The sequence below is a fragment of the Squalius cephalus genome (genome assembly GCF_949319135.1).
Source record: "Squalius cephalus genome assembly, chromosome: 10".
In the NCBI taxonomy this organism is placed as follows: Eukaryota; Metazoa; Chordata; class Actinopteri; order Cypriniformes; family Leuciscidae; genus Squalius; species Squalius cephalus.
The window spans coordinates 26,171,920-26,316,098 of NC_137131.1; the positions used below are offsets into that span (position 1 = coordinate 26,171,920).

At 40.6% G+C, this 144,179-nt stretch overlaps 1 protein-coding gene across 4 annotated transcripts; it reads left to right on the forward strand.

Moving 5' to 3' along the window:
• Positions 1-205: 205 nt before the first annotated feature.
• On the forward strand, positions 206-77,485 carry card14 (caspase recruitment domain family, member 14). Of its 4 annotated transcripts, XM_079884282.1 has the most exons (22): positions 206-930; positions 1,788-1,925; positions 2,187-2,393; positions 2,663-2,781; positions 3,295-3,403; positions 4,822-4,974; positions 5,085-5,204; positions 5,468-5,593; positions 17,892-18,041; positions 18,211-18,321; positions 19,937-20,067; positions 20,968-21,017; positions 22,045-22,105; positions 22,201-22,417; positions 23,666-23,792; positions 37,204-37,441; positions 38,100-38,163; positions 40,254-40,368; positions 40,994-41,158; positions 47,291-47,409; positions 76,689-76,804; positions 76,955-77,485. In XM_079884282.1, the coding sequence occupies exons 4-22, from the start codon at positions 2,693-2,695 to the stop codon at positions 77,160-77,162; spliced, it is 2,469 nt and encodes an 822-aa protein (XP_079740408.1). In that variant the 5' UTR covers positions 206-930; positions 1,788-1,925; positions 2,187-2,393; positions 2,663-2,692; the 3' UTR covers positions 77,163-77,485. The 4 variants fall into 4 exon arrangements, 3 of the variants coding, with proteins under 3 accessions (XP_079740408.1, XP_079740406.1, XP_079740407.1); XM_079884280.1 differs by lacking the exon at positions 3,295-3,403 and having other exon boundaries at positions 212-930; XM_079884281.1 differs by lacking the exon at positions 3,295-3,403 and having other exon boundaries at positions 212-930; positions 20,971-21,017.
• The last annotated feature ends 66,694 nt before the right edge of the window (positions 77,486-144,179 follow it).

Consider the following 144,179-nt stretch of genomic DNA (forward strand, 5'->3'; position numbering starts at 1 on the left):
GACATTGGCAGATTTTGCACCACCACACCATCATACCTCCGCAAAGGCAGATTATCATCAGCAAAGTATGTACATACATCTTTACAGTCTATGACATACATGCTGTGTTTGCATGTGACATGTAATTTCCCATAAACTTTAGAATACCTCTTTCATTTCCTTTTTTCCTGTTGGACTTTGTACCTGTTCGCAGCCTGTTTCATTTGCTTTAGATAGGAAGAACTTGCTTGACACAGACAAATCACACAAGAACAGCGGATGAGTATATGTTTTTGTTTGTCAATTGCGGTTTGCTAAGTAAATAAAATCTCTGTATTGCTTTAGTCTCTGTATAACTATCATACTGTAATTCCCCAATCCCCTAATGAAAATAAACAATCTGTAATGTCAGGCATCTTTAAGTAATGTTTAAAATGCTGTGTGCTTTTTATTCAAGGGGAAATCCACATGACATGCTTTGCATATGTGTCAGTCTGTGTCTGTTGTCGGGAAAACCTCTCCTTGTTATTCAGGTTTCCTCACGCACCTGTGGGTGTGAGGGGGAGGAGATTTAACTTAACCTCCCTTACAATCTCACTACTTCTCATTTCACTTCTGTTGTGTTTATGCCAGCATTGGAGTTGTTTTTATTGGAGTAAATTGTTTTATTTTTTTAAGCTTTAATTTTAAAAACCCAGTTTTTATGTGTTTGGCAAAGTGTCTGATTTCAGGATTTCAGCATGGCTGAGAGTGTCCTGAACACTCCTGACTTGAAGGATCTAGAAGAAGAAGAACTGTGGGATCTTATTGACGATAACCGCCATGCCATCTCTCTCGGCATCCGCCCCTGTGTTCTCATCCCTTACCTGCGCCAGGCACGTGTCCTCACAAACGTGGATGAGGATGAGATTTTTACCAGTCCCCATTTCACCAACCGCTGCATGAGGACCAGTAAGACACTCTGACTTATCATGAAATACTGTATACCAGAGCATGACAAAAGTTAATGAAGTACAGATATCTCAAGGGGTTTTCTTCTTAACAATAAATTTGAAAAAAAAAAAAACCCATCCTTTCTAATATTTACCTAAAAGATTTAATGGAAAGGTGGAAATTAAGATATCCAGATTGAAGTTGATGTTTTGTTTTTGATTAGAGCAATGAATGTGAAAATTAAGAGTTATTGAAAGGTTCAAGGTTGGGGGATTTTATCTTTCTGAAATGTGAGCAAGCTTATGGAAATATGGGTTAGATACAGATAGATAAGTCAGCTGTATCAGAGGTTACACTGATAAACAAAAACATATTAAAAAAAAACCCTTTCATTTTTGAAAAAAACTGAAAAAAAAACCCTTCAGTTCAGTAGATGCCTTCAATTTTTAAGACTTAAATTTTTTTTAAGAAAAAATGTATATTACTTAAATTATTTTGATGAGTTCAAGTAATGTAATGTTAAAACATAAGTTGTTATGACTTACTAATCATAATTATTTTTACAGTGTAGGTCACCATGAATTAAATTTCATTATTTTCATTATTTATTCACTCTTATGTTGTTCCAAGCCTGCTGTATGCTATTATTTTTTCAGTGAAATATGAAAGTACCAACATACATTTTGGAACCCAGATATAATTAGCAGCGTATGGTTTTGGAATGACATTAGTATGAGTAAATCATTTCCATTTTTGGGTGAACTCTTCCTTTAAGGAATACTTGAAAGTTGATTGACAGTATTGAAAATAAAACCTTTTAATGTATCTTGCAGTATTTGTGATATGATGTCTGCAATGTTAATCTTTTTCTACAGGTCATATGCTTGACATGTTACGTGTACAGGGTCGTAATGGAGCAATGGCTCTGCTCGAAAGTCTGATGATTCATTACCCAACTCTCTACACACAGATCACTGGCCGCGAGCCCAGCATTGAGCCTTCAGGCTTCAGTGGTCAGTCAATGCACTTTTAATCTCAGTTTCTGATGATGCATTACAAGCACACACAATGTGTGTTGTAGTTAAAGCTGGTAGCTGTAACATTTGTGGATTTGAACCCCAGGCCTCGATCTAGACTTCCAAACAGTCTATTAAACAATGTAATACCAATGACAAATGTGCACAACTGAATATATTTTCATGTGTGTGTTTGAGGGATGTTTTTATCACCTTATTTAAGGCTAATAAGTAAAACCTTGCTTTTCTGCTTGCCAGGCCTGATAAATTACACTGAGCTGACAGAGTACCTAGTTAATGCGGTAAGCAGTATGCAGACAGAGCTACAAGTGGCACGGCAAGAGGCTGTGCGGCTGCGAGCTCGATGCTGTGAGCTGGAGGGGAAACTTAAACAGGTCCAACAAAATAATGAAGAGTTCAGCCAGATGCAACAAGAGCATGGACAACTGCGCAGTCACCTAGATGGTGTGGACTTAACACAGCTTTACATCAATGTGGTTAATGTTTAATTAACAATCATTAACAGACATATATTGTCATTTATGTACATTAAAATAAGTTGTATAGCATTAACTACAGTTAAATGTAAGATGTAATTATTGTTCATGAAATTAATGAAAGTTAATTTTAAGTGTTTTAAATTTTAATTACGTGCTTTGAGAAATTCAGAATGTTTTCGCACAATTAGACAGTTTCTTTGTGTCAAGATTATTGTCTGCTTGTCTTCTGTGTAGGTTTAAACAGGAAACTGCTGAAACTGAAGGATGAGAAATGTGATCTCTATGTCAGATATACTTCAGTTCTTGAGGAGAAGTCTGCAACCATCATACGCAACAGAGACCTGCAACTGGAGGTAAAGAACCAGATTTGATGTCTTTGTATGCTTTTACTTGGACTTTATTTTCATTTCAGAAAAACAGTTACAAAAAACAGATTGTCTCATTCATGTGCCTGATGAAGAGCAAAATTCCTTAAAGAGGTTAAAGAGAGGAAAATGTTAAGGCTTGCTAGATATTTTATTTTCTATATGAAAATGTTTCTCAGTGATGCGCTACTCAGTTTGATGTACATTGTGAGATGTTTCAACTGTAATTCCTCACCATCAGCATTAACAAGTGTATGTCCATCAAAAAGCCGATGTGTATATTTCTAATTTATTAGCAGAAGTATTTCATTAAACGGACAGTATGGAATTTTTCGCCACTAGGGGTCGTTAACCTCTTTACAATAACAAAGGCGTAGTTTGATGACGCAACATTTGCTAAGAACTATGGATCTTGTCGTCAACGTCAAGCCGACCGATCTAATAATGTTTATGGATGACTGAATACATCGATGCTTTTATCATGACTGTGATATGAAGCAGTTCGGGATTGCTAAGAGACAGCTACCAGCTCCACACGCGACGCGAGTCCCGCGGATATAAAAGGAATATGGACACTACCGAACTACACGTGCAGAATTACAACTCACAGGTCAGTTCATTAGACAAATTAAACTTGTGAAGTAACGCAGCGCTGTTTCACTTGGTCTAACATTACACTAGCATACTAAATTGCATTTCAATGTGTTGAAATGTATGTGTTAGTTTGTCTGTATGAGACTAGCAGTAAGCTAGATCAACATTAGAATAACATACATATCATATTCTAACATTTTATCATTGTTGAACTATATAACATTGATTAGTTTTATGTAAATGTGCTCACCTGTTTAATAAAGTAACTTACATGTAGAAGCGGTCGAAGTCTCGGACGTGGAGCTCTCGTTTATACTGTCTATGGGAGCTCTATAGGCATCTCGAAAACACTGCGCTGATATTTATTCTCGTTTTAGTTCTCATTTTTTATCCAAAGTCTGCTTGCCATGGTCCATAATGTTTGAACGAAACAACAACAGCGTGCAGATAGACATTGCGAACTACACAGTTGTCTGCGTCTGTCGCTTTGGTTACTATCAGAGGGCTGTGGTTCATAGCTCTGGTTGCTATGGCAGTACGAGCGGAAATCAGGGACAACGCGGATATGACGCCATTGACCGCGACAAAACGGAAATAAAGAAACGGGACGTGTCTTCGAATTAAATTACAAATTTCTCCTGGTTTGAAAGTTGTTGGAAACAGTCGGGATAATGTAAGTACACAACTAAAAAAAATATATAACATAGATATAGTGATTTTTGATATTTTTAAAGCAAAAATTTACATATTGTGCCTTTAAGACAGTAATAATGTGAGTAAGCCAGTTAGCTGGAAACTTACACAATATAAAACACAAAACTATGTATTTTGAACACCCGGAAGAAAAGTACATACATCATTAATTAATCATACTTTCTAGGTTGTGATTCTGAGGAGCAAGCTGGTCCAAATAAACTGAGTACTGACCCATCTTTCCAGAGCAAGTGCTTTGTGCTTGCGTTAAACGCCGAGATTTGAGAAGCTGTCGTCAGTAAAATGACGTGTTCGAGGGCGGGTCAAGTTGTTCGCTGGCGGACAATGTAGAACATAGGCGGGCATTATGCAAATGTATTATCTAGTGACGTGTGACAGTAACGAATTGGGATACAGACGACTCGTTTAGGAGGTTCAGAGTCGATTCTTCCTTTTGGGAGACAATAACTTTATTTATCGTGCACTTTCGACTTTACAACTTTGCTGAACTTTCACAAACAACTACATTACACACTGCATGAAAGGGAATATTCGTAAAACCATAATAGGGGCACTTTAACGAAACACCTTTACCCTACTTGGCAGAGAGCCATTAGAGTAAAGAAAGAAAAACTGCAGTATAATCAAAACACACACACACACACACAAAACAGTAATGCTGGATTGTTTTACAATAACATCAGGGCATAATGAAATCTCTTCTCCTCACCTCTTCTCCAGATTTACCAGCTGCAGTGCGAGTTAAGGAAGGCACAGAAAGAGACAGACTTCCAGAGGCAGCGTTCCTTAAAGAATCCCAGTGACACACAAAAGCTCAAAGATGAACTCAACGCTGCACGCACAAAGTTACTGGAGATTGAGATATTCTCCCCGGTGAATAGGAGACTCATTTATTATAGTAATATAACAAATCAACACATTCTGGAACTCAATCTTATCTGACTGATCTTCACAGTAAATCCATCTCTTTCTCTTTCAATCAGGTACAGCAGGATATCCTTGAGAATGATTTAAAGGAGACAGAGACCAGACGTTCAGAACTAGCTGAGGATGTCACTAGACTAAGTGAGGAGAATGAACGACTCCAGCAAGAGAAAGAGGAGGTAAAACTGGTCTCTCCTTAACCTTAATGTTGTTTGTTTGTTTTGTCTTTCAAAATTTTGTACTTTGTTTAAAATTTGAGTTGTAGCCTACTTTTTTCTTATTTAAGAGGAGGAATTCATATTTTTATTGTTTGTATCTAGTGTCTCTCTCTCTCTCTCTCTCTCTGTCTCTTTTTACCTCTTTACTTCTGTTTAAATTTTTTTCTTTTAAATGTCCATATTTTTTTGTCACCTTCACCATGCTCCCTTCTCACCTTTTTTAGCTCATAGAAGAGAAGGACTATTTAGCCCTGGAGGTGGAGAAGTTGACTGTGGACTGTGAGATGTACAAGCACAGGAGCACACTGTTCCAGAGTCAGCTAGAAGAGGTGCAGGCAGAAAGAGATAAGGTCAGTATCATCTGTGCTCATAATAAACAAGTATCATACAAAATCATTAAGTCTTAAATAAGTGTTTAGTTTCAACAATGAGATCAGTTTACATGGAAGCTATCTAACAGTACAGTAAATTGTCAGTTTAGTGTTAGTGTTTCAAACAAATGAACACAGAATACTGAACCAACATCGTTACAGTATGTAAGTGAAATAACAGTTTTAGATCTAGAAACCTACATGCATGATATGTAGTAAATTAATATTGTGTCCAAAAGTCTGGGACCAATTTGAAAATATGGGATTCACAATTTAAATATTGAAATAAACAAACTTTTTTTGTATTTTTAAAAATTTAAAACAGCAAAGAAAATAAATATTTCTGATTCTGCTCTATATCATGTTCATAAATCAAATAAGAGAATTTGTGACACTGACCTTGTGAACTCCTTTCTTCAAAAGGTCTGGGGCCGTATTCACAAAGCATTTTATCTTACCACTAGGAGTACTCCTAAATCGCACTAAAAGATTTTAGCTAGGAGTTTTCTCTTAAAAGTTATTCACAACGCCTTTCAGACCTACTCTTAGTAAAGAAAAATGACAACTCCTAAACTAAGAGTGAGTCTTCGTTGCTATGGATGACGTCATTACTCATGCACGAGCTTGACTGAAGTGACCACTTTGATTGGCTGATGATTGTAACGCGGGAATGATTCCAAACACCTCCCCTACGATGATGAGTGACAGGTGACAGGTCTGAGAATGCGTGCGCTACACAAGTAGTGCGAAGGACGGAAGATGATGAATAACTGAATAAATAGCCTAAATGAATAAAGAGTAAGGCAAAACAAATAGCCTAGTAGCCTAATGAAACATGGATTGATGCAATATCTTTGCAACATTATTGAATTAATCTGTCACTATATGCCTCTGCCTACGTTTGCAAAGAGAAGAACATTTTAATTTGATTCACAATGATACATTACAATTAGTTTACATGCAATGAGTAGCCTAGTTTTGGTTGTTGTTGGTGACGTTATTGCATCCCTAGTTATGCCTACAATGCAAAATTGTTCCCTCGCGATTGGAAGCTCCTGTAGCCGCCGCATACGCATTTCAAAACATCGCAACGTGAAATGCCACAAAAAGCGGTTTGTGAATAGGTCTTAGTGAGTTAGGAGTCCTCTCGACTTCTTTTAAGCTGTCCCAGACTTAGGTGCTACTTTTAGGGCTAAAATGCTTCGTGAATTACTCTTAGTGAAAAAAATTAGGAGTCCTAAAGTTAGGAGTGACACGCCCATTATTTTTAGGAGTTGCTCCTAAATTTGCCAGTTAGGAGCTACTTTTAGCCTTAAAATTCTTTGTGAATACGGCCCCTGATGTTTTTGCTTTTATTGAGGCACACAATATGCTTTTAGAGTCCTTCTGAAATCATGCTGGAAAACATAAATCATTAGCTTGCACAGACTAAACTCTAAACAAAAATGGTGCTAAATAGCACTAAAATTGGTTCATTGGCTTGTAATCATGGGGAACCACTTTAAGTGCCATATAGCACCTATCTTTAAAGGTGCTACACAGCTCCTTTGTCAAATGGTGCTACGTAGATCCGTAGAATAAGAGGTGCCATATAGCACCTTGATTGTTTACAATTGCTTCAACAAAAATGATGCTTAACAGTACCCAACAGTGGTTCTTTGGCTCGTAATAATAGGGGAACCCCTTTTGGTACTATATGGCACTTAAAGGGATAGTTCACTTTGAAATTAAATTTTGGTATGTTTTAGCTTACCTCAAGGGCATCCAAGATGTAGGTGTCTTTGTTTCCGCAGTAGTTTCAATTTTGATATTTTTAGGTCAAACCATTCTTGTCTGTCAGTCATATAATGCAGGTCTATGGTCACCACCTCAAAGAGCATGCACAGAGAAGTCCAAATTAAACAATTCCCCATCTTAAGTACACATTGATGGCCTATGACACGAAACGAGCGGTTTGTGTGAGAAAACGAGCAGTATTTATATCGTTTTTACCTCTTGTACACAACCACGTCCAAGTGATCTGAGGGCGCGCACGCTTCCTGGTGTGTGACGTGTGCGCGCGTTCTGGCTTAGTCTGCGCAAGCGCCGGAAAGCACCGGAAGTGATCTCTCGGTAAGAGGTAAAAACTATATAAATACTGTTCGCTTTCTCACACAAACCGCTCGTTTCGTGTCTAAGGCCATCAATGTGTACTTACGATGGGGAATTGTTTAATTTGGACTTCTCTGTGCATGCCCTGCATTATATGACTGACAGACAAGAACGGTTTGACCTAAAAATATCAAAATTGAAACTACTGCGGAAACAAAGACACCTACATCTTGGATGCCCTTGAGGTAAGCTAAAACATACCAAAATTTAATTTCAAAGTGAACTATCCCTTTAAGAAGCTTTATAGCACATTTGTCAAATGGTGCTATATATAAATATTTGTTTGTTTTGGGTGTAACAACTTAGCTCAAAGGGGAAATATTAATAATAACTAATAATTATCAGTTATGATTAATTATTAATATTTGGGTCAGTTAATTGGATTAACTTGAGGTAGCTAAATTAATATTACAATCAATTAATCAGTTCCAACGAACTCTTTTGATTATTCATTTATTCTAAGAAAAGCGTATCTTTCATGGCCACCGAAAAATAATTATTTCTTAGCATGTACAGCGCTTAGAGCATGTAACAAGATCAAGATCGTAAAATGGACTTTGTTGCAAGCAGAGAAACAGAACCAAATACATATTGTGCACAAGTTTTATTAACTAAATCACAAACATAACTAAACTAAACAAACAAACAAACAAACATACATACATACATACATGCATGCATAGGTAAAATGGTGAGTGATATGGAACTAGCAGGAAATGGAACTATGGAAAAGATATATTTAACTATGAAAAGAACCATCAGCTTATCATTTTCAGAGCACCTCATTAAATTGATACTTGCATGGTCTGTGCAGTGGACACAATTCTTGAAGTGGTTGAAAATTGAGTTTGTTGATGGGTCCGTGAGTGTCAAATGTCACTGTACAAGTTGCAATCGTTTTCTTCTCTGCTGGATGGAGAAGATATGATGAACTTGCATGGTTATTTCGACACTGTTATCATGGATATTGTTGTAAACTCAGAATCGAAGACCAGGAGACTTGGTTGTTTCTTCAGCAGGATTCTTTATTGAGATCACGAGCTGTCGGTAGCTGCAGTCACCAAAGTCTGTCTGAGTTCTATACAGTATAGTTTTTATACATTTACAAGGAGGAGGGACTTTTGGAGGTGGAGACAAGTCAAACAAAGCAGAGGGATGATTCTTGATTCAATCAAGAATCAGCATAACACTATCATTCAAATGATCCAATCAGCCTGATAGTATCACCAGGGCCCAGTTTTTCAAAAGTAATCCAGTGGGATTTCGGATCACGGATTGGATCAAATCTTGGAAATGGGTTTTTCAAAAGCAAAAGAGGGATTCTGAACTAAGATCAGATCATGTAATCCGATCTTAAATTTGATCTGGATCAAACCTGCCCTTCGGGTTTTTCAGAACTTTAAACTCGGTTTGGGATCTATTTGATCCAAAAAAACAGGATTATCCTGATCCCATCAGAAGGGTGGATTCAGTTGTGATTTTTCGAACCAAATAAAACCAGAGAGGTTTTTTTTTTTAAGTGAATGATCACGAAATCAATGTTTACTGATGATATATACATTTCTTCATATTTGAAGCATATATGAAGCATGTCACATCTAATGAGATATGGTAAAACAACAAAATCTGCAATTTAACATTATAACAAAATAAGGAAAGTAAAATGTTTCTGTTTATTACAGTGTTTCTGTTTCTTAAAATTAAAATAAACAATGGTTATTTGTGGCCACCGGTATTTTGCCAACTGTTGTTCTTTGCTAAGCCAGTAGGCTACACTGTTGGTTCCATTTAAGGCTCTAGTAAACAGGATTTGGTGATCCTGAAAAGTTCCTATCCGGATCAGATTGATCCAATCCGATGTTGCTTTGAAAAACTGGTTCAAAAGTAAGATGGATAACGTGATCACGGATCGCAAAAAAAAGGATTACTAAATCCGGATCAATTTTATCCAGATTAAATCTTTTGAAAAACCGGGCCCTGGGTTTTTCCTGCATAGAGAATTATGAGGCGGCCGCCTCCGTCAAATTTAGTGCCGCCTCCGGCTCTCGACAAAACTCGGACAGACAGTCATGGTCAGATACACTTTTTCCACCGTGACGGTTCTGTTGCGGTTACCGCTTGTGTCCATTCTCAAACCATATAGTGCTGCGCGCAGTGCGCGGATAAGTAATAAAAACATTCCATTCCAATTAATCGAGGGTGGATGACAGATAAATAATTTTTTGTTGAGTTTAATAAAGACACGGAACTCTCATCACGGTAAAACGCAATAAAAAATGCGTCACTCTACTTTCGTTTTCAACAACATAATTCTCTTCATGGAAAAACAATCAAGGAAAACATATCAGGAGGACTCGACAATAACGCTTGTCTGGGACCATATACTTTGTCCGGGACACGTGTGTTTTTTTCTTTTTCTTTTTTGAAGGGAAAAGTGAGAGAGAATTGTAGCCCATCCGGACAAAAGCCCTGATTAAAAAAAAAATAATAATATAAAAATATTCCGAATCACCGAAAACGTTAGGATGATTCTGTTTTATTTCATTTAATGTAAGTGGCGATTGATATAGTTGATAATAATATAGGCCTACCTAATGTACTGAGGTAACAAAGTTGCGCTGTTGAGGCTCGTGCTGTTATTTATAACATATTATATTTAAGAAACAATAATAGGCTAGGCTGCACACGATCAGAGTGATGTTTTCCTGAATGCCATCAAGATTGAAACCGAGACTGATTTCATAACAGTTCAATAAACAAATAGTTAAAATTAAGTCACTTACATTTGAGATGCAATGACTGTTTTTGTTCTGTTTCAGCAGCGAAAATAGTTCCAAACAAAGATCACAGCAGAACCTCCGCGCATCTCACAGCAACACTCAGCTGTGTTTCATTACTGAATGATTCAGCGTTTTGAACAAATCGATTGAGTCAAAGATTCAATTACCTATTCATAAACTGCCTCATTCGGAATGAATCAGCCTTTTGAACGAATCATTTGAATGAATGACTCAATGACTCGCTCATTAAGACGGTCGCCTGCCGCCTCCTACTGGCGGTTTAGTTTCAAAGTATCATTCTTTTCAACATTCCTTATTTGTATATTCAAAAATATTTAAAATAATCTAATTTAATACAGTTATAATTTTTCAATGTAAATTATTTAATTTGATTGGAAACAGCCTAATGTCTTATTATTTTAATTGAATATATTGATCAAATTTAAGAATTTGATAACATTTAATAAAATAAAACCTTATAAAGGTACAAAAAATTATTCTGTTTTCAAACAGTGATGTAATGAAACATTGACAATTTAAGTTTGAATGGAGTAAAGCCTCTGTTAAGGCTATTAAGGAAATGTAATTTTGCCAAAAGAAGAACTTTTATTTTAAATAAATGTTCATTTTTAATTAGCCAACTTCAGTGTGATATGTTACCATATTATCATGCTTAACACTGAAAATTTGAATAATTGTAATGTGATCAGATGCAGATATCTAAATCAAAGAGTATGGGTGGTTTGCGGATGGATTTTTTTATTTTTAACAGTGGATTTGGGTGACTCAAAGTGCACCAGATTAATGAATTTATCTTTAAAATGTACAAAAATTTCTTCCAGGGGGGCATGCCCCCGGAACCCCCTAGAGGTACCAACCTCCACCCACAAAAATAATGCCGAAAACACATTAGGCTATATGATGATCTATGAAAAATAACATTTAATTACCTTATTATTAAAATACATTATTAGGATTTTACCACCTCCGCCTCATTTTGAGCCAGGAAAAACCCTGATCACCCATACCTTCACATGATCATAGCTTAACTTGGAGTCATGACACTGTTCAGGAGGTGTATACAGATACAAAGGTTAATGTCCGATGACTGGGTTGCTTGACTTTATCTTCTTTGAACTGTCATCATCTATGCCTCACATGAACATAAATTAAACATATTCCCACATTTCCCCCTTTGAGAGTTCTAATAACTCACAAAATACAAATTTAGATACTTAAAAGTTAATTCTTGTAACTTGAAAAAGTTACAGGCACATAGCATATGTTCTGTGTTGATTTTCTGTAATTGCGTGTTGACACAGAAACAAACATGCAATTAGGGTCTGTGAAGTTCTTACGGGTAATATTCTTTTATGGTTGGACCAGTCATTTTCTCGTGCGAGGCGTGAGTCATTTGTTGAATGAAACACTTGATACTGTGGACGCATACGTAGAATGCCAGTAGAAGAAATAACAGCAGAATTGCTATTTCTCTAATCGACAGCCAGGGTTTACCAATCAAGTTTCCGAACCATGAAGAATTGTCTCCAGTCATCTGGTGTAATTTTGTTTAAAGATCAAGAATGTGTTGTTGGATTTTGTTCAAGTTCTCTGTTGGATCCATTAACCCGGTGCAGCACTCAGGGCCGATAATGGTGCAGGCTTGTAGTCTTGATCATGTCGATGGATGACTGAAGGTTTCGTATGTGTGTCTCTGCGTTGTGTATTTTTCTTCTGTGTTGGTTGGCTCGGCAGTGGGTCTAGTTGTTTTCTTGAGCTTGTGGCTTCATATGCAGGTGAGGAGGTCTTTGCATATGGATCTCGGGATGGCCATCAAATGGTATCTGCATAGAGGAAGAAAGAATACAAAAGACGACAGAGCAGTATTTGTCCAAACACTAGGGTTGTAGCATTATTTGTTTAAACACTAGGGTTGTAGCGTTTTCAGAGTTTGCTATTGTTCCGTCTTTCCCTATTTTCTTAATTCCAGTGACACCTAAAGAACAGTGAGGTAAGGATGGACTAAATGGGGAAAGGCCTATGAGGTAGTGTCTTCACCCTGGGTTCACCCCCGAAGCCTGTTGCGTTCAGTTCTTCCCAGGGCACCTCACTTTTCCGTGTGTCCTATCCTGTCCCTGTAGGTGCTGTGAATAAGTTAGCAGATGACAGAAACATATTGTACTAAGCAACAGCATATCCTGCCTGATTTTTGCCTTTCAATAACCTTATGCAGAATGCAATTATCCTTATGCAATAACATTTATATAAATTTACGAAAATTCCCAAAATAATGCAATTATGAATTGCCACATTTCCATTCTCCAGTGAAACATCAGTCCTAATAGAACATCATAACAGAGGTGTCTGACTGGAATATTCTGTGGTATAACATTTAAGGCTGTGAGTATACTGAATGTCCCCCAAACAAAGGCTGTGACAGTCAATAAGTCTTTCATCTTTGTTGTAAGTTACTGGGGAGATTAAGCAATCACAGCCCAAATGGTTAACACCTCAAAAAGCTTACCCACGAGTCCAATGACGAGGGGAGGGGTTGCTTCAAAGTAGCAAACAAATGTAGTAAAAGCTGCATAACATTGTTAACTTGTCTTAAGTTATTTTTGTTTTTTTTCTACACTCTTTTCCAAAATGTCCGTGCTTGCCACAGTAAGAACAACTGGCTTCTCTAGGACTTTTGCATTTCTTTTGCTTCTCTGAGTTGACCTTAACAGAAACTGCTGCAATTCTTACTCTATCTTTGATATCAGAGTCTCTTTCCCAAGTAACTAAACTGTCCAAGTTGTCTTGCAGGGTTCTCGTACACCATGTGATGTTTAAGTAAGGCAACGCCTTTCTGTGTTCTGGCAAAAGACAATGAAACCATGTGCGAACCAAAGGGCCATTATCACCTAACACCTTCTCTGGAGTGTCTGCAATTCCACTGTATGCTGCAGCTGACTGACAGAATCGTTCTGTGTACTCACAAACAGTTTCACCCTTCTTCTGTACACAATTGGTAATTTTCGACCAATCGATTTTGGGTCCTAAGATATTCTTTAGGATTTTCAAAACACCTTCTCTCAAATCGCCTTTACTGGCCTGTTGCAGTTCAGAATTGCTTACAGCACTTTCAAAATCATTGAATTCCGACTCAGTCAAGATCTGTGATGTTAGCTGGGTGATTTCAGCTAGAGACATATCATAGAGCCGCATCTTTTTGGACAACTCTCTCCTAAACTCAGAAACATTTCTTTGCACTGATGGCAAACTCTCAGCAATTCTCTCAATATCTTTAGGACCTAAAGATGTTTTGACTGCTTGTACCTGCAGTATGGGGGTTGCAAATGGAACTGTATCAACACCTTTTCCCTGAGGCTTTTGTCTAGCTCCGCACACTTCAACTGCATTTACATCTGCATTGACATTGTCCTCTATTCTATCAAAAGACTGTAAATCAGGATAGCTTTCATCTGACTGTTGGTCTTCTAAATCACATTTTGGTTGAGGCTTTGTTATGGCCCACCTTTGTCTTGAGACAGGACACGTGAGTCAGCAATTGTTTGTTCTGATCGTTTAACTTAGCAATACACTGAGCTTGTTCTTGTGCAATGGATAAGCTAAATTCTCTGTGACAACAGATAATGCCTTTCACATTTTTCTTCCTGATACATGCACCCAACACTTTCTTGCAATCTTCAATTGACCATACTTTGTCTGCATCAATGTCAAATTTCCTTGTTAAATTCAATCTGACTTTCTCAGTCACGATGGAGTCCATGTGTTCTGATAACAAACACTTGAATTCTTTATCTGACCATAAAGGTGTAGCTAATCCAGTTCTCTCATTTGTTGGAATCAGTCTAGCATTCCTTCTAACCATTTTGTGAATTTCTTTGTTACCACACAATCAAAAACATTAAAACTTCTCTCTACTGTCTACAATAGAGGGTACACTTGTTAACACAGCTTAACTATTGTTAACTTTCCAAATTACCAACACTTCACACTTAACTTCCCTGCCGCCAAGAACAGAGGATCAACAGAAATAACTAGCACGTAAAGCTAATTCTTCTCTGCCTAAAGCAAAGGATACCAAAAATTAGCACTTGATGCTAACTCTTCCCTAACTTTATAAAGGATAAAACCTTCTCTAGCAAGAGGATGAAACACTTCCCTGGCAAAGCAGAGTATAAACAATATTAACCTGTAATGTTAATCTTCCCTGCCTGAAAACAGAGGATAAACTTCATCTCTAAAAGACAACTTTAGAGGATAACTTAGTTAACAAAACCCTGCAGCTGTCTGTTAACTCTTCTCTGAACGGCGCAGAGGATAACAATTTTGTACTGGTCTGCATCGGTTCTTTGAATAGAGTGAAACTCACCGAATCGTTGGTTGTACAGAAAACATTCGTCTGGAATTCAGTCAGCTTTGTTGAGATCTTTGAGCTTGAAGTTTCAAGATTCAGTCTGGAACTCAGTCAGGCTTTGAGATCTTTTTGGAGCTTGAAGTTTTCAATCTGGAGGAAGCTGGAAAGATTCAGTCTGGCAATCTGTGTCAGATCTTTTGTTGAGCTTGAAGTTTCAAGATTCAGATCTTTGAGCTTGAAGTTCTTTGAGTTTCCTTTTTCTCCATCCGGGTCGTGGCACCAAATTGTTGTTGAGATCTTTGAGCTTGAAGTTTCAAGATTCAGATCTTTGAGCTTGAAGTTCTTTGAGTTTCCTTTTTCTCCATCCGGGTCACGGCACCAAATTGTTGTAAACTCAGAATCGAAGACCAGGAGACTTGGTTGTTTCTTCAGCAGGATTCTTTGAGATCACGAGCTGCAGTCACCAAAGTCTGTCTGAGTTCTATACAGTATAGTTTTTATACATTTACAAGGAGGAGGGACTTTTGGAGGTGGAGACAAGTCAAACAAAGCAGAGGGATGATTCTTGATTCAATCAAGAATCAGCATAACACTATCATTCAAATGATCCAATCAGCCTGATAGTATCACCCATACCTTCACATGATCATAGCTTAACTTGGAGTCATGACACTGTTCAGGAGGTGTATACAGATACAAAGGTTACTGTCCGATGACTGGGTTGCTTGACTTAATCTTCTTTGAACTGTCATCATCTATGCCTCACATGAACATAAATTAAACATATTCCCACACTATCAACTCCTGAGGTTGTCCTTGATACTGTTGTGGTTGAGAGAGTCATCTCTCTCCTGAGTGAGCACATGGCTGTGGTGAGTCGAAGCCTGCTGCCCTGGGGCCTGCTGAGGCCACGCTGGACAGCACGGCATCCTGAACGTACCGAGAAGCCAAGAGTTGATCGTTGCAAGAGTGATGGTAAGGTTACAGTTTTCTTCTTGGTTGGATTGAAGAAAAGACAGTCTGACTCCTTTGGGAGCGTGAAAGGATGGCAGGCGGTGCTCACGGCCTGCTGGGGGTCCCCACAGTATCAACTTGAAGAAGCAGCAGTTGAGGCCAGAAGAGAAGAAATAAAGTCACTGTGGATTTGTCTCTAATAAAGCCTGATAAAGGCCCCACCTCTCCGGGTTTGCTTGACCAGTGAGAAGGGTGGAATTTCCGAGCGGGAAGATTCCTCTGTGGTTGATTTATGAATCTTTGTTCTAAGCGTGCTCATTTGCATGTGCAGCTTGATTGGTTTCTGATGAAGAAACTAAGAAAGATTCTTGTAATACTAATATGTTGCGCAGCTATCGGCATATCATGTACACAATCATTTCGATCTTCAAAGTACCAATTTATAGAGACCAAACATTGGTATAGTTGAGGTTACATTGACCGTTGGTTCTATAATAAAATACATAGTATTAACGAGATAATAGTATCAAAAGATAATAGTATTAAAAGACACAACGCAAGACAGTAAATCATTCACAAAAAGTTCTGGGATGCATGTTAATTTCATGTTAATCAGTTCATCGATAAATGAATGCAGGAGAGTCTGTTCTAATATCTGTAGGTTTTGTGGCAGAGGCCCTGTTCACATTGCTAAGAGTCATAAAACCAACTTATCTGATCGTGGTCATGGTAACTAAGACCTTCTTGCCCTGTTTGGGGGGATGGGGCCACAGATTCCAGAGTGAGTTCTAAATATAATTTGTTGAACTATAACAAATACTTATTTCTGACTTGTCTCAGTCGTTACATGGTTTTTTTTTTTCATTTTTGAAGTAGTAGGGCCCATTATCATGCCAGATACTACAATTGATGAGAAACTTTTACTTAAAAGATGGATAATTAATCATTTTAATGTTGTTTCTAATCCTATCACCAACTAAACTAAGAGACTAAGAGAGAGAGAGAACCTTTAAAGAACTGTAGGGGCTTAACAGGTTCTTTGAATGGCAGTGATGCCATATAGCACATTAACCACCTCAAAGAACTGCTGAAGAACCACTGAAGAACCAAACTGGGCTTAACAGGTTCTTTAATACCCCTTTTCCACCAAAGCAGAGCTGGTGCTGGTTCGGAGCCAGAGCCTAGTTTCAAATCGGTTCTTTGTTTTTCCACCGCCAAAGCACCAGCTCCGAACCAGTAAAACTGGTTCTTAAGTAGCACCAAATCATTGCAGGGTCTAGAACGGAGCCAAGAAAGAACCGCTTGCGTCAGGGGCTGGGGGCGGGGTTACCGTGACCAACAAGATGAATAGAAACTTGTGACCGCCATTTTTTAAATAGCAGCTAGTCGAGCTAATAGCAGCTCGATTATAATATCCGTCTATGTAAGTTACGGCGAGCTGCACGAACGCGTTGGATTCCGATGTATTTTTGCAAACCCATGAGCATCCATAGTATTGCAACGTCCGTTATTGTTGATGGCTTGTTCGAGATGCATCGGAGCGGCGAGGACCGATCGGAGCTGCGAGAGTGTTTGGAGAGCATACGACTCCTTGTGCTTTTAGATCGCTATCGTAGTGCTTTGATGTCATGCGGCGATCGATCTGCGAGAAGCCGATGCATCTCGAACAAGCCTGGCGTGTTTGTGTTTGGCGCTACCGCACTAGCGGTTGCTGGGCAACATGAGACGTATACAGTGACGTAAGATCTGGCTCTGTTGTGGCTCTCTAGCCGGTGGAAAGGCAAACCGGTTCTTAGTAAGCTCGTCAGTCGAACCAACTCTGAACCAGCTTTGGCTCTGGCTCTGAACCAGCACCCGGTTCTTGTTGGTGGAAAAGGGGTATATATGGTAGTGGTGCTATATAGCACCATAACCACCACAAAGAACCCCTGAAGAACTGCTGAAGAACCATTTTTTTGTAGAGTGTACTGGAAAATGAAAACTTTCTTATGACAGATACTCCTCATGAATTTTTTTTTTTTTTCAGGCATATTTGTCCCGTGATGAGGCCCAGGTTCAGATCGCACGGAGTCTTGCAGAGAAGGACATGCTCAGAGGCCAACTAATGGAGCTACAGGAGAAGGTTTTCACCATGAAAGCCTGTAGCAGGGAAAGAGAAAGAAGAGAAAAATCCAGGGTAAAATTGTCAATTTTCTATTATAAATTCAATACCCAACATACAATAACTTACCACAATGACTTTGAAAATTCAGAGTAATTTTCAATATTGTGCAGTCAATTACATCTGTAACTTAATACAACCTCACAGGCCTTTATTTTTAATGTTATGTCTCTTGAATGAGTAGGACAGGAAGATCAGTTGCGAGAGCAGCGAGGACCCTCTTTCCAGTCCCGCACCCAGAAGACGGCTGTGTCGCTTGAAAGCAATCCTTCCTGAGTCTTTCAGCTCAAATGAGGTACATTTATACTGTTAATGTTTACTTATCTAAGCCTAGTGTGACTTAAGCTGCACCCCAATTTGCATACTTATGCACCATTCTATGCAGTTTTGTAGTATAAATAGTGTGAGTAGTGTGTTCATATTGAAAATTCCAAATTGAAAAGTTCACTTTAAATACTCTGATGATGCACTTAGTTAACTTAAAAAACGAAATGTGAAATTTTGAACACTTCATGCACTCAACTGTTGGCAGCTTTAATTACGTAGCTGAGGGGCTATAAGACTCCGATGTTGAATGACAAAATAATCTTATAAAATTCATACACTACAAAGATGAATACATAGTGTATAAGTGCATAGTGTAGTGCGTCATTTGGGACACAACATTAGGCTTAGCCTCAGATAGTCCACAGAGAATAATGTGAATACTACTGACTCTGCGAAATAATAATGTGGATTTTATGCATTCTAAATAGTATGTTAGATTAGAATAAGTGTGTCCCAAAGCACAGCATGTTGAAAAGAGTATGCCAAAAGAGTCTACACTTTCCAGTAGATTTTCGAAGTATGGATCCATGCACACTAAAGGCTGATATTGCCCACAGCTCACTGGAGGATTTGGTTCAGAACTACAAAAACTAATAAAAAGAACTACAAACATGGAGGATGTTGGTGAAATTGATGGTTAAGAAAGGGGTTTGAGTTACTAAAAATCAACATCTAACTTTAATTCAATGAAATGGGGAGTGTGTATATAAGAATTTTAACTGTGACAGGATGATTGACAGGCCAGTTTCCGGTGGCAGAATGCATGAAACTATGCGACAGTGCACAATATTACAATATTATGACGTTATATGGTCCCAAACTTTCCTGTTTTTTTTTTTGTTGTTTGTTTTTTTTGAGAATGAAATAATCATTGGATATCTCAAAGTTTGCAAGGTTAGTAACATAGTGATTATTTGCTTGAGTTTTAATTCTCCACCCTAATGTGGTATATATATGTACTGCATCTCAGATAACCCCACCCCTTAACAGCAGAAATGAACAAAACAACACTACTGACATATCTGTTTTTAGGCACTGTTTTTTCTTCAGGCATATTTGTCCCATTAAAAAGTTATTCTTGACATGCAGTTACAGCATTTTTTGTGATACATATAAGCATTACTGGAATGCAGTTTGACAGCGTTAGTGCAAACAAGAGTGCAAAGCACATGCTTTAAAGAACAATAACTATTATGAAAACCATAGATATAAAGCTTTAAAAATGGTCCTAATTATTATTTAATTGTGGAGTCCACACTTGATCAAGCCATTTTTTTCCATCCGACTTTAAAAAAGTTTTATTAACAGAACTTCATTGTCAATTGGTGTGGATGCTAATATGTTTATTACATTTATCGTTCTTGGTGTGAATTGGCCTTTACACTTATATTTCATTTGTGTCAACTGTACATGCAGTGTTAGTAACAATAACTTTGTTTGCATTTGTTAATGTGAGAATGGGCTCTAAAGGAGGAAAAAGCATTGCTCTGCCTGATGGCATTAGGTTGGAAATATAGAGCTTTTGTTTTTGTATAGATTTTGTATATACAGTATGTTTTGTATGTATGTGTGTGTGTTTACAGTTCAATGATGAAGTAATCAACAGTATCAATTCCAATCAAGTGGAGCCCCCCTGTTCTGAATCTCTCCGTAGACGAGAGTTACACTTTCCAGATGTGACACACTCCAGAAGTGACATGGAAGACATTTACAGGTGAGCTGCTCATCTGGTCCATAGCAGTGAACTGTAAAACTGTGAAAATAACAGTTTGGTATTGAGTTTTTCAGCTTGACTACATTAAGTATTGAGTTATTACTTTTAATTGACATTTTAAAATGGTTGCCCATTGAGAATTATTATATTATTGTAATAATATAACTTGATAATTGTATAATCTAATTTACATGAGGAGAAGGACCACGTTTTAACCCATTTCCATACTTTCATTATTTCAGTTTATTTATAAAGCACTTTTAAAACAACATAATGTTGACCAAAGTGCTGTACAATCATAAAATTACATAAATGAGTCTTCACAGACCAGAATCCAAACCCAAAACCATTGCTTTAAAGTGTTTAAATAATCTGGATTCAGTCAGATTTACTGAATTGAAAGTGCTCTTTGCATGTCACTGCATGTGGAATTTGCATTAAGCCCAGTAGACACTTTCAAACAGTGGCTGTTGTAGGGTGATTTACGTAGACAGTATGAGTGTTATAACCTGTTAATATGGTCACCAAAATGAATAGGTAATGCTTACATCCTGTTTTTGCATCCAGTGGAAAACAGGACTAAGGGCACTTTTCTTTATTTTTATTGTTTGTATGTATTCCGCAGTATTATTAAACCATCAATTAGTGTTTCCTGTTTCCTTGTCTCTATGATCTTAATGTTACATTGTATGTGCCCATGACTCAGACACACTATAATAAAACTAACTCAGTTAAGTCAACAATGTTTCCGTATGTACATTCACCTTGTGGTGGAGATAAAATTGTTGTTTGTATCTAAAAATAACTTATGACCTCAGGGAGAGGAAGTTTGCATGCAGATTCTCCAGAGAACTGGTATACAAAATAAAAATAAAAAACCCCTCTTTGTTTTATTTTCAGCAGTCAGGAGCTGACCGATGACTCTTTTGATTATGTTGTCATTCCTAAAGGTATGTTACTTCCCCCTACTGTGGTTACCCAAAGTCACAAATGTTTATGCTTTCACGCAGTAACATACAGTGCCCCAAAATACACTTAGAAACGTCTTTGCATGACATCACTAAATATCAAACCAAGTGCCATTTATTTTTGAAGAACAAGCACACTTTTCAGGCAAAACATGTGTTAGGAATAAGATAATAATCAAAATTAAGACAAAAGTATTGTACAATTTTTAGTTGCAGGTCACAATTCGTGATGAACAATGTGATGAACAATACCTCTGATAAGACTTAACCCCTTCATCGACAAACAAGAAATGTACTATTAAATCAAAATATACTAAAAATGGTTACTTTATGCTGCAGTATAACAACATATTTCTTTCCATTCATTTAATGTCTCAAAGAATTCGGCCATTTCTACTCTTCAGTTTTTAAACTTGATTTTCTCAATCAGTAATTAAATGGAATACTTGTACTCAGCTTCATGACATACTTCCATTACATACTTTGAAATATCTTTTTCTGAATTATAAGTGGCAATGGCACAACACAATCAGAATTGAGTCATTTTATTTGGCATATTGGTATGTAGTGGAAGTATGTCATGAACCTCAGTACAGGTATTCCATTTAATTACTGATTAAGAAAATCAAGTTTACATTTTCAAGTTTACAGTGTGTACATTTTCAGAGAAAAGAGAGGAAATATTCTGAGCATTACCGTGTACATCTTCAAAATACGGGATTAAAAGCTTTATTTTAAATCTTTTTACATCATACACCACTTCATACATCCACTAAAGATGATATTGGGACCAGTAAGTTGCAAAAATGGCTCAGCGAAGTGTAGTTATTTCTAAGAACAGCTCTAGCATCATTTGTTTGCAGATTCTATTTGCTTTGATATTTTGCTAGGTAATGCAATTACATTATATATGTGTAGCTTAAATTTCAAACAGTGTCCAAATAATTTTTAGGGACACTGCAATTAGAATGAATTACAGTACACCCCTTGTTGATCTCCATTTTGATAGGAAATAATTTGAATGAGTCAAAATCACCCACATCACTTCACAAGAGAATCCCTACTGACAGGTAAAATAAAAAACTAAAGACAAAACATAATTATCACATTTATTTATTTATTGTCACACTGCTAAAAAAAAGAATGTAATTTTGTATAAATCTAGCGTCTCAAGAGCATCAGCTCCTCCCTTCCTAATGCGCTCCAGACCTCAGGCCCTGCGTATCACTGATCGTGTACTCACCGTGGTTTTCCAAGGAGAAATGCTATTGAACCAACTACAGGTCATTGGGGGTAATAAGACTGGTGTGTTTGTGCATCATGTGACCGAAGGATCATCTGCTCATACCAGTGGCATCAGCTCTGGAACTCAGATACTTCAGGTGAGAACATCTGGATTCTGAACTCTACAATTTTTGTTTGAGGAAGATTTGGGTATTTATAATAACACTTATGGCCGGTTTCACGGACAAGGCTTAAGCCTAGTCCCAGGATAAAATGCATGTTTGAGCTGTCTGAACTAAAGGCGACTTGCACTAGAATCTCTTAAAATATGTCACTGCCGTTGTTTTGTCTCAAGATGCACACTAGTAATGTTTATAAAGTGTTTAAGCACGTTTATAAAAGCTATTTAAATGTCGTAATGGAGCTAAAGCCAATTCCTTAACAGACAAGGCTTAATCTAAGGGTAGGTGGGGAGTAGGAACCAGTCTAACTTGATAGTGAAGTAATTTACTCTGAAAAACAAAGTGGAAGGAGGCGCGAAGAGAATTCAGTTATGAAAGCAGTGGCAGGTCTCTCCTGATTCTTTCAAAGATAAGATGCCCTGACAAATAACAGAAAGCTGTAAGGAAAGATACCACACACACACACACACACACACACACACACACACACACACACACACACACATATATATATATATATATATATATATAGTCAAGTCATCTTCATTTATATAACGCTTTTAACAATATAGATTGTTTCAAAGCAGCTTTACAGTGATAATAGTAACAGAGATTGTTTTGACTTTATTGCAGCTCAATAAAGTTATTGTCCAGCTAAAGTTAGTTTTGATTGATTGATTCACTTCCGTTGCAAAGATCATTAGTTATTAACTTAGGGGCCGCTAACACGACACCGTTCTAACAGAAAACACTCAACACGCTCAACAGTGCCTGGTGGCTCGAGAAAGCAAACCCTGAAATAGATTCCAAGGTGCAAGCCTTGAAAAATCTTGAAAATAAGGTTATCTCTGCACAAACCTCAAAAACCCAAACCCGCGAAAACGAGAGAGACTAGTTGACACTTCAGGACTGCGTTGTCATCGTGTCCAGGTGCAGGTCCTTCATCAGATCTGGATACGGCCTGAATCCGGCAGACTACGGTAAACCTCGGGATAAACAGAGAGACTAATATTAGCGTAGATGCCATTATTCTTATGATGTAACGAGTACATCAGGATCTATGCAGCCTAACACTGAATTATAGAAGTCTATAATGTGTTATGTGTATGTTATGTGTATAATGTGTTATGTGTAACTATACATATCCCTGGAGCGATATTCAGGTTTTTTAGCTGCAGTTAAATTGAGTGGGAACTAATCAAAGCCAAAATTTGGTATTTATAGCTGAAGTGTGAGCAGGAGCAGAGAACTGTACAAATGGTTCTGGAAGACACGACTATGGAGGAGGCCCTGTGGGCCCTGGGACAGGTCCAGGGACCATGCCACATTACACTGAGACCCAGCCAAGATGGTAAGGGCAAATAATCACAATCGCACAATCATACATGCTGGTGAATATGATTTCACCAAATACATGTTCCTGGATCAACATCTTTGTTGATCCTGGAACAACATTCCAATCAACCAATCAGATTTGAGGGACAAGTTTATGTCAAGTTTAGGTTTACAACCAGGGTTAGGTTCTTCTACATCAGTGTTATTCTTCTATCATTTCCCTCTGATTTTAGGGAAAAGTAATGGATAGGGTTAGGTTCATGGGTAGAGAAAGGGGTAGGACAACATTTTCAGACTGGAATGTTGCTCCAGGATCAACAAAATATGTTGATACAGGAACATGTCTTACTTGGCAAAATCATGGTGACAGATACACGCTAGCCTATATTTTAAATTATTTATTTTAAAGCAATCACTTGTGTGCTATAGAGAAAATTAGAGTAGTGTATGGCACTGGCAATGGTAATTCATAGGTTTGATTCACAGGGAATGCATGAACTGATGAAATGTATACTTTGGATGCAAAGTCGCTTTGGATAAAATGTCTGCAAAATTCAAACCTGTATATATACATGAATGTACTTTATATTTAAATTTTTATCTTGGTAAACTTTTAATTCTCTTCATTCCAAAGCATACTTTTTACTCCACTACATTTCATAAAAACGTATTGTTCCTCATTATTTCGAACTGAATAAATGCATTGCACTGCGCAGGCAAAGCGCAGGTCAGGCCACAGCGTGTCTGCATATTAGGCCTATGTCCATTCTGCAGGCATACCAGGCTGACCTGATAAGAGACCTTGTTGAGGGTGAGGGTGTGAGCCCAGACGCAATGCCGGGCCACAGATCTATCTCTCCGAGCCACCAAGGAGACTGTCACACTTTCATTGTGTTTGGTTTTCATTTTCAGGGACTCTTAGTTTTCTTATGGTTTCCTGTTTCCTTTGTCCTCATTTTCCCACCACTAGTTTATCACCATGGTTATTGTTTTAACGATCACACCTGTTTGTATTCTGTTCATTATCACTGTGTATCTAAGTCCCTTATTTTGGTTAATTCAGTTGTCTGGTGTTGTTTGTGCACAGCACTCTGTTTCGTTGACTCTCGCTTTTGTTTGTACCTGTTTGGATTTAGTTTAATAAATTTAACTAACTTTGATTTTGATTCTGGATCATCTTCATCTTCATTGTAATCTAAAGGTTACAGAGACGGCCAAGTCAGTCGGCCGGTCTATGGCAGCCCAGGTGGCTACAGATGTGGCCTTTAAAAACGCGCGTTTTCTCCCGCGGCATTCGGCAATTCGTCTCGCAGAATTCTGCAAGTGCTTTTGGGGGGCGCTACTTACAAATTCCCTCAATGTGTTTCGCTTCACAGAATATCCACCAGGTGGCGCATAAAAAACAACTTTACATTAGATTTTTCATTTTACTTCACATTATGTCATGATTGTGAGAAAACATCCACAATAAAATATAAATTATAAATAATAATAGACACAAATATTTACAGTACTGTATTATACAGACATTTGAAAATATTTGTAAATTCAAAAGGTTCATCAAAGTGTTCTTAAGACGAGAAGGGGTATTGGACAACGTTTACGAATTTTTATATATGCTTTGTCATTGCTGTGGTTTCCAGGATATGAGTGCATGCAGAATATTTAACCCTTTAGCGTTCCTGCAAATTCTGCCAAAAACGCCTAAAAAAGGCCTACCCAAATTAAATTGCATGCTGTTCTTGAACCATTTGGAGTATATGCATGGTATTGGTCTCTTTTGAAAGGGGAGACTTTGAGGTTTGTTCCCAAACAGTCAGAATCACTGTAAGTCTCACTGGTATTGAGTAATAGAACTTTGAACACACTAAAAAAGATGGAAAATTTTTCCGCCTAACTTTTTTTTTGTAAAAAGATGCCTGCAGATAACTATAGCTGGGAGGTATTAGCTGGAAAACACAGTGGGGTCACAGCATGAAGCCTTACCAAGCCCAATTTAAATGTTGATAACAATACCTAAGCTAATGAGTGTTTTACACAGGTTTATCTAAGTTTATGTCTAGGCGCTCCCCAAAAAAGGCCACTTGGAGACTCCAAATGACACTTTGTAACCACAGACACATAACATGCTGCTATTCTTGAATGCTTTACTGTACAGTCATAATTTTGGGCTCTAATGAAAGGTTACACTTAGAGCTATTCTATTCCTTATTCAGATTCACTGTAAATAATTGTTGACACATAGTAACTGAAGCATAAACATATTATATTGTTTTTTTGCAATTCTTGAAACTGAAATTTGTGCAAATAACAATACAAAACAAGTGTTATGGTATTAAAATATTGTTTAATATTAGTATTTTATACACTACATATATATCAAACTATTTAAAAATTTATGATTAGGTTTTTCTTTGGTTATTGAACCTCTCTAGGAAGGTGAAGGAAAGGGTTCCTCTCTTGATGTCCATCATATGGCTTTCTGCTGACTCCCATTCTTCATCCAGTTCAATGTCAGATGATTTTCTGTGATATAAAAAAGCAAAAAACAAATAATTTACATCTTTTATGTATTGTGTACTATTTTAAACACACACACACACACACACACACACACACAAACCCGTGGATAAAGACACACAGGGACATAAACAACGATACACGCACACCTCATAACAATAACAAGAGCGCTAAAAGCACCAAACACACACAAACAAACACGGACAAACACGGACAAACACAAACCCGTGGATAAAGACACACAGGGACATAAACAAACTGATAAATGTACAACACAACAGTAACATGAGCGCTCAATGCACACATACGCTTGAGGACGAGCTTTAGCCATCAGCAGTTAGCATTGGGCATCTCAAAACAGTGAAACACAAACACAAGATACTCAGAAAAACACGTCAAATATGTTATATAGTATAATAAAACACTTACTTGTCGAAAGAGACGATTTCCCATCAAAAAAGCCTTTCTCCAAAGTCATATGTCATTTGCTACAGCGTTACGCAGTTTTGCGCACGGGCGAACTGATCCAAAACAAACATTTGCGCACCGTCATTGCTGGCCGTGTTTGGATTCCTCCCACAAAAACTGCATATCAATGTCTTCAGGAGATCATTGGCTATCAGAAACGTCAGTCATTTGCTAACATTGCTCCAATTGGAGTAGCCAAATGTCCGTCAAAGCGAAGGATGGACCGTGTCCCTAATGCGCGGTGACTGGCTCAAGCTGGAGGAAAACCCCCCCTTAAACTCCGTGATTCGCTGAAATCCGCTGTCATTCAAAAGTTCAGGGGTCAGCGGCCATTTTGAAGTCAAAATAGCTGTATTATTGACATGTAATTTGAAGATTTACCATAGTTTGTTTCATAGTTGTGAGAGGTCTGTCGGCTAACTTGGAATGCTACTATTCACAGTAAGTGGTTGTTTATTGATATATAAATGTGTTATGGACTAAATACTTCGCTGAATTGATTGTATGGAGCCTTTACAGTGTAACTAAACCATTGTTGTTGCAATGTAATGGATCAGTGGACGAACAGAAGGCTTTTTAGGCAAGTGTCTTCCACTTCCTGTTTGTTTATTTGGCTGTTGGTGGTCTGACAAATACACAGATTGTACCCGCTGTGTTTATTGTATCCTAAAATGGCTTATATCGTTATAATCACAAGAATCTCAGCTTTCCATAGATATGCGACTTGTAAAAAAAATTTTTTTTTTTTTTTTGTCTTTCATAAAGTTAACCCTCAAACCACCCAATGTCCCGCGGGCGACCCGTCGGACCACTATCTGCATTGCTTTTATTAAAACAGCAGTGTCGTTCTTGCCAGCGCATAACTTTTTTTTGTACAACTATTAAGATGATTGTGCGTGCAATGCGCATTTAAGTGCAACAGAGAATTTAGTGTGAGCATAATACACGTGACTCTGCCTGTAAAAACCCAGCAGTATTTTTTTTTTTTTTTATACACAAAATCATCCCTACATAATGAAAGGCTTAAATAATGCGACTTACCCAGATTCTTAATTCCTGCAGATATTTATTGTGTGATTGTTCTTGTGAGATAATGTTGCAGCACAACGCGTTGCATTTATTTTGGGCGCATCTGATTGCCATTACAATTACATTATTAATAAATATTTTAATTGAACTGTCTATTTTTCCACGTTAGTCGCAGAATGTCCGGGGTTGGCTTGAGGTCTTGCCGACAGTTTGTAAATCTTTTAAATATTCATATTCACAAAATCCATATAAAGGGTGATCAACAGTCATGACTTCTAAAATAAAATAAAAATGGCCAGATAAGAGGTATCTGATTGACAGTTTGACAGATGTTTTAAAAATTAATTACATCATTATGGGGAAGTGGTATTAAATATTTGGTCAAACATAATAGGTCTACAATTATTTTAATTACGCATTTTGTTCAGTTTTGTTTTTACAAAATGTTCCCTGTTTTTTATATAATTAATTTAACCTGAAATGTGCGTTATATCGCCTTTTGATAATTCTTTGTTGTCGAATTTTGACACAGTTTCATTGTTTGTTCATAATAATTTGATTCATAATTATGTCATTTTTTTTCTAAAAGTAGCAATATTTTAAAGAGATAAAAAGACAGAGAAATGACAGAGAAATTACGTTAGTCTGGTCACAATTATGGCCAGATCAATTAATCTATTGCAGAAATACAAGACAAAGTGCATGAGAAAATTAGAAGCATTGCAAAAGAGCACAGTTCAGATATTGTTAACTATTGAAGCGGGTTTTATACACGTTTCTGCTTTTTTTAAATTGACCATTTAAAATTGTATTCGCCAACACATCAACACGTTTTGTGATTGATTTACGGATTTATTACAGAAACTTGTCAGAAGCAAAGATATTGTACTAGCATAAGCGTCGATTTCGGTGGGGACGGTGCGGTGTACCCACCAGATTTCGTCAAAAAGTCCATAATAATAGTCCATAATAATTTGACTTTTGTTTCGATTTTTTTGACCGTTTTCAGTGGTTATGAGGAGCAATATGAGACAGAAATTTGGTAATCATTGTCTGACCCATTATAATATTCATTTTATTTTATTTTTCGTGTTCGCATTTATGAGGGAAAAAACGTGTCAGTTCTCGGGTTACGGACGAGCGCTCTGAAAAGACTGCTTTAAAACTATCACAGAGACCTCAAACAGAACAGCTGCCTTTCTTTAAATTGAATTTCGTTTTGTATTAATTATATCTTAATTTTAATCAATGTTTCATGAACCAATTGCCTTGATTTATAAGAAGTATATAGCAGACAATCACGACATTGGAGGCGCCGGCGAGTGAACTGGAGTTCGTCTCATAAATGAACCGAAACTCAGCGTATAATGCACATTCACATTCACAGCGTATTTAGACACATTTAGACGCATTCATTACTTTTACTGGTTCTTTGTGGCAAGCTTTATGCGTGCGGTCGTGCGCTTGAGTGCGGCTATATAGTAGCCTAAACGCTCATTACTTAATACAAAGCATAAGCCTTTTCCTGCATGCAATCTAATCTACTAGCCTACAATGTCAGTTGGTTATATCAACATATGTCAAATTAAGTTACACGATATCAACTTATTTTTATAAGTTATAAACATTAATTTAAAATAACTTAAAGCGTGTATAGTAGATTTGCTTAAATAGCATTTAAACAAGGAACTGCAAGGGATTAAAACCCCGCCCACACGCTGGTGAAAACTGGAAAAAACGGTTTTCTTTTGATTCCCTGAGAGGAGATCGATTAGCATTGGGGGTTGGCAAAGAATTAGCAGACCTGGGGGGTGGGTGGTTTGTAATTTCTTGACTCTGTGTCAATTGGTAGCAGCTAAAACAAGCAGCTAAAACAAAGACTGCAATTAATTACATTTTGGAACTAACTTCCTTCATGTCGTTTTATTTATACACTGTAAAAAAATTTTTTTTTTTTTTTTTTGTAAGTAAAGTTAGCATTAAATATGTTTTACAAATAAATGGTTTACAAACTCTTGGAGGTTTGTTACCATCATTCAGAAGAGTGGTGCTTGTGTTTTACGTGATTAAATCAGGAAGATTACATTGGTTTCTTTTCAGTGTAGGACAGTTTGTCAACAAAATGCAAAAATATAGTATATTTATAAACGTCGCTAAAACAAAGAGTGAGTAATAATTTAAAAAGTAATGATGTTTTTTATGTTTTATGCACTTTTAGTTTTGTTGCAATTTCACCAAAAGCTTATAATTAGGAAATACACACAACACGCTAAACTTATATTCTCTATATGTTAAAAATGTTGTAAAAAAAAAATGTATTCTTATATAATAAGAATAACAATATGATAGCCTAAATTTATATTGCGCTCAAACTGATTTAGACATGGAAAGAGGAATTCTTCTCAACTACCACCAATAAAGTTTTAAAATTCTTCTTTAGAAAATATTATATTTTGATGTTTCTGCGCAAGTTCAACAGACAGTGTGGTTCGGGTTTGTTCCGATCAGAGCTCGTGAGTGGAGAGCGCATTTCTGAATATTCCGCAGGGTCGCTCGCTCAACCCAGATGTCCTGTTGCCTGGTTCGAAAATATGTGGAGTAAGGGCTCGCTGCTTCCAACTAAAAGTTTTAGTTGTTCATTTAAGTCATTCGTGGACAAATCTCCCCTTTATATTCATTTAATTACTACTTTAGCCTACAGGATAATGAGCGTTTACGTAATATAGCCGCACTGCGCACGACCGCACGCATAAACTTGCCACAAAGAACCGGTAAAAGTAATTATGAATGCATCTAAATGTGTCTAAATACGCTGTGAATGTGAATGTGCATTATACGCTGAGTTTCGGTTCATTTATGAGACGAACTCCAGTTCACTTGCCGGCGCCTCCAATGTCGTGATTGTCTGCTATATACTTCTTATAAATCAAGGCAATTGGTTCATGAAACATTGATTAAAATTAAGATATAATTAATACAAAACGAAATTCAATTTAAAGAAAGGCAGCTGTTCTGTTTAAGGTCTCTGTGAAAGTTTTAAAGCAGTCTTTTAGTGGCGCTTTCAGGGCGCTCGTCCGTAACAGAGAACTGACACGTTGTTTTTTCCCTCATAAATGCGAACATGAAAAATAAAATAAAATGTTTGTTGGATCAGACGATGATTACAAAATTTCTCTCTCATATTGTTCCTCAACCACTGAAAACGGTTTAAAAAAATCGAACCAAAAGTCAAATTATTATGGACAGAAGTTAAAAGTGGTGGGTACACAATGACCCATGACGAGTCGTCCCCACCGAAATCGATAAAGGGAAACATGATAATATAAAAAGTACTAATGCAGAAAAGCGCATTACAACCATGTTAAAGCTATTTAAAACGTTCTGATGCAAAAAGGAACTAAATGTAAAATTAGATAAACTAGTTAATGATATTGCGCAAATGCTCTCGGTCTCTTCAAAGGTCTTCGCAAATTATTGTGTTAAGACTCAGTTATCATACATCATGTCTCTTCTACTGTAAGTACATAGAAAAAAAAAATGATGCGCGTTTGAGTCGGATTTTTATGAGTCGGATTTTTATGAAGAATATGTGACTTTTTATGTAACTGGCAAAAGAAAACTTTGCCAACCAAACCTTGCCAAAAAGCGTGCATGTGTATGACATCAAAGTACTGCCAAAGCACCGAGAATCCCTGTCATGTTACTTCAATATCATACAGTATGCTCAGCATGATGTCGAGCACACATACAGTATTGTCGTAAGTATGGCCACATGAAACACGACTGCCATCTACAGGTTTTAGTAATTCCTGCGTCCAACACCTAATCCCCCTTCTGCAGAATCCCGCAGAATTTCGGAAGTGGTCGTGGCATTCTTCTCTCAGAGACGCGCATTTTTAAAGGCCACATCTGTATGTAGAAACATCTATGGCTATGACTTGTCTGGTATAAAAGAGAAAGATAAGAGTTTTTTCATGGACACTCCAATTGCCCCTCCTGGCCTCTTGGGCGACAATGTCACCTCAGTCGTCAAGAGGTTTCAGGAGAAAAAAAAAGGCTGCGGCATTCCAGAGATATCTGGCTCTTGGCTGAGATCTTCTAGGGGTAAGACAGATAAAATGTATACTTTGTCTCTTAAAAAGACAATATATCTAAGATATATTATCTCTAAGAAGACTTTGGTAAAAAGGTTCTGATGCTAGTGGTGTCAGGCCTCTGAGGGAAGACATAATTACACCTCATTTTACTGTGCCCATCTCCTTTCTGAGCCCTCAGGAGGCCTTTCTACCAACCCCGCCACCTCAGTAGCTTTGGGGGCGCAGAGGTCTCCAGCAAGCCCATATCTCAGTGTCTGCCCGAGGATGTTTTGCGGCACTGGGATGATTGCTCCCTCTAAATAGGTTCCCACAGCAGTCAGTTTGGTCATTCCCTGCCAATTCGTATCTTCAGGGCGCCGAATTTGCTGCTCAAGTTACACCAGAGACTATTCTTGAGAGACTGGTTTCCTTAGTAGATCTCAACGGGCCCTGCACATCCTAGAAAAAGGTTACAAAATTCAGTTCGTGTCTCGCCCTCCCAGGTTCAATGGGGTCCTGTCCACAGTGGTATGACCCGAACAAGCCCTGGTTATGGAACAGGAGGTAAAAGCTCTGTTGGGGAAGGAGGCCATAGAACATGTTCAGAACATGCTCTCAACTCCTGACAGAGTTCGGGTTTTAAAAGAATGGGGGTTTGCATCTGATTTTAGATCTACGCCAACCAAATCCTTCTGTGAAAAAGCTCAAGTTCAAAATGCTGAATTTGAAGCAAATCATGTCACAAATCAGCTCAGAGGACTGGTTTGTCATAATAGATCTCAAGGATGCATTCTCATTTATCCATCGTTCAACAGCACAGGAAGCTTCTGAGGTTTGTTTTCGGGGGCGGAGAGTACCAAAATCAAGTTATTCCTTTTAGCCTAGCCTTGTCACTCCGCACTGTCACGAATCCGTGGATGCAGCACTGGCTCTTTTGCGACTCCAGGGCATTTGTATGCTGAACTACATAGACGACTGGTTGATCTTAGCTCAGTCGGAACAGCTTACAGCTGGGTGCCAAAACTAGGGAGCAGACATCCTGTTGAGGCAGGGGCTGAGGCCTGGGGAATGGAAACTCCACCCTGAGGTGGTTGAGTTCCTAAGTCAAGTCAAGTCACCTTTATTTATATAGCGCTTTTTATAATTCTGATTGTTTGAAAGCAGCTTTACAGAGATAACAGGAAAATAATGCAACAAAGTTTGTTTCTAGAAGAAAATAGCGTCACAGTCCAGCTAACTGTAAGTAAGTTCAGTGATGGTTCATTTTTGTTGTAAAAAAAGTTATTAATTTAGTTCATTTATATAATTCGTTATATTTATATAGCGCTTTTCTGGGTACTCAAAGCGCTTTACATGGAAGGGGGAATCTCAACCACCTCAACCATCTCCTCAACCACCACCAATGTGCAGCATCCACCTGGATGATGCGACGGCAGCCATACTGCGCCAGAACGCCCACAATACACCAGCTTTTTGGTGGAGAGGAGACAGGGTGATGAAGCCAATCAGTATATGGGGATGATTAGGAGGCCATGATGGATAGAGGCCAATGGGCAAATTTGGCCAGGATGCCGGGGTTACACCCCTACTCTTTTTCATCCTGGGATTTTTAATGACCACAGAGAGTCCCACACAGCCCACAGGGTGAGCACCCCCTACTGGCCTCACTAACTAACTAATGTACCTAATGTCCCCACTAATGTGGCAAGATCTATTGTTCTGCAGGCCCTTTGTCCTCCCCCCTTTTGAACTTCGGACCATGAGAAAATATGAATGCAGCTGTTTGTGTTGGGTAATGATGAAATTCTGCATAACACCGGCCCTGCCCATAGCCCAGACGGATGGAGAATACTAGAGATAGTTATCAAATGTAGGGAACAAGTACTTGCCAGAAAGAGCTGCAACTCTTTTAATGTGGCTGTAGGCCTCTTGAGAGCAACTTTTACATTGAAGGTGCAAAAGTTCTTACTTTTTTCGTTGTTCATTTTTTACATCAGAAAAAAACTGCTGTTTTAAAGGGGTCATCAACTGCAGTTTTTAATAATTTTATCATTTTTTTCCTGGGGTGCACTTATAATGTTAGTGTGATTTTTACATTAAAAAAAATGGTCATAGTTAAAAAATAAAAGGCATTTTTCCTACCCTGATTTTAGCCGTATGATTTGAATGCTCTGCCTGAAGGGGTGTGTCTGCTGTGTGATTTCAGTGTAAATACCCTCTGCTACGATTGGCTAACATCTTTGCAAACTTTTACCACATTTTTACTATTACAGCAGCCAAGGTTAACTAATCGTGAAAAGTGTTGATTATAGCACTATATTTAGATCTATAGCATTATATTTAGATTGTGCCATGTAAGGTTGCAATAATGAGCATTGTAGCCCATGTATCACAGTCTCAGACATGTTGAGCGCATGAATGTAGTGATCTTGTCATTGTAACTCGATTTCTCTTCTCTCGCGAATGCTTTAATCATAACTAACAGTGCACGGTGTAAATAAGAGATTTGTCATTGATTATAAGGGTAGTTTTGGTGAGAGTCCAGAACTCAGTTATTAATAAACTCGCGCTGTTTGTTTGACAACTCCAGCGACTGTATAGGGAGCGTTCTTTTATCGCTTTCTATATATAATTTAATCACAGTTTAAATAACAGATTATTTTCATCCTACTAAGAGAAACAATGTGAAGTTAACCGTTTAGTCACTGGTTTGATTTACTGACACATTGACAAAGAACATCTGACTGTAGCTACATTGTAACAACAATGGGTCTGTTATGGGAATTTATTAGCTCAAATGAGAGGTATTATTCATAAGATATGAATACCGGTATGCATATGTCGTTTACACAAATTGAATTATGCCAAATAGGGAACAGGTCAAAACCTCTACTTATATCAACAGTTACACGATTTCTCGTAGTAACTACTGATATAGGTAGGCAGAATTATATTTTAACTAGGGGGAATTTAGGTAGAAGTTAATGTTCATTTATTATGCAAACTGTCCGTCCAGCAAACAGAATGTATAATTTCTGAACAGAGACCTATCGTCTTTACCACCGACAAATAACCCTTTCCTGTGGCCACAAAGAATTGGTTATTTTCGTGTTTAGACAACTTAGATATTTTAATAGTAGAATGATGATAGAGCTGGTAGACCATAACACTTTCAGGGATTTCAGTAATGGCACAATATGAGACAGATTCGATTCATAAAGATTATAGTTTTTAATCAAACAACTAATATTACATATACTATTTCAATCACGCAGGAGTAAATATGCATAACAAACAAACAATATAGCGATCGCAAATAAGGAATAAAATAAAATAAAGTAAAATAAAATAAAAGGTTAAGAGAGAGGAAGAGAATGAGAGAATAAGAGTGAGAATAATAAGAGTGAGAATAAGAATGATTTTATGTGTGTGTAAGTTGGTTGCGTTTTAAGAAGATGTGTGTGTGTGTGTGTCTGGTAGCACGTGGTCGGGTGTTTACCTAGTAACGCGTGCGTGCGTGTGGCTGTGTGTGTGTGTGTGTGTCTGGGTGGGTGAGAGAGTGTGAGTGTGAGTGAGAGAATTTTGAGAAAGGCAGAAACAGTTTAGAACATTTCTTCACAACGAAACCCCAACAATTTCTAGTAATTCTTCGACAACCTAGACAGCATTTCTTTCAGATTGCGAATTTAAGGATTTACTTTACTCTGTCTGGAGATTGGCCCTTCGGTGTGTGTGCGGCTGCGAAGACAAAAGGAACCTGGAACACGTGGTCACAGCGTCCTTGGTTGCGATGGTAACTCAGAGCGTGCGCAAACTTAGCCAAAGATGATTTTAGCCTTAAGTTGGTTACGTCGGTTTGTAAGAAAATTATCAAACTGAGCTAGACGATCAAAAGAAAAACTTAAGACGAAATAAAGAAAGTAAACGAAGGTTTCTTGGAAGAAGGCAGAAAGAAGGCGGGTCTCTCTCTCTCGTGGCGGAACTGCAAGGATCGAGAGATATGGCGCCGTGTTTTGAAGGAGCTAAAGTCACGCCTTCTCGCGTGCGTGACCCAATCGCCTGGAAGGGCGATTGTGGCCACCTCTTTACCTTTTGCAACAGCCCACGCCTCTTCCGACTACATGCTGACGGGGTAAACTTGTTCATAAACAGTTATAAAACTGGTATTAATGAAAGAATGCATAGTTTTATACGTTGAGTTAAGAATTCAACACCGTTGGTTCTTCCTGAACACAATAATACCACGGACCGTGGTTCTGGCAGTTAATAACACCGTGTTACATGATTCTTCAATATAATAAGCATTTCACTTTTTGATTATACCATAAAACTTAGTTATAGCGGTCTTCCATATAAGGACCATGACATACAATACGGATACATTTCAAAACATATAGAAAAGAGTGATTTTGATCATAATGTCCAGGCATTAGAGTGTCTCTGTGTTTTGTATGTGTGTTTGGAGATCGCCGAGAGTTCACCACGCGTGCTGAACTTTTGCTCTGCGAGCCGCGGGGGCGATTGCTATGTGTGTGTGTTTTTCCCGACTTTATGAGATTATCAGCCAGCGCATGGTCAGACACTGTCTTGTTGTTCTGAAGGGTTAATCAGTGATAGAAAAAGTCCCGGGGGTCCAGTCCGACTGGCCTTTTGCTAGTCAGCAGATCTGATCCGAAACAGTTGAACAGAAGGTTGTGTGTTTTACTCAGGAAGAGATTAGGGTCTTTGGATCAGGGATCAATGATTTATGCAAATAACAGGCGCCAATCGGTCCGCACGTCCTGCGCGGCGGGATCTTAAGACAATGGAGGTGTTTGTAGATGATGATTCCAGTAAGTCAATTAGATCCCAGACTAGAGGGGGTTTGATCACGGGGTAATTTTAGTAATTTAATCATATAGAGAGAGCTGACAATCTGATCATCTTACTTTGCGTTACAACATGAATCATTACATATCAGAAATCAGTGGTCAGAGATCAGGCATTAGAATTAACACAGTTACTTGCGTGTTGTGGCGTTACTGTTGAGTCCATATCGTAAAAGTCTGTTTTTGGACTAAAAAGTAAGTTTTCAGTTCTGAAACTTACAGGATATTCATATAGTATGATCTTATATGTCAAATGTAAGGAAAATTTGATTTCTCAATTCATGACCTCTTTAACAGGTGTGTGTAGACTTCCACTGTGTGTGTTCATTAATTGAACCAAAATTATTTATAATGTTTAACCTTGATTTGGGATGGCTTATTTAATATACCTTGTAAATAGTCAAGATTGCTTGTTAAGGTCAGAGATGTACTAAATCAAAATAAAGATCTGCTGATTTTCTCCTAGCCTACGAGAACCTTCTACAGCAGCTAAAAAATGGAGAAGTGATGTCGGGTGATTCCTTCTATGTCCGTGTTAATATGACGTTGTCGGGCGATGTAGCTGGAACCCTGCCGGTCAAGTGTAACGACATTGTCCATGTTACAAACACACACCATTCCAATGACGGCTTCTGGTGGGCCAGTCATGTGCACCCTTCTCACCTGGAAGACCTTCAGAGTGGGGCTCTGCCCAACTACTACAGGTAGTAAAATAATTTGTATTATTAGCAGAACTTACATCTTTGGAATTTGTTTTTACATTGTAAAATGTACCCAGGCAATGTACAATTTTCCTGCGTATAGTTCCTGGGATTCAGAAGAAAAGCACAATTTTTTCAATTATCATTGTGTGTAAAAATGTGAACCAATTAGACCTGTAGTTTCATCATCTATACTACCTTTTAAAAGTTTGTGGGCAGTTAATTTTTTTTTTTTTTTTTTTGCTTTGCAAGAAATTAGTACTTTCATTCAGCAAGTACACAATTTATCAAAAGTGACAGTAAAGACATTTATAATGTTACAATGATTTCTATTTCAAATAAATGGTGTTTTTCATCAAATAATCTTGAAAAAAGTAAAAGTATTACAGTTTCTACAATAATATTAAGCAACTGTTTGCAACTGATAATAACAAGAAATGTTTTTGAGCACCAAAGCATATTCAAATGATTTCTGAAGGACCATGTGACACTGAGTAATGGCTGCTGAAAATTCAGCTTTGTCATCATAGGAATAAATTACATTTCAAAATATAATAAAATATATTAAAATATTTTGCAGTTATTTTAAATTGTAATAATATTTCACAATATTACTACTTTACACGCGGACACTCACACATAATCTTTGTACATTTTTCAGAGCACAGAGGCTGTTAATCAGGGCTATAGAGGATATGACCTACCCTCGCAAAACTCACAGAAAGGTGAGAATCCATCAGTAAATTCACACAGTCCATATAGTCATTGCAGAAATTATTTTTCTCTGTTTCTTTAACTTTATGTTATTGTGATTTGTGTATATTAAGATTATACTAATAAAGCTCACATGCAATTTTGCTCAGTGTTTAAACAATTACACATGAAGTTAATGGAATGCTGCACAATGCTTAACTGAACTATAAATTGATTGTCTTTGCTGCCCTTTTGACATGACGAATTAAAAGTTTAGTCATAATTCATGTCATATGTTAGTCATAGTCATGTTTCATGTTTCAGATGAATAGTTCTTGTTTTTAGAAATTCTTGTCTAGATTTGTATCGCCATACTGTGGAATTACGGAAATGCTTGCCAAAATATTGAACTCTGGGTGTGGTATGAAGATCTATGTTGAGTGAATAATAATGTGTAACTTATAACTCTGAAACTAGCCATAGACAGAAACCATTCAAACTAATTAAAGAAAAATGAGTCATGCATTCTTGCCATCAAGATTAAGTCAAGTCAAGTCATCTTCATTCATATAGCGCTTTTAAGAATGTAGATTGTTTCAAAGCAGCTTTACAGAGATAAACGTATAATTTAAGGTAACAGAGAATGTTTTGGCTTTATAGCGGTTCTTTAATAAAGTTATTTTACAGCTAAAGTTAGTTTTGATTGATTCGCTTCCGTCGCAACGATCATTTGTTATTAAATTAGGGGCTGCCAAGAAGACACCATTCTCTCTACACAAACTTTAAACGCGATCCTGTGAGAAACGCTGATGGCGTTCACATGCGCATTAAGAATTGGTTCTATAGTTATATGTGTTTGAATATATGTGTGCAGGTTTGTTATTCCCTACAAACCAAGCCTAAACAAATTACTGGTGTTTCCTTATAGTTTTGATTCAGAATTTTATTTTATTTTATCATTTCGGGGTAGATACGCAAATTGAGTTTTCCCGACGACGCTTTATCTGTAGAGTGGGAAAGGGATCCTCCATAGGTAGAGACTAGTTGGCACTTCAGCACTGCGTTGTCATCGGGTCCAGGCGAAGGGCCTTCGTCAGATCTGGATACGGCCTGGATCCGGCAGGCTGCGGGAAGACCTCGGGATAAACAAAGACACTAAAATTAGCGTAGATGCCATTCTTCTCATGATGTAACAAGTACATCAGGATTTATGGGAAGTGTTCCTGGTTCCAGCTGACCTAATCTATGCAGCCTAACACTGAATTATAGAAGTCTATAATGTATTATGTGAATGCTATGTCAAAGAGATGTGTCTTTAATCTAGCTTTGAACTGACAGAGTGTGTCTGCTTCCCAGACAATGGTAGGAAGACTGTTCCAAAGTTTTGGTGCTAAATAGGAAAAGGATCTACCGCCAGCAGTCGATTTTGATGTATTATCAACTGGCCGGAATTTTGAGATCGCAATAGACGTGAAGGACTATAATGCGTTAAGAGCTCGCTCAAGTACTGCGGAGCTAAACCATTTAGTGCTTTGTAAGTCATCAGCAATATTTTAAAATTGATGCGATGTTTAATAGGGAGCCAGTGCAGTTTTGACAGAACTGGGCTAATATGGTCATACTTCCTGGTTCTGGTAAGAACTTGAGCTTCTGCGTTTTGAACTAGCTGTAGTTTGTTTATTAAGCGTGCAGGGCAACCACCCAGTAGAGCATTACAATAATCTAGCCTTGATGTCATGAAAGCATGAACTAATTGTTCCGCATTTGTCAATGAGAGCATATGACGTAATTTAGATATATTTTTAAGATGGAAAAATGCGGTTTTACAGATACTAGACACGTGAAGATTGGTATCAAAGAGCACACCCAGGTTCCTAACCGACGACGAAGACTTAATAGAGCAGCCATCAAGTGTGAGAGACAGACATGCACAAAACATGCACAATGCACAAATTAGAGAGATGTGCACAGACATGCACAAATTAAAGAGACAGACATGCACAAAATTATTGTAGACTTGCATTATTAGATTCTGTCGAGATTTGTCATGAAAAAGCATTATTAGCGCAGATTGGTAGAATATCTGTTACATTAGTCCTCAGTACTTGTTTTCTGTCCACAGGAGAGAACTGCAGCTAATGAGAAGCAGAGAGAGGTGAGGATCGTCAGCACCTGTCAACAGAGCAGAAACCCTCTGTGGGTCAGTGTGGAAGATGACAACAGCACATCACTGGACAGTTAGTACAAGACAAACTCATTCAGCTGTTTTACTCATAACTAAGCATGGGAAACAAAAGACATTTCTGATTCTTAATAGTTCCATTAACAATTATTTTAGTACTTTTGAGGAGGAAATTTTTGGAACAGTGAGATTCAATATTTCTTTCTTTTTTTTAATTCAAACACTTCTTGCAAAAGGTTTTTACACTGTCGTCTTAATTACCTTTCACAGACATTTTGGAGGCTGCATAAATGCAACACTAAACAAAAAATTTGGTAACATACTTCATTTATTTTAGAAAAATCCTACTGACTGATGACAACTACACATTGCCATATGTACAACTACTCAGTAACTACACTGATTTAAGTCTCACAAAGATTAGGGTCATTCAGTTGCAGAAATATTTAATATGGAACCAGTTCTGAATAAAAACATATTAAACCTTATTCATAACATCCAGATTAAACTTCAATTACAATCTTTCAATCTCTCTCTCTCTCTCTCTCTCTCTCTCTCTCTCTCTCTCTCTCTCTCTCTCTCTCTGTGTGTGAATCAACTGTGAATCATTTAATTAATTAATAAGTGTCAGGCAATTTTTTTTTTAATCTTAAGTGTCAAGTAAATCTTTCTCTTCGTAGGTTATGGTTGTGTGCAGAGCAGATGTGTGACTCTGATGCCTTACACCCTGGTCACACCTCAGTTCCCTCCCATCTGTCGCCCAGTCCTCCTCCTTCCCACAATCTTTGGCCATGTCTTGCACAAACGGTTGGCAGAACAGGAAGGTTATCAGCTCTGTGAGCCAGGTAAAAAAAAAAATCACTTTATTTTTAAGCAAGAGGAAAAGAAAAGGGGAAAAAAATAGATAAAGATACCATAGACAAAACTTTCCCATAACGGGAAAGCCACTCTTCGCTTCCGGGTATATAAGGCAGCCTGCAAACTCACACATTAAGCTTTCGCTTCAGAGCCGAGCAGGCATTGTTTCAGTCTGCTCTTCAGTCATCGTTCAGAGAGTCTACGGAACAAGAGGAAAGCTGTTCCTGTGTTGGTGTAATGCCGCGTTTGAGCGGAGGTTACGGTTGCTGAGTGTTTTCACGGTTAAGTGCAGCGGCTATTCCTCTGGGTGCTTCAACATTTAAAGAGCAATTTCCCTAAAAGAGTAAACACGGGTGTGACATTGGGTCTTTTTCAAGATGTCATTCCACCCATGTGTTTCTGGATGCAGTTGTTTCCTGGCCCCATCTGACAGCCACAATCTCTCATGTGTCTGAGCTGTAAGCATTCTGAGGAAGCATTCGTTGAGTCATGCACCCACTGCCGGCAGATGACCATTGTGATGTTGAGATCAAGACTGAGATACAGTGAAAAAGTTGGAGTCCCCTCTGTTATTCCCCGATCTGGTCTATCTGCACAGCAGAGAGACACAGGGCTCACAAAATTTCTAAATCGCTGGTAGCCCTTCGGGCAGGCACTCTTCAGATTTTGGTAGCCCAAAATTAATTTTACTAGCCCAAATAAAAAGACAATTGTTAATGTAGAAAATTGGTTAATAGTCAATGCATCAATCAAAAACTTTTTGACAAAAACACAAATATCAACAATCGGATATAAAATAATCAAATTAGAATCATCAATACATGCATCTGGGTAGGGTTGCACCAGTCGTTCGTAAGTTCTTTCTTAAATTGGAACGTAAAGTCCACACTAGAGTTAGTAACTACTAGCTAGTTTGTAACTAACTCTGTACTTTATTCAATTGCACCATTTGTTCGTAAGGCAGAACGTAGCTAGTAGGTCGTAAGCTCTCCATAAAGGAATGTGTAATCGCATAATATGACGTTTAGCCTCGATGATCCAATAGCAGCCCTCAAATACGTGAGCATAAGTTGTGTTGAAATGCCGTGAATTTCAGTTTATCCTTCATTCTAACTTCTTTTGCCTCACGTTACTAATGGTCAAAATAAGGTTACATTGAATACGATACTTGATCATGAATAACAAGTGTATATGTAAATAACTTTCAGAAACTGAATTTCAAATGAAATTATTAAGGATCAATAAATAAATATTGATACAAAAAACATAAGAAATTAAGTTTATTGATTATGACTGATATTTGACATGCACAACATGGACCCATTCACACAGCGGCGTGCTGTTTAGGACGGGTTCGTGTTGAAGATAGCCGCTAACAAAGTAATCTTTTCACATAATGTTCTCTCTCTTAAAATGTAAGCGAATGTACATTTCAGCATTATCATATATGTCTAAAGAATTGAAGTCTGCCAGGTAAAAGAAGAGCTTATTGATGCATTTCAGTCTGTCTGATATTTTAACCATTACTCCTGATCGGAGGCTGCCGTAAATATTTAGTTTATACGTAGAGTTACACTTCAACTAAGTTTATTGGTTCAACGCAAACATATTTAGAAGTGCTAAGTCGTAACTTAGTGTCCATTTACGTCAAAACTAGGCTAAGTTGTAACTTACGCACAGCTGGTGCAACCAGCCCCCGAGTTTTGAAAACAGTGTCACTTTGTGTCAGGTTAAATTTATAGCAGCCATAAACCAGAGCGTGCAGCACCATTGTTTTAAAGCCTGACAACGCCAAAAGTATTAATGTTCTGATGGAATAATTCACATATTGAAGTGTAGCAATAAATAATAATATAATAATACCAGACTTTTTTTTGAGGCAAGTAAATGGTGCTCTAATTATTTTATGCTCTTTATATAGAAGAATATATGATGGTTAAGTCACCTTTATTTATGTAGCGCTTTTTACAATACAGATTTTTTTTTTTTCAAAGCAGTTTTACAGTGATATTGTGTTAGCACATGGATTCAAACATTCTGACACGCAAAAATCATTCATGTGAAAGTGGAGCTTTAATTTTTATTGATCATGTGTTGATCATTCATGAGAAATTGCACTGCGGATAAATCAGCATGATCAAAAACTTGCGCGGCCATATTTTTCCTTAAAATAACTAGTCAATAATGTGAATAAAGGGAGGAATTTTACTATTTCAGATAGCCCGTCGGGCAGGCTGGTTATGCATTTTGGTAGCCGACGTCGGGCTAGCGATTTTGCGAGCCCTGCAGCCACTTCGGTTAATACACAGGATGATCTGAGGATTACAGTGGAAGCTCTCCCGCCGGGTGAATCCCCGCGGCCCTCCCACTCCTCTTTCATATCACAGCCTGTGGAGCTTCTGGCTGTGGTGTTTGGTCCTTCCCATAGGGGACCCAGCATCTCATTCAGGGCTCCCGCGGAGGACCGGATGTCGAAGATTCAGCTGTGCTGCCCCTTTTGGAGAGAGTAGCGTTGTTTGAGTCTGAACCAGAGCTGACTGCCATGCTTTCCCGGGCCGCTACAAGGGTCAGGCTTGTGTGGAACCCTCCACCGTATTCCTAATGCTCACGGCTGGATGATTGGTTTCTCTGGGCAGGGCATGCTGAACAGCAGCATCCCGCTCTGGTCTCTTTGTTCCAGGAAGTGCATGAGGAGGTCACAAAGTGAATTTGCCCAGCAGTCCTCAGTAGTACAAAAGTACAAACACATCCTGCCCCGAGATCACAGTCCTTCTGGTGAGGACGCGATAGAGCCAGTCCCTCCAGCTGATATGGGTTTTACAGGGTTTTACAGCCAGTACTTCATTGTGCCCAAGAAAGGCAGTGGGTTACGACCGATCTTGGATCTGCACATCTTGAATCGGGCCCTTCACATGTTTCCGTTCAAGATACTGACACAGAAACGCTTCCTAAGGTGCGTTCAACACCATGATTGGTTTGCAGCAATTGACCTGAAGGACGTGTACTATCATGTCTCGATCCTACCTCGACACAGACCGTTACTGCACTTTGCGTTCGAGGGATGGGCATAGCAGTACAAGGTCCTCCCCACTGGGCTGCCCCAGTCGCCCCGTGTCTTCACGAAGATAGCGATGGCTGCCCTTACCCCTTTGAAGGAAGTGGGCATTTGCAACCTCAGCTATCTCGACGACTGGCAAGTCGCAAGATCAGTTATGCGAACAAAGGCACCTGGTGCTCAGGCAACTCTGCCACTTCGGGTCAACTGGAAAAAGAGCAAACTCCCTCGTGCAGAGAATCTCTTTTATCGGTGTGGAGTTGGACTCGGTCGACATGACGCTCAGTCAGTGCTGAACTGCTTGAATTCATTCAGGGGCAGGACAGCAGCTCCACTGAAACTGTTTCAGAGGGCATATGGCATCCGCAGCTACAGTAACGGCGCTCAGATTGCTTCATATGAGACCGCTTCAGTGCTGGCTTGACGACCTGGCATGGCACCGCGGCACACATCGGGTGGAAATCACTCCCATCTGTTGCCATACTTTCAGCCCGTCCTGATCTTGCTTTTCTACGGGCAGGAGTTCCCCTAAAACAAGTGTCCAGGCATGTTGTTGTGTCAACAGATGCCTCCAGCCAGTGCTGTATGCGATGGGCATGCAGCCTTGGGCTCCTGGATAAGACCTCGACTGCAGTGGCATATCAATTGCCTCGAGTTGCTAGCAGTGCTGTTGGCCCTGTGCCGGTTTCTGTGCTGATTTCTATGCAAGTATGTGTTTCCCCCAGTGAGCTTTCTCGCATAGACACTGTGCATGGTCAGGGAGGACGAGGAGCAGATCTTTATGGTTCGCCTTACTGGCCCACCTGGACCTGGTTCCCAGAACTTATGCTCCTTGTGACAGCCCCTACCTGGCGAATCCATGAGGAAGGACCTGCTTTCTCAGGGATGGGGCACCATATGGCACGCACATCCAGACCTCTGGAACCTCCACGTGTGGTCTATGGATGGGACGCGGAGGACTCAAGTGGCCTACCTCCACTATCACTTCTGCTAGAGCCCCCTCTAAGAGGCGTGCTTACACTTTGAAGTGGAGCCTCTTTGTTGATTGGTGTTCTTCCAGCAGGAAAGACCCCCTTAGATACCCAATCAATGTCATGCTTTCTTTTCTGCAAGACGTGTTAGAGCGAAGGCTTTCTCCCTCCACTCTCCACAGCTATATCCGCACATCACGATGCAATAGATGGTAGGTCTCTGGGAATAGACGGTAAGATCTCTGTCTTTGAAGACGGCTCCTGACTTCGCTCAAATCCATTTAGAGGGTGGGGGACCTGAAGGCATTTTCAGTCAACGAAACGTGCCTGGGATTCGGACCGGCCAGCTCTCAAGTCATCCTGAGACCCTGACCTGGTTATGTGCCCAACATTTCCACCACTCCTTTTAGGGATCAGGTGTTAAACTTGCAAGCGCTGCCCCCGGAGGAGGCAGACCCAGCCCTTGCGTTGCAGTGTCCTGTTCGCGACTTGCATTTGTACGTGGACTGCACACAGAGCTTCAGAACTACAGAACAGCTCTTTGTCTGTTATGGAGGCCAGCAGAAGGAAAATGCTGTTTACAAACAGAGGTTGGCCCACTGGATAGTGAATATATCGTCTTGGCGTACCAATCACAAGGCGAGCCGTGCCCTCTGGGAGTGAGAGCACACTCAACTGCTTCCTGCTGGGAGTTGGCACACGGTGCCTCTATAGCTGCAGGCTGGGCAGCACATTCACATTCAACACATTCACAAGATTCTACAATCTCCGAGTGGAGCCGGTTTCTTCCCGTGTGTTAGGTACAAACAGATAATATGCAGGAATGCTGGCTCTGTGTCTCACTCGCACCTCCTCCGAGGACGGGACACAAGCACCTATCTGCTCCTCAGGTGAGTTCCCCGGCTGGTGAACCCTGGTAGAGTTCCTCCAGCATCCTCGGCAGTCAGTTGCGGTGGAGGCATCTGACGCCAGGTCTAGTACTTGTGTGTATGCCCGGTTGTTCAGCCCCTATTGCTTTTTATTTATGCTTTTTATTTATGCTTCTAGATACCTATGTGTTGTGATTCCCCTCCTAGGTGATCCCATGTTTGCATTCTTCCACGGTAGGGCCTCCCTGTTGCCAAGCCTGTGTCTTTCCCTTGGCAGAGTCCACTCTGCCATCTCTCTAACAGTATCGACTCCACCCCTGCACAAGGCGGGATATACCAGAGAGATCTTCCATATGTAGCACTGTCCTAATGGTCATTCCATATGTGTAACTCCACATGTTACCTCCCTACGGGCAGGATGGGGTCTCTGTAGCGTTCATTTCCGGTTGGAATAGGCACGCTTTCACAGTGTTATCCAATAGTCTCTCTGTATAGGGTCAATGACATTCTCCATTCAAAGCCCTGTTCTTTTTTCCACCCCAACAGGTGTGGGGGGACTATGTGGCTTACTCAGAGTGCTGGAAGGGGCAGCAGTTGTGGCACTTTCCATAGGGATTACAATACATCAGTTCATTCTAACGTAACGTCGAACGTGACTGATGGGTGGAGCTACTATGCTACTATGGAAGCTTGTTTTCGCCACTGAATAAAAAATTAAAAAGGTAATTGCGACTTTTTATCTCAAAATTCTGGCTTTTTTCTCTGAATTGTATGATATAAACTCACAATTTGTGAGAAAAAAAAAGTCATAATTGCAAGATGTAAGAAAAAGTGTCAGAATTGTGAGATACAAAGTGGCAATTATCATTTAAACTGTTTTATTCCGTGGCGGAAACAAGCTTCCATAGGCTACACCTGGTGACGAGAAAAAAAACACTTACTTAAAAAGTACTTTACTTTAAAACTTTAAAAACAAATTATTATATAATTACTTGTTATAATTATATAATTATAATAAGTCCTGGCATTAATGAAAATTAAGACTGAGGTGATGTATATTGACCTATATGCCCATCTTTGTTTTTTTCTGTCCCGTGATATATGGCCATCTCTGTTTCTTTCTGTCTGACTTTAATTTCCCCTCTGTATAGTTTTATTTATCTGCTTTGTTCTCTGGCTGCTCCCTCCTTTCCTCACATCTGACATCCATCTCTTATATTTTAGAATTGCTGATGGCAAGTGAGCATGCCGTGAAAATGCAGAAAGGGGAAATTCTTGAAGAATGTGACTCGAAAACACACCGTTGCTATACACTGCAGGGAGTGGAGAAGATCATGAAACGGGTGTGTCATAAAACATTGTTTTCATATTACTAACTGCCTGCTCAACAGGATTCAGAGCAATTTTATTTAGTAAGTTAAAAAAAAAATGGAAGACTGGTTTTACAATAATACAATACAATAATAGGATTTACAATAATTAATCAGAAAGAGAAAGCCTACAAAAATGTTTTGCAAAAATGAAGGTCAGGGGTGAAACTTTATTTTGAGAACGATTAGACAGTCAGACAGACAAACATAGATAGACAGACAGACAGACAGACAGATAAACGTCATATGACGTCAGACAGACATGATATGAATTAATATTCAATTCATTGTTGTAAAATGTTTGGTAACACTTTATTTGAAGCCTGTATTTGCATAATGCCTTATAAACAACCTTATAATATGTTGTATCATCTTATAAATAATCACAACAACAGGTACAATACAGTAGATAATACTTACCTATTTGTGGTTAAATTATTATTAATGCATTATAATACACGCATAATCCCTTATAAACAACCTTATAAAGTGTTGTATCATCTCATGAATAATCGTAACAACAGTAATAATACATACTTTTTTTGTGGTAACTATTAAGAATATGATGATTTATAACACAGAATGGACATAATTTTATCCACTTAAGTTATAATGGATTATATTTCCCATAGTTTCATATATTTTACTTTCCAAATCTCATATCTTGACATTGTTTACTTAAGATCTGCACAGTATCATACTACATTTTATGAAGTAGTCTTTTACTGCTTAAAGTAAAGTGACAAAAACAAAATCTTCTTTTAAACATCTTAAGTGCTTGTGGTCATAATATTTATAAGTGGTCTTTGTCTGCTTTAAGTAAAGTAACAAAAGTTAAATCTTCTTTTAAACAGCTATAAGATATCATGAAGGGGTTAAAAGACATCTTTGAACATTTTTATAAAATGAAAAATAAAATTCCATATGTAAAATCACCAAAACAATATTGCATTGTTTTAAATGTTAAAGAGTTTCCAGTGAGCTTAAAGGGATAGTTCACCCTCAAAAAACATTATTTATTCATCATTTATTCACCCTCAAGTTGTTCCAAACCTGTATTAGTTTCTTTCTTCTACTAAGATATTGTAAAGAATGTTGGTAACCAGACAGTTGACGGTAGCCATTGACTTCTGTTGTAAAGTTTTTCTTTCTTCAAAGCAAACCAGGAGACAGTTGGGATCGCGTTCAACAGAAGTTATTCTTTATTAAGAACTCCGCTGTACGTTGCTGTAGAAACTTCCAACATTGTCTGACTAACGTAACTTTACATGGTTTCTTTATAGGCATTTCAGTGGGCTGTCCCTAAAGGTGCTGAACTTATACACAGCCTTTAGGGATGACTACTGCTAAAAACAATAGAGGCAAATATAGCTGCAAGCAGCAATACAGGGGCCAAGCCGCTGTAGCACAGTAGGGCTGTAGCGCAATGCGGAGCCAGAAGAGCAAAAACAGCAGAAATAGAATGTACATGAAGAACAGATGGGTTCAGAGGTACAGATAGGATGAAATCAAAATGAACAAAAGTTCTGATGAGAACAAACACAGAATGTAGAAAAAACACATTTCTAATCCCAGTGTTAGAAACATTAGTACAGCTTTTACCCAGATGATAAAGGAGTTGAAATGACAATTTTATACACAAATTCCAAAGTCGCCCCACACTGGTCTCGAACCCACGACCGGAACGGTTCGGGATTCATGACGCATGGTTGAACAGATTGCGCCACTCAGAGGACATGTTTTACAAAGCTGCAGAGGAGAGGCTTCAGTGTAAGAATAAGCACACAAAATCATGTTAACGAGATTAGCATGCTAAGCTAGCTTAATGCTAATGTAGCTTATGGTTATCCTGATAGCTGAAGAGCCACATTAGAAAGAATGGCATCTGGTTAGCATGCTAACCAATTATTATGCTAAGTTAACTAGCATAAGGCAAAAAATGCAGGCTAGGTCAACTTCGGAGATGAATATCTCGGGAACGGTAGCAAATATAAAAAATCTGTTCAGTCATTTCTGTGCGGCTCAGTCCAAAGAACATCTGATCAAATTTTGGACAAAATTGAACAAGATTTGAAGGAGGAGTAGCGAAAAAACTGTTTTTCATTTGTTCCAATATGGCGGACAGTCACATTGTTGGAAAATGACAAATGAGATATCGACGGAATTGGCATAAGCCAAGGAACATAATGACGTAAAGAAATCAAAATTTGAACAATGTTTTCAAAAGTTATAAGCGTTTTTGCAAAATACCTTATATCTCTGGAACACTAGGTGGCGCTGTGTTCAATCTTCTCATGTACCTTCAAAGCCTTGTGTTGATCATCCATACAAAATTTTGTGAAGATATGTCAAATAGTTTAAAAGTTATTGCAAATTATGACAAAATTCAAAATGGCGGACACGTGGTACATCCTATCCTGGCAAAATTGATATCCACGGATTCGGCATGACCCAAGGAATCCATAGATACCACATTTGTGATTTTCTGACAAACTGTTCAAAAGTTATTGACCAAAATAGCAATTTTTCATATCTCATGACCCGTAGGTGGCGCTGTTCCCAACTTTGGCATGGAACCTCAGATCATGCTTCCGGTGAAGTGTACCAATTTTCGTTTCGATTGATCCAATTTTGGCCGAGATACAGCCTCTTAGCCAATTTTGGGTGGACCTCGTTAAGTTTGCGACACCATAACTTTTGAACAAAGATGAATAAAAAAAATCTGTTCAGTCATTTCTGTGCGGCTTAGTCCAAAGATCATTTGAGCAAATGTTGGACAAAATTGGAGAAATTTTGAAGGAGGAGTAGCGAAAAAACTGAATACTGTACTTTTCAAAATGGCCACTACTGTAATGGGCGGAGTCTTAATGTAATGTATTGGTTGTGATCAGAATGATGAGAGGAATCAGGTGTACTAAGTTTCATTTCTCTAGATCAAAGGGTTCAAAAGTTATAACCATTTCAATGTTGAATTTTTGAACTGGTGGTGGCGCTATGGAGTTGGTCCTAGAGACTCAAAAATTGGTCCAATTACTATTCATTAGCATCACTAGAAGTGTACCAAATTTCATCATTTTCCTATGTTCCGTTGATAGGGCTGCCATTGACTCCCATTCGGGAAGAAGAAGAAGAAGAATAATAATAATGAAAACTGCAGCAGGTTCTTGTGATAATTGAGTTTCTTCAATTTGAACAAATTGTTTGTCGCTTGAATGTTTGGTTTCTGTTACAGGTGTTTTTTGCGGGATGAAAACTCTGGCAGGTTCTTGTGATAATTCAGTTTCTTCAATGTGAAGAAGTTCCTCATCAGTATCGTGGTTGGGTGTTGTTTGCATTTGTAGAACCTGCATGTTGTGTGTAAATGTTACGGTTAAACTGTTCATGGCCAGGAACAGCTGTTCGATGTCCTGGGCATCGGTGTGGTTCAGGTCAAGTAGTGGTGCTAAAAATGTCTTCAAAATGGAATTTGACACTGTTAAAGAGAGCTCCGTTTTGTTTTCTTTAAACTCAAAAATGCCACCGAGTTTTGTGACGTAAGCGGTGCCACTCCTTAACATTTTGCACTTTGTGCAGCGGTGGAAAGCAAATTGCGGAGAAAAATCTTGCTGAAGAGTGGCACACTTTGGGCAGTGTTTACTAATGTTTATTTGGACACCTTGCAAAGCAGAGGTGATGGTTTTGTGAGAAGTAATTTCGTCTTCAGACATTTGGTGAAGTGGTCCAGTAGAAATTTGAACTTTTGAAGGTGTAATTGTCGAGTGTCTGGTTGATTGTAAAAAGGTTTTTTGTTGGTACCTTTTTGTCATTAAGTTCGTAAAGTCATACGAATTCCCTTGATGGACGTCATTAATAAAGTTGTCCCACAAGGCAATTTGAATTCCTCCGGTTTCATCATTTATCCAACAGTTCATTACCTCTCCTTCAGTCTTGTTAAAAAATACATTTTTAACAGACTGTATCTTTGTTACTTTGGCTTTTAGTGTGGGTATCTGTACACAAAGAGAGTGCGAGAGAGAAATCAGTCATGCCATTTGTTTTCAATGTACTTCAACTTTTAATTTGTATGGAAAAATGTTGTGCAACTTACATGATGCTGTGCATCTAGGGTTTTCATTTCGGCAATGGTGGAGGGGTATAGTTGCTTTGGGGGTTTATGGGGGAATGGTACTTGAGTCACTTCGAGTGTTGTAGAGCTGGTACTCTGGATATCATATTTTGTGTCATTGCTGTCTGGAAAATGAAAGAAACATTTTTAAAAAATTAGATGACAAGGAGGCACATGTGCAATCACTTACATTTTACTTAAAATACCATGTCATTTTTTTTAAATACTAATAATAACAACAAACAAAGCATTGTGAGTTTGTAATAAATGTTGACCACGTCACAAAAGTAAACCGAAACCATGTATACAACTATATACGTGCCTCACAGACATGAGAAATATATTAATGGAAAGTTTGAAATGTCTACTTTAAAAAACATGAACTGATTCAAATCTTAAACACTTTCAGATTATGTAATCTGCATGAAACAGTTTCTTGTTTTTTCAAGACACATTAATTATTGTTTGCAGGTGCACCACAGCAAGCTTTATGCGTTTGAGCACTGATTAGTTGATTATGTACATAGGGGATTAAAGGCTTATGATTTATTCATATAAATGTGCTATCCGTTGACTAATTGCTTAAGTGAACAATTGCTAGTTGACTAGAAAAATCTTGGGCAACCAAAGGAAAAAAAAAAAGTAAAGTAACTTATGGGATCACAATTAAAAATGACTACAAATAAAAAGTGGAGTAAAATATACAAGGCATACTTACTTGGAACTTTCTTTGCATTCATGAGTTTGATTGCAGAGCAGTTTCTTGCAGCATTGTTCCATGAGGTTTGTTGATTACACTGAAAGATGACGGTGTGGTGGTATGTGTCCCTGTCGGTTTGTAGTGAAGCGGTGAAGTATTTGCTATTAATTTTAGATAGTTTTATGGGTGATACAGAATGCACGTATCCTGAAATTGAGTCTGGAAGTTGGTTCATTTTTCTCTCAATTTTGTTTTTCAATATTTCTGTTCTTACAGTGGAAAAGTTCTAATGGAATTCTTTGCAGGATACTCTGGTATTTAACATAATTCACAATTGATTGGGAATGTACCATTACTAATTAAAACAGATTGAGTTGGTTCATAGTTAATTAATTGGAGTGTGTCATTCGTTGATGTTGATTTTAAGTTTATTAGTTAATTAAGGTCTTTAGTGGTAAGTTGTGGATAGATTAATACCTGTAAGTTAATTGGCTTGTTTGTCATTACACTACATTTGATTTTTGCCTGTTATGTATTTGTGGTATAGGCAGGTAAAAATAATACACCGATTTATGTATAGTTTTTTATAGATATTTACAAGTATTGTGCAATAAAGAAAAATGACAATGATATTTTATGGAATTATTTCTTTATTCATTTTAGTAAATATAATTTTTGTGTGGTAAACTTTGAAAAGTTGAGTGACATGTACAGCAATGATACTGGTATGATGAAACTGTCTGTTAAGTCTGTGTTACTGCTGTTGTTGATATTATCACTGGTCCAGACAAAGTAATTAATATGAATCAAAGCAGTCAATGTTTGCATACAATGCATCAAATAGAGATTGTGGTAAGTCTATTCAATATTAAGTATCAGTTATATCCATTGAACAACAAAATTCCCTTAGCGGTTTTAGTTAGTGTGTACATTTGGAGTATTAAAGTATTGATGGGTTATTATGTTTACTTCATTTCTATATAGATGAGTACTATTTATTTAATTTTTACCCAAAATGAGGTGATATGAGAATTATGCAGCATGAGAATTATGCAGCATGTGTCATGTAATGTCTGTTTCATTCATACATGAAGTTAGAGGGCGCCCTTGCCTAGAAAGTGTTCAAAACATTTCAGAAAATCCTTTATATAGCATTTAACGATCGGTGCAGCTGAATAACATGCAGGTAAAGACATTCTGAGGGATGAATGTTCAAGATAATAAACAAACTTTTATGAAGATATATGTTTTGTGTTATTACAGCCACATCCTAAATATGTGTTTTAAATTACTTCACCGTACATTTAAGCTCTTTATAAGTGCGTTTCTTGTGACAATAATTAATTCTGTCTTGGCAACAAATTGCGAAGTGTCTGCTTTCAAATGAGGCTGAAAAGAGGTGGAGTCATTCGTCTGTGTTCCTAGAGCAGGTGAGGTTGATTCTAAGATAGATCTAAGATAGGTCAGAGCAAAAGATTAGAACAATGCTTGAATCAACACAATTTTTATACTAATCCAACACGGTGTTCGAACCCACAACCGGAACGGCTCGGGATTAGTAACACATGGTTCAGCAGACTGCGCTACTCAGAGGACGTACAATCACAAACTGCAGAGGAGAGGCTTCAGTGTAAGAATGAGCACACAAAAGCAAGTTAACCAGATTAGCATGCTAAGCTATCTTAATGCTGATGTAGCTTATGACGTGGTACATCCAATCCTGGCAAAATAGATATCCTCGGATTCGACATGACGCAAGGAATCGATAGACACCAATTTTATGATTTTGTGACAAACGGTTCACAAATTACAGCCTCTGAACCAATTTTGGGTCAACCTTGTTAAATTTGATCTCATCTAATCCCACTGTAAGAAACATTAGTACAGCTCTTACCCAGATAATAAAGGAGCTCAAATTTAAATTTATACACAATTTCAAAGTTGCCCCACACTGGTCTCAAACCCACGACCACAATGGTTCGGGATTCATGACGCATGGTTGAACCGATTGCACCACCCAGAGGACTTGTTTTACAATGCTGCAGAGGAGAGGCTTCAGTGTATGAATGAGCACACAAAATCATGTTAACGAGATTAGCATGCTAAGCTAGCTTAATGCTAATGTAGCTTATGGTTATCCTGATAGCTGAAGAGCCACATTAGAAACAATGGCATCTGGTTAGCATGCTAACCAATTATTATGCTAAGTTAACTAGCATAAGGCAAAAAATGCAGGCTAGGTCAACTTCGGAGATGAATATCTCGGGAACGGTAGCAAATATCAAAAATCTGTTCAGTCATTTCTGTGCGGCTCAGTCCAAAGAACATCTGATCAAATTTTGGACAAAATTGAACAAGATTTGAAGGAGGAGTAGCGAAAAAACTGTTTTTCATTTGTTCCAATATGGCGGACAGTCACATTGTTGGAAAATGACAAATGAGATATCGACGGAATTGGCATAAGCCAAGGAACATAATGACGTAAAGAAATCAAAATTTGAACAATGTTTTCAAAAGTTATAAGCGTTTTTGCAAAATACCTTATATCTCTGGAACACTAGGTGGCGCTGTGTTCAATCTTCTCATGTACCTTCAAAGCCTTGTGTTAATCATCCATACAAAATTTTGTGAAGATATGTCAAATAGTTTAAAAGTTATTGCAAATTATGACAAAATTCAAAATGGCGGACACGTGGTACATCCTATCCTGGCAAAATTGATATCCACGGATTCGGCATGACCCAAGGAATCCATAGATACCACATTTGTGATTTTCTGACAAACTGTTCAAAAGTTATTGACCAAAATAGCAATTTTTCATATCTCATGACCCGTAGGTGGCGCTGTTCCCAACTTTGGCATGGAACCTCAGATCATGCTTCCGGTGAAGTGTACCAATTTTCGTTTCGATTGATCCAATTTTGGCCGAGATACAGCCTCTTAGCCAATTTTGGGTGGACCTCGTTAAGTTTGCGACACCATAACTTTTGAACAAAGATGAATAAAAAAAATCTGTTCAGTCATTTCTGTGCGGCTTAGTCCAAAGATCATTTGAGCAAATGTTGGACAAAATTGGAGAAATTTTGAAGGAGGAGTAGCGAAAAAACTGAATACTGTACTTTTCAAAATGGCCACTACTGTAATGGGCAGAGTCTTAATGTAATGTATTGGTTGTGATCAGAATGATGAGAGGAATCAGGTGTACTAAGTTTCATTTCTCTAGATCAAAGGGTTCAAAAGTTATAACCATTTCAATGTTGAATTTTTGAACTGCTGGTGGCGCTATAGAGTTGGACCTAGAGACTCAAAAATTGCTACAATTACTTTTCATTACCATCACTACAAGTGTGCCAAATTTCATCATTTTCCTATGTATGGTTCATAGGGCTGCCATAGACTTCCATTGGCGGAAGAAGAAGAAGAAGAAGAAGAATAATAAGAAAACTAACAGATACAATAGGGGCTATCCCCTTCGGGGCTTGGCCCCTAAATATAGCTGCAAGCAGCAATACAGGGGCCAAGCCGCTGTAGCACAGTAGGGCTGTAGCGCAATGCGGAGCCAGAAGAGCAAAAACAGCAGAAATAGAATGTACATGAAGAACAGATGGGTTCAGAGGTACAGATAGGATGAAATCAAAATGAACAAAAGTTCTGATGAGAACAAACACAGAATGTAGAAAAAACACATTTCTAATCCCAGTGTTAGAAACATTAGTACAGCTTTTACCCAGATGATAAAGGAGTTGAAATGACAATTTTATACACAAATTCCAAAGTCGCCCCACACTGGTCTCGAACCCACAACCGGAACGGTTCGGGATTCATGACGCATGGTTGAACAGATTGCGCCACCCAGAGGACTTGTATTACCAAGCTTCAGAGCAGAGGCTTCAGTGTAAGAATAAGCACACAAAATCATGTTAACGAGATTAGCATGCTAAGCTAGCTTAATGCTAATGTAGCTTATGGTTATCCTGATAGCTGAAGAGCCACATTAGAAAGAATGGCATCTGGTTAGCATGCTAACCAATTATTATGCTAAGTTAACTAGCATAAGGCAAAAAACACAGGCTAGGTCAACTTTGAAGATGAATATCTCGGGAATGGTAGCGAATATCAGAAATCTGTTCAGTCATTTCTGTGCGGCTCAGTCCAAAGATCATCTGATCAAATTTTGGACAAAATTGAGCAAGATTTGAAGGAGGAGTAGCGAAAAAACAGTTTTTCATTTGTTCCAATATGGCGGACAGTCACATTGTTGGAAAATGACAAATGAGATATCAACGGAATCGGCATAAGCCAAGGAACATAATGACGTAAGGAAATCAAAATTTGAACAATGTTTTCAAAAGTTATAAGAGTTTTTGCAAAATACCTCATATATCTGGAACACTAGGTGGCGCTGTGTTCAATCTTCTCATGTACCTTTAGGACATTGTGTCGATGATCCATACTAAATTTTGTGAAGATATGTCAAATAGTTAAAAAGTTATTGCAAATTATGACAAAATTCAAAATGGCGGACACGTGGTACATCCAATCTCAGATAATTCGGTATCCACGGATTTGGCATGGCCCAAGGAATCCATAGATACCACATTTATGATTTTCTGACAAAGTGCTCAAAAGATATTGACCAAAATAGCTATTTTTCATATCTCATGACCCGTAGGTGGCGCTGTTCCCAACTTTGGCATGGACCCTAAGACCATGCTTCCAATGAAGCGTACCAATTTTCGTTTCGATTGATCAAACTTCGGCCGAGATACAGCCTCTGAACCAATTTTGGGTCGACCTCGTTAAGTTTACGACACAATAACTTTTGAACAAAGATGAATAAAAAAAATCTGTTCAGTCATTTCTGTGCGGCTCAGTCCAAAGATCATTTGAGCAAAATTTGGACAAAATTGGACAAATTCTGAAGGAGGAGTAGTGAAAAAACTGAGTACTGTACTTTTCAAAATGGCTACTACTGTAATGGGCGGAGTCTTAATGTAAGGTATTGGTTGTGATCAGCATGATGAGAGGAATCAGGTGTACTAAGTTTTATTTCTCTAAATCAAAGGGTTCAAAAGTTATAACCATTTAAATGTTGAAATTTTGAACTGGTGGTGGCGCTATGGATTTGGTCCTAGAGACTCAAAAATTGGTCCAATTACTATTCATTACCATCACTAGAAGTGTGCCAAATTTCATCATTTTCCTATGTTCCGTTGATAGGGCTGCCATTGACTCCCATTCGGGAAGAAGAAGAATAATAATAATAAATATAGCTGCAAGCAGCAATTACCGGGGCCAAGCAGAATAAGACGACAAGACATGCCAACATGTCTGAAAGTGTCAGACCAACTGCAACAATGAGCAATTATAGACTTTAAAGAGGATTTTATGCAAAATGCCTGAAAAATCATAGAAACAATAATTAAAAATATGATTTTATGGATTATCACTTTCGACCAATAGGTGGCGCAGTTACAAAACTGATGTGATGTGGTCAGAGTGAAGTGACAATGACACATACAAAGTTTGGTGTCAATATGTCAAGGCATTGCAGAGATAAAGCCTGAATAGTGCTATTAGCATCATGCCTCAACTTTGCTGCTGCGCTATACGAAAACGGTTTCGTCTATCGACACGAAATCCATAACTTTTAGTCGGCACGGTCTGGAGATGATACGATTCGATTTTGGTGAAAATCGGACAAACGGTCTAGGAGGAGTTCGAAAAAGTAGGTTTTGACTGAACATCAAGATGGCGGACAGGAAGTTCGGCCAAATAAGGAAAACTTGGTATCTATGTTCTCAGCTTGACCCAAGGAATCTATTAAGACCAGTGGCATTTCAATAGACAGATTTATTCAAAAGTTATTAGCCTTTTTGGAAATTTTGTTATAACTTTTGACCACTAGGTGGCGCTGTTTCGAAATATTTTGAGTACCTTCAGGGGATGGTGCTGAAGGCACATTCTGAGTTTCGTAATATTACACCAATGCATTTGTTTAGTATAGCATTTTATTTCACAAAACTCTATTGAAATCAATGGGAATTTCATGTTTTGTTCTATTATAGCGCCACCAAGAGGCTCAGTCCCACTATTTTTTTTATGTGTCATCAGAGTGAGCCCATACATATATGTGTCGATTTTGGTGCAAAAATCTCAATTTGCTTCGGAGTTATAGACATTTATATGAAAAAACACGTAAAAAATGACTGACACATGACTTTGATTGAATATTACTACCCCTAAACATCAATATTTTCACATTTGGGAATAAGCATATAGTTAACAAGCTATGATTCCAAACTTCTGACGGTGGTTTCGTCTCAATCGGACAAACGGTTTCGAAGATATAGCCTAATGTTTTTTAAGCGCTAAATCACAATGCTACACAAACCGTTAGGCGAAACCTAACATGTTTGGTATCGTTGGACTCGGCAACGATTCAGGAGTCCAATGAGATGAGTTTCGTGAAAATAAGTCGATCACACCCAAAGTTATAAGCATTTGAAAAAAAAAATTCACCACTAGGTGGCGCTGTTTCGAAACTTCTCACACTCCTTCAGGACATCGTGCTGATGACCCATACCAAGTTTCGTAACAATCCGTTCATGCGTTGTTAAAATACAGCATTTTAGCACAAAATTCAAAATGGCCGACAGTCAAATTGGCCGATATGGCAAAATTGGATATCAGTCGACTCGGCATGACGCCCTGAATCTATCAAGACCAATTTTATGATTTTTGGACAAACTGTTCAGAAGTTATAAGCAAAAATAGCCATTTTTCATATCTCCGGACCTGTAGGTGGCGCTGTGCCGAAACGCAGCATGTAGCCTCAGGTCATGCTTGTGAGTACATGTACCAAGTTTGGTCTGAATACGATAAACCGCTGCGGAGATACAGCCTTACGACTGTTTTTGCAAGCGCTACGTAAAATTTGTTCGAGCGTTTATCAAAAACGGTTTGACGAATCAACAAGATTTTAATAACTTTTTGTCACCACTGCCTGAAGATGATCCGATTCAATTTTCGTGCAAATCGGACAAACCGTCTAGGACGAGTTCGAAAAAGTACCTTTTTAGGAAAATTCAAAATGGCGGCCATGTTTTTATGACGGAAAATGACGATATAGGGTGCAATCGAATCGGCATGAGCTCAGGAATCAGAGGAAAAAAGGATTTCGCTGATTGGCCTTACGGTTCAAAAGTTATTAGCAAAGTAAAAGTGAAACTTTGGACAGGTGGTGGCGCTAGAGGGAATGACTTAGACACACCAAAATTGGTGTACTTAATGTTGGGACTGTCCTCTATCAGAATGTCAAACCAAAACAACTTTCCCGCAATCGGTTCTATGGGCTGCCATAGACTCCAAGAGCGGAAGAAGAAGAAGAATAATAATAAATATAGCTGCAAGCAGCCATTACCGGGGCCAAGCAGAATAAGACGACAAGACAGGCCGACATGTCTGAAAGTGTCAGACCAACTGCAACAATGAGCAATTAAAGACATTTAAAGAGGATTTTAGGCAAAATGCCTGAAAAATCATAGAAACAATAATTAAAAATATGATTTAATGGATTATCACTTTCGACCAATAGGTGGCGCAGTTACAAAACTCATGTGATGTGGTCAGAGTGAAGTTACAATGACACATACAATGTTTGGTGTCAATATGTCAAGGCATTGCAGAGATAAAGCCTGATTAGTGCTATTAGCATCATGCCTCAACTTTGCTGCTGCGCTATACAAAAACGGTTTCGTCTGTCGACACGAAATCCATAACTTTTAGTCGGCACGGTCTGGAGATGATACGATTCGATTTTGGTGAAAATCGGACAAACGGTCTAGGAGGAGTTCGAAAAAGTAGGTTTTGAATGAAAATCAAGATGGCGGACAGGAAGTTAGGCCAAATAAGGTAAACTTGGTATCTATGTTCTCAGCTTGACCCAAGGAATCTACTAAGATGAGTTGCATTACAATAGGCCAATTTATTCAAAAGTTATTAGCAATTTTGGAAATTTTGTTATAACTTTTGACCACTAGGTGGCGCTGTTTCTAAATATGTTGGGTACCTTCAGGGGATGGTGCAGATGGCACATTCTGAGTTTTGTAATATTACACCAATGCATTTGTTTAGTATAGCATTTTATTTCACAAAACTGTATTGAAGTCAATGGGAATTTCATGTTTTGTTCTATTATAGCGCCACCAAGAGGCTCAGTCCAACCATTTTTTTTATGTGTCCTCAGAGTGAGCCCATACATATGTGTGTCGATTTTGGTGAAAATATCTCAATTATCTTCGGAGTTATAGACATTTATATGAAAAAACACGTAAAAAATGACTGACACATGACTTTAATTGGAATTTACTACCTCTAGACATCCATATTTTCGCATTTGGGCTTTGACGTTTAGTTAACAAGCTATGATTCCAAACTTCTGACGGTGGTTTCGTCTCGATCGGACAAACGGTTTCGAAAATATCGCCTAATGTTTTTTAAGTGCTAAATCACAACGCTACACAAACCGTAAGGCGAAACCTAGCATGTTTGGTATTGTTGGACTCGGCAAGGATTCAGGAGTCTAAAGAGATGAGTCTCCTGAAAATAAGTCAACCACACCCAAAGTTATAAGCATTTGAAAAAAAAAATTCACCACTAGGTGGCGCTGTTTCGAAACTTCTCAGGCTCCTTCAGGGCATCGTGCTGATGACCCACACCAAGTTTCGTAACAATTCGTTAATGCGTTCATAAAATACAGCATTTTAGCACATAATTCAAAATGGCCGACAGTCAAAATAGCCGATATGGTAAAATTGGATATCAGTCGACTCGGCATGTCGCCCTGAATCTAACGAGACCAATTTTATGATTTTTGGACAAACTGTTCAGAAGTTATAAGCAAAAATAGCCATTTTTCATATCTCCGGACCAGTAGGTGGCGCTGCGCCGAAACGCAGCATGTAGCCTCAGGTCATGCTTGTGAGTACATGTACCAAGTTTGGTCTGAATACGATAAACCGTTGCGGAGATACAGCCTTACGACTGTTTTTGCTAGCGCTACGTAAAATGTATTCATGCGTTTATCGAAAACGGTTTGACGAATCAACAAGATTTTAATAACTTTTTGTCACCACTGCCTGAAGATGATCCGATTCAATTTTCGTGCAAATCGGACAAACCGTCTAGGACGAGTTCGAAAAAGTACCTTTTTAGGAAAATTCAAAATGGCGGCCATGTTTTTATGACGGAAAATGACGATATAGGGTGCAATCGAATCGGCATGAGCTCAGGAATCAGAGGAAAAAAGGATTTCGCTGATTGGCCTTACGGTTCAAAAGTTATTAGCAAAGTAAAAGTGAAACTTTGGACAGGTGGTGGCGCTAGAGGGAATGACTTAGACACACCAAAATTGGTGTACTTAATGTTGGGACTGTCCTCTATCAGAATGTCAAACCAAAACAACTTTCCCGCAATCGGTTCTATGGGCTGCCATAGACTCCAAGAGCGGAAGAAGAAGAAGAATAATAATAAATATAGCTGCAAGCAGCAATACGGGGCCAAGCCCTGCAAGGCACAGCAAGAAAAAGCTGCTGTAGCGCAATGCGGAGCCAGAAGAGCAAAACATTAGATATTTAATGTACATCAAGCACAGCAAGTTCTGTAAGCACATCAATTACAGCAGCACAGCAAGCATTTAAGCACCAACAGCAGTGCGGAGCCAGAAGAACAAAAAGAGCAGAAATTGAATATACATGTAAATGTACATCAAGCACAGCAGCGCAGCAAGCATTTAAGCACCAACAGCAGTGCAGAGCCGCAAGAACAAAAACAGCAGAAATTAAATATAAATGTAAATGAAGCACAGCGAGCATTTAAGCACCAACAGCAGTGCAGAGCCGCAAGAACAAAAACTGCAGAAATTAAATATAAATGTAAATGAAGCACAGCGAGCATTTAAGCACCAACAGCAGTGCAGAGCCGGAAGGAATTTAAATGACAACTTTAAAGTCATCCCACATGGGACTCGAACCCACAACCAGAATAGTTCAGGATTCTACATACACGGTTTAGCAGATTGCACCACTCAGAGGACATACAATCACAATCTTCAGAGGAGAAGCTTCAGTGTAAGAATGAGCACACAAAAGCAAGTTAACCAGATTAGCATGCTAAGCTATTTTAATGCTGATGTAGCTTATGGTTTATGATGACGTGGTACATCCAATCCTGGCAAAATAGATATCCTCAGATTCGACATGCAAGGAATCGATAGACACCAATTTTATGATTTTGTGACAAATGGTTCACAAGTTACAGCCTCTGAACCAATTTTGGGTCGACCTTGTTAAATTTGATCTAATCTAATCCCAGTGTAAGAAACATTAGTACAGCTCTTACCCAGCTAATAAAGGAGCTCAAATGACAATTTATACACAATTTCAAAGTCGCCCCACACTGGTCTCGAACCCACGACCAGAATGGTTCGGGATTCATGACGCATGGTTGAACCACTTGCGCCACCCAGAGGACATGTTTTACAAAGCTGCAGAGGAGAGACTTCAGTGTATGAATGAGCACACAAAATCATGTTAACGAGATTAGCATGCTAAGCTAGCTTAATGCTAATGTAGCTTACGGTTATCCTGATAGCTGAAGAGCCACATTAGAAAGAATGGCATCTGGTTAGCATGCTAACCAATGATTATGCTAAGCTAACTAGCATAAGGCAACAAACACAGGCTAGGTCAACTTTGGAGACAAATATCTCAAGAACAGTAGCGAATATCAAAAATCTGTTCACTCACTTCTGTGCGGCTTACTCCAAAGAACATCTGATCAAAATTTGTGGCAAAATTGAGCAAGATTTGAAAGAGGAGTAGCGGAAAAACTGTTTTTCATTTGTTCCAATATGGCGGACAGTCGAATTGTTGGAAAATGACAAATAAGATGTCGTCGGAATCGGCATAAGCCAAAGAACGTAGTGACATAAAGAAATAAAAATTTGAACAATGTTTTCAAGAGTTATAAGCATTTTTGCAAAAGACCTTATATCTCTGGAACACTAGGTGGCGCTGTGCTCAATCTTCTCATGGACCTTCAGGACATTGTGTCGATGATCCATACTAAATTTTGTGAAGATGTGTCAAATAGTTTAAAAGTTATTGCAAATTATGACAAAATTCAAAATGGTGGAGACGTGGTTCATCCGATCTTGGATAATTCAGTGTCCACGGATTCGGCATGATGCAAGGAATCCATAGATACCACATTTATGGTTTTCTGACAAACTGTTCAAAAGTTATTGGCCAAAATAGCAATTTTCCAGATCTCATGACCCATAGGTGGCGCTGTTCCCAACTTTGGCATGGAACCTCAGATAATGCTTCTGATGAAGTGTACCAATTTTCGTTTCGATTGATCAAAGTTTGGCCGAGCTATAGCTTCTGAACCATTTTTGGGTCGACCTCGTTAAGTTTGCGACATCATAACTTTTTTTTTTCTAGTATAGCAAAAAAATCGGGGACAGTACTTTTATGCGGCTCAGTCCGAAGATCATTTGAGCACATGTTTGGACAAAATTAGACCAATTTTGAAGGAGGAGTAGCAAAAAAACTGCATACTGTACTTTTCAAAATTGCCACTACTGTAATGGGCGGAGTCTTGATGTAAGATATTGGTTCTGATCAGTATGATGAGATGAATCAGGTGTACTAAGTTTCATTTTTCTAGATCAAAGGGTTCAAAAGTTATAACCATTTCAATGTTGGATATTTGAACTGCTGGTGGCGCTATAGAGTTGGTCCTAGAGACTCAAAAATTGCTACAATTACTTTTCATTACCATCACTAGAAGTGTGCCAAATTTCATCATTTTCCTATGTATGGTTCATAGGGCTGCCATAGACTTCCATTGGCGGAAGAAGAAGAAGAAGAAGAAGAAGAAGAAGAAGAATAAATATAGCTGCAAGAAAAGAATGGCATCTGGTTAGCATGCTAACCAATTATTATGCTAAGTTAACTAGCATAAGGCAAAAAACACAGGCTAGGTCAAATTTGAAGATGAATATCTCTGGAACAGTAGCGAATATCAGAAATCTGTTCAGTCATTTCTGTGCGGCTCAGTCCAAAGATCATCTGATCAAATTTTGGACAAAATTGAGCAAGATTTGAAGGAGGAGTAGCGAAAAAACTGTTTTTCATTTGTTCCAATATGGCGGATAGTCACATTGTTGGAAAATGACAAATGAGATATCAACGGAATCGGCATAAGCCAAGGAACATAATGACGTAAAGAAATCAAAATTTGAACAATGTTTTCAAAAGTTATAAGCGTTTTTGCAAAATACCTTATATCTCTGGAACACTAGGTGGCGCTGTGTTTAGTCTTCTCATGTACCTTCAGGGCATTGTGTCGATCATCCATACTAAATTTTGTGAAGATATGTCAAATAGTTTAAAAGTTATTGCAAATTATGACAAAATTCAAAATGGCGGACACGTGGTACATCCCATCCTGGCAAAATCGGGATCCCCGGATTTGGCTTGACGCAAGGAATCCATAGATACCACATTTATGATTTTATGACAAACTGTTCAAAAGTTATTGGCCAAAATAGCCATTTTCCATATCTCATGACCCGTAGGTGGCGCTGTTCCCAACTTTGGCATGGAACCTCAGATCAAGCTTCTGATGAAGTGTACCAATTTTTGTTTCGATTGATCAAATTTTGGCCGAGATACAGCCTCTTAGCCAATTTAGGGTGGACCTCGTCAAGTTTGTGACATCATAGCTTTTGAACAAAGATGAATAAAAAAAAATGGTTCAGTCATTTCTGTGCGGCTCAGTCCAAAGATCATTTGAGCAAATTTTGGACAAAATTGGAGAAATTTTGAAGGAGGAGTAGAGAAAAAAACTGAATACTGTACTTTTCAAAATGGCTACTACTGTAATGGGCGGAGTCTTAATGTAAGCTATTGATTGTGATCACCATGATGAGAGGAATCAGGTGTACTAAGTTTTATTTCTCTAGATCAAAGGGTTCAAAAGTTATAACAATTTCAATGTTGAATTTTTGAACTGGTGGTGGCGCTATGGAGTTGGTCCTAGAGACAAAAAAATTGGTCCAAATACTATTCATTACAATCACTAGAAGTGTACCAAATTTCATCATTTTCCTATGTTCCGTTGATAGGGCTGCCATTGACTCCCATTCGGGAAGAAGAATAATAATAAATATAGCTGCAAGCAGCCATTACCGGGGCCAAGCAGAATAAGACGACAAGACAGGCCGACATGTCTGAAAGTGTCAGACCAACTGCAACAATGAGCAATTAAAGACATTTAAAGAGGATTTTAGGCAAAATGCCTGAAAAATCATAGAAACAATAATTAAAAATATGATTTAATGGATTATCACTTTCGACCAATAGGTGGCGCAGTTACAAAACTCATGTGATGTGGTCAGAGTGAAGTTACAATGACACATACAATGTTTGGTGTCAATATGTCAAGGCATTGCAGAGATAAAGCCTGATTAGTGCTATTAGCATCATGCCTCAACTTTGCTGCTGCGCTATACAAAAACGGTTTCGTCTGTCGACACGAAATCCATAACTTTTAGTCGGCACGGTCTGGAGATGATACGATTCGATTTTGGTGAAAATCGGACAAACGGTCTAGGAGGAGTTCGAAAAAGTAGGTTTTGAATGAAAATCAAGATGGCGGACAGGAAGTTAGGCCAAATAAGGTAAACTTGGTATCTATGTTCTCAGCTTGACCCAAGGAATCTACTAAGATGAGTTGCATTACAATAGGCCAATTTATTCAAAAGTTATTAGCAATTTTGGAAATTTTGTTATAACTTTTGACCACTAGGTGGCGCTGTTTCTAAATATGTTGGGTACCTTCAGGGGATGGTGCAGATGGCACATTCTGAGTTTTGTAATATTACACCAATGCATTTGTTTAGTATAGCATTTTATTTCACAAAACTGTATTGAAGTCAATGGGAATTTCATGTTTTGTTCTATTATAGCGCCACCAAGAGGCTCAGTCCAACCATTTTTTTTATGTGTCCTCAGAGTGAGCCCATACATATGTGTGTCGATTTTGGTGAAAATATCTCAATTATCTTCGGAGTTATAGACATTTATATGAAAAAACACGTAAAAAATGACTGACACATGACTTTAATTGGAATTTACTACCTCTAGACATCCATATTTTCGCATTTGGGCTTTGACGTTTAGTTAACAAGCTATGATTCCAAACTTCTGACGGTGGTTTCGTCTCGATCGGACAAACGGTTTCGAAGATATCGCCTAATGTTTTTTAAGTGCTAAATCACAACGCTACACAAACCGTAAGGCGAAACCTAGCATGTTTGGTATTGTTGGACTCGGCAAGGATTCAGGAGTCTAAAGAGATGAGTCTCCTGAAAATAAGTCAACCACACCCAAAGTTATAAGCATTTGAAAAAAAAAATTCACCACTAGGTGGCGCTGTTTCGAAACTTCTCAGGCTCCTTCAGGGCATCGTGCTGATGACCCACACCAAGTTTCGTAACAATTCGTTAATGCGTTCATAAAATACAGCATTTTAGCACATAATTCAAAATGGCCGACAGTCAAAATAGCCGATATGGTAAAATTGGATATCAGTCGACTCGGCATGTCGCCCTGAATCTAACGAGACCAATTTTATGATTTTTGGACAAACTGTTCAGAAGTTATAAGCAAAAATAGCCATTTTTCATATCTCCGGACCAGTAGGTGGCGCTGCGCCGAAACGCAGCATGTAGCCTCAGGTCATGCTTGTGAGTACATGTACCAAGTTTGGTCTGAATACGATAAACCGTTGCGGAGATACAGCCTTACGACTGTTTTTGCTAGCGCTACGTAAAATGTATTCATGCGTTTATCGAAAACGGTTTGACGAATCAACAAGATTTTAATAACTTTTTGTCACCACTGCCTGAAGATGATCCGATTCAATTTTCGTGCAAATCGGACAAACCGTCTAGGACGAGTTCGAAAAAGTACCTTTTTAGGAAAATTCAAAATGGCGGCCATGTTTTTATGACGGAAAATGAAGATATAGGGTGCAATCGAATCGGCATGAGCTCAGGAATCAGAGGAAAAAAGGATTTCGCTGATTGGCCTTACGGTTCAAAAGTTATTAGCAAAGTAAAAGTGAAACTTTGGACAGGTGGTGGCGCTAGAGGGAATGACTTAGACACACCAAAATTGGTGTACTTAATGTTGGGACTGTCCTCTATCAGAATGTCAAACCAAAACAACTTTCCCGCAATCGGTTCTATGGGCTGCCATAGACTCCAAGAGCGGAAGAAGAAGAAGAATAATAATAATAAGAACGCGAACGGATACAATAGGTGCCTCCGCACCTTCGGTGCTTGGCCCCTAATAAGAACGCGAACGGATACAATAGGTGCCTCCGCACCTTCGGTGCTTGGCCCCTAATAAGAACGCGAACGGATACAATAGGTGCCTCCGCACCTTCGGTGCTTGGCCCCTAATAATAATAATAATAAGAAAACTAACAGATACAATAGGTGCCTTGCCCCTTCGGGGCTTGGCCCCTAATAATAAGAAAACTAACAGATACAATAGGGGCTATCCCCTTCGGGGCTTGGCCCCTAATAATAATAATAATAAGAAAACTAACAGATACAATAGGGGCTATCCCCTTCGGGGCTTGGCCCCTAATAATAATAATAAGAAAACTAACAGATACAATAGGTGCCTTGCCCCTTCGGGGCTTGGCCCCTAATAATAAGAAAGCTAACAGATACAATAGGGGCTATCCCCTTCGGGGCTTGGCCCCTAATTACCCCCAACTGAGCTGATGGTACCCCCCAAATTGTATAAATAACAAATGGTCACGAGACCTAAGACTATGTAACATTCACACACCAGTTCAACTCTTTGTTGGAAGATCAAAGACTAACAAAACCCCTGACTATTACAAGGTTTAGACAGCTGACGTAAAGCTGACTTGCATTAAAGAGTAAATTAAATTTGATATTCCACAGTCCCCTCTTAGAGAGTTCTTAAAATAACTCTCACAAAATACAAATTTAAACACTTAAAAGTTAATTCTTGTAACTTGAAAAAGTTACAGGCACATAGCATACAGGTATAGCATATAGGTTCTGTGTTGATTTTCTGTAATTGCATGTTGACACAGAAACAAACATGCACTTAGGGTCCGTGAAGTCTTACGGGTAATATTCTTTTATGGTTGGACCAGTCATTTTCTCGTGCGAGGTGCGAGTCATTTGTTGAATGAAACACTTGATACGGTGGACGCATACGTAGAACGCCAATAGGAGAAATAACAGCAGAATTGCTATTTCTTTAATCCACAGCCAGGGTTTACCAATCAAGTTTCCGAACCATGAAGAATTGTCTCCAGTCATCTGGTGTAATTTTGTTGAAAGATCAAGAATGTCTTGTTGGATTTTGTTCAAATTCTCTGTTGGATCCATTAACCCAGTGCAGCATTCAGGGCCGATGATGGTGCAGGCTCCCCCTTGCGTTGCAAGAATGTAATCCAAGGCTACTCTGTTCTGTAAGACCATTATCTTGTGCGAAGCGAGAGTGTTCGTGATGTTGCCCAGGGCCAAAGCCGTATCGTTGGCCAATTTCTGTACAGAATCCGACAGGCTTCTGACTTGATCGAGAGCCTGCATGACACCATACGATGGGATTAAGGCTGCAAGAGTTCTTGACCACCACGTTTGAACACAAGTGAGTCCTGGAATGCAGCCATCTTGGTTGGTAGAAGGAGCTGAATTATGTAACTGTGGAGAGCTTGGGGTGGAGTGTGTATTTTCTCTGATAGCGGGCAGAACATACACCAGGGTGCACCTGCCGTTGAATTGGCTGGGTAGGATGCTGTAGACAGAAGCTCCACATAACCAAAAAGTGCCAGTTGGTGGAGGAATCATACACAACTGATTTATTGCAAAAAGTTTTGGTAGGGATGGGTTCCTGGAGAGACACTCGTTTAAATCATTTTCCTGTTTCATTTCTGTAGTAGTGACGTACACATGGGAATCATCTGTTCCTCTTTCAATCACAAAACTGCAACGTTCATGAGGAATTTCACCCAGTGGAGTCGATGCTGGAGCATAATTTTCTATGCACCAGTGGAACATCATTGGCAGGAGTAGATCTGTCATGATGGGAGTAGCTGAAGTTAGGTTGCAGGATGGTAGTCCAGGAATGCAACACTGAGAAACTGGAGGAATGGTTACATTGTGACATGTATCCTTGTTGAATAATCCACTGGTATGATGATCGAATAAGGTACACGTGTCACATTTGGAGATAGGGTGTGCAACCCAAGGGATTCCGGCTCCTACTGAAGGTGCATGTGGCATGCAAACGTTCTTTCCAGCAAACAAGGCATTTCTTGACATATTCATCAGCTCTAAGAATATGTTGTTTCTGGGGTCTACACTTTGCGCTATGTCCATGATGGTTAGTATTAAGGCAATCTTGATCATGTTGCTGGATGACTGAAGTTCCTGTAGGTGTGTTTCTGCGTTGTGTATTTTTCTTCTGTGTTGGTTGTAGTCTCTGCAGTTGGTCTAGTTGTTTCCTGGAGGTTGGGTCTTCATATGCAGGTGTGTAGGTCAGTGCATATGGTTCTCAGGATGACCGTCAAGTGGTATCTGCACAGAGTTAAGAAAGAAAAACAAAAAAAGAACAACTGCAACAGACCAGTATTCATTGTAAAAACTGCAAACATTAGGGTTGTATCCTCTGTTCAATCTGAGTCTGCTAATTGTGGTTCCTTCTTTCCCTATTTCTTAATTTATGAGACACCTAAAAGGAACAGTGAGGTGAGGATGGACTATGGTTGGGAAGGGCCTATAAGGGAATCTTCACCGCAGGGTTGGCCCCCGAAAGCCTGTTGCTTCCAGTTCTTCTCTGGGCACCTCACTGGTCCATGTCCTATCCTATCCCTGTAGGTGGAGGAACAACTTTACAGTGTGAAACATGAGTCCAGGTTTTCCTTCCCTGACACAATACTGCAGCTGCTATAATCAACATAACTTGATGTGGTCCTTGCCACTTAGGCTCTAATGGTTTGTTTTTGAATGATTTTATCATGACCCACTGACCTGGGATGATTGTGTGTCCACTCTCTGGTGGAGTCTGCCAACATGACTCAACTCTCTCTCTGGCACTCTGTACTGCCTTTGTAAGGTGTTCACAGTAAGAGATCAGGGCATCTGAGGCAATGTGAACATCAGCATTTCTAAGATCAATCACACCTGGCATCTGCATTGGGCGTCCTGTAATAATCTCATGAGGGCTCAGTCCTACTGATCTGTTAGGTGACGCTCTCATACTACACAGTACAGCTGGCAGTGCTTCAACCCATGACACTCCTTCCTGATGCATTTTGCTTAGCCTGGTTTTGATTGTTCTGTTTGCCCTTTCAACCTGTCCTGATGCTTGTGGCCTGTAGGGGCAGTGAAGATTCCACTTAATCTCCAACATTTTAGACACTTCTTTAACTACCTGTCCTGTGAAGTGAGTACCCTGATCTGAGTCAATGCAATCTGGTAATCCCCATCTGGGAATGAAGTCAGTGACAAGACATTTAGCGGTATGTGCAGCGGTAGCACGCCCTGTTGGATAAGCTTCTACCCATCTTGAGAATTTGTCTATTATTACCAAAACGTCAGTTTTTCCCTTACAACGAGGCAACGAGATGTAATCAACTTGCAGGTGACGAAATGGTCCTGGTGGAGCTGGGGTATGTGCTGCTGGTGTAATGGCTGCTGGTACATCATTATTTTTCTGACATGTAACACACCTCTTGGCTGTTCTGGTGGCTACATTTCTGAATTTTGGATTCCACCATTGATTTGAGAACCTGTGATTCATTGTTGCTGGACCACTGTGACCCAAATTGTGTATTTGTTGAGCCAAATATGGCAGCAGTGATTCGGGAGCAACATACTTCCCCCCCTTTGGTCCAGCAGCCAGATGAATTAACGGTGGCTCCTTTGTCTAACCATGTCCATGCTTCATATAGAGGAACATCTTTGTATAAATCAATGATAGATTCAGCAGGCAGAATTGTCTTCTGTGCTGTGCTACCTGAACACACTTGTACAGTTACATAGGAACAAGCCTGTTTAGCTGCTACATCTGCAAGAGCATTACCTTTAGCTTCTGTAGTGTTAGTTGTGAGATGTGCTTTCACTTTGATCACCGCTAATTTCTTTGGAAGTTTCATGGCAAACATAAGATCTTTCACTAATTCAGCATGCTTAATGGGGGATCCAGCAGAAGTTAGAAACTGTCTGGTTTGCCAAATGACACCAAAATCATGAATAACCCCAAAAGCATACCTGGAATCTGTGTAGATATTTGCAACTGATCCTGAAGCTAGTATGCATGCTCTAGTTAAAGCAACCAGTTCTGCAGCCTGAGCTGAAAAATGATCTGGAAGACGACCTGAAGCTACCACCTCAGTGGTGGACGTTACTGCATAACCTGCTCGTCTGTTCCCTTCAATTACTTGAGCTGAGCCATCAACAAACAACTCAAATTCTGCATTTTCTATGGGAGTTTCTGCTATTTCACTTGTCACTGCATATGTAAGCGTAACACAATCATGAGTCATTTCGCCTTCATCCTCTAACACAACTTCAGTTATTGCAGACATCATACATGTTGAGGGGTTTGTGACTGGTGCACGCTGTAAAACAATGTTCAGGGCTGTGAGAGTAGTTAACCAATTTCCCCAACGAGAGGAAGTGACAGAAGTGACTTTTGCTTGATTCATTAGTGCGGACACTGCTTGAGGGCATTTTACATTTACCGTCTGACCTAACACCATTACTGATGAAGCCTGAAGCGCTAGATGAACTGCCTGTACTGCTCTGAGGCATGGTCCCGTACCTTGAGCTACTATGTCAAGTTTACCAGAATAGTAATGAATTGGACGTAAACTGCCCCCATGATCTTGCATTAGACATGCAGTCATAAAGCCCAAGTGTTCATGGACATAAAGCACAAAGGGTCTATCAGTTGGGCAATTCCTAATGCTGGGGCTTGACATAGTGCTCTCTTCAAATCATTGAATGCTTTGAGGTGAAGTTCTTCCATACAAACAATATCTGAATCTTTACCATGGCCTTTCAACAAGTCATAGAGAGGCTGAGCAATCGAGGCATATTCTTCAATCCACGGTCTACAGTAACCTGCTGTTCCTAAAAATGAGCGTAGTGTTTTAATGGTAGTAGGCGGAGGTATGGCTTTGACTGAAGCCGTTCGATCCTGTGTAATAGATCTATTTCCTGCACCAATTGTTTGACCCAGAAATATGACTTGCTTTTTAGCAATTTGAGCTTTGTGAAAGCTTCCTTTTTTATGCAAATAGTCCAACAATGCTGCCAATTCAGTTTGATGTACCTCGTGATCTGTTGAGGCAATCAAAATATCATCAACATATTGGATCATAGTGGACTGTTTTACTGGACATTCTGGGTCACACAAATCACGTCTGACAGCCTGATGGTATATGGTCGGGGAGTTTTGAAATCCCTGGGCCAATCGGGTCCACTGATATTGTTCATGGTCAACTGTGAAAGCTAACCATGGCTGGCTGTCAGAGTGCAATGGTACAGAAAAGAATCCATTAGACATATCAATTACTGAAAAAATCTTACAATCTAATGGTAAGCCATTACAAATTGTAGATGGATCTGCCACTAGCGGGGTGATTTTATCAATGTTTTTATTGGCTACTCTGTAGTCTATGGTGAGTCTCCATGTCCCATTGGATTTCTTGATTGGACATATGGGTGAGTTACAGGGACTGTTGGTTTTAACTAGCACTCCTTGCGTCAGCAACTTTTCTACAATAGGTTTGATTCCCTGTATGGCTTCCTTACTGATCGGATACTGTTTGGTAACCGGGGGTGGAGTTCCTGTCAGTTTGACTGGTTCTACACCTGTCAATAAACCACAATCATCCTTGTCATTAGCCCAAATTGGATGATTCAGTAAGAAAGCATACTCTGGAGGGATTGCATTATTGGTAGAAACGTGTGTTGAGGAAATTTTAATGCTAGCAGATTCTGAGGACATGTCTAAATTTAGATGTACTTGTCTCAGGAGATCCATGCCTAAAATTGCACCTGTATTCAATGGAGCACATAGCAATTTTGTCGTCAGAGTTTTCGGGCCAAATTGTACCTCTATGGGTGGGGTTTCATACAAAACAGAATCTTCACCTATTACGCCAGTTAAAGAAAGTTTGGTTTTCTTGTATGGGATGTCTAAACCTTTAGCCAATTTTGTAGGAATTATTGTAATCTCTGCACCGGTATCAAGCAACAAATCAATCTCTTTTTCTTTTATGCTACCTTTCACAAAAATTATTTTGTCATTATGATGGATTACAGGGGAAAGGTAGCTACTCACAGCCCCAACAATTAGTTTTTTTCCTGGTCTTGTTGTGCTCTTAGAAGAGCCTGAACGAGCTGTCCTAAAGTTTCAGTGGACACTTGCGGAACTACATCAGGGTTGTAAGCTGGCTGAGAAGGAGCAGAATTATGCATTCTATTTCTTTTATTATCTTGCACCTTCTTCCTACATTCTTTCTCCCAATGCCCTAATTTTCCACAGTAGTGGCATGTGCTTTCTTTTTTAGTCCATCTATTGTCTTGTTTTGTTGGGTTAAACGTAGCTGCTGCTATTCTCACTTGGGTTTTAACATCAGCATCTCTTTCCCATGTAGCTAACCTGTCTAGGTTACTTCTGAGAGTTCCGTTAGCCCACGTAACATGTAGGAATGGCAAGGCTGATCTGTACTCAGCTATAAGACCATCTGCCCAAATACGGATTAGAGCTCCTCTATCATCTAGTACACTTTCAGAATCCTCCACTATTCCACTGTACGTGGCAGCTGCCTGACAAAATCTTTCAGTGTATTCACTTATAGTCTCTCCTTTCTTTTGTGCACATCTAGTAACTTTCGACCAATCTATTTTGGGTCCTAAGAGATTCTTTAGGATTTTCAAAACACCTTCTCTCAAATCGCCTTTACTGGCATGTTGCAGTTCGGAAGTAACAGCAGACTCAAAACTGTTGAATTCAGATTCAGTTAGAATTTGTGACATCAGCTGTGTAACTTCTGGCAACGACATGTCGTAAAGACGCATTTTACTGATCAATGCTCTTCTAAATTCAGAAAATTCTGTGCGTGCTGAGGGTAAACTCTGGGATAGTCTCTCGATATCTTTAGGTCCTAGCGCTTTGGCAACAGCTTGTATTTGGACAACAGAAGAGTTGGCAGGAACATTTTCAGTTCCCTCAATTCCCTGAGATCTTCTCCTTGCCCCACAGACCTTCACTGAATCTACAGGCTTATCAATTACTGATGGGATGGCTACATCTGTTTCAAAGAAAGCTTTTAAGTCAGGATAAATGTTATCCGGCTGACTAAATTCTCCCTCATCAGTTTTTTCTGCGTCTTTGTTGCGGTGTAATTTCTTAGTCAAAGAAGATATTCTAGCACGGAGCTCATTGTTCTGTTTCTCTAGCTCTGAGTTGCGTTTAGACTGTTCTGTAGCTATTGCTAAAACGAATTCTCTGTGGCAACAAATAATGGCTTTCACCTTGTTCTTGCGAACACTTGCTCCTTGTACCTTTTTACAATCTTGCATTGACCATGCTTTGTCTGGATGAATCTCATATTTCTTTGTCAAATCCAATCTGACGGACTTCGTCACTATAGAGTCCATTTGCTCTCCCAACAATGTTTTAAATTCGCTTTCTGACCACAATGCGGCTCGCACGGCCACCTTTTTCAGTAGTGGGGATCAGTCTGGCATTTTTCCTAAACATTTTTGTGAGTTTTCTTTGTTACCACACAATCAAAAACACTAAAACTTCTCTCTAGTGTCTACACAGAGGGTACACTTGTTAACACATCAGCTATTGTTAACCTTCCTTGCCCAGAGCAAAGGATAACACAAATTACTAGCACTTTATGCTAAAATCTTCCCTGCCTACAAGAACAGAGGATCAACAGAAATAACTAGCACGTAAAGCTAATTCTTCTCTGCCTGAAGCAAAGGATAAACCAAAATATTAGCACATATGCTAACCGTCCCTGATAAAGCAGAGGATAAATCTTCACTAACTTTACAGAGGATAAACCTTCTCTAGCAATGTAGAGGATAATGCTAATCTTCCCTGGCAAAGCAGAGGATAAACAATATTAACTTGTAATGTTAATCTTCCCTGACTGGCAGAGGATATCTTTCATTTCTAAAAAAAACTTTTTTTTTAGAGATCAACTTAGTTAACCAAACACTGCAGCTGTCTGTTTTAACTCTTCTCTGACAGCACAGAGGAAAACAATTTTGTACTGGTCTGCAAAGGTTCTTTGAATGGAGTGAAACTCACCAAGTCTTTCGTTTGTAGAGAAAGATTCCTTCTGGAAAAATTCAGTCTTTGAGATCTTTTCTTTTGAGCTTGAAGTTTTTCAGTCTGGATTCAGAAGATTCAGTCTGGAACTTAGTCAGCTTTGTTGAGATCTTTGAGCTTGAAGTTTCAAGATTCAGTCTGGAACTCAGTCAGGCATTGATATCTTTTTGGAGCTTGAAGTTTCAAGATTCAGATCTTTGAGCTTGAAGTTCTTTGAGTTTCCTTTTTCTCCATCCGGGTCACGGCAGCAAATTGTTGTAAAGTTTTTCTTTCTTCAAAGCAAACCAGGAAACAGTTGGGATCACGTTCAACCGAAGTTATTCTTTATTGAGAACTCCGCTGTACGTTGCTGTAGAAACTTCCAACATTGTCTGACTAACGTAACTTTACATGGTTTCTTTATAGGCATTTCAGTGGGCTGTCCCTAAAGGTGCTGAACTTATACACAGCCTTTAGGGATGACTACTGCTAAAAACAATAGAGGCAATTACCCCCAACTGAGCTGATGGTACCCCCCAAATTGTATAAATAACAAATGGTCACGAGACCTAAGACTATGTAACATTCACACACCAGTTCAACTCTTAGTTGGAAGATCAAAGACTAACAAAACTCCTGACTATTACAAGGTTTAGACAGCTGACTTAAAGCTGACTTGCATTAAAGAGTAAATTAAATTTGATATTCCACACTTCCATAGTATTTTTTCCTACTATGGCTGTTTAATTACCATTGATAACTCATTTTAATGACCAAAAGTCCACATTTTGCATCCATCCCTGATTCCAGTAAGACAATTTTATAAGACAGAGTTTGCGGCTTTGAAAGTGACCTGTATTTAAAATAGTTATAGTTACTACAATATATATTAGGTAAAACATATAAGCCATATATTAGACCGTATGTGTGTCCACAAAAGTATGGTCATATAATGCTATCCTGTTTGATATCCATTGTATAGGGCACTCACTGTGTGTTACCGCTGGGTTTGGACTGTGTGCGTCGTCTCCACCGTGCTGAAATCTTCCCCATCATTGTCTACATCATGTCTACAGAGAGAAGTCTCCGCAAATTGAGGTATTATGATTTTCTCTGTGGCTGTAAGAGCATTATTAAAGCAATCTACACGTTCTAGCCTTTGCTATGAAGGTTCTGATTTTTTAGACAAAAAATTCTGTTCTGAGCATTACAATTGCTGTATTTATCTATTCTGTTATTGTTTCCTAGACACAAACTACGGCAGAACTCTGTGACTGAGTCTCAGGTGCTGGAGTGTTCCTGCAATGAGGAGCCCCTTCTGGATAAACTACCCTGCCTTTATCGAAGCATTCCACCAGAGAGCTGGAATGACAGTGCCAGCCTAGTGGACACTGTGAAAACTGTGGTGAGGGAGGAGCAGAATAATATTGTGTGGGTTGAGGCAGATCCCTGGTGAGGGACTAACGGGAATGAGGGCATACATTCAAAATTCCCTCACTACAGGCAGCTAACTATTAGTATTAAGGTCAGTTTATAATTCTGCTTCAAACCTATGCTGTAGACCCTGTGTAGCAAAGGTGGTTACGGTGTAGTTTGGTTACTTTCCAGAAATGCTGTGATTGGTCAGTTTTTTAACCACAGAACTTCCCCCAGGATGATGAAAAAAAAGTGCATCCATGGATAATGAATAATAGAGCCTGATTGCTTGATGGTTTTAATGAAAGCAGTGAGGCTGATTAAAACACAGCATGTTAGACAGAGATGATGATAAACCATAAATTAACATAGTGATCCAAAAATATTAGTAATATATTTGTTTATCCCTATAACAACAATATAAGTCATAACATAATGAATAGAGAAATCAACTGAACATTGATTTTTTTTCATTTTTTTATTTTTTTATTTTTTTACAATCACTGACACATTTCTCAGTACCTAGGTCACTTTTTCAAAACTCTTGACACAGTTTCCTCCTTACCCTCGGCTTGGCACAGCAGTAAATTTCACAGTCAAAATGCACTAAAACCACCAAAACGCTTCACACATGTCGCAAATCTAGTCATTCTTCCATAACACTAGCAAAGGTTGTCACCCAACAAACATGCTTTGTCACTCATAAAAAATTACCAAAAAAAAAAATAAAAAAAAAAAAAACTCTAACTATTTTACAATGTTTTCTTTTGTAAAAAAAATTATTCACAAAACAAGAATGACAAATATCTACTGCTTAGAATGTATTGCATAATATGTTGCATGGTCCATGTGTAGGGGTTCAGCTATATCTAATTATTTTGATAGCATTTAATTTTTTAGATTTGAAATATATTACAATATGGTGTTACTGTGCAAATGTTGCAAACTGTTGTCTTGTTCAATTTTGTTCTATGTTAAGTTTAAAAGTTTTGAGAAAAAAAAGTATGTAAAATGTGCAAATTAGTCTGTAGGTAGTGGTCTGGTGGTGGTTGTGTTTGAGTGAGAAAAATAATTTATGCAATTTGAAAGATGATAATGATAGATGATCCACATTTTAGCCCACATAGACTGCTGTTGTGCTCAATGTGTGAAGAGTTTTAAAAAAAGTGACCTAAGTATTGAGAAATGCATCGCGATTGTAAACAAAAGTGTAATAACCACAGCTTAGAGGCTACACCGCAGGTCCAGTGCGGAAGTATAATGGGCCGTTTCAGTGCATTGAGAGCAAAAAATGGAGATCTGCTACAGAGCTAAAGGAAGTAACACGTGAAATGTTGCCTTATTGTTTCAGACTTTATAAACCATGCGTTTAGTGCAATAATCAAACAACACTAAGTGTTAAGGTCAGTAAGATAAAAAAAAAAAAAAAAGAATTCAGTAAGAACTCGTCAAATTAATGTTTTCTGCTTTTCAACTTTTTTTTTTTCTTCAGTTTTTCAACTGTTTTCAACATTAATAGTAAAATGTTACTTGAGTATCAAATCAACATATCAGAATGATTGTAATGAGTAAGAGTAATGGCTGCTTAAAATTTAGCTTTGCCATCACAAAAATAAATTACATTTTAAAAAACACTTATTTTATATTATAATATTATTTCACAATAGTACTGTTTTTACTGTATTTTTGATCAGACAAAGGGTGAGCATAAGATACTTTTGAATGGTAGTGTGCAGTTTATGTAAAAAGTAATGCTACAACATTAGATTTTAGAACATTTGTCCATTTTAGGCATTTGTCTTGTGCTGAACCCTGAGGGTTCCATGACTATCATTCAGTCTACGTACCAGAACTTAAAGTAAAATAATTTTTCTATATAGTATTTTCTATAAGTATTTCTCAGAAATGGGAATATAAGGTGCTTTATTGGGACATGATGGTAAGGTGCATGCTATACTTTGTAATTTCTATAACTAGTCCACTCTTTCTCTTTAATACTGTTCTGAATGTTTTGTGAATTAATAATAATAATAATAATAATAAAGCATTTAAACATATACTGGAACATTTACAGGAAGCTGTAAATCATATCCATTGAGGGATATTTAAATAATTTAAATAAGATAACATGTTCAAAATGGCACAATAGATTGCTGTAATAATAATATTTAGTGGGATTTCACAGTAACCATCTGTGTGTAAAAACTTGTGGACTTTTGTTTACAGTGAGCCAGTTACACAAGTTTCTTTCAATAGCATCAACACAAACTTCAGTATTGATATTACTTAAAAGTGCTGTTTACCTCACTCAGGCTCACAAATAGAGGTCTTTGTTCAACTTACAAAAAATAAAAATAAGACAGAAATCCAAAGAATGAGGACTTCCCCACAAGCCTTGTATCTCAACTACCCTGCATGCATTCCTCCAGACCAAACTGTCTTTCATACACTGGGAATGTTTTTACTTTGTAAAACAAAATGTTTTACTTTTCAGTTTTAAAACAGCCAGTTTAAAACTGAAATTGAATAACTATTGTATAGTGAATTATAGACAATACACATTACAATGTAACCTAAATGTTCTCTTTTATTGTCTATTTCCTTAGAAACCAAATGACATTTGTCTCACCATTTGTGTGTACTATTATTGTATACTATATTTGTATTCTATTATAGAGTATGTCTTGATTATGTAATAATTTTTTATTTTTCTTGTCCATTGATATGTAGGCCAACACCAAATAAACACTTTTTTTCTTCATTGATAAATGGATTTACATACAGGGAAATTATTCTTTCTTAAACACAAAGCAAATTTCAATGCATTTGACGTAAACAAACACCACTTGGAAAACTGGGGGGGAACCTGTCCAGCAGCAACATGCCCTTCATTGTTACCATACCACAAATGTGTACTTTCCCATAACATGAGAGATGTCAGCAAGCATTTTAACAATGTTACAAGAATTACAATAATCATCACAAGAGGACTTATAAAGCCTACAAAAGTGCTTTGTGAAGGTCAGATGTGAGTCTTTAACTTAAATTATAGACAGTGCCCTCCACTAATATTGGCACCCTTGGTAAATATGAGCAAAGGCGGCTATGAAAATAAATCTGCATTGTGTATCCTTTTGATCTTTCATTAAAAAAAAAAAAACTCACATTATGAAATAAATGTTTTTCTTTCCACAATTATTTGCACCCCAGAAATTCTTATGTGTAAAATCTCTCTCGCTCTAGTCAAGCACTTCTCTCTCAAGCACTCTTTCCCTTTCGCTAATAATACATGACCGTGCACACAACCCCGCTTTCTTCTTTGGCTGTCTTGTTCTCTCTCTCTCTCTCTCTCTCTCTCTCTCTCTCTCTCTCTCTCTCTCTATATATATATATATATATATATATATATATTTAGATATAGATAGATATAGATATAGTATATTCCCATATTTATGTTTTTTTTAGCACACCATGGGTGAGTAGGAGCATGAGCATGAAATTATCCAGCCATGACTTCCTGGAGCACAAGTATGAGGAAACACAAAGGCCAAATTCCCTTAATCATTCATCACAATGAGTAAAACCAAAGAATAGTTTTGATGTGCAGCAAAAGATTAGGCTTCTCAAAAAAGAAAGTGGCTGTAAGAAAATAGCTAAAGTATTGAAAATTCCCATTTACATCATCAGGGCAATAATTAAGAAGTTCCAATCAACTAAAGATGTTACAAATCTGCCTGGAAGAGGATATGTGTATATATCGTTTTAATGCATGGTGAGGAGGAGAGTGGCCAAAGACTCTCCAAGGATCATAGCTGGAGAATTGCAGAGATTAGTTGAGTCTTGGGGTCAGAAAACCTAAAAACAATATATCAAACAACCCCTACATCACCACATGTTGCTTGGGAGAGTTTCAAGAAAAATCATCCTTGCACGTCCAAAAACAAACTCCATGATATTCAGTTGTCAGACATGACATGGAACTTCAAAAGGGTCCTGGTTCTACGGTCAGATGAAACTAAAAAAAGAGCTTTTTGGCAGTAAACTCACCAGATGTGTTTGGTGCAAACAGGTATCCCATGACCACAGTTCAATATTAGTCTGGAAATCCAGACCTAAATCTGAAAGATTAATGGTCTGGCATCGACTAATGAAAACCCGCCAGCTCGAGGGGTGGCAGCAAGCATGCATTTGAAAATCTCACTGCACGGAATTGGATAACACTACGACCAATCACAACAAGCCCCATACACTTAGCTACCAGTGGAGCTAACTGGTAGATTAGACTCTTGCCGTATCCGGTCAGCAAAACAGCAAAAACGCCCTTCTTGCAAAGGAACGATTCGAGCGTCGTCTTCTGTTCCTCTTTTAGATAAAAAGCCACTTCTAACTCGTTCATTGTAGCGGCTAAAGCCGTTTCAAACAACTGGTGTTCATCCATACCCATCTTGCAATGTTTAATAATGACTTCGACCTCACAGCGCTGTCGTCATCTGTTTAGCTCGCCTCTGGCCCGCCTATATCAGATAACCCGATGTTATTGGTGCAGCTCGGATACAAATGAATATAATGAGCATAATTACTCGACGCCAGAGTAAACTCTCTGAGCAAATTCAACTTGTGCTCTCGCGGGAACTCTGGATTTCTAGGGTAGTTCAATATACTGCTGGATCTTTAACGAGTTTGCTTGCCCATAAAATCTTTCAGATATTAGGTTAAACTTATTTGGCTTGCTGTCCACTGAAGAGGGGCTCGATGAAGCAGCTTCAACTCGAGCTCTGATATACCCCCCAGTGGCTAAATGTAGGATATGATAATTGAAGGGCAAGGTACCGGAGATGAAGGTGGAGTTTGGGGAGGTGGAGGGATACTGGAACAGCTTGATGCTAGAGAGAGGTAAGCGGCTGCTTATATACTCAGGCTGTTGATTGAAAGATTAGATGGGCTCACTCCTCCCTAACTTGCGTTTAGGAACTTCATTTAATGTTGTGGCCCAAGGTTTTTTTTTTTTGTTTTTGTTTTTTGCTGGAGGTCCTGGACATCTTGTTCCAATACATGGTATTATGGATTCTAGCAAATACCAACAGATAAAAAATCAAAACCTGACGGCCTCTGCTAGAATTCTTATAATGGGCTGTGGTTGGATCTTCCATCAGGACAATGATCCAAAACAAACATCAAAATCAACACAAAAATGTGTCACCGAGCACAAAATGAAGCATCTGCAGTGGCCATCCCAGATTCCTGACCTGAACCCTATAGATAATGAGTGGGGTGAACTGAAGAGAAGCACCACCAACATGGATCTGGGAATCTGAAGGATCCGGAGAGATTCTGTATGAAGGAACGGTCTCTGATCTCTTGTCAGTTGTTCTCCAAACTCATCAGGCATTATAGAAGAAGACTCAGAGCTGTTATCTTAGAAAAAGGACATTGCAATAATTGTGGCCAACATGAACTAGAGAAAAATATTTATTTCATAATGAGATTTTCTTGCCACTTTTAATTCTTTTACTTCAAGGAAATGTTGGAATTTTTTAAATCAAAAGGATAAAGAATGCAGATTTATTTTCACAGCTGCCTTTGCTCATATTTTCCAACGGTGCCAATATTAGTGGAGGGCACGATAGATAGATAGATAGATAGATAGATAGATAGATAGATAGATAGATAGATAGATAGATAGATAGATAGATAGATAGATAGATAGATAGATAGATAGATAGATAGATAGATAGATAGATAGATAGATAGATAGATAGATCGTCTACCACGAGAGGGAGCCAAAGAGCAGTGGAAAAATAAAAGGGAGTGGTTGATGCGAGAATAATAATATATGGTGTTCTGGAGAAAGGAAAATAGATATGGAGACTCATTTTAATACACAAGAGATGGCTCCTAAATAATTTTGCTGGAGTAGTCTTTCAGCTGTTGGTTTGTACTGTTGCTTTGGATTCTCCCTTTCTGTAAAAAAATAATACTAAGCCAAATCAATGCACATGCCTTTCTACTATTGACTTTAGTATTGTACAGCAGTTCACCAAATCAATTTCCTCGCTCATGCTGAATTTTTTTTTTTTTTTTTTCTCTCTTGGTTTCACTGAGGTTCTGGAACCCCTCTGGTTGCCAGGAAACGGGCCGAGTGATTTGTTGTGTGTTAGAGTAAATTTGAGATGGTGACAAACCCTCTCAGTACATGCAGCCAAACCACTGCTTTTGGGATTAGAGAGAAGAGCTGAAAGATATGATTTGTGTGGTCGAATTCACGTACTAATGCTCAAACACACATGCATGCAGCATGGCAGTTAAACACTCAGATTTGTTCTCGTCTGTTTTCGTGAGTGGTTTGACTCGTTGCGGTTTGACCTTTTACATTCTGGCAAGGATACCGTTTTATAACAGTGAAGATGACGTTCACAAACCGTGTTACGACCTCACTTTGAGTCCTGCCATTTATGAGTGCTGTGCAGTAAATCATTATAGTAACATTTACATTATTTTTTCAAAACATATTTATATTCTGTTTACCAAAAACTTCTCTCAAGCCCATCAAGCCAACTGCTTGTGTTTTTCTCCCACTATGTATTGATTAATTTCAAAATGATGCAGGAGATTTTGAAACAGTTTTTTCAAACAACTCTCTAGCTCTATGTATGTAGGCTATGTATTTATTTATTTTTATTTTATTTATTTTTATTTTTTTTTGGTGTTTCTATTCTGGCAAACACAGTAACAGTAACATTAGCTTGGACTCTGGTTGACCACCCTACTGAAAAATAAATATGCTAAAATGTATTTTAAATGCATTTAATTTACTACATATACTAAATATACTACAAATACATTTACATATCTATGTACTTAATACCCTGCAATTGTACTTTTGGTGAACTAAATTGGTATACTTGCTAAATTGTAACAACTAATTTTGTACTTTAATGTACGTTATTTTTCCAGAAATAGTGCTGAGGTCCAACTAAATACTTAAGTATATTTGATTGTGGTAAAATGGAACTATTGCAAGTATACTTATCAGTCTTTAAATACAAGATATTTAAAGTAGCCTATTATACAGAGATCATACTATCTTAAATACATTTTTTAGGCTTAATATTAAGAATTCTGCATTGTGCAATAAAGGTGCTACTCCAAATAAAGTTTAATTATATTATCTGTATCAGTAAGTCTCAAGCAAAATGTCAGTAAATATGTTAATGGATTTGTAGTATACTTAATGTGAAATAAATGTATTTTGAAATGTTTTTTTTTTTTCACTAAGACATAAGCAGTTGGCTTTCTTGTATTGTAACTTGTAAAATCAGCTTGCTTTCATTGACTTTTTAAAGTACAGAAATAAATGTTTTTTTTTTTTTTTTTTTTTTTTTACATCAGCTCTAGAGGTTCTAAATCTTCTGCATGGGAACCTTGACACACTGCTGGGTCATGAGTTCAGAAAACACAGCGGTAGGTCTGATTTTTCAGGAGAGTCGGACAAGGAATCACATGCATCCAGCACATAGAGAAATTATCCTCACGATGCTGAAAATTGAGTTTGGAAATGTGTTTAGCTTTAGAAACTGGAGGAGAAATGGGTGGGGGAGGGAGCTAGACAAATTCTGAGAGAAAAAAAAGCATGACCCTTTCATGCTGTTTCAGGGTTATTTGAGACACTGTTGTGTAGCCATATAGTTACTGGAAAACTGAACAGATACCTGGCAATACTATACACAAGGTTGGAACCCCTCACTGCTCAGGTAGCAGAGAGTGTGTGGTCTGTATTGTAGAGGTTCATCTATGTGTGAGTGTGTGTGTTGGGAGCTTTCATGTATCTAGACAGCCTGCAGTTGTGGAAGCTTCTCCTTAGGTTACCACAGCAGAGCCCCCCTCCTCAGGTTGCCAGGAGACGTGTAGTTCAGATGCAATGTCAGGGGGAATTAAGCTCACACAATCTGATTTTACTGTCTGTCCGGTTTACTTCAGAGTGCTCTAGCACAAAGTCGCTCGTGAGACCCACGTAGCATTCAGCTTGTAATAGAATGCCTTTAATTGGTTTTAGTAGATTACAGGTTAGTTAGTGGTTCCATTACATCATAATAGTCTTGATACAACTGCAGGACATTATAATGTTGGAAATATACACAGCTCGGGTGCAATCGGCACAAATCTCTACATTAAAGATCTGGACTATAGCTACAGAGAAGTTCCAATGGCACAAAGCAATGATCAGGATTTAGAATGAATACCTTAACACTTCATCCCACCCTTTTTTTCTTTTTTTGTTATTTTTCTTTCTTTTCTTTTCCTTTCTTTCTTTTTTTTTTTTTTTTTTTTTTGATTGCTGAAATTCAGGTTTTAGGATTGCTGTGGCTTTACTTTTCAGTTAACTTTTCTATCCATATGTACCCCATTGTAAAGAGACCGTGGGTGGGGATGTTGTATTGATGTGCTTTCACATTCTCAATCTGGTTTGTTTATTGTTAAAGAATGAAAGAAATATCGTAATAAAAAAGACTAGTGATAATAGTCAGAGCTAACATAATTATTGGAGCTTCAGATTTGGGTGTAAACGGCATGTATATATATATATATATATATATATATATATATATATATATTCTGTCATCATTCCCAAACGGTGTTACTTTCTCTTCTCTGTGGAACATAGATATTTTTTGGGAACATTGTTTTTTGTTTTTGTTTTTCAGTACCAAAACAAATTTTTTTTTTTTTTTGGGGTAAACTATCTCTTTGGCATATTTGTTTTTATAATGTATATATATATATATATATATATATATATATATATATATATATATATATATATATATTGTATATATTAAACCAACAGGAATACAAAGAGTACATTTCTAAGAACCATGTTTTAAACAAGATTTTCAGTTTCCTTGTCATGAACACTCATTTTTTATCATTGATCCACAGACTGAATCTTGGCTGTGTTTTACTTGCAAAGGTTTTTTTTTTTTTTTTTTTTTTTTTAAGTACCACAGTGTTAAACTATATCAAAGTGAAATGCATATGAAATGTGTAATCTGTGCCGTTCATTGTCAGTAAATGAACATAATGGAAACAACTATTGAACAAAACATTGTTTTAGACCATGCATGTTTAGAAACAATAATGCTTATAAATATCTGAAACAGGATCTTTCTTTAAAATACTTTAAATTAAAATGAAAGGAGTTGACTTATTTTATTCTGTGGGGTGTTCATCACAGGTGATGCATAAAATTAGTGTTTTATTTGTACTTTCACTGAAAAAAAGCAAATAATTTACAGTTTCTGCTTTGATTCTAAGCAGTGAAGGATTTGGCAGCCTTCTTGCATGCTGAGGCTGTGTATATTTGTTACGCCTGAGCAGATGTGCAACTAGAAACGTGTTACTTTGCGCTCAGCGTGTGTGACAGCCAAAGTGTGTTACCTGGCTTATACCACACTAGTGCCCTCAGGTGGCAGATCAAACTAGCAGGGGGCTTTTAGTCTCAAACACACTCCCTAGCAGTGATGCGCGGGTCAATGTATAAACAACCCGCACCCGACCGACGTTTTCACCTAACCCGCCCGCAAGTCGGACCGCAAAAAAAGAAAAAGAAAATATTGTACCCGACCCGCTTCCTGACCCGCATTTTTTTAAAAGTAGTAAATGCTCATCGTAGCGTCATTGGGCCATAGACTTAGGAACTAGGGGTGCGGGGGTGTGTGAGCTCTGATCAGAGCTCGTGAGCGGAGAGCGCATTTCTGAATATTCCGCTCCGCTCACTCATTCCGCAGGGTCGCTCGCTCAACCCAGAATGGCCTGCTGGTTCGAAAATATGTGGAATAAGGGCTGCCTCCGACTATTTTTTTTTCTAGTCGACTATAGTAGTTGTTCATTTAAGCCATTCGTGGACAAATCGCCCTTATATTAATTTAATTAGCCTATTTCTTTTGGTTTGAATATTTTCGTTTAAAAGTAGACATTTCAAGCTTTCTGTAATATATAGCCTATATTTCTCAAATCTGTGAGGCACAAGCTGAGTTTCGGCGCCCTCCAGTTCACATGCAATGCAAGTGATCGTGTCGGCGCCTTATTACATTGTCTGCTATATATTTGCTTCTTAATTATTAAATACGGGCAATTGATTGATAAAACATTGATCAAAATTAAGATAAAATTTATACAAAACGAAAATCTTTTAAAAAGAGTTTTCTATAAAACAAAACTTAATGAAGTCGTCAAAATCATGTTTTACCAAAAACAGCGCCGTTGCTAGGAGGGCGCCAGCGCCTCTGCCTTTCAGCGCCTCTGCCTCGCGAGTGGATGATAGCCCTGAAGACGCCTAGCAATGATATACCTTTAGTGGTAGTATACCTTTAGTTAAATTATACCTTAAGAGTCTTCGTAGCGCATGATGCGTATGATGCGTAATGGAGATTCCAAAGCGCTCTTCTTTGGTCAGAACCATGGAGAGCGATCGCAGAGAGGTCCACTCCGTCCTATGCACCGAAACTTTTTACAATGCAACAAAATATTTAAAGAGCATCAAGCTATTAAAATCTATATTATGTATACACACAGATAATATAACAGTAGGCTATATTAGTCAATATTTTTTATTAGGTTAAGCAGTGATTGGATATCGTTTTTAATTTAAGGCCCACCCACAATTGGTCTGGCCCATCCAAAACTGGAATCCTGGCGCCGTGCCTGTTTGGTCGTGCCAGTTTTGTGGCGATCAAATGTGTAAATAGCATCGCAAGAAGTACACATGTCAAAGCCAGCACTTTGGTCATCATCTTTCATTATTTCGGCAAATGTCTCCCAGACTTTGCTCTTTCTAATTGTGTATTTGCGGAGCTTCCACTCCTCAGTCTTCACCTTTTCTCTTGCCGCCTCCATATCTACCTGCAGACTGAGCTCGTGCGTCATCTTCGCGCCAGCTATTCAGCCAATAAAATGTAGACCAATGTATTTCATAGAAAATTGTGTCTAGTACTATATAAATTACAAAGGTTTAATTGGCATCTTTATTTCAAACGACCCGACCGACCGCGACCCGAATATCATTAAAAATATTTTTGGATATTTCTCATTTTGGATCAACCCGCGCATCACTGCACCCTAGATCCACAGGTTGCCAGATCTCACCCTCACTTTCCTTTACAGAACTGAATGCCAAAGTTCAGCTGTAATTTCCCTGTCTGCTGTGGTTGCTTTCTTTATTATCCCTGGTTGTACATGTTCTTTTTAAACTATTTCAGAGGAGGCTTAATGCAATGACATTTGCAATTTCCCTTTTTTCCCCTCTTATACCTCAAGACCTCAGTCAAACCACTGGTGTAGCCATATTCCACTCACACCTTCTCTAACTGTGCAGGTGGTCATATCTTTCCAAACCCCTTGCCGGGCGATGCGTTGGCTGTGGTCTTGAATCCAGCTGGACTGGCTTATTATCTCCAGATGACACCAGCGGGAAGAGCAGATGCCTCGTGGCCATGCTTGGCTCATCTGTGAGCTAGAACAGGCCTGTATGCAGACTATAAACCTGTTCATGGACCCCTTTATGACAAAAAAATGCTGAACAATGATTCAAGTCAGCTCAGAGATTAAAAATAATAATGATATTAATGCATGATAATCAGTGAATGAGAATGAAATAAGGATTTAGAGCCATAAACACTCCACTATCACTTCGTCTTTATAAAGCTACTCATTTATTGTGTGTGTGTGTGTGTGTGTGTGTGTGTGTGTGTGTGTGTGTGTGTGTGTGTGTGTGTGTGTGTGTGTGTGTGTGTGTGTGTGTGTGCGTGTGTGGCATATATGTACCAGTCTGCTAGAATATAGAATGAAAACAAAACAAAATGTTGTCAGATTTTGATTAAACCAGCTTAAGAATGCCTGTCAGTATAAGTGTCAGTCAGTTTTTATAAATGTATATATATATATATATATATATATATATATATATATATTAAACCAACAGGAATACAAAGAGTACATTTCTAAGAACCATGTTTTAAACAAGATTTTCAGTTTCCTTGTCATGAACACTCATTTTTTATCATTGATCCACAGACTGAATATTGGCTGTGTTTTACTTGCAAGTTTTTTTTTATTTTTTTATTTTTTTTAAAGTACCACAGTGTTAAACTATATCAAAGTGAAATGCATTTTTTTTTTAATTTTTTTTTTATTCATGTTAGCATTGTGTGTCTGTCTGTATGCATGAATCTTTCTGCAGACTGATGCATTAGTATGGTAGTGTGTATGTGAACATACGTGTGTAAGCTATCTTTGTCTCTCTGTTATATACCTTCTGCTGTGTCTCTGTATGAACTTCCTTCCCGTCTGCATGCCTGCAACAAGAAAAGAAGCTGAAGTCAGGAAATTATATTTTTAATCTGCCCCCAGCAAAGAGCTTTTCTTATTAAAGCTGCAGTTGGAGAGGACAGATCATAACCGACTCAGGATTCTATTAAAGCTTCATGTGATTCTTCCTCATACTGTCTACTCTCTCTTCTCCCACTTTCTTTCTTTCTTTCTTTCTTTCTTTCTTTCTTTCTTTCTTTCTTTCTTTCTTTCTTTCTTTCTTTCTTTCTTTCTTTCTTTCTTTCTTTCTCACACCTGTTATGTCTCTCTTGCACACCTAGATTCACACTCTTTATTCACCAGCCTTTTTCTTAATAAATTATAAACATAATGAACGAACAAAAGGGCATATACGTGTCTAAAGGGCTCTCCTAATTGGCTTTTAAGAAATTTGATTCAGGACTGCATGATTATATAAACCTCTCTAAGCTTTCAAAACAGGCTATGTGACCCGGAGGATAAAACAAACATGCCATTCACTGATGCCAGCGCTGCATTTGAATTATTGAGCTGTGAATGAATGCTTAAGAGAAAGGACTTTCTATATGCATGGAATTATTCTCAGTTTTATGATCACGGTTTAGATCGCATCATGATGTGAAACTGATCAGTGAATGACAAATGAGAGTCAATGTCTTCATTTGTGCCTCCCCTCAAGCTGACTGCTAGGGTGAGCATGCAAATAGCTATTGACCTTTTTAAAATGCAAGTTTTTCTCACTCCCTACTGCTCTAAAAGCCCATGTCATTCTGATTACCTAATGTGTACCTAAAGTGTTTTATTGATTGAAGTTGCTCTTTCCATTATTACCTTATAAGTCTAGCACATTTGTCTCGTGTTCTTGCATTAGTCTCACTGTGATTGGTTTGGTTTTTAACAAAGCCTTGCGGCTGTGTTAACCAGATCCATATGTGGAGTGCTCATCTTGGTGTTAGAACCATGCTTGTGACTGGTGATCTTTAATGCTGTGTTTGGCATTAGAAAGCCAGCAAAGGTGCTGAACTCACTTAGATTCCTGCACCAATAAATCCAGCAGGAATGGGAGAGGGGTAGGGGTTTATAGGCCTATCCCAGAGAAAGATGGAGATAAGGAGGGAGTTCTGAGGATGGAAAGAGAGATATAAAAGAAAGATGGCAGGAAGGAAGGAAGGAAGGAAGGAGAGAGAGACAGCACATGCGAGTGAATGAATGCAAAAAGGCAGATCAGATGAGCTGACTTTTATAGTCTCATGGTTTGTCTTTCGAACATAGCCTGCATTCAATTTTGTTCACTGGATTTTAAAGCATTAAAATGTGAATATTTATAACTGTCAGATGTAGAATCTAGTAATTATATTTGCACCAACATTGTACTAAAAGCAAATCGTTCTATTCCGCACATACTCGAGTTTACAGTAATAAAAACACAGTAAAATTCACTTAACACATTGGATTTTTTTTTTTTTTTTTTTTTTTTTTTTTCAGGCTTATCTTTACCATAGTTTCTCTGGCGTGAGCGTTATATTTTTCAACTATAACACAGCTTGAACTGTAAATTATTTCAAGAAGAAGCATTAGGTACTACAGGTACCACTAATTAACAGAATTAATGGAACAGCCTTTCATCGGGACTTTCAGAATCCTTGAATGTGTTGTAAACTTTTTCAGCAAAACCAGGAGACGTTTGGGATCACGTTCAAGAAGTTTATTCTTTATTGAGGACGTTGGTGCAGTTCTTCCAAGCAGTCTGAAGTACATAATTGTTCATGGTGTCTTATAGGCTTTTTAGGATTAGGGACTTTTTAAGGTGGAGACAAATTCAAACAAAGCATGTAAATGAGTATACAGGTTCAGGTAACACACCCCAGACTGAGGGTCTGGCCAATCCTAATTCAATCATCATAACAGTCTATTGCATTGCAAATTGCATAGACGAATCATTTGTGTGCTAATCCCATCAGTCTGAGTGAAACTGGGACTCCAAGAGGCATTAAAGACAATAAGGAGAAAACAGGAAAGGCAACTTTGCTGAGCAGAATCATTATCTTACCCTTAAACACTAAATACAATATTCTTTACCGTGATGTTATGTAAGGAAGCATATTCGAAATAGATTCTTAAATTTGGAATCCTTCAAATGCAATAACAATAAAATCTTCCAGCAGGATGAAAACTCTTGCTTTATAGTACTTTGAACTGCATTTTTCCTTGAGGCACATAATACAGTTTTTATCAGTCGCTTTGGTGCATTTCTCAGATCACAACCGAAATTCTCAAAACTACTTGTTCAACCTCCACATTATCTAGTCACTTGTGAACATCATAAAAGCAGTTTCTTATTGTTTTAAACACATTTCAAATGTTTTGGTACATTCATGCAATTGATGATGTGCAATTGTCTGCTGTTTCCAAAATTATCAATTGCTTATGTCATGTTTATCAAAGTGCTTTATACTGGTTCTCTGTTGAATAGTCTTACCCCTCAAAACATCTAGGCATTAGTTTCTTGCACAAGTCATTAAATACAAAATGGTTAAATTAGTTTTCATACAGTAATGCATCAAGTATTTTTTCTATACATTTCTATTAGACTTTTTTTGTAAATGTGTCGTGAATTGATGAATTGCGGAGAATTTTGAATTTCACTAATAAAGGGAAAAGTAAAGGGCTAGATCAACCAATGATCAACCATTTCTCTAAAAGAGCTCAGAGGTGCATCTCATGAAGCTTCATTTGGCAATCATATAGACAGAGCACAACATAGTGTTACTAATTCTGACAATAGTTGTATACTGTCACGGTTATCTGGACTCATTCATCTTTAATTTCACTTTAATGGACTTTCAGTTTGTTGTCATCAGTCACATGTTTCTTTGTCTTTGTTTCCTGCCACTCATCTGTTCCCATGGACACTAATCTTTTACCACAGCTGCACATCATTTAGTTCCTCTGTGTTCAGTCTTTAGTTGTTGGTTATTGTTTGTGTGTTGTTACACACGCTGTTACATTTGCTACCTTCTAGTTTAATAAAACCTTGTTTATGTTTTAGAATCCTGTCGTCCGTCTTCATCATCTTCATCCCTGTGACAGAATAACTGACCAAATGGATTAGCCAAATTCGCTGCGATTGCTTGCGAAAGCCTTGATTTTTTTGTTTTCACTGGAAACTGTCTTCTTGCCGTCACCAGCCCCTTCAACGACAAGACCCTGAAGTCATTGTTCTGGATAGGGGCGAATTACCGTCACCCCATAGACCTCCCAGACACCACTGGACTAAACTGGAGGGACGCTATCATCCGGTCTGGAGAGTGTCTACCTCCAGTCCAGAACACAGCTGGACCCAGAGCCTGATTCCCCACCATCAACCATGGAGGAATCGCGTGAGCCCCCCGCAGACGGAGAGCTACCACCCGCCACGACACTTCAGCCAGAGCCGAGGACAAGTGGAGAGCACTGACCCTCGCCCCGGAAGAGGAGCCCTCCCAGTGAGTCTGACCAGGTGTGTGCTCACGACATCTGTGACTGAGGGTAAACTGGTGGAAAAAGAGACTGAAGACTGGCTGATGGACTGAGCACAGAGGTATCATCTCCCATGCTATACCACCCCATTTCTGGTTTTTCATCGCTGTTTCTGAACAGCACAATGGACTTTTTATCTGTTTCATCTTAACCTTCATAGCTGTTTCTAGACAGCACAGACATCTGCATGAACAATATATTACAGTTTTTCTCAGTCACTTTGGTGCATTTCTTAGATCAAAAGTGCAATTCTTGATACTACTTGTACAAATTCCAAATCATCTAGTCACTTGTGCACATTATAAAAGCAATTTATTATTCCTTTGAACAAATTGCAATTGCTTTTGTACATATTGCAATTGATAATGTACAAGTGCCAGCTTTTTTCCACATTTTCAATTGCTCATGTCATGTTGATCAAAATATAGTAGATGGTTCTCTGTTGAATAGTCTTACCCCTCAAAACATCTAGGCATTAGTTCCTTGCATAAGCCATTACATGCAAAATTGTTGAACTATTTGTCATAAATTGTCAAGCATAGGTTTACACATTTCTATTAGACCTTTTGTACAAAAACGTGAATTGATGAATCGTGCAGGTGAAATTGACCCTCACTCATGAAGGAATGTAAAGTGTTAGTTCAACCAACAATCAACCAGTTGTCTAAATTGCTCAAAGGTGCATCTCATGAACAATCAATTGGCAAGCATATATAGACAGACCACAACAAAGAGTTGAAATTTTCCAATAATGGATGGACCAGGAAACGAACAGGGTCAACAGCCAAGAGGAGGAAGAAGAAGAGCAAGGATGCATGGTGGAAGGCAAAACAGAGGAAGAGGGAGAAGAGGACATAGGTGCATATCTGATGACATAAGGGCCACTATTGTAGACCATGTTGTCAATCATGGCCTTATATTTGGCTGAGGCAGGTCGAAGGGTGCAGCCAAATATTGGGAGATCAACCATGTCCTCAATAGTTCAAACGTTTCGAAGAGAGAACAGGTATGTCCACCAATGTACAGTGCACTGTTACTGTATATAAGCAGTATACTGTATACTTCCTACAACGCTTCATATTACAGTAGTCCGCTTGTATTTCACAACATACAGAAATATACTCTATACAGATACATACTGCACCTTACATGCACCCACCTGTATGTTTTACAGTAAAATATGTAGGACTGCAAGATTACCTCAAACCGGTGGCAGAGGACGCCTTTTCACACCTCAACAGGAGGAGGCTATTTGCACCATGGTCCGAGCAAACAATGCCATGAGACTCAGGGAAATACAAAGGACCATTATAGAAGACAACGATGTCTTTGAAAACATCCATACGGTTAGCATCTCAACCATCGAGAGGGTGCTGCATAGAAACCAGATGAGTATGAAACAGCTGTACCATGTACCATTCCAAAGGAATGAGGACAAGTCAAGTCAAGTCAAGTCATCTTCATTTATATAGCACTTTTAACAATGTAGATTGTTTCAAAGCGGCTTTACAGTAACAAACGGATAATTTAAGGTAACAGAGATTGTTTTGGCTTTATAGCGGTTCTTGAATAAAGATTTTTTCTGCTTTTTCTAGTATCTTTGACAGAAAAGACAGATTCGAGATCGGCCTGTAATTGACTAATTTTGTATGATCAAGTTACGTTTTTTTAACAAGCGGTTTAATTATAGCCAGCTTAAAGGTTTTTGGTACGTATCCTAGAGACAAAGACGAATTAATGATATTAAGAAGAGGATCTATGACATCTGGAAGCATCTCTTTCAGTAGCTTAGTCGGTATAGGGTCTAACATACATGTTGTCGATTTAGATGAATTAACGAGTTTGCAAAATTCTTCCTCTCCTATAGCAATAAATGAATCTAATTTTTCCTCAGGGAGACTACAATGCTCTCCCTGATGCGATACTGTAGTAGACGGTTGCATAGTTATAATTTTGTCCCTGATATTATCAGTGAAGTGAAGAAGTTCATAAAGTCATTACTGCTGTGTTGCTTGGAAACTTCTGGGTTTGAAGCTTTCTTTTTCATTAGTTTATCCACTGGTTCAAATAAATACCTAGGATTATGTTTATTTTCTTCTAATAGGGTTGAAAAATAAGCAGATCTAGCAGCTTTTAAAGCCTCTCTGTATGCAATCGAGCTCTCCTTCCATGAAACGCGAAATACCTCTAGTTTTGTTTTCTTCCAGTTGCACTCTATTTTTCTGGCTGCTCTCTCAAGGGCCTGAGTGTCCTCGTTGTACCACGGTGTTGGACTATTTTCTTTAATCTTCTTTAAACACAACGGAGCAACTGTGTCTAAAGTGCTGGAAAAGAGAGAGTTAAAAGTTTCTGCTGCAATATCAAGTTCTTCTAAGATATCTGGGATGCTGAGATGATGAAACTAATTAGGAAGATTATTGATAAAGCAATCTTTAGTGGCAGAAGTGATAGGTATAACATATTTGTAACACGGAGTCGGCTTTGCAGCCTTCGTTAAATGTAATTTACATGAGACTAGATAATGATCTGAGATGTCATCGCTCTTCTGCAGTATTTCAACGGCATCAACATCTATTCCATGTGATAATATTAGATCTAGAGTATGATTACGACAATGAGTACTGTAGGTCCTGACACGTATTGTCTAACTCCAAACGAGTTTACAATCTATAAATGCCAATCCCAATGCATTTTTTTGTTTTCTACATGTACATTAAAATCACCAACAATTAGTACTTTATCTGCAGCCAATACTAATTCTGATAGAAAGTCCGCAAATTCTTTGATGAAGTCTGTATGGTGCCCTGGTGGCCTGTATACAGTAGCCAGCACAAATTTCAAACGTGATTTATCGTTTACACTATATATTTTTACATTAAGCACCAACACTTCAAAAGAATTATATTTAAAACTAGATTTCTTAGTGGTTTTGAAAATATTACTATAAATTACAGCAACACCTCCTCCTTTGCGTTTCATACGAGGTTTATAACTGTAATCTTGTGGAGTGGACTCATTTAAAGTAATGTAATCGTTTGGTTTTAGCCAGGTTTCTGTCAAACACAGCACATCTAGATTATAATCTGAAATCATATCATTAACAACGAGTGCTTTTTAGTCTAGATGGGATGTACCCAAAAAGTGAAAGTGAGGAGCATTTATGGGTACAAGTCGGGAACCGGCCTACTTTACATATTTCAAGGGTGCTGAATCCAAAAAAAACTGGTTCCCAAGCAAAATTTTGAGTTTTTGACCTTCTAATTTGCATATCAAAATGGCCGCCAAATTGCCTATCTTGCTCAGTCGTTGGACCATTTTCCCCTAGTTTTTTGTAAGTAGGCAATCAAGATGAGGAAATTAAGTTTCTAGATCGATAGTCAAGGGTCAGAGCAAAGATATAATGGAGGCTCACTGCCTTTTTTATGTATATATATATGCAAAATACCAACTTTTAAGGTGAAATTAAGCATTATTTGTGTCATTTTTTAAGGCCGACATACATATTCAATCAATATCACTCTTAAATGTTCCCAGTGTATATATGATATGTGATGTATTCCATATTACATAATAACTAAGAAAAACACCATTGCAAGTTGTCTGAGATTTCATTTTTTTATGCAAATTAAGGCGAGACACTACAGGTGAATAGGGTACAATTTTTAACTAGCAGATATCACCATGAAACTTTCACAGTTGATTACCTACATTAAGATGAGAAAAAAAATGTATTACAAGTTTTCTGTAATTTAATGTTTAAATATGCAAATTAGGCAATATCTAATCAAATGTGCACTAATTTGCATATATTTAAAAAAACGAAATCTGAGTATTGGATAAAGCCAGGTTAAAAAATATTTTTTCATTGTGTTCACATATTAGATGGGAAAAAAATTACAGAGGGATTTATGGATATCTACTTTTGTTATCCTGTAAATCAGAAAATACTGTCAATAGCCTTAAAAAAATTATTTTCGCCATGCTTTTTGGAATAAAAGGTTATATAAATCAGGCTAGGAATAATATATTTACAAATCCCTCTGTAAATGTCTTCATAATATAACTAGGTACAAGACTGGAAAGTTTGGTGTATAGGTGCTACTGAAGAGGAGCGTCATCCATGTGGTTTCCTTAGTCTGCTTCCGAAGCCTTCACCGGCCCCAAGCAGGAGGACGGCATCGCCCGTCTCCGCCCCTTAGCCGGCCAAAACACCAGGCTAAGCAGCACTCCTGAGATGGGCAGCTTGGAGTTAGGGCTCAGTTCTTCTAAGGAGCTGGTAGCAGGACCACTCCTTCCCCCGGTGGAGGGCCGGGGGAGAATCTTTTTTCTAAGAACTGATGCCCCTTCCTCCGAGCCCCAAGAGGCCATGGATGGCAGTGTGCGACGCTCTGCCTCGCCACTCTTGTCCCCCTCTGTCGCCAGACCTCTGTCAGAGCAGGCCCCCCGTGGAACACTGGTCCTTCCCTGGCCTCCTCTGTCAGGATGCAGCAATGACCGTGCCCCCACACCGGGTCGCTACGCCGCCCACGTCCGGACCGTTCATTCCACTTCGCTGCCCTACCGAGGGTACGTCTGTGGTTCCCATGACCCCGCTGGTTCAGTTCTTGGGAGCCTGGCTAGAGCTTCCCAATCTGTCCCGCTGGGTTGAGAGAACCACCAGGCTCAGCTATGCGATTCAGTTTGCACGATCTCCTCCCCGCCTCTGGGGAGTCCGTTACACTATGGTGGGTGGCAATGCCCCTGTCATGTGTACGGAGGTCGCTACCTTACTGGCGAAAGGTGCAGTCGAGATTGTCCCTCCAGCCGAAATGAAGTCCGGGTTCTACAGCCCTTACTTCATTGTACCGAAGAAAACCGGTGGGTTACAGCCAATCCTGGACCTGCACGTCTTGAACCGATCCCTTCACAGGCTTCCGTTCAAGATGCTCACGTGCTCTCATGGCTTCAGCCTCTCCCTGGAGAATGGAGACTCTATCCAAAGACGGTTCAGCTGATTTGGGATCAGTTCGGGGACGCACAGGTAGACCTGTTTGCCTATCACAACTCGTCCCATTGCGACCTGTTTTACTCCCTGACCGAGGGCACGCTCGGCACGGACACACTGGTGCACAGCTGGCCGCGGGGCCTTTGCAAGTATGCGTTTCCCCCAGTGAGGGGGAAACGCATTTTGAAGGTCATTTTGGTTGCCCCTCATTGACACAACCGGACCTGGTTCTCCAAACTAGTCTTCCTCGCGACAGCACCTCCCTGGCCAATCCCTCTGAGGAACGACCTCCTTTCTCAGGGACGGTGCACCCTATGGCACCCTCATCCCGATCTTTGGAACCTCCACGTGTGGCTCCTGGACGGGACGAGGCAGGTTTGAGTACCCAACCACCAGCGGTAGTGGCTACCATCACTTCCGCTAGAGCATCGTCCACGAGACATGCCTACGCGTTGAAGTGGAACCTCTTCGTCACCTGGTGCTCTTCTCGCAGAGAAGACCCCAGAAAATGCCCGATCAGTGTCGTGCTTTCCTTCCTGCAAGAAGGGTTGGACCGAAGGCAGTCTCCCTCCACCCTGAAAGTGTACGTTGCCGCTCCTCTGCGAAGAAACATATCTGCATGTTGCCAGCATACTTCCTTATATACCCATGAGGTAAGGCGGAGTTACGCAATGCAAATTCCGCAGACCCATGGCATTTCTTTGCCATTGGCTCGCTTTATTTCTCGAAGATGAGAGGCTTTCTAAGCGAAACCCCATTTGTCGTCATGATGTAACGTCTCCGTTCCCTACTCAGGGAACGAGGGTTACATATGTAACCGAGACGTTTTTGGTTTTCAGCTATTGTTTTTGTCTGACTTTTATTATGAAGTTTTGTCTGTGGGTCATAATTTGTCATTTACTTTGCAGTTTCGTCTGAGATGCATCTGAAATCGGTCACAAGTTCACTTGTTCATTATAGTGAATGGCACATGTACTTTATGGAGAAAAGAGAAATTAAATTGAGTGAGCGGCTTAAGATGACGGAATTTGTGTGTGCCAGAGAGTAGAAATAACTATTTTACACCTTAAAAAATAATGACGATAATAACTTTATATAACTTTATATGGTATAATGAAAATAAATAACTTGTTCACTTGTTCTCATATTCATGTCATATTTAATAGATAGTTCATTCATTTTAATAGAATAATAATACAAAAACTACAAAAAAGAATTAACACAATGATATAATTTTATTATTTTTACTTATAAATTTGCCATAAAAAGCAATAAATAGAGCACATAATACATGAAAGCTGTATTCCTTTCAGGGTTATCTGGTTTTGTTTATTTTTAGTTTTCTCCACATGGACTCTGTTTGTGTTTTCACCTTGGTTAGCTTGTCTTCATGGTTGTTAATTTGATTCATTACTCAGTTCAGGTGTGTGTTGTGTTCAGGTGTTCATGTCTCATTATCCTCTAACTACTTAAGTTCAGATCAGTTTGTGTTTCGTGTTGGGTCTCGTCTATGTGTAGTTGTGTTTGGATGTACCTCTTTGGATTACTCTGTTGGAGCATTAAAGCCTAACTTTCGTCGTCGATTCTTTGGTGTTTTTGTTTTCCGTCTCGTTTGTGTTTTTGTTTAATTTTTTTTTGGTTCATCATGGACTTCCCTGCTGTCAAGCTGCTTTGCCTTGAGCAGGGAGACAGCTCCCTCGAGGAATGGGCGGTGCCGTCCTCCTGCTTGGGGCCGGTGAAGGCTTCGGAAGCAGACTAAGGAAACCACATGGATGATGCTCCACTTCAGTAGCACCTACACCAAACTTTCCAGTCTTGTACCTAGTTATATTATGAAGACATTTACAGAGGGATTTGTAAATATATTATTCCTAACCTGATTTATATAACATTTTATTCTAAAAAACATGGCGAAAATAATTTTTTTAAGGCTATTGACAGTATTTTCTGATTTACAGGATAACAAAAGTAGATATCCATAAATCCCTCTGTAATTTTTTTCCCATCTAATATGTGAACACAATGAAAAAATAATTTTTAACCTGGCTTTATCCAATACTCAGATTTCGTTTTTTTAAATCTAAGCAAATTAGTGCATATTTGATTAGATATTGCCTAATTTGCATATTTAAACATTAAATTACAGAAAACTTGTAATACATTTTGTTTCTCATCTTAATGTAGGTAATCAACTGTGAAAGTTTCATGGTGATATCTGCTAGTTAAAAATTGTACCCTATTCACCTGTAGTGTCTCGCCTTAATTTGCATAAAAAAATGAAATCTCAGACAACTTGCAATGGTGTTTTTCTTAGTTATTATATAATATGGAATACATCACATATCATATATACACTGGGAACATTTAAGAGTGATATTGATTGAATATGTATGTCGGCCTTAAAAAAATGACACAAATAATGCTTAATTTCACCTTAAAAGTTGGTATTTTGCATATATAAATACATAAAAAAGGCAGTGAGCCTCCATTATATCTTTGCTCTGACCCTTGACTATCGATCTAGAAACTTAATTTCCTCATCTTGATTGCCTACTTACAAAAAAACTAGGGGAAAATGGTCCAACGACTGAGCAAGATAGGCAATTTGGCAGCCATTTTGATATGCAAATTAGAAGGTAAAAAACTCAAAATTTCGCTTGGGAACCAGTTTTTTTGGACTCAGCACCCTTGAAATATGTAAGGTAGGCCGGTTCCCAACTTGTACCCATAAATGCTCCTCACTTCTTATAGAAGGCCATTTTTCTGAAATCCGTCTAGTCTATTTGGAGTAAGCGATTGAATATTCAGCAACCCAAGCTTTATCATTTGCTCATCTGTATTATATCTGTTATTTATTTGTTGAACATCAATTAAATATTTAACCTTAGATGGGTTTAGACTTTTTTTTGGATTTCCAAATTCGGGGAACAGACACAGTCTCTATATGATGATATCTAGGTGAAAGACACTCTATTTGATGGGATTTATCTGACATTGGTGACGTGAGGCAGCTGTCTATTTTCCAATTGTCTATGAATTCTATATTATTTAGCGGACACCACTTCGACAGCCAGCCATCAAGTGAACACAATCTACTGACTATCTCATCACTCCTGCGAACAGGAAGGGGGCCAGAGCAAATTACAGTGCTTGACATCATACTTGCAAGTTCACACACCTCTTTAATATTAAAAACCCTCTGATGGTCCTCGGTCATTTCTGACCGAATAATTTTCTGTTTTGAAATTTAAAAAATCACAGCTTCATCGGAAGGTTATGAAACTTGGTGACTTTTCTGGCATTAGGTATGTGAATACAAAAAAAAATTGAGGTCATGATCCGAGCATGCTAAGTGGTCGTAAACAAAAAAGAGTCACACTCGTGGTCTTCGGTCAGAAATGACCGACCCATAGGAAATGAATGGGAAATTTACAAAAACACAAATTCTCTGAATTTTTGTCTGTACAATCTACAAATTGGACAGGATTCTAAAAAAAAGTACACCGCAGTAAAGGGGTGACACTCTACAACATCAAGAGTGCAAAAAATTCACACCCACCCACACACACACACATATAAACACACGTTTATACACATACACACCAAAAAATTCAGATTACAAAAATCTGTTTTGAATTTTTAAAAATCACAGCTTCATCAGAATGTTACGAAACTTGGTGACTTTTCTGGCATTAGGTATGTGAACACACAAAAAAATTGAGTTCATGATCCGAGCATGCTAAGTGGTCGTAAAAAAATTAGTTATGATTTTGGTCTTCGGTCAAAATTACCCCCATAGGAAATGAATGGGAAATTGACAAAAACACAAATTCTCTACAAATCAGCCACGATGCAGAAAAAAAATGCTCAGCAATGAAGGGGTGAAGCTCTAAAACATCAAGAGTGAAAAACATAACATAATTAATAATTATAATTAATATATGTATATATAATTAATATAATAATTATTAAAATTATTAAAATAATAATTAATAAAATGTTATAAACCTTGGCAAAAAGTATTATTTGAGAATTTCTAAAAAAATACATTCAATCCATATCTTAAAAGTAAGTAATTTGGTCCAAAAACAACTAGAATTCACAAACATCTTGTCAGGCTTCTGGGTGGATGAAGTAGGAGACGAACACGAAGATGATGAATTCCAAGATTTTAATTCTAACATAAGCAAATACAAACAAAAAGGGAGCGTGTGCTCAGAACATAGATAACCTAACATAAACATTGACCGACAAGTGATGAGTGAACAGAAGGAACTTAAATACACAGACAGATGAACACAAGACAGGTGATGCAGATGATGATGATGACGAACAGGCGGGTAATGAAGGGAGTGAGTTCAGGTGTGGAAACAAGGAGGATTCTGGGAACTGTAGTGCAGACAGGACGATGACAGACGGTGAATGTGACATTACTCCCCCCTCCCGGTAGGCGCGTCCTCGCGCCGTAGAAAGACCAAAGGGGTGGGAGGGTGGGCGCCCTGGAGGCTGACGGGGAAGACAAGGCAAGGGAGACAAGGCAGGAAGCCTCCAGGGCGGAGCAGACTGTGGGTGTGGTCACGGTGGAGCAGGCTGTGGGCGTGGCCAGGACGGAGACGACCCCTCGGGCGGCCACGGCGGTGAGGACCCTTCGGGTGGCCAGGGCGGTGATGTCCCCTCAGGCGACCACGGCAGTGAGGACCCTTCGGGTGGCCATGGCGGTCCGGACCCTTCGGGTGGCCAAGGCGGAGAAGACCCTTCAGGTGGCCACGGCGGTGAAGACCCTTCAGGTGGCCACGGCGGTGAAGACCCTTCAGGTGGCCATGGCGGAGAAGACCCTTCAGGTGGCCATGGCGGAGAAGACCCTTCAGGTGGCCACGGCGGTGAAGACCCTTCAGGTGGCCATGGTGGAGAAGACCCTTCAGGTGGCCACGGCGGTGAAGACCCTTCAGGTGGCCATGGTGGTGAGGACCCCTCAGGTGGCCAGGACGGAGCCCTATGGCCCCCCCCCCAAAAAAATACTTGGGAAAAGTCCCGGGTACCAGAGAGGGCTCGGTGCTGGGCAGCGACGAGGGCTCGGTGCTGGGCAGATCCAGCGACGAGGGCTCGGTGCTGGGCAGATCCAGCGACGAGGGCTCGGTGCTGGGCAGATCCAGCGACGAGGGCTCGGTGCTGGGCAGATCCAGCGACGAGGGCTCGGTGCTGGGCAGATCCAGCGACGAGGGCTCGGTGCTGGGCAGATCCAGCGACGAGGGCTCGGTGCTGGGCAGATCCAGCGACGAGGGCTCGGTGCTGGGCAGATCCAGCGACGAGGGCTCGGTGCTGGGCAGATCCAGCGACGAGGGCTCGGTGCTGGGCAGATCCAGCGACGAGGGCTCGGTGCTGGGCAGATCCAGCGACGAGGGCTTTGTGCTGGGCAGATCCAGCGACGAGGGCTTTGTGCTGGGCAGATCCAGCGATGAGGGCTTTGTGCTGGGCAGATCCAGCGATGAGGGCTTTGTGCTGGGCAGATCCAGCGATGAGGGCTTTGTGCTGGGCGGGACCAGCGGCGAAGAGGGCTCTGAGCTGGGCAGGACCAGCGGCGAAGAGGGCTCTGAGCTGGGCAGGACCAGCGGCAAAGAGGGCTCTGAGCTGGGCAGGACCAGCGGCGAAGAGGGCTCTGAGCTGGGCAGGACCAGCGGCGAAGAAGGCTCTGAGCTGGGCAGGACCAGCGGCGAAGAAGGCTCTGAGCTGGGCAGGACCAGCGGCGAAGAAGGCTCTGAGCTGGGCAGGACCAGCGGCGAAGAAGGCTCTGAGCTGGGCAGGACCAGCGGCGAAGAAGGCTCTGAGCTGGGCAGGACCAGCGGCGAAGAGGGCTCTGAGCTGGGCGGAACCAGCGGCGAAGAGGGCTCTGAGCTGGGCGGAACCAGCGGCGAAGAGGGCTCTGAGCTGGGCAGGACCAGCGGCGAAGAGGGCTCTGAGCTGGGCAGGACCAGCGGTGAAGAGGGCTCTGAGCTGGGCGGAACCAGCGGCGAAGAGGGCTCTGAGCTGGGCAGGACCAGCGGCGAAGAGGGCTCTGAGCTGGGCGAAACCAGCGGCGAAGAGGGCTCTGTGCTGGACGGGACCAGCGGCGAAGAGGGCTCTGTGCTGGACGGGACCAGCGGCGAAGAGGGCTCTGTGCTGGACGGGACCAGCGGTGAAGGCGCTGTGCTGGACGGGACCAGCGGTGAAGAGAGCTTTGAGCTGGACGGAATAAAAGAAAACAAAATCTCTGCGGGCATGATGCTGTCAGTCTTTAGCTCGGCGGGCATGAAGCTCACTGTCTCAGGCGCGGCGGGCATGACGCTCACAGTCTCAGGGGCGGCGGGCACGACGCATACTGCCTTGGTCTCGGCAGCTCTGACGTGAAGTGCGGGCTCGGCTGGACTGGCGTGAAGTGCAGGTTCGGCTGGACTGGCGTGAAGTGCAGGCTCGGCTGGACTGGCGTGAAGTGCAGGCTCGGCTGGACAGACGTGAAGTGCAGGCTCGGCTGGACTGGCGTGAAGTGCAGACGGTGACATGGCGTGCCACGGGAGGAAGCTCTCCAGACAACAGGAGAGTGCCTCTCTCCAGTCCTGACCGGAGAGATCTGGAAGCTCCCTCGGGTCGACCTCCTTGGCCCCAAGCCGGTAACACGCCTTGATCGTCTCGTCATCCAGCGAGCAGGAGGCAGCAAGAGGAACAAACCCCCAGGTGAATTGGAACAGATCGCGGCTATCCCGAGCCAAAGCCGCGATCTGTCCAGCGAGCTCCCAGCTCATTTTTTTGGTCGGTCAATCTGTCAGGCTTCTGGGTGGATGAAGTAGGAGACGAACACGAAGATGATGAATTCCAAGATTTTAATTCTAACATAAGCAAATACAAACAAAAAGGGAGCGTGTGCTCAGAACATAGATAACCTAACATAAACATTGACCGACAAGTGATGAGTGAACAGAAGGAACTTAAATACACAGACAGATGAACACAAGACAGGTGATGATGATGATGATGATGACGAACAGGCGGGTAATGAAGGGAGTGAGTTCAGGTGTGGAAACAAGGAGGATTCTGGGAACTGTAGTGCAGACAGGACGATGACAGACGGTGAATGTGACACATCTCCATTTAGAGCTATACAGGCATCTAGTGGTAAACCCATGCAATATCATGTTTTATTTAATTTTATGATTAATAAATTGATGAATTTTTTTTTATTTTATTTTTTTTTCTGAAAGCCTAGTCTCTATTTTACCCGAAAATACTGCATAGAATTTTTTTTTTTTTAAATCAAAAAAAAAGAAAAAAGAAAATCATTATTTTCAATGGCAAAAAATGGACTATAAATATTGCATAAATATTAATAAGTTCAATAAAATTGTCTCAAAATTCTAAATTAAACAGAATAAATATTATAGAACAAAAATAAATTGCATTGGTTTTTACTGGGATGGAGGAAGTTTCATTTTTAGGTGTCCGGTCATTTATGACCGGGAAGGCCCCCAGTGTGACTGCTAAACGAAGACCATCAGAGGGTTAATTTTGGTGATCTCCGACTGGCGGAGTCGAACATCATTAGTGCCGACGTGAATAATAATCTTAGAGAATTTATGATTAGCATTAGCCAGCTCTGAGGGGGGCAAATGGATTTGTTATGGTAAAGGACAGAGTTAAGGAGCTACGGTACCAGTATGTACAGGTAAAACATATATCTATGTAACTACTTTACAGCAAAATTTTATAGTGATACATAGTACAGTAAGCATAAACTGCACACATTTCCATTGCTGTGGAAGAAACATGCAATATGTGTACATTTTATGTCACTCTTCCTTACCAAAACAAATTCAACTGTGTGTTCTGGGATATAGCATATAATGGAGTTGGAATCAAGTGAACCCTCTCACAACTTTGTATACGTGGATGAGGCTGGTTTCAACCTAACCAAATGCAGAAGGCGGGGTCGGAATATCATCGGTCACAGAGCTACTGTGGATTTGCCAGGCCAACAGGGAGGAAATATCACCATGTGTGCTGCTATTTGGAGCATGGTGTCCTAACCCATATCCCCCTTATAGGGCCATACAACACCCAGCATCTACTCAACTTTTTAGAGACTCTCTACAGGGCTCTCATCCCTGATGATGAGAGTGGTCTGTTTAGAGAGGATTTGCCAAAGTATGTGGTCATTTGTGATAATGTGAGTTTCCATCGTTCAAACATCATAAGGCAATGGTTTGTGACCCACCTGAGGATGCTCATAGAATTCCTCCCACCTTATTCACCATTCCTTAACCCAATTGAGGAGTTATTTTCAGCATGGAGGTGGAAGGTGTACAATCGTCAGCCACACACATAGATGACCCTGCTGGCTGCAATGGATGCAGCATGTGAGGACATCACAGTAGACACCTGCAGAGGATGGATAAGGCATTCCAAATGATTCTTTCCACGTTGGAGTCCAGGTTGCGCATTAAGTTTTGCAAGAATTTTCTTCAGACGATACACTTCCTCGATTGCTGCTCCCCGCTGATCGATTGCTCCTGTCTGCCTCTCTGCCTGCTGTGAGTTTGTTTGCTTCGGTGCTGTAAGCTCCGTCTTAGCCTCGTATTTCTTTGTTTTGAACCATCATTTACTACAATTTGTAGTTGTTTATACTAAATACTATACTTATACTAAATACAGCTTACCCAACATCTCAGATTGACATCGCTAGCTTCCGTTACTACTAGCACAACACGCTAATTCGCTACTGCTAGCCTGTTAACGCGCCACCATGCGCTCAGCTATTTTATTTATTTATTTTTCTCTCGCGCGCTCGCGCCTTTGAGTTAATAAAAGCTCAGGTAAGTAATAATCAGTCAACAAACACGGTGAGTAATGTCTTGTACTGTTATTGTCACCTGCACTTCATGTCACATGTTTAGCATAGGCTTCTCTGTTGGCAATGTAGGATTTATATGTGATAAATGCAAGGAGTCAGTTAGGCTGACAGAGAAGATTTCAGAATTAGAGACACGCATCCAAACCTTAATTGAGAATAGTAAGAGTGCTAGAGCTTTAGATACTATTTTGGATGCGCCTAGCGTGAACTCTTTACATGGTGCGGTTCCAGCTGAAGTAGTGCCTGAGCAGCCGGGCAAATGGGTGACGGTGAGGGATCGCTCTAGTCGCGGATCAAAAAACCACTCTTCCGTTCCGATTACCATAACAAATCGATTTGCCCCGCTCAGTGAAACACCCACTGAGAATTCTGTTGATTGTGCCCTAGTAATTGGTGATTCGATCACACGGAACGTGAAAATAGAGACACCAGCGAACATAGTCACATGTTTGCCGGGAGCCAGAGCGCCTGACATCAAAGCAAATTTAAAAGTGCTGGCTAATGCTAATCGTAAATTCTCTAAGATCATTATTCATGTCGGCACTAATGATGTTCGACTCCGCCAGTCGGAGATCACCAAAATTAATATTAAAGAGGTGTGTGAACTTGCAAGTACGATGTCAGGCACTGTAATCTGCTCTGGCCCCCTTCCTGTTCGCAGGAGTGATGAGATAGTTAGTAGATTGTGTTCACTGAATCGCTGGCTGTCTGAGTGGTGTCCGTGTAATAATATAGAATTCATAGACAATTGGAAAAGTTTTTGGGGCAAACCTGACCTGTTGAAAAGAGATGGTATTCATCCCTCCTGGGATGGTGCTGCTCTTCTCTCTAGTAATATGGCTCATAGTCTTAGAGCTCAAACATGACAAATTGGGCATCAGGTCAGGAAGCAGACAGACTGGCTAAACCAACCGTCTGCTAGCGGCCTCGCGTCACCCAGGTCAGATAAATCCCATCACATAGAGCCTCTTTCACCTAGCTATCATCATATAGAGACTGTGTCTGTTCCCCGAATTTGGAAATCCAAAAAATGTTTAAACCTATCTAAGGTTAAAAATTTAATTGATGTTCAACAAATAAACAACAGCTATAATACAGATGAGCAAATGCTAAAGCTTGGGTTGCTGAATATTCGATTGCTTACTTCAAAAGCACTCATTGTTAATGATATGATTTCAGATAATAACCTAGATGTGCTGTGTTTGACAGAAACCTGGCTAAAACCAAACGATTCCATTACTTTAAATGAGTCCACCCCGCAAGATTACTGTTATAAACATGAACCTCGTCTTAAACGCAAAGGGGGAGGAGTTGCTGTAATCTATAGTAATATTTTCAAAACCACTAAGAAATCAAGTTTCGAATATAATTCTTTTGAAGTGTTAGTGCTTAATGTAAAAATATATAGTATAAATGATAAATCACGTTTGAGATTTGTGCTGGCTACTGTATACAGGCCACCAGGGCACCATACAGACTTTATCAAAGAATTTGCGGACTTTCTATCAGAGTTAGTATTGGCTGCAGATAAAGTACTAATTGTTGGTGATTTTAATATACACATCGATAATGAAAAAGATGCATTGGGTTTGGCATTTAAAGACATTGTAAACTCAATTGGAGTTAGACAACACGTGTCAGGACCTACTCATCGTCGTAATCATACTCTAGATCTAATATTATCACATGGAATTGATGTTGATGCCGTTGAAATTCTGCAGCAGAGCGATGATCATTATCTAGTCTCGTGTAAATTACATTTAGCCAAGGCTGCAAAGCCGACTCCGTGTTACAAATATGTTAGACCTATCACTTCTGCCACTAAAGATTGCTTTATTAATAATCTTCCTGATCAGTTTCATCATTTTAGCATCCCGGATAGCTTAGAAAAACTTGATATTGCAACAGAAACTTTTAACTCTCTCTTTTCCAGCACTTTAGACACAGTTGCTCCTTTGCGCTTAAAGAAGATTAAAGAAAATAATCCAACGCCGTGGTACAACGAGCACACTCAGGCCCTTAAGAGAGCAGCCAGAAAAATGGAACGAAACTGGAAGAAAACAAAACTAGAGGTATTTCGCATTTCATGGAAAGAGAGCTCGATTGCATACAGAGAGGCTTTAAAAGCTGCTAGATCTGCTTATTTTTCAACCCTATTAGAAGAAAATAAACATAATCCTAGGTATTTATTTGAAACAGTGGCTAAACTAACGAAAAAGAAAGCTTCAAACACAGAAGTTTCCAAGCAGCACAGCAGTAACGACTTTATGAACTTCTTCACTTATAAGATTGATAATATCAGGGATAAAATTATAACTATGCAACCGTCTACTACAGTATCGCATCAGGCAGTGCATTGTAGTCTCCCTGAGGAAAAATTTGATTCATTCGTTGCTATAGGAGAGGAAGAATTTACTAAACTCGTTAAATCATCTAAATCGACAACATGTATGTTAGACCCTATACCGACTAAGCTACTGAAAGAGATGCTTCCAGAGGTCATAGATCCTCTTCTTAATATCATTAATTCGTCTTTGTCTCTAGGATACGTACCAAAAAACTTTAAGCTGGCTATGATTAAACCGCTTGTTAAAAAAATGCAACTTGATCCTTCAGAATTAGTCAATTACAGGCCGATCTCGAATCTACCTTTTCTGTCAAAGATACTAGAAAAGGCAGTATCTTCACAACTGTGTTCCTTTCTAGAAAGAAATTATATCTGCGAGGATTTTCAGTCCGGATTTAGACCATACCATAGTACTGAGACTGCTCTCGTTAGAGTCACAAATGATTTGCTCTTATCATCCGATCATGGTTGTATCTCTCTATTAGTGTTACTCGATCTTAGTGCTGCGTTTGACACCATTGACCACAACATTCTTTTAAATAGACTAGAAAACTATGTTGGCATTAGTGGAATTGCACTAGCATGGTTTAAATCATACTTATCTCATCATCATCATCACTTTATTTATAAAGCGCTTTCACATCAGCAGCAGCTGAACAAAGTGCTGTACATAAGGGTACAAAAACATCAACCAAGACATAAATAACAGTCACAATATCATAAAAATAATAAACTAGGGGTGAAAGATCTAACCCAATAAAACTATATCAAAATAAGACAGTTAAGAGCAAATACTAGCAGATAAGATCAAGTCTCAGTTTGGGTTGAAGGCCAAAGTGTAGAAGTGAGTTTTAAGAAGAGTTTTAAAAATCGGTAATGAGGAAGCCTGACGAATGGTTAAAGGTAAGGCATTCCATAACTTGGGAGCACAAACAGAGAAGGCCCTGTCCCCTCTGAGCTTCTGCTTGGATCCGGGGACGACCAGGAGCAGCTGGTCAGCCGACCGGAGGGACTGGGAGGGAGTGTAGCGGTTGAGTAGCTGAGTTAAATAAGGCGGGGCGAAGGATATCTGACCGTTATCAGTTTGTAGCAGTAAATGAAGATATGTCTTATCGATCACAAGTTCAGTATGGTGTACCACAAGGCTCAGTACTAGGACTGCTGCTGTTCACTCTGTACATGCTACCATTAGGAGATATCATTAGGAAACATGGAATTAGCTTCCACTGTTATGCCGACGATACTCAGCTCTATATTTCTTCAAAACCTAACGAAACTTACCAATTCACTAAATTAACAGAATGCATAGCTGATATAAAAAATTGGATGACTCGTAATTTCCTACTTCTAAATTCTGAAAAAACAGAGATTCTAATTATTGGACAAAAAACTTCCTCACGTAATAACTTAGAATACTGTCTAACACTTGATGGCTGCTCTGTTAAGTCTTCGTCGTCGGTTAGGAACCTGGGTGTGCTCTTTGATACCAATCTTTCATTTGAAAGTCACGTGTCTAGTATCTGTAAAACCGCATTTTTCCATCTTAAAAATATATCTAAATTACGTCATATGCTCTCATTGACAAATGCGGAACAATTAGTTCATGCTTTCATGACATCAAGGCTAGATTACTGTAATGCTCTACTGGGTGGTTGCCCTGCACGCTTAATAAACAAACTACAGCTAGTTCAAATCGCAGCAGCTCGAGTTCTTACCAGAACCAGGAAGTATGACCATATTAGCCCAGTTCTGTCAAAACTGCACTGGCTCCCTATTAAAACATTGCATCAATTTTAAAATATTGCTGATTACTTACAAAGCACTGAATGGTTTAGCTCCGCAGTACTTGAGCGAGCTCTTAACGCATTATACTCCTTCACGTCTATTGCGATCTCAAAATTCCGGCCAGTTGTTAATACCTAGAATATCAAAATCGACTGCTGGCGGTAGATCCTTTTCCTATTTAGCACCAAAACTTTGGAACAGTCTTCCTAACATTGTCCGGGAAGCAGACACACTCTGTCAGTTCAAATCTAGATTAAAGACACATCTCTTTGACATAGCATACACATAATACATTATAGACTTCTATAATTCAATATTAGGCTGCATAGATTAGGTCAGCTGGAACCAGGAACACTTCCCATAAATCCTGATATACTTGTTACATCATGAGAAGAATGGCATCTACGCTAATTTTAGTGTCTTTGTTTATCCCAAGGTTTTCCCGCAGCCTGCCGGATCCAGGCCGTTTCCAGATCTGACGAAGGACCTTCGCCTGGACCCGATGTCAGCGCAGTGCTGAAGTGCCAACTAGTCTCTCCCTATGGAGGATCCCTTTCCCACTCTACAGATAAAGCGTCGTCGGGAAAACTCAATTTGCGTATCTACCCCGAATTGATAAAATAAATAAAATTCTGAATCAAAACTATAAGGAAGCACCAGTAATTTGTTTAGGCTTGGTTTGTAGGGAATTCCAAACCTGCACACATATATTCAAACGCACATAACTAGTGAACCCGTTCTTAATGCGCATCTGAACGCCATCAGCGTTTCTCACAGGATCGCGTTTAAAGTCTGTGTAGAGAGAATGGTGTTGTCTTGGCGGCCCTAATTTAATAACAAATGATCGTTGCGACGGAAGCGAATCAATCAAAACCAACTTTAGCTGGAAAATAACTTTATTAAAGAACTGCTATAAAGCCAAAACAATCTTACGTTATATTATACATTTATATCTGTAAAGCTGCTTTGAGACAATCTACATTGTTAAAAGCGCTATATAAATGAAGATGACTTGACTTGACTTGACGTTGCATTGGAAGGGAAAATATCCGGTGTGATGTGGATGAGAATGTGTAGGCCGACAGACAGGAACGTCTGGATGTGTAGAGACAGCACTAGAACAGTGCTGCGGGCAAAGTTGTGCCTTAGGGGTGTTTCCTGTGTTTCTTTCTAATTGAGTTTTTTTCCCTTTGTGCCCCTTGTCTTTTTCTTACTGTAAATTATTTAGTTTTTTTCTTTCATAAAGTAGCACTAGTAAAAGCTTTGAAAAACAAAATCCTTTCCAGTCTCTTTCAATCAATAACCCACATACAGTAATATGTAATTAGTACTGTTGAAATTGATATATGCCATAGAAGTGCAGCCTTGTTGTCACGATACCACACACAGGAAACAGGGGTAGATCCAATAGCAGTTTAATGCGTAATCCGTAAATCATAAAACCAGTCCAGGCAGGGGTCAAAATCCATATAAGCAATCCATAAACGAGAAACAAAATAAGAACAGGCAAGAAAACAGACCACCAAAGTGGTGTGATGAATAACAAGGACTCAGTGACAAACACTGAACTAACAGGGTATATATATACACAGAAACTAACAAGGGAACGGGAAACAGCTGAGTGCAATGAACAGTGATGAGTCCAGACAAGGATTGTGGGAAATGCAGTTCATGATGTAGTGGTGACAGTATGGGGAAGAGACCTCTAGTGGACACCAGGGATACACAAACCAGACACTGTGACATAACCCCCTCTCTACGGAGCGGCTACCAGATGCTCCAAGACACAACTACAAAACCAAACAAGAGTCCAGGATGGAGGTGGAACGGTGGAGGATCAGGGGGAGGGATGGGGGGCCAGGTCCATGAAGGGGAACAGGAACAGGGGGTGACGGCTTAGCCGGTGGCCAGGGCGAAACAGACAGTCCATCGGGCAGCCAGGGCGGAGACTTATCCTCGGGCGGCCAGGGCGAAGCAGGCTGTGCAGACGGCCAGGGCAGAAACGTCAGTCCATCGGGTGGCCAGGGCGGAGACTTTCCCTCAGGCGGCCACGGCGGATCAGGCGGTCCATCGGGCGACCAGGATGGATCAGGCAGTCCATCGGGCGGCCACGGTGGAGACGGTCAAGTCAAGTCAAGTCAAGTCAAGTCACAAGGCAGCCACGGTGGATCAGGCGGTCCATCGGGCGACCAGGACGGATCAGGCGGTCCATCGGGCGGCCATGGCGGAGACGACCCCTCGGGCGGCCAGGGCAGAGACGACCCCTCGGGCGGCCAGGGCAGAGACGACCCCTCGGGCGGCCAGGGCGGAGACGACCCCTCGGGCGGCCATGGCACAGGAACCGACATTGGCTCAGAAACAGGAACAGACACCGGCTCAGGAACAGGAACAGACACCAGCTCAGGACAGACAGACAGACAGTCTCTGGATCGGCAGTCGTGACGTGAACAGTCTCTGGATCGGCAGACGTGACGTGAACAGTCTCTGGATCGGCAGACGTGACGTGAACCGTCTCTGGATCGGCAGACGTGATGTGAACCGTCTCTGGATCGGCAGACGTGACGTGAACCGTCTCTGGATCGGTAGACGTGACGTGAACCATCTCTGGATCGGCAGACGTGACGTGAACCGTCTCTGGATCGGCAGACGTGACCTGAACAGTCTCTGGATCGGCAGACGTGACCTGAACAGTCTCGGGATCTGAAGACGTGACGTGAACAGTCTCTGGATCGGCAGAACTCATGTGCTTCCTCCATGCATGCAGCACTGCCAATGCATAAAAAAGGAAGACAGCTCTCTTGGCCGTGGCAGGACTGATGGTGGGCAGCCCCGGGGCGACCTCCGGGACGACAGCAGGCTGCTCGGGCACGGCCTCCGGGAAGACAGCGGGCTGTTCGGGGACGGCCTCCGGGACAACAGCAGGCTGCTCCGGGACGGTCTCCGGGACGACAGCGGGCTGCTTGAGCACGGCCTCCAGGACGACAGCGGACTGCACGGGGACGGCTACCGGGACAACAGCAGGCTGCACAGGTACGGCCTCCGGGACAACAGCGGGCTGCTCGGGGACAACTACCGGGATGGCCTCTGGTTCATTGGGGAGGCAGGAAGTCTTCCTCCTCCTCTGCCGTTTTTGATGGCGAGGTGCAGGCTCCGGGCTGGACAGGACCAGTGGCGAAGGGAGCTCTGGGCTGGGCATCACCGGCCCAGGGTCGAAGAGAGACCGAAGCGGAGAGTGGTGCCGGGGCTCACATCTAGCACCTCCTCCCCTGCGGCCTCCACGGTTCCCAGAAAACCTGGCCAGACAGGTTCCCTCAAAAGATTGTCCGTGCCTGATGGAAGGGTGCTCAGGGGAATTGACCGCCATGGTCTCCTCAGTCTGATGGGCCCACAACGCAAAGCACTGAAAAATGTTCATACGAGGCGGAACCTCTCCAGCTTGCGAATTCCCCCTCTGCTGCTTCCTCTCCCTCTCGGTGGTTGGGGAAGAGCCACGAAAACCCATACCGCTGGATCTATACATAATGACGGAGTCCTTCTATCACGATACCACACACAGGAAACAGGGGTAGATCCAATAGCAGTTTAATGGGTAATCCGTAAATCATAAAACCAGTCCAGGCAGGGGTCAAAATCCATATAAGCAATCCATAAACGAGAAACAAAGCAAGAAAAGGCAAGAAAACAGACCTCCAAAGTGGTGTGACGAATAACAAGGACTCCGTGACAAACACTGAACCAACAGGGTATATATATATATATACACAGAAACTAACAAGGGAACGGGAAACAGCTGAGTACAATGAACAGTGATGAGTCCAGACAAGGATTGTGGGAAATGCAGTTCATGATGTAGTGGTGACAGTATGGGGAAGAGACCTCTAGTGGACACCCGGGATACACAAACCAGACACTGTGACACTTGTGCATTTTCAATACAGTAACTGTCATCCAAACTGTAGCCTAAGTTTACATCAAATACTATCAAAGTACACAGTTACATTGACAACATGCCTAAACATTTTGACGACCTTGTCCGTGAACAATGACTCAATGACTTATCATTCTGATGACACTGACATGATCATTGGCATGGATATTTACTTTTGAGAGATGTACTAAGGATGTTTAGTGACTGACTAGCTTTAGAAACATATCTATTGTATATTGCAGTTTGTACAAATTGTTCTGAGAAATGCACTTATTATTTTGCACGTTAGGGATGATGTGAAAAACGCACCAAAGCGACTGAGAAAAACTGTATTACCTTCAACCCTGTCTAGCCTTCATCTGCCTCCGTCACCACCCTGGTCAGCCAGTTCTCCAGCCCCTCTGCTGGAGCTTGTCAGCTCTTCACCATCTCCTGTAATGCCAAGCACTCGTGTTGAGCCTCAGGTTCTACAACCACAATCAGTGCCTGAGTGGATAGATCCAGTGCCTCCGTCTCTGGCCTCAGATCATCTCGCTCCGTCTCGGCCCATCGACATATCAGCTCCATCTTGGCTCCTCCCACCTTCAGCTCACCCACCAGACACCCTTGGCCTTTCGACTCCACAGCGTTCCCTCGTCCCACCGGCTCCCCCTTGGTCAGTCGTTACACCACCTCCGCTACTGACTTGCAGATCTTCTGCTACGCTACGTTCCTCCACTCCTACGGCTGCACCTCAAGTCTGGCTCCACCTCAGACGATCGTCACCGTGGCATTGCCCAGGGCTCCTGTGCCAGCGATGTCACTCGTCTTTATCGGCTCTCCGTTTGCACCCTGGGATCCATCGGCTCTGCCTCCGTTGGTCATCCCCCAGTTGACATTAGTCTCCACGGCAACTTGTCTCCCCCTCCCTCGACTCCACCGTGGGCTGTCGTCTCTGGGCTCTGGGTCTGTGCCCTTGGACATCCTTCATCTTGCCGCCAGGTTTTCGTAGTCCGTATTGCACCATGCCCTCATCATCTTCTGTCTTCACTGTGTCATCACCTCGAAAGCCCCCTCCATCCCTTCTTCACCTCTGCTACAGTAGACCTCACGTCGTCTGGGAAGGGGCGTTCTGTCACGGTTATCTGGACTCACTCATCTTTAGTTTCACCTTCATGGACTTTCAGTTTGTTGTCATCAGTCACATGTTTCTTTGTCTTTGTTTCCCGCCACTCATCTGTTCCCATGGACACTAATCTTCCACCACAGCTGCACATAATTTAGTTTGTAACCACTGTGTATTTAGTTCCTCTGTGTTCAGTCTTTAGTTGTTGGTTATTGTTTGTGTGTGTGTGTGTTACACACGCTGTTACATTTGCTATCTTCTATTTTAATAAAATCTTATTTATGTTTTCTAATCCTGTTGTCCGTCTTCATCATCTTCATCCCTGTGACATATATAGTCTTGTCTTTTTCTTCATTTTTATATCACAGTGATATTGTACTGTAATTTGTTGACAGACCAACAGTGAAGTGTAACTGTGAATCCTGTCCAGTCTCTTGCAATCAATATCCCACATGGAGCAATGTGTAAATTTGTACTGTTGAAATTCATATATGCCAAACAGATAAAGTGCAGTCTTGTGAATTTTCAATCATTGTCATCAAAATCGTTGGTATAGTTTACATCTGAAAATACTGACAGAGTATACTGTTATTAACAACACAACTAGGCATTTTGACTATCTTGTTTGTGAACAATTGTGATTCTGATAGCACTGATCTGTTCGTTGATATAAATGTAACCAAAGCGACTGAGAAAAACCGTAACATGCCATTTTGTGAGCTTTACAAAAAGCTTGTTGTAAGCATTTCAACATGAAACCATTACAAGCATCTGTGAAACATGGTAACTAGATAGATAGATAGATAGATAGATAGATAGATAGATAGATAGATAGATAGATAGAGCTTTGTGTTGTTTCCCTGATCTGAACAATAAAATGAACATTTACCCTTTGTCAGCCATGATTCCCCACCGATGTTTAAAGACACGCCCTGCCTCTGTAGATATCCAACAAGGAACCTCAACTATGAAAGCACCCAGACAGGGAGGCGATCATCTGAGAGGAGCATTAAGAGTCTCTTGTGGGGGAGAAATTTCTGCAAATCGCTTCTAAAATGAAACATTAAATCCCCTTTCACCCTGGATGTGCTATATCCTAAAATTACCTCCATTACACTGCCAGCCCCTGCCTGACCATTATGTACTTGGAGAGCATACCTGGCAGACTAATGATTGAAGTGTGTGTGTGTGTGTGTGTGTGTGTGTGTGTGTGTGTGTGTGTGTGTGTGTACACATGTTTTTCTATTCCGGTGGGGACTTAAACCTGAATGCACACAGACTCATGGGGACTCGTGTCACTGTGGGGACCTAAATTAACCTAAATGTATCATGCATTTCAGATATGCTAATATTTAATGCCATACAGTGTATGTAATAATCATAATCCATGCATCCAACCTTCACACAAAACACAATTCTTTGTGTTTGTATTTCAATTGTCAGTGTGTGTGTAATGTTAATGTGTGCTGTCTGGGCACATGCTGGCATAAGTGTGTGCTGAGGGTGGGCAGCTCCTGCTGAGAGATTGCACTGACTGCTGAGTTATTGCTCTTTAATTATCAATTACTGCTGCAACGGTGGGCCAAGCGAAGAAGAGGTGCTAATGAAAACAGAGGAAGCATTAAAATACACACAGTCTAGTGTGGTGGGTGTGGTGGGGGGGTTGGTGGTTTGTTATAATGTGTTCATGAAATAAAACTATGGCCAGACCAAAACTTCCAGAAAGACAAATACAGTGGATTAGAGCTGTAATCGGGCCTTAAAAGTTCGGCCCGAAAAGGCCCGAGCCCGACAGAGTTTGGCCCGAGCCCGACAAGTACATTTTGATTGACAGCTTTTTAACACTAGAACTACCGGAATTCCATAACTACTAGAACGACCATAGCGGTCATTCTGACCGTTCATACTTTGACGTTCATATGGCCGTACTGAACGTCATTTTCGTCATGTAATATCTATTGTACATGTTAACCTTCTCTTTTCCAATGAAGTTTTTAATTCCTGTCGTCATAGACCTTAAAACAAGCACAAAAGAAAGATTACCCCGACAGGTGCTGCCTCTATTTGAGGAACATTTTGCATCAACATAATATTTTTTTTCACCGCACTCACCACGTGATTAGACACGCACAAAAGTTAGGAAACGTCAAAGCTTCATACAGTTAGTACAGCCCTGTTTGTAAGTTCAATAATCAATACAAAATCTAAAAATAAATGGATCTACAATGATAGGTAGCCTAATGATAAACAGGACACACAATTTTAATTCAAATGAATGTGAAAATGTACACACACAAACAGGCTAAGAAAAAAACATGAACATTAGCTAAACAAGAAAACGAACTGCTTCAGAATTAGTTATCACGATTAGTTTCAGTGAACAAAAAATATTAACGAACAAAATCAGGTTAACTGCCCATTTGAACGGCGCAAACACCCCGCATCATTGACGCTTACGCACATTCCACACAGGTAAACACCGCCTTTCGCGTGCAGCTCCCACACACGTTGTGACATTTGATACATCTCCTTGGTTTTATTTTGTTTGCAGTTCCTCCAGTTGTATGGTTTTTGATTCCATGTGGTCGGAGTGAAGTTCGCTCGCCAGTCGTATGATGAAGTCCCTCTGCGAGACTTGCAATGTAGCGGACTTATGATATCTATTTAACGCGTGCGGTCAAAATGACCGTTATGGTAGTTCTAGGTAGAAATAGTCAGAACTGTTGTGTGTTTTATGATTTTAATAAAATAACAGTGTCAGAATAAAATATACACATATTTAGGAAAAGTCAGAGTCCTACAGCCACATTTATTTTATTTTAACAAAGTTATTACATTGTAAAATTTAAAAACGGTCAAAATGACCGCCTTGGGAGTTCTAGTGTTAAAAGCCCGAACCCGTTTACAGCCCGACTGTCCAAAAGGCCGTCTATCAGCAGTGATAAGAGTGTCGGAGAAAAGCGCGGACACGCGCTTCACACCGCGAGCCGGCACACGCACCACTCGGAGGAAAAGGGAGAGAAAGAAAAAAAGAGACTGCGCCGCACGCACACAGCAGCACCTTTGTCTTTCGTAAAAAAAAGAGTAATTTGTACATTTTTTAACATCATTTATTCATGACTAACGGAGCTAGAGGCCACTTGGAAGTTGTAACAAAGAAATAAAATAAGTCCTTCAGAGACCAGCCTCCATTTCACCTCCTCAAGATCCATTTTCACGCTAATCTAAACACATCACCTGACCGCTCATTTACCACGCAACCCGAAGCGCGAGCCCGAGCCCGGCCCGAGCCCGTGTAAAATAATAGAAATTAAGACCGAACCCGACCGAACCCGACCAAACCCGTCGGGTCCCGTCGGGTTCGGGCAAAGATCTTCAGCTCTACAGTGGATTAAGCAAACACATTTGAAATATCCCACTCAGGCAGTCAAACGCTAACACATTTTAAGAATCAGAGGTTAATAAGAGTGACGAAAAGGGGAGGATCTCAGCGAAATCCGAAAGCTAGTAGTCACAAGAGACGCGTTTAAAACATGTTAATAGATAGATAGATAGATAGATAGATAGATAGATAGATAGATAGATAGATAGATAGATCATATCAAGGATCAGCCAAATTTCCACGTGCATCATCAAAAGAGGTTGTTAAGAGAAGTGCTGAGTTGAATTTATGTGCCATCTAGTGGTTTAAAAGAGAATAAAGTCAAATGCGCCTTTCACCCTGGTGTGCCTTTAGCCCCATTTTTCTCAAAGTCTGTGAAATGGGAGGGTCTAATGGGAAGTAGGTAGGCCATTCAAGTCATGTTTGAAAGATCGTATTTACGATTTTAATGTACATAAACGCCACCACAAAGTAGTAAATACGAGTGGGAAGCTCGGACTTTTATTTAAGCCCAAAGTTTACGATTTGGGGGTGTGTCAGTGAAAACGTGACAGAATACCAGAATACTTATTTAGCAGTGATCTTTGTCAGGCTTTTTTTTTTTTTACAAAATACTTGTAATAGAACATATAACGATCAAGTTTACGGTGGCTTCATAATGTAAAACATTAAAAAACATATAAAAAAAAACATTAAAAAAAGCAAAACACACTTAAGCACGTTGTTTTTCATTTTCTAGAAGAGTTTAAAACCTTGCTGTATTTTTGTGTAGTTAGTTAATGAAGGTCCACCTCCATTTTCCCCAGACGAAAGGGACTTGAACACACCTGATGTTGTAAGTAAACACGACTTACCAAATTGAGGCTATCTTGCGACTCTAAACAGTTACTACAACTACAAGTCACCTTCATTTATATAGTGCTTTTAACAATATGGACTGTTTCAAAGCAGCTTTACCGTGACAATAGGAAATTAAAATAACAGAGATTGTTTTGGCTTTACAGCAGCTATAGAATAAAGTTATTGTCCAGCTAAAGTTAGTTTTGATCGATTCACTTCCGTTGCAATTAGTTATTAACTTAGGGGGCGCTTACAGGACACCGTTCTAAAAGAAAACCCTTAACGCCCTCCGGCTGCTCATTCGCACAACAACAGTGCCTGGTGGCTCGAGAACGCAAGCCTTGAAATAGGTTCCTAGGTGCAAGCCTTGAAGAAAAAAAGAATATATATATACACACACACACACACACACATATATACATACATATATATATATATATATATATATATATATATATATATATATATACAGTGAGGAAAATAAGTATTTGAACACCCTGCTATTTTGCAAGTTCTCCCACTTGGAAATCATGGAGGGGTCTGAAATTGTCATCGTAGGTGCATGTCCACTGTGAGAGACATAATCTAAAAAAAAAAATCCAGAAATCACAATATATGATTTTTTAACTATTTATTTGTATGATACAGCTGCAAATAAGTATTTGAACACCTGTCTATCAGCTAGAATTCTGACCCTCAAAGACCTGTTAGTCTGTCTTTAAAATGTCCACCTCCACTCCATTTATTATCCTAAATTAGATGCACCTGTTTGAGGTCGTTAGCTGCATAAAGACACCTGTCCACCCCATACAATCAGTAAGAATCCAACTACTAACATGGCCAAGACCAAAGAGCTGTCCAAAGACACTAGAGACAAAATTGTACACCTCCACAAGGCTGGAAAGGGCTACGGGGAAATTGCCTAGCAGCTTGGTGAAAAAAGGTCCACTGTTGGAGCAATCATTAGAAAATGGAAGAAGCTAAACATGACTGTCAATCTCCCTCGGACTGGGGCTCCATGCAAGATCTCACCTCGTGGGGTCTCAATGATCCTAAGAAAGGTGAGAAATCAGCCCAGAACTACACGGGAGGAGCTGGTCAATGACCTGAAAAGAGCTGGGACCACCATTTCCAAGGTTACTGTTGGTAATACACTAAGACGTCATGGTTTGAAATCATGCATGGCACGGAAGGTTCCCCCGCTTAAACCAGCACATGTTAAGGCCCGTCTTAAGTTTGCCAATGACCATTTGGATGATCCAGAGGAGTCATGGGAGAAAGTCATGTGGTCAGATGAGACCAAAATAGAACTTTTTGGTCATAATTCCACTAAACGTGTTTGGAGGAAGAAGAATGATGAATACCATCCCAAGAACACCATCCCTACTGTGAAGCATGGGGGTGGTAGCATCATGCTTTGGGGGTGTTTTTCTGCACATGGGACAGGGTGACTGCACTGTATTAAGGTTAGGAACCTGGGTGTGCTCTTTGATACCAATCTTTCATTTGAAAGTCACGTGTCTAGTATCTGTAAAATTGCATTTTTCCATCTTAAAAATATATCTAAATTACGCCATATGCTCTCATTGACAAATGCGGAACAATTAGTTCATGCGTTCATGAGCTCAAGGCTAGATTATTGTAATGCTCTACTGGGTGGTTGCCCTGCACGCTTAATAAACAAACTACAGCTGGTTCAAAACGCAGCAGCTCGAGTTCTTACCAGAACCAGGAAGTATGACCATATTAGCCCAGTTCTGTCAAAACTGCATTGGCTCCCTATTAAACATCGCATAAATTTTTAAATATTGCTGATTACTTACAAAGCACTAAATGGTTTAGCTCCGCAGTACTTGAGCGAGCTCTTAACGCATTATAGTCCGTCACGTCTGTTGCGATCTCAAAATTCCGGCCAGTTACTAATACCTAGAATATCAAAGTCAACTGCTGGCGGTAGATCCTTTTCCTATTTAGCACCAAAACTCTGGAACAGTCTTCCTACCATTGTCCGGGAAGCAGACACACTCTGTCAGTTCAAAGCCAGATTAAAGACACATCTCTTTGACCTAGCATTCACATAATACATTATAGACTTCTATAATTTAATGTTAGGCTGCATAGATTAGGTCAGCCGGAACCGGGAACACTTCCCATAAATCCTGATGTACTCGTTACATCATGAGAAGAATGGCATCTACGCTAATTTTAGTGTCTGTGTTTATCCCGAGGTTTTCCTGCAGCCTGCCGGATCCAGGCCGTATCCAGATCTGACGAAGGACCTTCGCCTGGACCGATGACAACGCAGTGCTGAAGTGCCAACTAGTCTCTCCCTATGGAGGATCCCTGTACCACTCTACAGATAAGGCGTTGTCGGGAAAATTCGTTTCGCGTTCCTACCCCAAAGCAACAAAATAAAATAAAATTCTTTATCAAAATTTATAAGGAAAGACAAGTACTTTGTTTAGGCTTGGCTTGTAGGGAATTCCAAACCTGCGTATTTTCAAATGCACATAACTATAGAACCCATTCTAAATGCGCATGTGAACGCCATCAGCGTTTCTGTGATGTGGAGTGCCCGTGTGAGCCGTGTGTTTCTGATCTCTTGCCTGCCTGCTTTGATTACCCGACTGCTTGTTCCCTGTTTGTACTGCTGCTGATTTGGACTGCTTATCTGGACTCTGACTACTGCCTGTTTCCCCGTTTGTGCTCTTTGGATTGTCCTTCAATAAAAGCCTGCATTTGGATCACCTGTCTGTTTCCCGGTGCAGTTCGTGACAGAATACTCAGCCAATACAGATCCAGCGGCTGAGAAGGTCCCGGTCCTCGAGATGCATCCTGTGGCAAAGATAATGTGTCTCCGTCAGGGAGATCGTTCTATTGAAGAGTACGTGGTGGACTTTCTGGAACTGGCTCCCCAAACTCCCCTGGACGAGGAATGTCTAATGATATTCTTCCGTGGAGGTCTGTCGGAACCACTGTATTCGTATATGCCCATTCATGGTTCGTACAGCAAGTTAGTCCAGTATATTGAGTGCGCTCTTTCCATGAGCGGTTCTACGTTTTCGGTGGGCTCTGCGAGAGAGGAACAAGCGCATCAGGAAAGCTTCATTGAACCAGCGCTTCACTCTAGCTCCGCCAAGTTCACGCCACTCAACAGCCCCGTTGAACCTGCGTTTTGTGAAAGGTCTGTCAAACCTCCACCACGAGTGCTTCACGTGGGCTTTATTGCTCTGGCGTCTCACATGCGCTCTGCCGCACCAGCACCCCAGATGAATTCCGTTAAGACACCGCTTCAGGAGGGTCTCGCGACTCTCGCTGATTCTGCGCATCTAGTCAGCCCCGCCGAACCGGCGCTTCCAGAGAGGATTGAGTCAAGTGAGTCGAGTCCTGCCGAGTCAAGTGAGTCGAGTCCCGCCAAGTCAAGTGAGTCGAGTCCCGCCAAGTCAAGCGAATCTAATGAGTCAAGTCCCACGGCCGAATCTACGAAGTCAAGTCTCACGGCCGAATCTAAGGAGTCAAGTGAGTCTGCCATCGAACCGAATGAGTCAAGTGAGTCACTTCCCGTCTGTAGTGAATCAAGTCCCCTGAGTGAGTCAAGTCCCGCGGCCGAATCTACGAAGTCAAGTCTCACGGCCGAATCTAAGGAGTCAAGTGAGTCTGCCATCGAACCGAATGAGTCAAGTGAGTTCCTTCCCGTCTGTAGTGAATCAAGTCCCCTGAGTGAGTCAAGTCCCGCGGCCGAATCTACGAAGTCAAGTCCCCTGGCCGAATCTAAGGAGTCAAGTGAGTCTACTGAGTCAAGTGAGTCTGCTATCGAACCGAGTGAGTCAAAGCCACCATGCCCTGCTTTTACCCCACGCCGACGCAGGAGAAAGAGGAGGACTCGCAGGGTTCGGCTGACTCCAGAGGGCGTTCCCAGGCTCCTTGCGCTGCCGGCCCCGCCTCTGCGCCTCGCCCTGCCGGCCCCGCCTCTGCGCCTCGCGCTGCCGGTTCCGCCTCTGCGCCTCGCGCTGCCGGCCCCGCCTCTTCTCCCCGCGCTGCCGGCCCCGCCTCTTCTCCTCGCCCTGCCGGCCCCGCCTCTTCTCCTTGCCCTGCCGGCCCCGCCTCTTCTCCTCGCGCTGCCGGCCCCGCCTCTTCTCCCCGCGCTGCCGGTCCCGCCTCTTAAGCTCCGTGAGGTTGTTTTAGAGCTTGTTTCCAGCCCGGAGGCTGGAACCTTAAAATTTCCCAAGTACTTTTTGGGGGGGGGCAGTAGGGGTCCGAAAAGGGCCATGGAGGCGAGGGCGACATGGACCACTACACCACTGCCTACTCCTGAGGGGGTCATGGAGGTGGCAGCTACATGGACATTGACACAACCTCCTAGACCTGAGAGGGCCATGGAGATGGCTCCTACATGGACTTTTATCCCACTGTTGATTATGCCTGAGCTTCCCATGTTACTGGTTCCTTCCAGCTTTGCTAAATGTACTCTGCCCTGGTCTTGTGCCAAGCATGCTCTGCCTTGGCTGCCTGCGGAGTGTGCTTTCATGTGGACTCATGTTCTGCTCTGGTCTCCAGGCCCCAGGTCTCTCCATGCACCTGGCCTACTGCCTCTCCACGGGCCTGGCCCTCCATCCCAGCCCCCGTTGACCTCCCCCCAGAGCTCTTAAGAGCGTCTGGAAGCCGCTCCTTTGGTGGGGGGCTATGTGATGTGGAGTGCCCGTGTGAGCCACTGGAGGGCACTCTCTCCCTGTATTATGTTTCACCTTGGACTCATTATGTTTAATTATGTTTCAGTTGTGTTTGATTACTGGTGATTGAGTTCCTTATTTAAACCTGTATGTTTCCTTTGTTCAGTGCTGAGTATTGTACGTGTCACACTGCTTGATCTAGCTTTGTTTCTAGTTTCTAAGTTTTCTAGTATTTAGTCTCCGTGTTTCTGATCTCTTGCCTGCCTGCTTTGATTACCCGACTGCTTGTTCCCTGTTTGTACTGCTGCTGATTTGGACTGCTTATCTGGACTCTGACTACTGCCTGTTTCCCCGTTTGTGCTCTTTGGATTGTCCTTCAATAAAAGCCTGCATTTGGATCACCTGTCTGTTTCCCGGTGCAGTTCGTGACAGTTTCTCACAGGTTCGCGTTTAAAGTCTGTGTAGAGGGAATGGTGTCGTCTTAGCGGCCCCTAATTTAATAACAAATGATCGTTGCGACGGAAGCAAATCAATCAAAACTAACTTTAGATGGAAAATAACTTAACTCTGCTATAAAGCCAAAACAATCTCTGTTACCTTAAATTATACGCTTATCTCTGTGAAGCTGCTTTGAAATAATCTACATTGTTAAAAGCGCTATATAAATGAAGATGACTTGACTTGACTAAGGAGAGGATGACCGGGGCCATGTATTGCGAGATTTTGGGGAACAACCTCCTTCCCTCAGTTAGAGCATTGAAGATGGGTCGAGGCTGGGTCTTCCAACATGACAATGACCCGAAGCACACAGCCAGGATAACCAAGGAGTGGCACTGTAAGAAGCATATCAAGGTTCTGGCGTGGCCTAGCCAGTCTCCAGACCTAAACCCAATAGAGAATCTTTGGAGGGAGCTCAAACTCCATGTTTCTCAGCGACAGCCCAGAAACCTGACTGATCTAGAGGAGATCTGTGTGGAGGAGTGGGCCAAAATCCCTCCTGCAGTGTGTGCAAACCTGGTGAAAAACTACAGGAAACGTTTGACCTCTGTAATTGCAAACAAAGGCTACTGTACCAAATATTAACATTGATTTTCTCAGGTGTTCAAATACTTATTTGCAGCTGTATCATACAAATAAATAGTTAAAAAAATCATACATTGTGATTTCTGGATTTTCTTTTTTAGATTATGTCTCTCACAGTGGACATGCACCTACGATGACAATTTCAGACCCCTCCATGATTTCTAAGTGGGAGAACTTGCAAAATAGCAGGGTGTTCAAATACTTATTTTCCTCACTGTATATTCAAACGCACATAACTATAGAACCAATTCTTAATGCGCATGTGACCGCCATCAGCGTTTCTCACAGGTTCGCGTTTAAAGTTTGTGTAGAGAGAATGGTGTCGTCTTAGCGGCCCCTAATTTAATAACAAATGATTGTTGCGACGGAAGCGAATCAATCAAAACTAACTTTAGCTGGAAAATAACTTTATTAAAGAACCGCTATAAAGCCAAAACAATCTCTGTTACCTTAAATTATACGTTTGTCTCTGTAAAGCTGCTTTGAAACAATCTACATTGTTAAAAGCGCTATATAAATGAAGATGACTTGACTTGACGCACAAGAAAGAACGGGTGCATCACACAGTGCAAGATAAAAAAAAAAAAATCAACTTTTTGTAGAATTAAAAAAAAAAAAAAATTAATTTTTTTTTTTTTTTTTACATTATAGTTACTTTAGATCAGTGCTGGCTTCCAAATTATTAAAAACAAAAAGTCTGTGAAAGGGTTCCCATGCATGGTGGAAAGCTTTCAATTTACAGGGAATCTGTATACCTGTGAAAATTTCACCAGTATTTTTTCTTAAGTAATTAAGGAAGACTTAAGAAGACTTAAGAGACTTAAGAGACTTGAGACTTCTTGGAGTCTCTGGGAGGGGTGCTGGAAAGTGCTCCGACTGGGGACTCCGTCGTTCTACTGGGGGACTTCAACGCCCACGTGGGCAGCGACAGTGACACCTGGAGGGGCGTGATTGGGAGGAACGGCCCCCCTGATCTGAACCCGAGCGGTGTTCTGTTATTGGACTTCTGTGCTAGTTACAGCTTGTCCAAAACGAACACCATGTTCAAGCATAAGGGTGTCCATCAGTGCACATGGCACCAGGACACCCTAGGCCGTAGGTCGATGATCGACTTCGTGGTCGTTTCATCCGACCTCCGGCCGTATGTCTTGGACACTCGGGTGAAGAGAGGGGCGGAGCTGTCAACTGATCACCACCTGGTGGTGAGTTGGATCCAATGGCAGGGGAGGAAGCTGGACAGACTCGGCAGACCCAAACGTACTGTGAGGGTCTGTTGGGAACGTTTGGCCGAATCTCCTGTCAGAGAGATCTTCAACTCCCACCTCCGGCAGAGCTTCGACCAGATCCCGAGGGAGTCTGGAGATATTGAGTCCGAGTGGACCATGTTCTCCACCTCCATTGTCAACGCGGCCACTCGGAGCTGTGGCCGTAAGGTCTCCGGTGCCTGTCGAGGCGGCAATCCCCGAACCCGGTGGTGGACACCGGAAGTAAGGGATGCCGTCAAGCTGAAGAAGGAGTCCTATCGGGCCTGGCTGGCTTGTGGGACTCCTGAGGCAGCTGATGGGTACCGACGGGCCAAGCGGACTGCAGCCCGGGTGGTTGTGGAGGCAAAAACTCGGGCCTGGGAGGAGTTCGGTGAGGCCATGGAGAAGGACTATCGGTCGGCCTCGAAGAGATTCTGGCAAACCGTCCGGCGCCTCAGGAGGGGGAAGCAGTGCCCTACCAACGCTGTTTACAGTGGAGGTGGGCAGCTGTTGACCTCGACTGGGGATATCACCGGACGGTGGAAGGAATACTTCGAGGATCTCCTCAATCCCGCCGTCACGTCTTCCATTGAGGAAGCAGAGGCTGAGGGCTCGGAGGCGGACTCGTCCATCACCCAAGCTGAAGTCACCGAGGTAGTCAAGAAACTCCTCGGTGGCAAGGCACCGGGGGTGGATGAGATCCGCCCTGAGTACCTCAAGTCTCTGGATGTTGTGGGGCTGTCTTGGCTGACACGCCTCTGCAGCATCGCGAGGCGGTCGGGGACAGTGCCTTTGGACTGGCAGACCGGGGTGGTGGTCCCTCTTTTCAAGAAGGGGGACCGGAGGGTGTGCTCCAACTATAGGGGGATCACACTTCTCAGCCTCCCTGGGAAAGTCTATGCCAGGGTACTGGAGAGGAGAATCCGGCCAATAGTAGAACCTCGGATTCAGGAGGAACAGTGTGGTTTTCGTCCCGGTCGTGGAACACTGGACCAGCTCTATACCCTCTACAGGGTGCTGGAGGGCTCATGGGAGTTTGCCCAACCAATCCACATGTGCTTTGTGGATTTGGAGAAGGCATTCGACTGTGTCCCTCGTGGCATCTTGTGGAGGGTGCTCTGGGAGTATGGGGTTCGGGGCCCTTTGCTAAGGGCTATCCGGTCCCTGTACGACCGGAGCAGGAGCTTGGTTCGCATTGCCGGCAGTAAGTCAGACTTGTTCCCAGTGCATGTTGGACTCCGGCAGGGCTGCCCTTTGTCGCCGGTTCTGTTCATAATTTTTATGGACAGAATTTCTAGGCGCAGCCAGGGGCCGGAGGGGGTCAGGTTTGGGGACCACACGATTTCATCTCTGCTTTTTGCGGATGATGTTGTCGTGCTGGCCTCATCAAACCAGGACCTCCAGCATGCACTAGGACGGTTTGCAGCCAAGTGTGAAGCGGCTGGGATGAGAATCAGTACCTCCAAATCCGAGGCCATGGTTCTCAGTCGGAAAAGGGTGGTTTGCCCGCTTCAGGTTGGTGGAGAGCTCCTGCCTCAAGTGGAAGAGTTCAAGTATCTTGGGGTCTTGTTCACGAGTGAGGGAAGGATGGAACGGGAGATTGACAGGCGGATCGGTGCAGCTTCTGTAGTAATGCGGTCCCTGTACCGGTCTGTCGTGGTGAAGAAGGAGCTGAGCCGCAAGGCGAAGCTCTCGATTTACCGGTCAGTCTACAGTACGTTCCTACTCTCACCTATGGTCATGAGCTGTGGGTCATGACCGAAAGGACAAGATCCCGGATACAAGCGGCCGAAATGAGCTTTCTCCGCAGGGTGGCTGGGCGATCCCTTAGAGATAGGGTGAGAAGCTCGGTCACTCGGGAGGAGCTCAGAGTAGAGCCGCTGCTCCTCCACATCGAGAGGGGTCAGTTGAGGTGGCTCGGGCATCTTTTCCGGATGCCTCCTGGACGCCTTCCCGGGAAGGTGTTCCGGGCATGTCCCACCGGGAGGAGACCCCGGGGAAGACCTAGGACACGCTGGAGAGACTATGTCTCCCGGCTGGCCTGGGAACGCCTCGGTGTCCCCCCGGAAGAGCTGGAGGAAGTGTCTAGGGAGAGGGAAGTCTGGGCATCCCTGCTTAGACTGCTGCCCCCGCGACCCGGTCCCGGATAAGCGGTAGAAGATGGATGGATGGAATTAAGTAAATACATAAATACATACATACATACACCTGATAGGGCATCAGACTTCTATAAGAATCTATTGTAGGTGTTGGACATACATATGAAGCAGACAGAGTTTCCTCTGTATCATCTCTAATCCATGGGAAAAGAGACAGACTTCAGATTTTTCAGATCAACAGATCTGTGAAAGCAACTCACAATGTCAGCAGGAAATCAGTTTAGAATAGTTGGGTGAACGCCTCAAATGAATGTAAAGAATTAATGATGGTGGTTTCTGCTTTTTTAAAGCATGTGTTTATTTGGTGATGTGAACGAGCAACATTCCTTTTTGCTCTCTAAGTAAACCCTCTCTGGTTTTATATGATTATTTGTTTCTTTGTGTGATATGTGTGTGTTATCTGTATTGTGTCTATCCAGTTCAACGAGATCTACACAAAAGATAAAAATGGAAAAAAAATAAGAAAAAAAATGGCCAGTTTCTCTCTCTCTCTCTCTCTCTCTCTCTCTCTCTCTCTCTCTCTCTCTCTCTCTCTCTCTCTCTCTCTCTCTCATTTCAACATTTCAATCTTTTCAAGACTTGTTTCAGGAAATTGCATTTAAAGGGCTGCAGGTTTTGTTGCACATTACAGCCATCTCTAAACATGTTCTCACTCGTTGTCTCTCTCTTATGAGCAGCTATTTACACAAGATATTTCTATAAAAATTCCCTCCATTTGTCTACAAACATTTCAAAAACGTCATGGACATATTCTGAAGCAGATATAAAGTAGCTAGGTAATTATTAATAGTAAAACACACACACACACACACACATATGCACACTTTCAGTAAATGTTTGTGTAATATGGCCAATATGACTAATCCATATGTCTACGTCGTCTTCTCATGCACTTGTGGTGTATGTTATATGTTTGTGTATGATTGGTGGTGGTGTGTCTTCAGTTGTGGCTAGTGTGTCCATAGGGAACAGTGTGGTAATTCCCTTTCGCTATCTGAGCATGTTTGTCTCTCTGTCTTTGTTGCCATTGACAGATTGGACATGATGAATGCCATTTTCTGCATGCCAGCATGCAAGACATCCCAAAATAACTGCCAAACACAAATGTGCTCGGTGCACATACACACACACATGCACATGTGCAACCATTAAAATCTCACCTGTGTGTCTGTATATGCAGGCATGTTTGTCCAGACACACACACACAGACAGACAGACAGACACACACAAACACACACACACACACACACACACACACACACACACACACACACACACACACACACGCACACACGCGTGCGCGCGCACACACACACACACTCTTCAGGCAGATGACACAGACTTATGAAGCTGCTGTGTGTGAGAGGCAGGGGGAGGGGAACAGGCTGGTGGCTTTCCCCAGCATCACCCCCTCCTCTCGCTCTCTGCTCACTCGTTTGCTGTATTATGATGAATTATCTTTGTGTTCTCTCTTCACTCACTGAAGGTCTGTCCTTCCCTCCTTTGCTGAGCTACAAAGCTGGCAAATTCTCTTTTTAGTTGGAGGAGGAGCAAAGGAGACATTTAAATCCCTGAAATATCTCTCACACGTACACACTCTGGCATTGGTGCTGACAGCTACAATCCTACTAGTGAGAGCTGCCTTTGTTCTGTCAGGCTGGATTCTCTTGTCTCCTATTCAGAATGCTTGCTCTTTTCACAGCTGGCTTTCTCTCACAGGTTATTCCTTCTGACCTGTGTCAAGCGCTCTGATGCTTATATACACATAAGCATTGTGCTTATTGTACTTTTCCACCTTTCTGTGTCTCTCTCTTTCTGTCTCATAAAGGTGTGTTCAATGCATGCAGACATTAGTACTGCACACCAGGGAGCTTACAAGTGGAAATTAGCCATTTCATTCTTGTGCTGAGTGACAGCTGTGTCTCCCAGAGCAGTTTTATTCTCTTCCTATTTCTCTCTCTCTCCTGCTCACTCACTCTCTCTCGCAAATGCACACACACTCCCCTGGGAGTATAAATCTGCAATCAACCAGGTCTAAAAATAATTGGTGATAGAACCACCAGCCTCTCTCGCTACCTTGTCATAGATTCTGTTTTATTTAACAGTCCATCAACATTGTAGCAGTATTGTCACAATACCCTTAAACAATCTATGGCACATTTTTTCTACTATAAATATTCTATTATGTAATATTCTATAAATATACCATTCATAATATTCATGTCATGACCATGTAGTGTATGAACACAGTCAGATTTTCTATATCAAAGTTTAAAATCTTTATGTCCGTCAAATCGTATAGAAGGTTCCATCAAGCCTCCATGAATTTAAATATGGAAATATCATTTACTGAGAATAGTTCATGCAGTTGAGATGGTACAAATACATTAATATGATTCAGCATAAATGTATGTTTCGATGATCAATAATTCAATAAATAATATCAATAAATGCCTTCCAAAGAGTTTACAATGTGTTTGTTGGCCAGCTGGGATCCATGTGATGCCTAATGATGTGGGTGTGAAGGAGACTGAAATGGCAGAGCACTTTTCCTGCTGTGTTAAGGAGACAATCAGCTTACAGAACACAGTTCTCTTACGAGAGGTTCTCTCGTACTTGCGTAATATCTTACGCTAGGGGAAAACCTCTTTTCCTCGAGATATTGAAGCCAAAAATTATCCTAAATTTTGCAATAATGTAAAACGCATTGCAGCAGCATGCAGACATGGGCGAGACAGCTTGCGCGCCCATTGGCTGCTCTGCGGCAACTGCATCAGCCTATCGAGAGAGGCCCCTCATGACGTCAGAACCAATGAGGGTGCTTCGCGCCCACTACGTCATGTCCCGCCGAAAGCGGGTGGGGCTGGGCTATAAATACGGCCCCGAGAGGCTGGTTTGGTCAGTTTTTCATCTCTTCAGCGAAGCCCACGCATCGCTGGATCCTAGAGAGGAAGCCGCGCCGTCTGATTCAAGCACTCAGCGGGATTAGTGCTACATCTGAAGCTGCTGGTCGACAACTCGCCGCCTTCAGTCGCCGTTCCTGCTAACGCTTTCCGGCGTTATATATCCTTTTTCTCTGCTACTGTGTTTTGTGTATGTGTGTGTGCTCGCCGCCGCGACACACACTCTCATTTCACTAAAAGAGCCGGGTGTCTTTTTCAAGACGCCCAATTCCCCCCCCCAACCCGCAAAGCTCGCCGGTGCGCCCGCTTGCTTTGCCTGCTTAGGGGATGATACCCGCTCTCCCTCTGTTCGAGCCGCGCAAACCGCGCCGTTCACAGGGGATGTCAGGAGCGGACGGTCACGGGGCTAGCTTTCTCTCTCCCTCTGTTTGAGCCGCGCAAACTGCGCCGTTCACAAGGGACGTTGGAAGCGGACGGTCGGGGTTAGTTTTTCTTTACGTTACAAGAAAGCTACCCTGCCCCTGCGCCCCATTCACGCGTCACTCACCGGCGAAAGGAGAAAAGAGTGTTTTAGTCCCGCTGAGGCCGAACTGACATCAATTTCTCACACATTTCTCAGTTCCCTGATCAGGCGACTGGAAATATCAATATTGCAGCAAACGAGCCTGTTATATACACGCACGCCTGCAAGCAAACGCCGAAGAAAACATGTTGACGCATCTGAAAACCTTTGTGTTCCCCCCCTGTGGCTCAGTGGTGGGATCTTAGGTTTTTCGCACGAGAGACCGGTGTTCGAATCCCGGTCTAACGGCAGATAAATTATGCCGCCAATGCTTCGCTCTGTCAGTTCCCTGCAAGGCGACTGCAGATGTGCATTTTGCAGCCAACGAGCGCGTTCTACAACCCGCTCGCCTGCACCCAAACACCGTTTCTATGGTTCCCGTGCGTCACTGGCAAAACGAGAAAAGACTGTTTTAGTCCCGCTGCGGCCGGGCCGACCTCCATTTTCTCACACATTTCTCATTCCCCTCTGAAGTTCAGGCGACTGGAAATGTCAATATTGCAGTGAGCGAGCCTGTTGTAATACACGCACGTCTGCAAACAAACGCCAGCATGTTGACGCTCTCTGATAATATTCGCGCTAACTGAATGCTTATGTGTCTTCCCCTGTGGCCCAGTGGCAGATTCTCAGGCTTTCGTGCGAGAGACCCGTGTTCGATCCCGGGTCTACCAGCAAATAAAATTATGCCGTCAATGCCGTCAGTTCCCTGAAAAGGTGACTGCAGATGTGTATTTTGCAGCCAACGAGCGCGTTGTACAACTCGCTCGCCTTCACCCAAACACCGTTTCTATGGTTTCTATGCGTCAGGCGACTGGAAATGTCAATATTCCAGTGAACGAGCCTGTACTAATACACGCACGACTGCAAACAAACGCCAGCATGTTGACGCTCTCTGTTTCTATGGCAACTTCTCGCTCGTTCAGTTCCAGTAAATGCGACTGTTCCAGTGTATTCTGCAGTAAACAAGTCGGCGACACAGCCCGCTTGCCTGCACACAAATGCCGCTTTTACGGCTACCCAGATAAATCCCATGAGAGTGTATTTTCTGGTGTCCCGGCCACGGCCGATGGCGTTATGAGTGTAGACAAAATGCCCACTGCCCAGTGCTCATTCCTACACACAAACACAGCCCGTCACACAGGGCTCGCACACATGAAATCGACCCAGATCGATTGCGCATTAAACGTGGTAAATGTGCCCACTGCCCAGTGCCCACAAACACTACGTTCTGCATGTCTCAAGGTTTCTGTAAAAACGAAACCAACGTGCATTCGCTCTGCTCAGGCGGACAATGCTCTCAGTGTTGTAAATGTGCCCGCTATCCCGCGCACACATTCACACATGGACATGACAGGTCCTACGGGACTCGCCCAGCCCTCCCCCTATCGGTTGACCACCGCAGAGGAGTCGAGCGCGGGCAATCTGCCCGCTGTTATCAGCGCGCCCCCTGCCTCAAATGCCATAAGCGCAACGCTTATGTTGCAGCACACCGAAGCCCCTCTGTCGCTGAGCGACCAGAGCGCGCTCCGCATTCAACCCCTCACCCATACTAGATCTAAGGCAACTGAACAGAGTGCTTGCGAAGTGACAGTTCAGAATGCTCACAACCAGAAAAATCCTTGCGCAGATTCGCTGAGGAGATTGGTTTGTGTCAATAGATCTGAAAGGCGCGTATTTTCAAATACAGATAGCGTCACGCCACAGGCGATATTTGAGATTCGCCTTCGAGGGCCAGGCATATCAGTACACAGTCCTACCGTTCGGCTTGTCCCTAGCACCCCGTACATTTACGATGTGCATGGACGCAGCGCTCGCACCCCTCAGACTACAGGGCATGCGAGTATTGAACTACTTGGACGATTGGCTGATTCTAGCTCAATCTCACTCGAAGCTCATAGAGCACAGGACCATTTTACTCGACCACCTCGAGAATCTGGGTCTCAGAGTCAATTGGGTGAAGAGTTCTCTGTCCCCCAGACAGATAATATTTTTTTCTGGGCACAGAACTGGACTCGCTGTCTATGATAGCGTGACTGTCACCACAGCGCATACTGGACATTCAGCGCGCAGCGAGCTCTTCCGCTGCGGCGCATCGGTCCCGATCAGGAAATTTCAGAGGATGCTAGGTCTCATGGCCTCAGCATCATCAGTACTTCAGCTGGGCCTGCTTCACATGCGCCCGCTACAGTTCTGGCTGAAAGCGCGAGTACCGTGCCGAGCGTGGGCTTCCAGTCTGCTTCGTCTCAAGGTCAATCAGAAATGCATCGCAGCTCTGAAACCTTGGAAAGCAAACGACTGGTACCGATCAGGTGTAAGCCTGGGGACTTCCTCGAGTGTGAGGGTGGTGTCTACGGACGCATCTACCTCGGGATGGGGAGCGCTGCTCGAGGGCAGACCGTTCTTCGGCCAATGGTCAGAACGGGAGAAGCTTCTGCACATAAACTGCCTCGATATGTTGGCAGTAGACAACGCGCTAACGCGTTTTTGTCCCCAAATAACAGGACACCACGTCCTGGTCCGCTCGGACAACATGTCTGTGGTGTCCTACATAAATCACCAGGGCGGCCTCAGGTCCTGAAACCTGCACAGGCTGACAGAACGCCTCCTGGTGTGGGCTCAGTGCAACCTGCTCTCGCTGAGAGCAGCGCACGTGCCAGTACTCCTAAACGTAGGACCAGACAGACTGTCCAGGAACAATGTTCCGACAGGCGAGTGGTCTCTACACCCACAGACAGTCCAGCTGCTGTGGAAGAAATTCGGCAGAGCGGAAGTAGACCTGTTTGCGTCTCAAGAAAACGCTCACTGTCTGGAATTTTTCTCCAAGAGCAGGGACGCGCCGGCTCATGCATGGCCCCGCCGCCTGCTCTATGCCTTTCCTCCCGTCTCTCTCCTGCCTCAGGTGATAGAACGGATCAGGGAAGAAGGATGCTCAGTGCTACTCGTAGCGCCGTTCTGGAAAAACCAACCCTGGTTTCCAGTTCTGATGCAGCTAGTGAGCACTGCCCCATGGCCACTGCCAGTGAGGAGGGACCTCCTCTCTCAGGCCAAGGGCTCAATTTGTCATCCTCGCCCAGAGCTGTGGTCCCTTCATGTTTGGGCCATCAACGGGTACCCGCTGACCTCCCAGAGGGAGTGTTAAACACGATCACGCAGGCTAGAGCCCCATCTACGCGACGGCTCTACTCCTCGAAATGGTCAGTGTTCTCCAGCTGGTGCACAGCTCGTGGCGTGTCACACCCAGACTGTGGGGTGACGGAGGTACTCTCCTTCCTACAGGAGCTGTTGGATAAGGGCAGGACCCCTTCCACGCTCAAAGTTTATGTGGCGGCCATAGCAGTGTTCTCAAAAACAACGCTTGGTCAGTCAATAGGAAGGAACGATTTAGTCATCAACTTCCTTAGAGGAGCTAAGAAACTGAATCCTCCCAGACCTCCCTCAGTCCCTGTATGGGACCTTTCTACGGTGCTGGAAGCCATGAAAGGTGACCCATTCGAGCCTTTACAGACGATTGATCTTAAACACCTGTCTTTCAAGACAGTGTTTCTTCTGGCTCTCGCTTCAGTGAAGCGCATAGGGGACTAACATGCGCTCTCAGTAAGAGCGACATGCATGGAGTTTGGGCCTAATGACTCAAGAGTTATACTCAAACCTAGGCACGGTTATGTTCCAAAATCCCTCAACACACCGTTTTAGGGCGCAGGTCATTTCCCTGTCAGCCCTACCGGTCTCTGACGAGGAAGGAGATGCGAGCTTCCTTTGCCCAGTCAGGGCATTAAGAGCTTATGTGTCTCGCTCATCTGTCTTCAGACAGACGGAGCAGCTCTTTGTTTCGTTCAGCGGACGTTCCGAGGGACTAGCCGCGTCGAAACAGAGCTTATCCAGATAGATAGATGACGCCATTGCGCTGGCCTACACTTCCAATGGCATGCAGTGCCCGTTGGGTGTCAGAGCGCACTCCACGAGAAGCATGGCTTCATCGTGGGCCTGGTCAAATGGGATTGCCTTGCAAGATATATGTATGGCGGCAGGCTGGGCCTCCCCGTCTACATTTATAAGGTTTTATAACCTAGAGGTCCCCGCTTTGCAAGCTAAGTTGCTCGCGGTCTAATTTTTCAGTAATTTCTGCCCGATGCTATCGGCTCAGGATGCTGAAACTGCTGGAGCGTCGATCACCGATCGTCTATATACTTCTGTGGGCAGTGTGTAAGTCCCCCAATGTTTATCAGTCCAGGCCGAGTTCGCCCTGGCTGTGTGGAACACTTGATATAATCTGCTCTTATTAGAGCTCTATATTACAGGAATGATGCTATTCTAGCCCCTCTTCCCGGATTCTCTGTGAGTCCCTTGTGATTAGGCACTATATGAGCCCCGGGCACATGCCCTTGGGACTTTAGTGTTATATCTCAAGCACGCACGGCGTTTTACACTGTGTTCCCCTAGCGTAAGATATTACGCAAGTACGAGAGAACCTCTCGTAAGAGAACGTACTCGGTTACTAACGTAACCTCGGTTCTCTCTAGAGAGGGAACGAGTACTTGCGTATCTTGCCGTGCATGCGTCATGTTCTGATTCGCTTCGGCGATGAAAAACTGACCAAACCAGCCTCTCGGGGCCGTATTTATAGCCCAGCCCCACCCGCTTTCGGCGGGACATGACGTAGCAGGGACGGACTGACAATCTGTGCGTTCTGGAAAAGTCCAGAACGGCCGTCCAACCGAGGGCCGTCGGCACAAAAACAAAAAAAAAGTGAGTCTTATAAAGCAATATGAACAGCCAACAGCAGGGGCACTAATATGATCACTTATATGCTACGTGTAAAAAACAACAACTGAGGAAGAAGAGTCGGCCTATAGCCACTGACTGAAAGTTAGTTTTATAAGGCTGCACTTTTAAATTTGCTTACATTATATTTGAATAGCAGTGGTCTCCAACGTGGTGCCTGTGAGTTGCCCGCTAAACACATTCTATAAATAGGCCCCAACTTGCCGTCGGGGTTCCAGACTTCGAATAAATGGTATAATTTTGCGACCTTTTCAACTAAACGTTTCAATTTGAACTTTTGCCTCTACAAAATTACCCAACTCTCTTTGATTATACGCTGTCATTTGCGTTGCGTATGAGAAACATCAAATGGCAAACGCTCAAAAAGCGGAACAAAACTTGAGCAGCGCATTATCAGCTCGGCCCAAAAAACAGCGATCGCGGACAAAGCAGCTGTGCGGGCTGATCTCGATCACTGAACATTAGGCTATTACACAGAGCTGCGCAATCCACTGAGAAGCATTTAAATTCAGCGCAGAATTCTCTATCTCTATTATAAACCCACAAATGACTCTGTGATTTAAGCTTGTAAAAAGCCAGATGAAACAACGCTGATATTCTCAACATATTGACGCAAAAAAAAAAAAAAAAACAGGCGAAACATTGTTCCGAGAACAAACCAGCTAGAAGACATTTCACACCAAAACGTATGAATTAACTTTAGTAAAACAAACTTTTTTGGCAGAAATGTGCCTGTATTCATATTTAAAATGCTGTTATATTAATATAGTCATGTATAAATGTATTAAATGTAGGCCTAATGCTGTAATGTTTTGTTTAGAAGTTATGGCAGTTTATTTTTTTCATTTATATTTATACTAAATGTTTGGGCTACTGTTTTTGATAACACATACAATAGGTTTATAGAAAATCAACAAAAAAAAACAATAAATATTTTCATAATTTTTCAGGAATTGTTTTTTTTTTAAACGCTTGTAAGTCTGAACCAGAATATCAAGATATTTTATTATTTCCCATATGATGGTGAAAAGTAAAAAAGCACCACCATGTTATGTATAATAAATATTGGAGTATAACAAATAAAAATTCCTTCTAGATTATTTTATCCCTTGAGGTATAGCCCTCGCACACAAAAAGGCTGGACCCTGGTATAGTAACTATATGTTTTATAATTACAAGTTTGTGTAATTTGGGGTTTCTGTAGCCAGTGACATTTCATCTTTTGTATTTTATGGCATTGTACATTTTTTGTTTTTATTTGAAGGCTGAGGCTTCATTAATAAACACAACCCCAATAATCATCATTGGTTTTGAGATGTTACTTGCTGTGAATACCTTGTCTGATGCTACAGTATTGTGGCATATAGTATCAGGACATCCTGGCTAGTGTCTGTCGCACACGGCTAGGCGAATGGCCGGATGATGGGCCTATTTGGGAGAAAGTCCAGGGCTGTTTTTTAGCCCCAGTCCGTCCCTGTGACGTAGTGGGCGCGAAGCACCCTCATTGGTTCTGACGTCATGAGGGGCCTCTCTCGATAGGCTGATGCAGTTGCCGCAGAGCAGCCAATGGGCGCGCAAGCTGTCTCGCCCATGTCTGCATGCTGCTGCAATGCGTTTTACATTATTGCAAAATTTAGGATAATTTTTGGCTTCAATATCTCGAGGAAAAGAGGTTTTCCCCTAGCGTAAGATATTACGCAAGTACGAGAGAACCTCTCTAGAGAGAACCGAGGTTACGTTAGTAACCGAGTACGTTTTCTATAGCTTTAAGTTCAGCTCAGTGTCAGTGTGCTGATTCCTAAACCACATAGGCTGATATTTTGTCACAAATGAGCAACTACATCATTGCCTTTTAAATCTGTTTTTTTTTGTTGTTGTTGTTGTTGTTGTTGTTGACGACAGACCCAGAGTATGTTGTCACATCGTGATGTTAAAACCTGACTTCTTTAATTCGTTCAAATAAATAAATAAATAAATAAATGAATTAATTCATTCTTTTCTTTCATTCACTAATTTCACATATAATGTCAAGTGTATTTTTTTATTTGAAATGCCTTAAAACATTTTCTTCCATTTAAGTAAGTAATACTAATGCTAGAGTGTGAAATATTTTTAACTGATGTATCTGTTTATCAGTTGCATGTTTTTTTTTAAGTTCCTTTGATTGTCTAAAAAGGACTGAATAAATCAGAATAAATGTACTGTGGTGAGAAAGGTCACAATGACAGTATTGATTATCTGTGTCATTAAACCTCAACACTGATTCACTCCTAATGAATCTATTTGCTGAGGTTTTGTGAAGAGACAATAGGTATCAACATGTCTTGCTAATGAGATCTTAACAGTGAGGTGTGTGTATGTGTGTCTTTGACCCCTGCTGTGAGATCTTAACAGACAGTGAGGTGTGTGTGTGTGTGTCTTTGACCCCTGCTGTGGTATCCACAATACGTGTGTAGACTTTTATGACCTTTTCATGTCTTTATGATTGCTCCTGGCCATTTTTTGTGTTGGGGTGTGCGAATGGGTTTTTCTGGCTGGGGTCCTAAATGTGTCAAAAAAAATAGCAATATTGTTATATTCCCCGGTTCAAGTTAAGTTTGACTCATCCCACCAATGGAAATAAATGGGGCCAATTTAAAACCAAAATGTAGGCTAATGTTATAAAAGTACTTTAATTCCCCTGTTAACTTCTGTATAATTTGAGCTGTTTTTATCCCTCAACATGCATTTTGTTTATATCTAATGTCAATCCACTTGTTAAGTTGTGATGTAAGGGATAATATTTCCGGGTCCAAGCCTCTTAACTCGTTTCCATTGAGAATACTATCTCAACAGCCATTTATGAGCACTGTTTATTCATATCACACATTTAAGCTAAGCTTATGTTAAGGTTAAGTTATGGTGTTTACTACAGTCTCCGGACAAAGTATTATTTTAACAATTTATAAAAGGTGAATTACTCTCTGGCCATCTGAGATTTCGTTATGAAGATAAAGGTTAGGATCATTATTTTTTTGGTAGTATTACAGCACACCATCAGTGTATAATAGCACCATTTGTTGTTTGTTGAACGCAATAAAGCCTCACTTTAACACAGATTTTGCTTCTTTTTTTATTCTTTTTTTTTTTTATGAAAATGATGGACAATATAAAAACAAATTTGTGCCAACATAATGCCACGAGTTCTGTCGATTGATAGTTCAAAATTAGTTCAAAATTTCTCAGAAAATTCCTATAGGTAATGTAAAAACAAAAATACACAAGCAAAATGCTGAACTTTTATTTAATACATTAAAGAACTGAATAATTTTTGTTGTGAATGACATTAGATGAACAACCCAATCTCATAAGAAAACATAAGTATTTTATCTATTTTATCTGATTCGTATGAAATTGTATTATTTTAAGAAAAAAGTAAGCAGGTTCACCCTAGGTCCACCCCTAAGCCTAACTATCAGTGCGGTGTAAGCAGATTGTACAAAAATGTACAAATAAAATGAATTTGCCACCAAGTCACCAAAATGTAAAATAGTTACGGATTGTACAGCTGTGTTGGCTCCTCCCATATTTCGCTTAGAACACCATTCTCTTCATAGATCTTATTTAAACAAACACACCCACTCTCACTCACTCTCTCTTTCTCTCTGTAGGTGTGTTAATAACACATTTAGTGGTATGGAGCCGAGGGAAATGTGGAATAATCAGCAGCCATGTTAGTGTGCAGAGAGCAGACTGAGGCTCTAATGGGGCTTAACTCTCGTAGTCACAAATGCTCTGGAACGCTGAATCGCTCACACACTCCCTTTTTCTCTCCACCTACCCACCCCACAACACACCCACCCATCATACGCCTACAATTTACTCATCCATCACCATCAGCTCTCTCTCCCCTCTCCCTCCATCTTCTGCTTCTCTGTGTACCATCTCCTGTTCTCTCTTCCTTTCTGGCCCCTCTAAATTTCTCTTTTGTCTTCTCAGACCCTCCTCCTCTTCACTCAATCAGTCTCTCTCTCTCTTTCTCTTCACCAACAAAATATCTGTTTTTATGATCATGTAAAATACAATATGGTTTCTATTAAATACATTAAACGCAAGCAAGGATGTGTGTGTGTGTTGCGTAAATGTGTGCTTAAGTGAGCTTCTTTACATGTGTGGTGACATTCACACAATTGTAATCAAGCTATTCAAGTTACAATAACAAATAAATACATCCGTTAACCCCACAAGCTTATACAGGTATGATCATATCTTTGCAGTGAGCCATATCTTATCTTATCACATCTAGCTATTAAGCTGAAAGGACAAAACTGATGTACGGACAATTTACAACGGGTTAAACTTGATTTCTAGACCTTGTTTGTTTAACTGTGTTCTTAACAGGACCGAGGCAATGGTGCCACTGGTTCTTCCAGAGCTGCTCCACACAATCATATTTGTCAAAATATAATGGTGTGCTCGCCATGTTGGAAATATTGTATTTCAGTTTAACATACATAAACGTCTCCACAAAATACAAGTGTGAAGTTGGATGGAATAGATGTAGCGTCTGTATTAATGGTAAATTTGTTAAAAAACAAATCAATCAAAAACAATCACAACCCTAGGTTTGATAGAGTGGCTAAATTAACAAAATATAAAGCTTCAACTTCTGACATTTCCAAACAGCACAGTAATGACTTCATGAACTTCTTTAGTTTAGTTTAGTTTAGTTTAGTTTAGTTTAGTAATTTATAAAGCACATTTAAGAACAATAGATGTTGAAACCAAAGTGCTGTGCAACAAATAAAGAACAAACTTAAAAACATCGGAACAACCAACTGGACAAATGAAAATGATCCACCCTCAAACAGAATTAAAACATAAAGAATAAAAATAAGTCTTCATGGAGGATTTAAACATTGAAATAGAAGGGGAAGATCTTATGTGATAGGGAACACAATTCCAGAGCTTAGGAGCAGCCACAGAAAATGCTCAGTCTGCTTTAGTTTTAAGATGTGAACGAGGGACTGAGAGGAGAAATTGATGACCAAAGATATCTAGAGGTAGTATGTGGACTAAGGAAATTACAAATATACTGTGGAGCACATCCATGTAGAGCTTTAAAAACAAAAAGCAACATTTTAAAATCAAGACGGAACTTGACCGGTAGCCAATGTAGAGAGGCAAGTAATATGTGCATGTTTTCTAGTACCAGTCAATAATCTGGCTGCTGCATTTTGCACCAATTGCAGACATTCCAAATATGATTTAGACAAACCCAGAAAAAGTGAATTACAGTAATCTAACCTTGAGGCAAGAATTACAGTTTCAAGGTCCTTCTTAGAAAGCATCTTCTTAGTTCTGGCAATTGATCTTAACTGGAAGAAACTACTTTTCACCACAGCACTGATCTGCTTATCAAACGACAATGTGGGATCAAAAATAACACCAAGGTTTTTAACACAGTAGCGCATGTTAGAAGAAAAGGGACCAAGCTGATTAGCAATGCCAAAGCTGATGGGCCAACAATAATTATTTTAGTTTCATCACTATTTAACTGTAAAAAAAATTGTCCATCCAGCCTTTAATGTCTTGAAGACAGGCAAACATATTAAACAGATAACAGGTGTTATTTTTAATGAGAAAATAAGATAAGATTACTTGCGAGATTGATAATATTAGATATAATATGATAATATTAGAGAGAAAATTATAGCCATGCAACCGTCTACTACAGTATCGCATCATAGACAATTGGAAAAGTTTTTGGGGCAAACCTGACCTGTTGAAAAGAGATGGTATTCATCCCTCCTGGGATGGTGCTGCTCTTCTCTCTAGTAATATGGCACATAGTCTTAGAGCTCAAACATGACAATCTGGGGCTCAGGTCAGGAAGCAGACAGACTGGCTAAACCGACCGTCTGCTAGCGGCCTCACGTCACCAAGGTCAGATAAATCCCATCACATAGAGCCTCTTTCACCTAGCTATCATCATATAGAGACTGTGTCTGTTCCCCGAATTTGGAAATCCAAAATTTTTTTAAACCTATCTAAGGTTAAAAATTTAATTGATGTTCAACAAATAAAAAACAGCTATAATACAGATGAGCAAATGCTAAAGCTTGGGTTGCTGAATATTCGATCGCTTACTTCAAAAGCACTCATTGTTAATGATATGATTTCAGATAATAACCTAGATGTGCTGTGTTTGACAGAAACCTGGCTAAAACCAAACGATTACATTACTTTAAATGAGTTCACCCCGCAAGATTACTGTTATAAACATGAACCTCGTCTTAAACGCAAAGGGGGTGGTGTTGCTGTAATTTATAGTAATATTTTCAAAACCACTAAGAAATCAAGTTTTAAATATAATTCTTTTGAAGTGTTAGTGCTTAATGTAAAAATAGATAGTATAAATGATAAATCACGTTTGAGATTTGTGCTGGCTACTGTATACAGGCCACCAGGGCACCATACAGACTTTATCAAAGAATTTGCGGACTTTCTATCAGAGTTAGTATTGGCTGCAGATAAAGTACTAATTGTTGGTGATTTTAATATA

Coding starts and splice junctions, on each gene's coding strand:
- card14 (XM_079884280.1), top strand. CDS start 720: ATGGCTGAGAGTGTCCTGAACACTCCTGACTTGAAGGATCTAGAAGAA. Junction 5,205..5,467: donor TCCAGCAAGAGAAAGAGGAG/GTAAAACTGGTC, acceptor CACCTTTTTTAG/CTCATAGAAGAGAAGGACTA. Junction 22,418..23,665: donor CTGGAACTCAGATACTTCAG/GTGAGAACATCT, acceptor TGGTATTTATAG/CTGAAGTGTGAGCAGGAGCA.